This window comes from Hoplias malabaricus, chromosome X2, assembly GCF_029633855.1.
Source record: "Hoplias malabaricus isolate fHopMal1 chromosome X2, fHopMal1.hap1, whole genome shotgun sequence".
Classification (NCBI taxonomy): Eukaryota; Metazoa; Chordata; class Actinopteri; order Characiformes; family Erythrinidae; genus Hoplias; species Hoplias malabaricus.
The window spans coordinates 31205237-31349415 of NC_089819.1; the positions used below are offsets into that span (position 1 = coordinate 31205237).

At 38.7% G+C, this 144179-nt stretch overlaps 1 protein-coding gene across 1 annotated transcript; it reads left to right on the top strand.

Annotated features, from left to right (window-relative positions):
• Positions 1-53410: 53410 nt before the first annotated feature.
• LOC136676208 (troponin T, fast skeletal muscle isoforms-like) lies at positions 53411-98644 on the top strand. The gene is made up of 12 exons (XM_066653050.1): positions 53411-53430; positions 53995-54017; positions 59954-59971; positions 62995-63013; positions 63386-63431; positions 63674-63790; positions 64403-64480; positions 66405-66518; positions 92392-92501; positions 95119-95209; positions 96795-96835; positions 97937-98644. Exons 1-12 carry the CDS (start codon positions 53411-53413, stop codon positions 97971-97973), a joined length of 714 nt encoding a protein of 237 aa, XP_066509147.1. The 3' UTR covers positions 97974-98644.
• Positions 98645-144179: the final 45535 nt, after the last annotated feature.

Genomic DNA, 144179 nt, shown 5'->3' on the forward strand with positions numbered 1-144179 from the left:
CGTGTGGGAGGTGTCAGCTGGTAGCAATAGGGCCGGAGAGAGATCCAACAATAGAGGTGAAAATAAATAATCGGCCATTGACAATAATGGCAGATAGTGGAGCTGCTTTCACCTGTATTCGGCCTGAAGATGCTATACACCTCCCCAGGTCTGGTCAGATGATTCGGACAATCGGGTTTGAGGGAGTAAAACAGCTGATTCCTCTCACAGAACCAATTGAGCTCTGCTATAAACATCTGAAGACTACAATACCCATACTGGTATCAGAACATACACCTATTGCACTTTTGGGAAGAGATGCTTTGTGCAAACTGAACTGTACAATAAAATGCACACCAGACAGCTGCCTGGTGGAAGTGCCGAGTGAAATGATTGATCAACTGATGATGAAAACAGAAACTGGAGCTCCTTCAGTATTTTGGATTGGAAATCTTAGCGAAGAATTCTTGGAACCAGCCAAGATGTGGGAGAAGTTTATTGTAGCAAACATGCCTGATGCAAAAGACTCCAGAGTATCCATTTCATTGTACACTGAAATACTTTAAGGATGCTGAACAATCAGATGGAGAACAATGGCTGAGTCATCAACCAAAGCAAGTTGAATTACGTTCATGTTGCGTAATTTTGGGACCACAAGGAGCTGCTATGAAGATAGACAAAAATGATTACTTGCATAAAGAGTTTGAGATGGGAAAAAGTGTACCACATGTGACTTTACTGGTGTCTGAAGATTGTGAGCAGAAACAAATAGGTGAAATCAAATCAAATCAAATTTATTTATATAGCGCTTTTCACAACTGATGTTGTCACAAAGCAGCTTCACAGAATTCCAGTAAGACAAGATTTGACATGAAATGTAAAGACAAATGTAAAACCCTCAAGTGAGCAAGCCAGGGGCGACAGTGGCAAGGAAAAACTCCCCCAGCTGAGGAAGAAACCTTGGGAGGAACCAAGGCTCACAAGGGGTGACCCATCCTCCTCTGGTCAATCTACTGGTGATGATAGTTAGTAGTCCATGAGAACTTCAGTGTAGGGACAGCTTCAAGGCACTTGGTGGTTGCTGGAGCGTGGGCAGCTGGTCTGAAGCGTGGAGGAGGATCTCGACAGTCATCCATCAGTGTCCAGACAGACAGGTGGGCAGTCGTTTACTCGGAAAGATGTAAAGGGATGGAATTAGTTTTGAACTGTTTTGTGTTTGTAAAGTAGAAAATATGAAAATTTCCAGAGTGTGGCTAATGACTCCGGCAGATCTGACTATGACAGCATTAACTAAAAGGAGAGAACCAGGAGGACACACAGACACGGGAGCATCCTGAAACACTGGCATCCCTCCGCTCCACCGTCAACAAACCTGAGTGATCGCGAGAAGTGGCGGGACGACAGCACCAGCGTCTCAGTATACTATAATTCCCTGTGTCCATGGACCCCCCGGATCTGCCGCCTTTATCTATGGGGGAGCATTAGCTATCAAATGATAAACTAAACAAATGAGTTTTTAGCCTACATTTGAAGATTGCGACTGTGTCTGAGTCCCGAACATTTTCTGGAAGATCATTCCAGAGTTGGGGGGCTTTATAAGAAAAGGCTCTTCCCCCAGCTGAGGCCTTCTGAATTCTGGGAACACTTAAAAATCCAGTATTCTGTGATCTGAGTGAACGTGGGGGCTCATAATAGGAAATTGTATCTTGAAGATATTCAGGAGCAAGCCCATGTAGAGCTTTATATGTTAATAACAAAATTTTGTAGTCAATGCGGAATTTAACAGGCAGCCAATGAAGTGATGATAAAACTGGGCTGATATGTTCAAATTTTCTAGTTTTAGTGAGGACCCTAGCTGCAGCATTTTGAACTAGTTGAAGTTTTCTTAAATTGCTGCTGGTGCATCCTGACAGTAGTGCGTTACAGTAGTCAAGCCTTGAAGTAATAAAGGCATGTACTAATGTTTCTGCGTCCTGGAGGGATAAGGCATTTCTAATCTTAGCAATATTGCGAAGATGTAAAAAAGCTGTCCTAGTGATACTACCTATGTGTTGATCAAATGATAAATCCGGGTCAATTATGACACCAAGATTTTTTGCTGCTGAACCAGGTTTAACTGGAAAGTTAGCTAGATTTAAAATTAAGTCTGATAATTTATTTCTTGTCACTTTTGGACCCAAAAGCAGGACCTCTGTTTTGTTGCTGTTTAGAAGGAGGAAATTACGCAACATCCAGCCTTTCACATCTTTTACACAGTCCTCTATTTTCTTTAATCTGTGTTTGTCATCGGGCTTGGCTGAAATATACAATTGTGTGTCGTCTGCGTAACAGTGAAAGTTAATGTCATGGTTTCTTATAACTGTGCCTAGCGGTAACATGTATAATGTAAATAATAATGGTCCTAAAATAGAGCCTTGTGGAATTCCAAATCTTACTTTAGAATAATTTGAATTTAGATTGTTTACTTTTACGAATTGATAACGTTCCGTTAAGTAAGATTTAAACCATAATAGGGCTGTCCCTGTGATTCCAACCATGTTTTCTAACCTTTCTATGAGAATATTGTGGTCTATTGTATCGAAGGCTGCGCTTAGGTCAAGAAGCACCAACAGGGATACGTGGCCTTGATCAGAGGCAAGAAGAAGATCATTTGTTATCTTGACTAGAGCTGTCTCTGTACTATGATGTTGCCTGAATCCAGATTGGAATTTTTCATATATATGATTCTTATGTAGATATGAACTAAGTTGTTGGGCCACAGCTTTTTCTAAGATCTTAGACAGAAATGGCAAATTAGAAATAGGCCTGTAATTAGACAGTGTACTAGCATCAAGATTTGGTTTCTTGATCATAGGTTTAATAACTGCTAGTTTAAAAGCTTTGGGTACATGGCCCAGACTAAGGGATGAGTTTACTATAGTTAAAAGAGGATCAATAATAGCTGGTAGTACTTCTTTGAGCAACTTTGTGGGAATTGCATCAAGTGTGCAAGTTGTACAGTTTGCGGAGGTGATAATCTTCTCTAGTTCTAATTGTGGGAGTGGGCAAAAGGTTTCAAGTCTTTCTTTTACAGTTATATTATGTTTTATTTCATTCACATCAGGTGGCAGCCAGGATGGATTTGATCCTGTGGCTAGAGTTTGTTGTCTAGTATTCTCAATTTTATTATTAAAAAAGTCCATAAAATCTTTACTGGTGAGAGTTGCTGGAATTAGTTGTTCAGAACCTGCTTGATTTTTTGTAATTCTAGAAAACACACTAAACAGTGCTCTCGGATTATTTTTATTATGGGAGATCAGCGAGGCCAGATATGCTGAGCGAGCTTTAGTGAGGGCATTTCTATACTCTATAAGGCTGTCCTTCCAGGCAGAATGGAACACTTCAAGCTTGGTTGATCGCCATTTCCGCTCTAGTTTTCGTAATGTTTGTTTTAAAGTACGGGTCTTATCGTTATACCATGGTGCGAGCTTTTCCTGTCTTATACTTTTATGTTTAAGTGGTGCTACCTTTTCTAAAGTAGATCGACAGGTATTTTCTAGGTAATCAGTTAGTACATCTAGGTCCATTGGGTCTGATGGAGTTGGAACTGGGGTCGATAGTTCTGGTAGGTTTTCTATAAATTGTAGGGCGGTAGATGGTTTTATTATACGCCTTGTAGAATAGCGAGGGTTCTTACATATATTATGGATAAAACGTAGCTCATATGAAATTAAGTAATGATCGGAGATTGCTGAGGATTGCGGTAAGATATTAATTTTGTCAATTTTGTGAAATGATGGCAGAAGCAGAAGAAGTTGTCTTTAAACAGCTTAAAGAGAATCTTTCCATCTGGAGGAGTGAATATCAGCGATTTATTAAGATTATGATTACTGCTCAAGGACAAGGACAGCCACAAGTCATCAGGATGACACATGAATCACTTTACAATGAGAAGATGGATTCAAAATCTTTGAAAGAGGAAATGCTGCGATGTGTTCCAAAATGTTTATGGTCACAACATAGCACTGACAATGGATTTGTGAAGTCAGCTCAACCAGTGAAAGTTGAACTCCGACCAGGAACAAAACCTCTGTGGAAGCCTCAGTATCCTTTGAATGAAGAAGCAATCAAAGGGATCGAACCACAAATTGAAGGTCTTGTAAAGGCAGATGTTCTGAAGATAACACAGAATCCGCAGAGTAATACACCTTTGTTGCCTGTGAAGAAGCCAGATAACTCTTATCGTTTAGTACATGATTTGAGAGCAGTAAATGAAGTAGTAGCAGACTTTCCAGCAGAAGTGCCAGATCCACATGTTTTGTTAGCCCAAATTCCTCCGGATGCAAAGTATTTCACAGTATTAGATTTATGTGGTGCATTTTTTAGTGTTCCACTAAGTGTAGAAAGTCAGGGTTTATTTGGGTTTACTTACAAGGGACAATTTTATGAGTAGAAGAGATTACCACAGGGATATAAACATAGTCTTCACATTTTCAATAAAGTATTGAAAGATGATTTAGTTGGGGTAGATCAGAAGTTAAAAAATACTGTCATTCAATACATGAATGATATTCTTCTCTGTGCACCAGATGAGGAAACATGTCATAAGGATTCAATTACTTTGTTACAGATGCTGGCAGAGAAAGGGCACAAAGTCTCTCAGAAAAAATTGCAGTATTGTCAGGAAAGGGTAGTTTATTTAGGGCAGACCATAACACAAGGACACAGATGTATTTCTGATAAGCAGTTAGAAGCTATTTGCAAAGCTCCCAAACCCAGAATAGTTAGAGAAATGATGACATTTTTGGGTATTGCAGGGTATTCCTCAGCATGGGTAGAGGACTATGCTAGTTTAACAAGACCTTTGAGAGCTATGATTAAAGATACAGGGAGTGCTCAGCTTTATTGTAATCTTTCCTGGACACAGGATGGCCTTTTAGCATTTGTTACAAGAGGTTACAAGAGGCTCCAGCATTAGCTCTGCCAGATTATTCTAAGAATTTTTTGTTATACGTGTCCACTTCTACTGGAGGAAAATATGCATGTGCAGTTCTTTGTCAGCCATCAGGTACGGGAACCAATCCACAACCAATTGCTTATTATTCAACTGCTTTTTCAGAAGTGGAATTGGGGTTACCAAGTTGCTACAGAGCAATGGTGGGAGTGTACTTAATGTATGAGAAAGCATCATCTGTCACTATGGGTTATCCAGTGACAATTCTTACACATCATAGTCTTAGAAATTTTCTAAATTTTGGTAAATATACTCTAACTATGCCTAGAATTACCTAGAATTAGAGATTATCATAGGCTCTTAGAACAAGAAGATGTCACCCTAGTGAGGTGTATAACAGTAAATCCAGCTGAGAACTTGCCAACTCCAAAGGATGGTGAACCACATGACTGTGTACAAGACGCAGAGAGGTATTCGAGACTTAGATCTGATTTGCAAGCTATTCCGTTGCGTGAGGCTGAACTGGAGTATTCGACTGATGGGTCCTGTTATCGTGTAGGACATAAATTGAGGGCTGGCTATGCAATAGTAAGAGCACAGGGGACAGAATTTGTTGTTGAAAAGGCTGAAGTAATTCCACAGCCTGCATCTGCACAACTTGCTGAACTTGTGGGGTTAACAGAAGCATGTTTGTTGGCTGAAGGTAAGCGAGTGAACATATACATAGATTCGGCGTATGCCCATAATGTGTGTCATTTGTTTGGATCAGTGTGGAAAAACAGGGGTTTTAAGAAAACTGTCACCAATACAGCATCATGCTCAAATAATGAAACTGTTGCATGCTATGATGAAACCTAAAGAAATAGCAATAGCTAAATGTGCAGCTCATATAATGGATGCATCAAGGGTTTCACAAGGGAATAGAGCAGCTGATGGAGCTGCCAAAGCCATTACAGGAGCTGACAAACTCTGGGAAGTGTTTTTGGTAAGTCATGAAGTGGACTTCGAAGAGAAGGTGACACTTAATGATGTACTTTTAATGCAGGAAGCTGTTCCTGAAATAGATAAACAATTGTGGTTAGATCGAGGTGCCAGCAGGGATTCTACTGGTCTCTGGAGAAACCATGAGGGGCTGATAGTAGCACCCCCAGACTTGTTAGGTCTGATGATTCAAGAGGCACATGGGTTAGCCCATGTGGCTAGGGGAGAAGTTAGGAGGAAGATTACAAAGGAGTATGGTTTTTGGGCACCATATTTGCTTGAACAGATGGATTACGTAATTGGCAGATGTATAATTTGTTTGAAAAACAATGTTCGCAGGGGGTTGATGGTTCTGCCTGGTTACATTCCAACACCAAGGGGTCCTATGCGTGAGTTAGTTGTGGACTTTGTTGACATGATAAAACCAGTTGAAGGTAAGAGGTATATGCTGGTTGTTGTGGACAGGTTTTCACGATGGCCTGAGGCATGTCCAACTAAGCGTAAGGATGCTCAGTCGGTTGCCAAGTTTTTGTGCAGAGAAGTCATAAGCAGGTGGGGACTTCCAGATCGAATATCCTCAGATAATGGGAAAGAGTTTGTGGATAAAACGGTGAAATTAATTTTGCAAAAATTGGGAATTAAACAGCGTCTGGGAGCTGTGTACCATCCGCAAAGTCAAGGGATTTGTGAAAAAATGAATGGTGTCTTGAAAAATCGGATTGTTAAAATCTGTCAGCACACGGGGTTAAATTGGATAGCAGCACTTCCTTTAGCATTAATGGTTTGTCGCTCAAGTGAGCTGCGTGATTTACACATGACTCCTCATGAGTTGATGACAGGCAAACGAATGCCAACGCCATGTTTGCGTACAAGTGGGAAAGGTCCAAGTTTAGCTCTTTTAGAAGATGATATGAGAGCATATGTTTCATACTTAGCTAATTTACATAAAAGAATATCCATATACGTTTCAGAAAAGCAAAGAAAAGAGGAGGAGCAGGAGAGGCTGGATGAGCAAAGGAAGAATACAGTGCAGCCTGGAGACAAGGTGTTTGTAAAGGTATTTAGAAGAAAATGGTATAACGAACGCAGAGAAGGACCTTTTGAAGTTGTTCGCAGTACTGGAACGGCAGTTCAAGTCAAGGGGTCTCCAACGTGGTATCATTTATCTTACTGTGTTAAAGCACCAAGTGAAGAGGAGCCTTTCTCAAAGGGAGGAGAGGTTGCAGGTTCAGGAGAACCAAAAGAACATGGGGGAGAACAGGTTGAAAATAACATGCAAGAAACAAATCAGAGTAGATCTCCTGAAGAGGAGATTGACCTTGGTTTGGATGATGCTGATGACTCTGTGTATATTTCTGACGATGCCAGACATGACACAGCAGATTGTAAACAAGACAAAAAGTTTGGAGAAATTGAATTTCAATATGTCCCAGAAACAGCAGGTCCCATTCCAGAAAGCAGTAATTCCATTTCAAAACAGTTCAGAGACTTGGATCAAGAAAAGAGTCCAAGACCAGTTCGGAAAAAGGTTAGACCTAAACGGTATGAGAACTAAAGAGAATGAAACTTTAAAGAATTTTACTTTTCCAGTGTCGAAAGGTAGTGAGGGGTAAATGGATCACATCTAACTACACTAGTGCCTTTGATAATTTCAACAATATAATCACCTTTCAAGACAGTGGTTAAAGCTAAATTAGGTAAAGCAGTTCATCTTCCCTGTAAATGTGGAAGATTTAACACAGGGAGTAATAGTCCTCCTGAGTGGAAAAATAGTCGTGGTGAAAAAGTGGTGTTAACAGGACCTGAAGTTGATCATTTGCCTCATGACCAGAGAAAGTATCTTTTGTTTAATGCCTTTAGGTTGTTCAGAGTTAGAGATGATTGTTCAATTCTTTTACGTAATGTTACATGGGAAGATCAAGGGGAATACACTTGTACTTATTTGGAACCAGAGCTTAAGTTTGTGCCATTTCAAAATGTGTGGAGAGAAGGGTACATAACTCGTACAGTAATAGTGATGATAAAGGACCAGAGTCCTATTGAAGTTTTTACATCTATTAAAAGAGTTCAGGACCAAACCACTATGGCAATGACTTTGAAGATTACTAAAGAACAAATTAAGCCAATTACTTTAGCTCCAGAAATAAGTAAAGGAAATAATGTAACTAATCAGATTACTACTTTAGATATGCCATTAAAGGAGATGAATAGTACTACACTGCCTATGATAACTTCTGCTTCAGGTACATCTGAGTCTAGCACAACAGTTGAAAATGGAAAAATAACACACAGATCACATAATGTTGAAAAGCAACTCAGACTCCAGAAGTAATGTCCTTTCCATTTCAGAAGGAAATAAACATAACACAGTGTCCAGAGTTAAATATGGAGCATGAAGTGAATATCAGTCAAGTGACTTTTGAAGCTAGAAACCCAATGGAAGACATGGATTCAAAGGGTTTAGTAACCACTCAGAAAATCACTTTAGAAGGGCAGAGAGAGTTTTTTGATTTTGACTGGACATCTGAAGAAATGACTGATCATTACCATGCATTACAGAAAAGAGAAGCAAAATGGAAAGCATATGGATTTGATTATTCAGTGTTACAAATCACAGACCCATGGGCATCTAGAAATTTATGGTTTCAGCAAATAACCCTTTCCGTAAGAATGAGTACGATGTTGACTGGTCCATGTGTGGTGAAAGTTCCATCACCAAGCACATGGCCATCAATTTTAGAGACAGTACCAGAACCACTGCATGCTATGTGTCAATCTTATGCTTTATCGTGGTTAATATATCAGCAAAACTCTGAAGAAGATATAATAATGGCTTTATCAGTGCATTTGTTTAGACCTAGATTAAACTGTACTTGGTTGATAAAGTTACCATATGTGAATTTCCTTAATCAGCATGAAAATATACTGACAGCACGGCCTGATGCGATGGAAGTAAAATCTGTGGAGACTAAAGACTAAAGACTAAAAGTTTTTGTTCCAATGATACTCACAATGGACAGGGGATGTTTATGGGAATATATGATTGTGCTCGTTATAAGATGAATTTTAAAGAGCCTAAACCTAAGGACGTTTTGTTTAAAGTGAATTTTCATACACCAGATAGCGAACAGAGTAGAACATTAATGGTGCAGTATGACATTTTGCCTGTAAATGTGACTATAGGAAATTTTAAGGATATTTGGTGGGTTTGTGGAGATAAAGCATACATATTTCTACCATATGGGTGGACAGGCTGTTGTTATATGGCAACATTAAAGCTTCCTTATGAGGTTTATACTCTCCAAAAAGTTGAAGCAACTGATGAAGGGAATTCTGAAGGTAATTCTGTGAGAAGAAAGAAAAGGGAAATGGCTCAGTTTCATAACTTGGAAGCATATCATTGGAGAATCAGTATAGGAGAAAAATGGGGTATAGGATTATTCCCATGGTATGGTGTGACATTTTTAGCAGATCATATAGATAATATTACGTACACTTTACAAGGGTTTGCTAATGAAACAATAAGAGGGTTTCAGTATTTGTCAAATACTCAAAAAAGTCACAGATTAACTTTGTTGAAACATGGCATGGCTCTGGATTACATTTTAGCTAAGCAAGGAGGTTTATGTGTAGCTTTGAATCTAACAGGGGATGCCTGTTATACTTTGATTCCGGATAATATGACTAGTTTTATAGAAGCATTGAAGCATATAAGGGAGGCGTTTGGTCCGTCAAAAGGAGCTGGATGGTCTGTGAATGCTTGGTTATTGGAGAAATTAGGACCACTAGGAGCAATGTTGGCTCAAGTTTTTGGAGCAGCTCTTTTAGCAGTGTGTATAATGTTTTGTCTTTGTACACTGTTGTTAACTTGTGCAAAAGCTATGATTTTGAAATGGGTTGGAGTTGTAATGCCTGGAAATCAAGTACAGATGCCATTATTAAGTAGAACCGACTCAGACAAACATGAGGAGGAAATGTTGGAAAACAACCTGGTAGAAAGATATCCATTTTGAATATCCACTATTATATATTTTTCCATTCACTTATGATATTATCTTTTATTTTGTTAGGTTTATTATTTAGTAATCAAGTATAATGATTGTAGGATGAAGTATACACTGTAGCTTATAAAACGTATTAATCCATCAATGTTACTATTATTAAAGTTTTATTTGATGTTTATTTGCATCTGTCATTTTTGCAAAAGATACTGGCTGTTGTTTCTTTCTTCCAGAAAGAAAAAGGGGGGAAGATCACTGTAAGGGAGGATAGTTGTTCGAGATTCCTGAAATGCTACAGGGATCCAAAAACTCAAAAAGAGGACAATAAAACAGAAGGACTTTGAAACAGAATGGTGAAGACTTGCTGAAGCTCAATATGTCATCAACATCACATCAGAAGACAAAATTGCTGAAAAGACAATATTATGTCATATGTTTCTATTGAATTGTTTATTATTAGTAATCTTTGATAGTGATAAACCATTACATGAGTGATATTAAAAATTGTAACAATTGTTTATTATGAAGACTTATAGACTGATGAAATGTAATCTGTGTAAGTGTATTGAAATCTCAGAGTTTTTTTTTTGTTTGTTTTATCGATGTTAGGGCCAAGGGGTGTGTCAGGTAGGGACAGGTCCACTGGAAGGTCCGATGGGTCAACCAGCCTGAATTTGGACATTGGTTTGATTTTATTTTCTGAGATTTTTATATACATTTACTTAAGTCAACTCACACATATAGAATAAATTTAATTGGACTGGAGTACAATTTTGTGATCGCTTAGGCAGAGGGATCGTTAAAGGAATTTTTCCTGTCTAAAATGTTTGAAGGATTTTCAAGAAAGATGGGTGCCGGGCAGGTTTTTTCGCCTTCACACTCCATGAAATTTTGTTACATCATAATGTAAGTGATGTTAAAATTGTGTGTTGGAAGGTATCACTTATTTGTTATGACATTAACATGTATGGGTTGCTTAAATTTTACGCGACTTTAACAGTCTTGAAGGGAGGAAATTATGAGGTATATTAATCAGAAGGCCTCATAAGACAGTATTAAGAAATGTTCAGTGTTTTTTATGTTCAGCCATATGCTCTATGTCTGTGCGCTACAGAGAGAGATGTTTAGGATGAGCTGTCAGAGAGCAGGAAACTATCAATTTTACACCCTCCCTTAAGAACATGCAAATGTAAACTATCCTCTATGTTTGCCTTATTTGGAAAGGAAAGGACTATATAGACGAGGGATCCGAGCCAGGCAAGGGAGAGAGAATCGGGGCGCTCAATTGAACACTACTCTCACGGAATCCTTAAGAACCCGTAAGACACTGTTTTGGTAAATAAAGATGTATTTACACTTTTAACCGTGTCTGTGGAGATTCTTTTCCATCACCTGTCTTCACAACACAGCAAAAGTTAACAGCAGAGGGAAAAAAAGCTATCGGGTATCTTCAGCACAGATTTTATTCAGAAAAAGATGAAACATCTGTATGTTTTTCACAACAAAGATAACCTCTGTTTTGCCTTATGCGTTTCTCAAATATTGAATCCTGAGAAAAACATTTTTGAAGTAGAACAAATAACGAGGCAACTGCAAAATGATGTAGGTTTATCCATAGATGAAATAGTTAGCTTTGCACATATCGCACGCTTTGAGCAACATTTGAACTGCAAAATCATAGTGTTGTATCGAAGTGATGAAAAGAAGGGGTATAGTTTGTTTCAGAACACTAACATGCCTCATGACAAAACCGTTTACCTGTTCTTGCAAGATAACCATTATTACGGTGTCAAAAATCTTAAAGGTGTTTTAGGTACATCCTATGTCTGTCCCTGCTGTTCCACCGCCTTTAACAATCAGAAACATCACAAATGCAATTTTCAGTGCAACGTATGTCTTGACAAAGACTGTCCTAAACAGCCTAAAAAGACTGTACAATGTGAAGATTGTCTAAGGGTTTGTAGATCGCAGTATTTTTATGATAAACATAAAACAGTGATCGATCCAAGCGGTGGTTACCACGTAGCTAATTATATATGTTGCATTGATTTCAAAGGTAGGGAGTGGATAACAAAAGCGGACAAATGCGTGGCATCATTCTTTAGAAAGTATCGCAAGGAAAAGTATAAAAGTTATACATTCATAGCGCACAACGCTAGAGGGTATGATTCATACCTTTTGTTGAACCATTTAGTAAAGGAAGGTATCACCCCTAACATCATAGCGCAAGGTGGTAAAATCTTGTGTTTTCAAGATGTTGAGTATAAACAGAGATACATCGATAGTCTCTCTTTTCTCCCTATGAGACTGAGCGCTATTCCAAAGGCTATGGGGTTCACATCAGACAAAAAAGGATATTTCCCAAATTTTCGGAATACTGTGGAAAATCAGAATTATGTAGGACCTTATCTGAAACCCGAGTTCTACGGGGTAGACACCATGATGGCCAAAGAAAGAGAAGAATTTTTTGAATAGTACAATACATGTACAGGAAAGCTCTTTCACTTTAAGGAAGAAATGGCTCAATATTGTAAGAACGACGTCCACATTCTGAGAAAAGGTTGTATAGCTTTCAGGGATGAGATATTGAGCAGTACAATGGTTGACCCGTTCAAATGCATCACCATAGCTAGTGTCTGTTTGCAAATATTCAGAATCAATTTTCTGTCTGAAAACATTTTAGCTATCCCGCCTTTAGATAATTACATCGACAGTCAGAAATCTTTCTCAAAACCTTCCATACAATGGCTCGAGTGCATCTCTGAGAGAGACAAGATCCCCATCCGACATGCCCTCAATGAAGGTGAGGTCAAATTCGGAAACTATTTTGTGGATGGTTATTATGACGACGGTAGTGAACGAAAGGCTTTTGAGTTTTTAGGATGTTTTTATCACGGATGTGATAAATGTTTTCCTACAAATTTACCACATCCTCTAAGTAAGAGTTCACAATGCTTTGGGGATGTTTATCAAAATTCTATGGATAGAATTCAGACTTTGCAAAACACTTTCAAACTGAACGTAACTCTGATGTGGGAGCATACCTGGAATGAGATGAAAAGATCAAACCAGGATGTTAAATTGTTTATGTCCCACTTTGACTTTCCTGAGCGCATAAAACCGCGAGATGCTCTGTTCGGTGGTCCAACAAACGCATTACATCTCCATTATGTAGCACAGCCCGGTGAAAGGATTGATTACTACGATTTCACGTCCCTCTATCCTTATGTAAATAAAACAAAGAGGTACCCCGTGGGTCACCCCGCTATCATATTTCGTGACTTTCAACCGTTGGAAAAATATTTCGGGCTTATTAGAGCAAAAGTTCTCCCCCCTAAGGGTTTGTGGGCCCCTGTTCTCCCTTATAGAGTGAAAAGCAAACTCTTGTTTCTTGTTCTACGTGTGCTGAACAACATATGCAAAATTGTAAACACACGGATGAGGAGAGGGCCCTGACAGGTAGTTGGTGTAGCGTTGAGGTGATGAAAGCCATTGAGAAGGGGTACAGAGGTTGAAGGTGTTTGAAATATGGCACTTCCCTAATCATTCGAAATATTTGTTTACAGAATACATCGACAGGTTTCTGCAGACAAAACAGGTGAGTTCAGGTTATCCCTCCTGGGTGGTGAATGAGGCTGATAAAAAAGAGTACGTTCAAAAGTATGAGGAGAATGAAGAGATCAAACTAGAACAATCACGCATTGAAGTTAATCCTGCACAGAGATCTGTGGCTAAACTGGCGTTGAATTCTTTATGGGGAAAAATGTGTCAGAGAACAGACAGGACAAACACTACACTGATCAAAGACCCTAGTGAGTTTTTACAATTCATATTCTCGGATATGTATAATGTAAGTCATTTCTCCTTTCTGAATCAGGAGGTGGCATTGGTGCAGTAGCGTTACACAGACGATAGATGTCTCAAACTGGGTAATGCTAATGTATTTATCGGTATTTTCACCACAGCCTATGCTAGACTTGAATTATACAATGTGATAGATCAACTACAGCAGAGATGCTTATACACAGATACTGACAGCGTCATTTTCAAAAGTAAAGAAGGTGACTGGATGCCTCCTCTAAGTGATTACTTAGGAGGCCTTACGAGCGAATTGGACACAGGTGATCAAATAGTAGAATTTGTCAGCGGGGGTCCGAAAACCTATGGTTACCGCACTCTCAAAGGGAAAACTACGATGAAAGTTAAGGGTATTACTTTAAACTACACCAATGGTGAAATTGTTAACTTGAAATCCTTGACAGAACTGGTTAATGAACATGTGAAAAATCCTAATTCTAATGCGGAAATTATGACTACCCACAATCAAATTGTGAGAGATAAAAGAGGCTTTCACTTAAAAAACAAATCACTGATGAAAAGGTTCAGAGTTGTGTACGATAAACGTGTTCTCTTACCCGATTTCACAACATTACCATACGGATATTAAACAACTAAATTTACTAAAAATGATTCATCCAAAGGGATTTGATTCTAGACTTCAGCTTCCTTTTTCTTGTATAGTGTGTGGACCAAGCAATAGTGGAAAATCTTTTTTTATCAAAATGTTGTTGGAAAATTGTACGGATTCCATGTCAAAATCCCTGGATCAAATTGTATGGTGTTATACATGCTGGCAACCTCTCTATGATGAACTGCTGAACAAAATAAACATACGTTTTGTTCAAGGAATACCCGACTCTTTGTGTGATGTTGAACTATTTCCACTGCACAAAACAAATTTATTGCTAATCGATGATCTGATGGAAACAGCTAGCAAGAACGAGGAGGTAGAGAAGGCTTTTACAAAATATAGACACCACAGAAACCTGAGCGTCATCTATTTGGTTTTTTCAAGGAAAAAGTAGCAGAACCATCAACTTAAACACCAACTATATGGTGCTTTTTAAAAATCCTAGAGATAAACTACAGATAAGCATACTGGCACGTCAAATGTATCCGTGAAACAACAAGTACTTTTTAGAATGGTACCAAGAAGCAACTGCTAGACCTTATGGGTATTTATTTGTAGATTTAAAAGCATCAACGCCAGATGAACTTCGTCTCAGGTCAGGTTTGTTTGCGTGGGAGAATCCTGCAGTGTATATTCCAAAGAAAAAATTTGTAAAGTACTGAAAAATGTCTGCGCGTCTAAAGAAAAATTTTCAGATGTTGACATCTCTATTTCATGCTACACCTGGAGAAAGGAAGGTTATATTACGTAAAGCTTCCTCAGATCTCATATTAGCCATCTGTGAATTAGCCCTAAATCTATTGAGAGGAAACATTCCTTTAACGGCTCATCAATATCATCAGGTTAAAAGACAGAAAAAATTAATTAAACTATTTGCTAATAAAAGAACATCTGTGGAGGCTAAAAGTAAATCTGTTAACCAACCCGGAGGATTTCTTCTCCCTTTATTAAGTGTCGCAGTCCCCTTCATCAGCAGTTTAATAACATCTGGTCAGAGATAACATGGAAACCGCTGATAAGATGTATTTGGTGCCTCAACACCAATTAGATAAACTTAAAAACATGATGAGTGGAAAAGAAACTGTTAGAAAAATGGTGGAAAATGATATAGACGATGTGATGCGTCATATATTGAACAGATCTGATTTGATTCCTTATGAAAAGGCTAAACTTAATGCATCAGCCTTGCAAAGATTTTTAAACATCGTCAAACAGGGGGAAGAGGAAACGTCTCAATTAACCCTTTCCCTACCTACTGAAAATAAGACGTCGACGGAGGCGACTGAAAATAAACCTTTGACGGAGGATTTCCAAACAACCAAAGATGAAATTATTAAAGAGGTTATAGCAAATGTTCCAGCCAGAACCAGAAAAAATGCTTCTTACATCATGGAGAAATTATTAAAGTCTGATGATGTAGCTTCATGGAATGATGAAGGTGAATTTATTTTCAATGGTCAAACAGTAAAAGGATCACACATGTTGGATTTGATTAAAAATCTCACAGCTCCTCAAAAAGTATCTGTTACTGTCGCTAAATTAAACATTCCATTTTCAACCATTCCTAATGCAGGGGTTAGACACAAAATATCTGATGTTAAAAAATCCAAAACGTTGTATTCTCCCCCTGCTTCCTCCCCTACAAGTTATGATTCCTCTAATCTTGAACCTGCTTTTAAATCTCCTAGATTTACCGCTTCAAACTGGTTGAATTTTTAATTATTCATATTGTATTTTTATTTCATAAATGATGAATCTTTGTAAAAATTAATCATGCAATGTTTGTCTTTATTTAAATAATATGCAATTTCAATGATTTTACATGTGTCATCATTATTATTTTATTTCAAATACAATGTAAATCTTTCACCAGAGTTAACACATTGAATACAATTCATAACGTGCGTGTTATTTTTTCTAGGGTACATTTTTTTTAACAAAAGCTACAACCATATCATCATTTCTTTTTAAATCATCACTATACATAGACATAATTTCATTTAAAGTATAACCTTTAGCTTTATGATATAAAAAGAATACACAATGTTGTCTGCAACAAACAGATTCGAACCTCTGCACTTGTTTAGAGTTATGTATTATTTCCAGATTCCTTCCAGTTCCTTTTTAAAAAATAATAAATAGATTCAGGAAAGATGGGGGAATTTGGTCGATTTCCATATGAATCGAAAAAATATCCTGTGGTTTCATTGATTATTGATTTACATTCATTGATTTACGATGAACATAGCAGGAAACTGCGTCAATCTGTTCTCGGGTAACTCATCACTAGCAAAAACACCGTAAAAGACTTTTCTTAGAGATGGACAACTTCTCATCAACTCTGTAAGTCCTCCAGTATCCATGGATATTGATAATCTATGAGAACATTTCGACAACTATTGATTTCCAAAATTGAATCAAAACTGGCATACACAATTAGATTCACAGTCCTCGGAAGAGGGTTTCGAAATCTGAGTTCCAGTCTCATATTACCCGACTTTATTAAAGATAGATGCTGCCCACAGACATAATCGGGTGTCAGGTTGAATGCAACCACAGTGTAACCTTGGGTGTAGTCTTGCCTGTTTATAGACAACCCCTGATCTTTAAGTTGTTTTCCTGAAGCTAAAATTAAGGAATGAAACTCATGAAAAACATTCCTGTTTTGAAAATCCATCTGGAATGGCTTTGCAGGGTGTTGTGTCCCCTCTACATACAGAGCTATAAACTCTGTATCGTACTGTTTAAAATTAAACTGATTTTTATTGTATGCACCGCTGAAAGCGTCATTATCAACCATTCCGAAAATTAATGTTTTAGGAAGGGGTCCGAGGAACAGGTTCTCTTGGGTACAGATACGACTGCCTGCGGGTAAACTGAAGGTTTTCATAGAGACCCTCTCTAACGGATATTTAGCTGTAGCGTTAAGTAATGCCTGCGCATGACCCAGTTTCACAGCCGGAGAAACTGTTACTATTTTCACAAACAGTGATGCTGAGAGTAATTTGAGATTGTAATCCCTTCATCCCTTCAATCTTTCATTAGACAAAATTCCTATTTACTTCGAACCATTTTAATTTTTAAATCAACTCCGTTTAGTAAAAGTTTATCTTGAAAAAATATATCAGAATGGATGTGCCCGATCAAATCAAAGGTTTTACTTTCTGAGCTAAAAAGAGCCCTGTTTTTTAATCCATTATTACGACCTTGAGGGTCGGTTACATCCATCTGACCGGCTGTATCTTTATAAAACAACCCGGTTGAAAATTGCGTTTGCAAGGCGTCTGCGCCATAATTCATGATACACTCCATTATTGATCTGTAAGGGTAAGTACTGCTTGATTGACTGATGAGTCGATCCCTGAGCATAACATCTACTTGTGAAAATAGAGATGCTATGGGATAGTTAATAATTCCGACCTTGGCATCGTTAGCAATATTTGACCCGTCAGGATTTTTAATCTTACATCTTAGATGTAAAAAGGTGTTCAAATCCAGGTAGTCTTCTCCATTTACTGCTACGTAAAACTCCAAGGGTCCGTTATCCCTCAAGGCGGAAAGTGGCGGTATTTCGACATAAGTATATTTTTCAATACTTGTTTGAGTTTAAGGTAACGTAAAAATGTCTAGCTCAGATTTGGTGCATTCATTTGAAAGACTGTGTAAGAAAGCCATTGTGTTAGAAAATGTTCAATCTTCGTTTGATAGAGGAGGAGGAGGACGAAGCACACTTGTTGTCTCTTCATTTGTTCTTTTTCACTCTGCCTTTACTCTCTGCAAGCTTTCGCTTTTTATCTGTAATTACAACGCACCTCCCAGGAGGCCTTTTAACATTCTTGCGCGCAATCGCAGCAATTCCTGATCCATCCTGTTTTTGATTCCTGTTAATAATGTTGCTCACGACGTCACTTACTATGCCTTGCGCGGCAGTTTTAAAATGCGGTTTTACAATAGATATACCCCTTTTAATAACAGGCACAGCCATCCTAAAAAGTGCTTTGAAGATTCCGCCTAACCCGGAAGCATACATAGTCGGTGTTCCTTGATACCCCGGCAGACCACTTCCTGCTTGATTTGTATAATATTTTATAAGATTTCTGGGGTCCGTGTAGCTTATACCGGTCATTTTCAAATGCGAAACGAATGTTTTGCGGGTCTAAAGTGAAGTAGTGTGGCTTGTCGTAAGTTATTGTGACAATTTCGTTGTTCTCACCGGTTATATGTACACATCTCAACAATGGTACAAAACTATCCCCTACCCTTTGATAATGAATAATATCTGTATACACGTACAGGGTGTAAAATCCTGCGTGGACGTCTACCAGATAGCGAGCCTCAGGTTCATCACGTGTAAGATTTTTCTTTGGTTCCAGACCTAATATAATTGATAGAATACCTTGAGCCCCCAGCGAATAACTTTTATCAGTTACCATACGTATTTTGTGTATTAACATTATATTGGATTTTTATTTCAAAAGCTAACTTTTTTATAGCTCTATTCATTTCCTGAACCAGAGCATCTATGTTGCTGTAAAACCCCCGGACTCATCTGGCAGTTATAAAATTCTTTTTTCATTCTGTCATTGAATCGAACATAAAATATGCTTTCCCACGCTGTCAACGAGTACCATGAATGAGGATATTGTACTTCAGTGAGAGACACCTCCCAGTCACCCGTCAATTCAATAGGCTTGGCAAATTTGATCGTGTAACATGAAATCTTGTTTTCAGGATAGATGTCTTTGGATGCGTTGCTCGGGAGAGTCACGTAGAACCCTGTCTCTTCCATGACTATATGATTATGATTTTCAAGGCGTTCCTTGAAATCTTTTTAAACTTTGATGTCAATCACATCCTTTGCAGGAATCCAAGAGTTAAACTTTTCAGGCCACCCCACCCATTTCACTAAGCACATCTTTCTCCTAATTTGTATTTTTTCATCTAAAATTTTCTCAATTTTTTGAGAAAATTGAGTTTTCAGTTTTATTTTTCAGTTTTATTTTTTCCGACTATAATTTTTGTAGCTCCTGTTCATAAAATGCCCCATCAATGTTTTCACCATCCATATCTTGCAGCTTGTAAACCGGAGGATCTCTCGGTATCTGTTCCAAAATGGTGAAATTTTCATTCATATAGTTTTGCTTATATCCTTTTTCAAAATGTCTTTTCACACGAGAAATCTTTACAATGTCCCCGATCTTAAACTTAAAATGTAGTTTCTTGGTTCTTGAATGAATCAACCCGTACAAGTTTTTAAAAGCTTTGAATGAATTTGATTCATTAACATCAACAGGATTAGAGCTGTGGTAATTATTATTGTAAGCAAGGACCATATCCTGTACCACATCAACGTATTTTCTCGTATTAACAGCTGTGAAATATTTCCACATTTTATTTTTAAGCGTCTTGTTAAAACGTTCACAGACCGAAGCTTTCTGCCCTGTGCCTGTTGCAAAATGTACGATATTATATCTGTTCATTAATCCTTGAAAGCTTTTGCTAAGAAATTCTTTTCCTTGGTCAGTTTGTAGTTTTTTAGGAACTCTCCCATCCATCAGAATAGACTCAAAAGCTTTTGTCACCTCAGCTTCTGATTTGTTCCGTAATACACGTACCCAAGCATATTTAGATAAAATATCTATACAAGTTAACATAAATTTCATATTCTCATTATTCTCTGATAAACTAGTCATATCCACTAAATCGGCTTGCCATTGCTCATCCATGTTTTTCTTAAATTTAACAGAAACAGGTTTATGCAGAGTGTATGCATCCTGCTCTGCTAGCCAGGTTTTAAGTTCACCATCGTTTACCCGTTTACCAATTTTCTCAACAATAGCTCTTTGCAAACTCTCAAACCCTCCGTAAGATCCTGGGTCTGAGGGCGTGTAATAGATGTGTCTCATTAACCACTTTGTCATTTTTGTAATAATGAGTCAAATATGTGTGAACTCAATATTTTATTGATTTATATTCAGATACCTTGGGGGTATAAAATAAAAGTGTTAGATAAATAATATACTTTAGCTTAAGAATTAAACAAGACACCTCAGAGTCAAAACACACACTGTATGAATTAAATTTATATTATTACTTTTCAAAAAATCACACATTGTTTAAGATACATTAAATAATTTTATTATTAGGTTTCAAAAATCACACACAATTGGTTACATACTTTTTAAAAGAATAATATATATATATATATATATATATATATATATATGTATATATATGTATACAAAAAAATAAATAAATAAATAAAATAAAAACAAAAATAAAATAAATAAGCAAAATAAATTTACAATTACTTTTACTTTTCAAAAATCACACACATTTGGTTACATTTTGTTTTAAAAGAATAAAAAAAATAAAATAAAATAAAAATATATACATAAAATAAAATTAAAAATAAAAAAGTTCAGAGGTGTTAGCGACACATTCAGATGTTTTATTGAGTAGGTGAGGTGAAATTGTCCATGAGATGTTGAATTTGGTAGCCCCAGTAATCTACATTGTCGTTATTGACATGTTCTGAGTACACGGGCGGAGCTTTGTGTTTGATCTCTTTTAGAGCTGTTGCGATATTTATCTCGTTTCGCAAATCGCACACAATCGTTTCAAACGACCCCAACAATTTTTCTAAAGATGGGAGATGCATGTACCCACAGAGATGCAATACTCTCGCTAAGAGAAATTTAAGACACGGGCGATAGAGTTTCTTGAGAAGCCTTTTAGCGTTGATGTGTAGGTAAAATTCTTCCGGATCGGAGAGGCATGAATGTTGGTGTTGCGACGGGTGCTCAACGATGCATCCGTTGCAGTTTTCAACCATATCCTTCTGAATCACCTTCTCAAGGAGGTCCGCTGTGAAAGCCCAAATGATGGAAAGCATAGACGGGGTCACAAACTCGTCATCCTGAGCCGTGGTTTTGAAAGATTCTGAAGTTCCATCCTCACCAGTAGTTTGAAAAAGTTCTGAATTGGCGTTGTCACAGTTTTGAGCGTAGTACAAGTTGACATATTCCTGAGCCATTTTCAGCAGACGTTGCCTTGTCACTTTCTGAGACACGAGTGACTTGTTGAGAGAGAAAGAGAGAGTGTTGCATGTTTTTATCTCTCAAGAGTTTTGGGCGTGTACTTTGGCACCTCCCCCAACCCCTCTACATGGAAATCAGGTGTCGGATTCAAAAATGGTCGTCTAATCTTATTTTTAATCTCTGAAGATTTTTAATCAATTCGTTTTCTTCAAACAAATGTTCAATGTTTTCAAACCATTCTTTATATATTTCTTTCCAATCTTCCCATTCTATTTTCACGCAGGAATCACGATGTGAAGAAAATCCCGTATCAGGTGCATTTCTTTTGTGACTGTATAACATCGACAAGCAGACAAAACACGTTCCTTTAACATTCTTTACGATTTGGAGAGCAAAAGTGTGCAATGTTACAGCTCTTGTTGAATTCCAAGGTTTGATGAGGATCTTGAATTGTTGCGAAGAATACAAATTACCAGACATAAGTTTAGTGTTGAGCTCGTAGCAATGGTTAGTGAAACTGCCCCAATCGTTCTGATGAAGCGTAAAAACTGCTGTGGCATCTTTGCAACTCTCTGTTGAGCTGTTGAAAAATGATACGCTGTCTCTCTCATGATCAAAGTTAAATCCCAAGTACAATCCATTTCTTAATTGAAATATTTTAACATTGTCTGATTCAGAGATCCATGAAGAAGTACGGCTAAGAGATGAAGGTAACTTTCTTGGAGCTTGTAAAATATTAGCCATCACGTCTGTTCTTCTTTGTTCTTAATCTAAAAAATAAAAATAAAATAAAAAAATAAATAAATAAATATATAACATATTTTTAAAATGGGTGCGGCACGGTGGCGCAGCAGGTAGTGTCGCAGTCACACAGCTCCAGGGGCCTGGAGGTTGTGGGTTCGATTCTCGCTCCGGGTGACTGTCTGTGAGGAGTTGGTGTGTTCTTCCCGTGTCCGCGTGGGTTTCCTCCGGGTGCTCCGGTTTCCTCCCACAGTCCAAAAACACACGTTGCAGGTGGATTGGCGACTCGAATGTGTCCGTAGGTGTGAATGTGTGTGTGTCTGTGTTGCCCTGTGAAGGACTGGCGTCCCCTCTAGGGTGTATTCCTGCCTTGCGCCCAATGATTCCAGGTAGGCTCTGGACCCCCCGCGACCCTAGAATTGGATAAGCGTCTACAGATAATGGATGGATGGATGGATGGATTTTTAAAATGAAATATAAAATAATATTCTTAAATTAATCTTATTTTACGTGATAAATGTCAGTTCTTACCTTTTGGTTCCAGTCCGAGCATTATATCATCCAAAGCTGAATGTCAGCGTGTAATGTGTAGGTTTTTGAGCTCCTAGATATACTGAGTCACTTATCGTAAAATTTTCTGACGTACAGCGAGGAGGAGGGTTTAGGAGGGGCAGCGTTAAGACATCATCAAATGTCATTTTTATCGTATGAAAACAGTATGTTTTTGGGGTGTGGGTCAGACCAGGGGAGAAAATGAACGATTTTAAAACAATCTTTAATCACTAAAACACCATTAATCATTTAGAACTTGGAGTTAGAAAATTAAAAATTTACTTATGTATACCCTCTGTATGTGTATGTGGGGGTACATGCGTGTGTCATAACCGTTTGATGGGGGGTTTGAGACCGTTGGACGATTCCTGTATGTGTGTGCGCGATAAAGTGGTGGGGGGTTCACTGATGTGTGTGCGCGCGATAAAAGGGGCTGGGGGTTCGCTAATGTCTGTGCACGATAAAGGGGTGGGGTGGTTGATCGTTAGCGATTACAGTAGCGAGTGTGCGCCTGATAAAGCGTAGCTCGTGACTTGACACCTGTGATGAAACAGAGCCTGTGCGCGCGTGTGTGATAAAGAGGTGGGGGGGTTCGCGTATGTGCGCGCGTGATAAAGGGGTTCATCGTGGGGGGTCGTAGATCGTAGATATCTGTAATAAAACAGAGCGAAGGGCGGGAATTATGGTTAAAATACACGTTTATGATTGGTTGAGGGGAGGGCTGGAAATCCAGGGGTAAAATACACGCTTGTGATTGGACGAGGCGAGGGCGGGACTTTTGAACAAGGGCGGGAAAATACACGCTTATGATTGGTCGATGATAGGGCGGGACTTCCGATCAAATAAACGCTTCTGATTGGATGAGAGGGCGGGACTTCCTGTCAAATACACACATCTGATTGGACGAGGGGGCGGGGCTTGATGATGTGGCACGCTCTGATTGGCCCAAATGACCTGTCAAAACGAAGTTACATAAAGTGCCTCATATATCTCTCTATTATACATTCATATAATGCATTACATGAGGTAGGAGGTGTAATGGTAATTTTTATATGTCTCTGTTGAAAGACCTTGTCTGCTTGTTTTGTCTGTATATTCATTTCTGTTTGTCAACAGAACTCCCGAACTAAGTGTATGTCAGGTCCGTTCGAGGTTAGTGCTTTATCAGAACAAACATTCTGCTCCTCATCATGTATAACAAACTGGGATGTCTTTAAGGAAACTAAGCTGGCAGAAACATTGAGTGATTATCTTATGCCTATGACGTAAAAAACTACCACATTAAAGTTAAATAAACTACTTTCTGATTGCAAATGCTCTGTTAGATTTCAATTCTACTTGTACTTATATTCTCCACCAAAATTTGGCATTGTCGGCAGGATTTCACACAGTCTTGGAGGGGGGGGGGGTGTTTCCAGTGAAAAGGGACTGATTACACCTTGAACCCCATCTCACCTATTTGAGGAACGGGACGTGGACCGACCACCCATCCCTGATGTGCTGAAATTCGGGAAAGAACCTGATGGTTGAATTTTTTTTTCCAAAATTCCCTGGTGAGTGTCTTGCATGCCAGAAGTAATTTATATGTGTGACAGCTATAGAATACTGTCTGTGTGAAGGTCAGAGTCTTAATATTTCATTTCTTGATCTGGATCCATCCTCCACTACATCCCCCCTTTTTTCAGTTTTATGGTCCGGTAGGGAGCAGGGAGCTGCTCTTGTTCAAATGCAACCTCGAGAGCTGGTTTGTCACGATTGGCGGGGCGGACTGACGGAGGCGGACGCACTTGCTAAAACACATATACTTTAATATAACAAAACAAAGAAACAACATGACATGAATAGAAAACAAAACGAAACAACTAGGAAACAAAACGACTTGACTTGGAGTGGGAGAGTATCAACACGACATGACTTGAAAAGAGAAAGACACAAAACGACATAACTAGGAAACAAAACGACTAGACTTGGAGTAGGAAAGAAACAAAACGACATGACTTGGAAACAAAACAAAACGACTTGACTGGGAAAGACAACGACTTGACTCTGAGTAGGAAAGAAATAACACAACATGACTTGGAAAGTAAACGAAACGAATGACCGATACACGGAAGTGACACAAGGGAGCTTAAATACATGAATAGACGAGATACACCTGAAACAGATAACGAGGAGGCGGAACAAAGGTGGGTCAAGGGCGGAGACATGGACAACACTTGTATCTTGTATCTTATATGCATGAACGACTAACTGGCATGATGACTCACCTTCTTAAATTCTTAAACGCCTAACCTTGAACACATCTGCACTATAGGCTTTTAGCATGCTCACATTAATCACAAGCGTTGGTCAGCACGGCTGAAGTGTAGGGGCACGGGATCTTGGAGTCCATTAGGATTCCCCTAAATTTTGGTGACATGGAGGCATGGGAAAGAAAACGTATATTGTCAGAAGGGCATGATGAATGTTTTTGGGGTCACTTGTGCATGTGAAACTTGCACGCGAAAGACCTGAGTACTAACTTGTGAAAATATGCATATTAATATATGCTAATCAGCCAGAAACGCCTTACCAGCAGGGATACGTCATATGGGGTATAACTGTGGAGTCAGATTTGGAAGAGGTCAGAGCTTTACTTGGAAAGGGCATTAGACTGTTTTTTCATGTATTAGTTCTCCTGGATCCAGTATTGTTAAATAAATACTTTGATTTGCTTTGAACTTCACTCGACTGGTTTCTGCAACTCTTCCGGAACGAACACGTGTCCCCGGAGAGGGAGGGTGTATTTTTGACCTTTTGGATATTTTTAAATTCTAATTACTTTGAGAATAGTCCAAAATAACATTTTAATCTTCAAGTGACAGGGACAAGAACAGAGACAAAGGCAGACACAGGTACATGGACAAGGACAGAGACAAGAACCAGGACAGGGACAGACAGGGGAAACAAAACAACTGGGGTGTGCCCAGGAGTGGCAAAATCTGTGGGGATGTCCAAGAAGCCAGCCTGGGCACAGCTCTAGGGATTGGCCCCAAAGTCCTTGGTGCCAACCTACATACACGACTTGAAGTGGCCTGGGCCACAGTCACGGGTGCAGAAGCGGCCGGGGCCACAGTCATGGGTGCAGAAGCGGCTGGGGCCACAGTCACGGGTGCAGAAGCGGCCGGGGCCACAGCCACCATCACAGGAACTGGAGTGGTGGTTGCCGCCAACACGGGGACAAAAAGGTCCATGGAAGCCACCAACACAGGGACAGGAGTGGCCATGGAAGCCACTAACATGGGACAGGAGCGGCCGTGGAAGCCGCCTTCTCTGGGACAGGAGCGGCCATGGAAGCCGCCTTCACAGAGACAGGAGCGGCGGGTGCCGCCTTCACGGAGACAGGAGCGGCGGGTGCCGCCTTCACGGAGACAGGAGCGGCGGGTGCCGCCTTCATGGAGACAGGAGCCGCCGGTGCCGCCTTCACGCAGACAGGAGCGGCGGGTGCCGCGTTCATGGAGACAGGAGCGGCGGGTGCCGCTTTCACGAAGACAGGAGCGGCAGGTGCCGCCTTCACGGAGACAGGAGCGGCGGGTGCCGCGTTCATGGAGACAAGAGCGGCGGTTGCTGCGTTCATGGAGACAAGGGTTTATGCTGCTCGCTGGGCACATGCTAGAGTTTTTTTGGATTTAGGGGGACTGATGGGCGCACTCGAGGGACTTGGTCAACCGTGGTTCCCCTGGAGATGCGCCCCTGTTAGCCTCACCTCTCATATCCAGTGGTTTGAGGCTAAAAGCCCCAACCCTCAACCCCCCCCTCCCCCCCCCCCCCCCAAAAAAAATTTCCCGGACCTGAGGGGGTAATTCTCGGGAGCAGAACGTGAGAATATCTCATTGAGGAGTTCAAAAAAGGTCTCTAAATTAATATTATTGTCCCTTTCCTTGATTAAGGCTTCAGCCCACCGTAACGCCTCTCCTCTAAGGAGAGATTTCATAAACATGATTCGAATAAAGTCAGGAGGAGGAGGAGAGGTTTAATATTCCAAATAGTTTCTACATTGGAATATAAAACCTTTGCAGTTTGTACCTCCTTCAAATTCTGCAGGTACTCCCAGATAAGATTGCAGGATAGCATATTCATTCATTCCAATGCGTTTGGCTAAAACAACATCAGCCTTAAATCTAACATGCTCCGAGAAAGGACATTTCCCACACAAATTCAATTTAAACAAAATGAGAACTATGTGGGGCCATACCCTGAAAAGGGTTTTTATGGTTATGACACTATGAACGACAAAGACAAAAAAAAGTTTGATGAATGGTACGACACAGTCTCAAACGGTGTTTCTGACTTCCAAAAGGAGTTGTATGTTTACGGCAGGAACGACGTTGTTTTACTGCGCGAAGCATGTGTCAAGTATTGCCAAGAATTCATTCAGTGCACAAAGCTAGACCCGTTTAATTATACGACATTAGCATCATGTTGTATGGCAGTATACAAAACATATTTTCTATTAAAAGACACGCTGGCGCTGACACACAACAACGCATACATTAACCAGCACAAGACATTCTCTAACGTGTCTTATGAATGGCTTGAGTATGTTAAGCATGTAAGAGATGTTGATGTGCAACACGCTTTAACTCACAAGGAAATGAAGTTAGGCGCATATTATGTGGACGGTTATTATGAAAAACATGGTGTGCGAAAAGCTTTATAATTAAATGGTTGCATGCATCATGGTCATGAATGTCGTTACAACCCGAACCAGAGCCATCATATGTCAAAGGTCTTGTATGGTGATTTGCAAATGCGGTTTGATACCAAGGTGGAGACACTTGTTCGAGCATATGGTCTAGAAGTTGAAGTGATGTGGGAATGTCAGTGGGCATTTGCTAAGAGGGATGATTTGGATGTTGTCACGTTCATTTCTAATTACACAGCTCCTGAAAGGCTCAAACCAAGAGACGCACTTTTTGGTGGTTGAACAAATGCGTATAATTTGTATTACAAAGCAAAGGAGGGTGAGAAAATTAGATATTTGGACTTCACCAGCTTGTACCCATTCTGCCAGGCCTGGAAGAAATACCCGGTAGGGCACCCCCAAATATTTTTCAAAGACTTTCAACCTCTTGAGGATTACTATGGTCTAGTCAAGGCAACAGTATATCCGCCAAGAAAACTCCTCCACCCTGTTTTACCATACCATTGTAATGGAAAGTTAATGTTCCCGCTGTGCCGCACATGTGCCGAGCACGAAAACCAGTTGCGTTCGTGTATGCATAGTGATGAAGAGAGATCTATAACGGGGTCATGGGTCAGTATTGAACTAGTGAAGGCTGTTGAGAAAGGGTATGTAGTTGCAAAAATCCACAATGTTTGGCATTTCCCAGACAGTTCAGAGACGTTGTTCTGTGAGTATGTAAAGACGTTTTTACAGTACAAGCAGGAGGCCAGTGGTTATCCAGCACATGCTGTCACAGAGGAAGAGAGGGCCGAATACATCAGGGATTATTTTGAAAAGGAAAATATCCAACTGAATCCTGACAAGATATGCCTTAACCAGGCGCGTCGCTCTATTAACAAATTGTTGTTAAACAGCTTGTGGGGCCGTTTTTCAATGAGGGAAAACCTGCCCGTGTCTGAAGTGTTAACAGTTGGAACAGTTGGAATCTTTGGTGACGGCTATGAGGTTAAACACTTTTCATTTGTGTCCGACACCGCAGCATTGATTCAGTGGTGCTATTTGGCTGGAGATAGCTGTCCAACACGTGATATTAATGTATTCCTCGGCGCATTTACAACAGCGCACGCTCGTTTAGAATTGTATAATCTAATGGATAAATTGGGAGACAGATTGTTGTATAGCGACACTGACAGTGTTATTTTTGTTTCTCATGAAGGTGATTGGGAACCCCCTCTGGGGCCTTATTTAGGCAATGTGACAGACGAGATTGGTGGTGGTGATTACATTACAGAGTTCTACTCGGGAGGTCCTAAGACGTACGGTTATCTTACAGCTGGTGGTAAAACATGCATGAAAGCAAAGGGCATTACGCTAAATTCTGAAAACTCAAAAGTTATTAGACTCGACACACTTATTGACCTTGTTGATAATTATGTGACGAATCGCGATACTAGCCGACACATACTTGCTCGCGCTGACGGCATTGTGAGAAATAAAAAGAACCTCACGCTAAAAAAAAAATCAGTAGTGAAGCGGTTTAAAGTTGTGTACAACAAACGTGTCCTGTTGCCTGATTTTTCAACACTTCCTTATGGGTACTAAAGACGGTCGAGGTGTGATAGATGTTGACGGGTTTGATTTTAGATTACAACACCCATTTTCTTGTGTAATAAGCGGACCATCAAATTCCGGAAAAACTTTTTTTGTAAAACAGTTGATTGAGCGTTCTGATGAGTTGATTTCAAATAAAATAGAAAACATAGTATACATTTATGACTGTTGGCAACCCCTTTATGATGAAATGTTAAAGATAAGAAATATTATTTTTGTTCAAGGGATACCAACGTCGCTATGTGACGACACACTTTTACCGCTTAACAGAAATAATTTGTTAATAATTGATGATGTTACGAAAGACGCCAGCAATAATGCCGAAGTGGAAAAGGTGTTTACACAGTATGTACATCACAGAAATTTAAGCGCCATTTACTTAATGCAAAATTTGTTTTTTCAAGGAAAGTCTAGTAGGACAATTAGTTTGAACACAAACTATCTCATATTATTTAAAAATCCTAGAGACAACAATCAGGTTTGTGTATTAGGTAGACAGATGTACCCCGGCAACACTAAATTTTTCATGGAATGTTTTCAAAACGCTGTTAGCAAGCCGTTCGGGCACCTTTTAATTGATTATAAAGCAAAGACTCCTGAAAACTTTCGTCTCTGAACAGATCTGCTTTCAAACACGCCTGTTGTTTACATTCCGAAAATATGCAGATAGATCAGTATGTCGGACAGACTACTATATAGAAACCTTCTTAAACTTTTATTTAAAGCCACACCAGCACAGAGACGTGTTATTTTACAAACGGCGTCTAATGAACTTATCTTAACTCTGTGTGAGGTTGCCCTTAATGTTCTTAACGGCACCGTACCTCTCACATCAACACAATATCGAGAGTTAAAGAAGAAGAAGTCTGAAATTAAATTTATCGCAGATAAAAAGGTTGGTGTTTCATGGAAAAAGAAAATAATTAATCAGAAAGGCGGCTTTCTTTAACCATTGTTAAGCATTGCTTTACCATTTATAGCAAGCTTGATAGCGGGGAGATAAACTGAAGACATGGAGTACGCTGAAAAATTATTTTTGGTACCTCAGCACCAGTTGGATAAGTTAAAGAGTGATAACAGTCGGGGCGCTGTCCGACAAATTGTAGAAAATGATTTGGACATGTCAATCAGAGATATTTTGGCCAGGAGGGATCTCGACCCCCACGAGAAGGCCAAACTTTATACATCCGTGTTACAGAGATATTTAACCATCGCTAAACATGGTGATATGGAGACCAATACTTTAACATTGTCATTGCCGCCTGCGGATACTGTTAATAAGGAAATAAATGTTGTCGATCAGACTGGTAACAAACATTCCATAAACGATGATGTTCTTCACGAAATGTATCTTCACGAAGCAGACAGAATGTTCAGTATGTTTTAGATACAATGTCTAAATCAAAAGATGTGTCTTCCTGGAATGAATTAGGAGAATTTGTCTTAAATGGACGTACGATCCCAGGGTCACATATTCTGGACTTGGTGAAAAGCATCACCGCCGCACACCGTGTTAGCGATGATCGTAGACCTCGGGGGTGGAGCGAGTTTCTAGAGGCTTTTGCTGTTTTAAACATCCCTCTTTCTACCATACCAAATAAGTTTGTCAGACAAAAAATCAATTTGTTAATAAATAAAAAGTCTGCTGATTATGCTACACCAGTGAAAGACACTTTGCAATCGCCTGTTAAGAGTGTTGAACCCCCCAGATTTCTCTCCCCCGTTTTAGACAGAAGTGTTTGGTTAAACTTCTAATTGTTATATATTTTATTTTTATTTTATCTGATGTGTGATTGTGTTGTTTACTTGATTGTTTTGAATATTTTTCACATTGTTTGAAAAACTGTAATTTGTTGTTTTATTATTGTTACATGTATATTTATAAATAAAAGAACCAGAGTTGAAAATCTTTTTGAAAATCAGTGTTTTTATTCGTCTGCTTTACACTACACAGGGCTATACAATAAACATCTCTCCTTTTTGAACATGTTGTATACAAATAAACAACCTGTTCTTACAAACACACGGATACAAATGTTTCACAAAGGCTGAAACCATATTGTCATTTTTAGTTAAATTAAAACCATATTTTGACATCACTTCTTCATAATTACACAGTCTAACCATGTGGTATAGAAAAAACACACAATGTTGACCGCATGTGGTTGATGTAAAATCTTGAACTTGTCTGGTAGAATACCTCAAAGTCGTGCATGTTGTTTCAAGGAAATCACTAATAATTTTAGGGAACTTGTCATAGGTAGGTGCATTTCCAAAACTGTCAAAAAAACACCCGACACGGTCTTCACTTATGTAGATAGCAAGCCAATGTTCGCCAGGAAGATCAGATGAGTGTGTATTGACAATAGCCGTCACAGGTAATTTCCATATACCATTTGTTGGTAATTGGTCACGTGTGTTAACAGCCACTTTGTCCATTACAGCAGACAGCTCCAACGTATTCATTAGTAAAAATCCACTAAAACTTGTCTTCGGTTAGAGATTTCAATGATGCTGTCAAAAACAGCATACACAACCAAATTTACAGTATGCGGGAGCGCCTGTCTGAAACGGGCCTCCAGTCTAATATTACCTGATTTGACCAAAGACACGTGTTGACCGCATTCTTCATCAGGTGTGAGATTAAACGCATACAGAGTGTAGCCCTGTAGGAAATCCTGCCTATTAATTGGCAATGCCTGGTTTTTCAGATGTCTTCCAGATGCAAGCGCTAACTGGAAGAATTCGCGCACAGCGGAACCAGTGTGGAAATCGGGTTGGTGTGGTTTGGCTGGAAATTGCTGGCCGTCTAAATAGACCGCAAGAAACTCCAAGTTATAATGTTTAAACGCGAAGGGGTTTTTATTATAGGCACCTGTGAATGCATCATTATCAACCATGGCTATTATCATAGACTTAGGTAGAGTCCCCAAGAACAAATTTTCTTGGTTAGAAACACGTGTTCCAGCGGGTATGGAAAAATTTTTTAGACACACTCTGTCAGTGGGGTATTTAGCCATTGTTGACAACAATGTCTGGGCATGACCCAACCTTACAGCTGGTGACACAGATACTTTTTTGACAAATAATGATGCAGAGAGAATATTCACCTTGTATGCTAATGCGTCATGCCGCAATAGACAGAAATCATCCTTATTACGTGTCATGCGAATTTTTATATCAACACCGTTAAGCATCAATTTCTCCTGAAAAAATATGTTGTTATGAATCTGGGTCAGCAGTTCTTCCACATTACTAGCGTTTGTAAATGCGGCCCTCTTTGCCAAACCGCGATTGTTCCTTGCGGGGTTTGTTTCATCCATATGCCCTGCAGTGTCCAGATAAAAGAGGCCTGCAAAGAAGACAGTTTCCAGGGTGTCCCGACCATAGTTGGCGAGACATTCTATCATGCTACGGTATGGGTAGGTACTTGAACTCTGTGATACCAGCCTGTCTCCTAGGGACACGTCGACCTGTGAAAATATTGTAGCTCCAGGATAGTTTATCAACCCCACAGCGGCTCCGTCATCAATGTCGTTCCGTCAGGTTTTGTGATTTTAAGACGAAGGTATAATAGTGTGTTATTTAGATCCATATAATCTTCACCATGGCCGGCTATGAAAAACTCCAGTGGGGCAGTGTCAGATATTGCTGACAGCGGCGGAATTTCAACATAAGTGTTTTTCTCAATAGCGGTTTGTGTTAAAGGTACTGTAAACAAGTCCCGTTCTGATTTAATACACTCCTCAGACATGCGATGAAGTAGAGTCATGATCAGAATATGGTTTTAACAGGTTTCCTACAGGTCGAGGTTGTTGTCTGCTTCCCCTTACTCCTTCTTTTTGACACTATGTGTTTTTTCATCTCAAGCTTGGTTTTCTTAGCAGGACGGCCACGCCTCTTACCAGGGGGTCGTTTCACAGATTTTCGAGCCATCACCAACATGCCCGACCCATCTTGATTGTGTGCCATCATACGCGTCAGACCGTTACTGACAACATCGCTTACAATGTTTTTAGCAGCTGTTTTTAGATGTGGTTTGGCTATATTAAAACCCTTCTTGAACAATGGTATAGCCATTCTGAATAAATTTCTAAAAATCCCACCAAATCCCGCACCATACATTGTTGGGCCACCTGTATAGCCGGGCATGTGGCCTCCGGCCTGACTTTGATAGTAAGAAACGTAACGTTCAGGATCCATGGCCAGTCTGTTGAAAGATTCCATTTCAAAACCTAATTCCTTGTTTTACAGGTCTAAAGTGTAGCTTTACAACCACTTTCCCATAAGAAAAATTTACGTGTTGGTTCTGATCGGTTTTCACTTCTATAGCGATATCGTTTATCTGTGATTTTGTTGTCGACACATAGTGTGGCTTACTGTATCTAACTGTGACAATATCATGGTTGTTCCCTGATATATGTACACATCTTAACAGGGGTACAAAGCTGTCTCCAATTAATTGGTAATCAACAATGTCTCTGTAAACAAACATTGAGTAGAAACCACCATAGATGTCGACAGGGTGCGGAGCGTACTCTTTCTGTACGACATCCGGGTCATTTGTTTTAACTACACACTCTAGTATCACACCCGGTTTAAAACCCAAGATGATGGCTAGTTTACCATTAAATATCAAACCGATATCAGATAACATCTTAATAAACAACCTGTGACTTATTTGGTCATAAACAAGACCTATTGAATGGTCTGCTAGATGGATATTAATCTCAGCAACTAGGTAGAGTTATTTGTGTTGTTTTGCCCGATTTTTTTATCAATTACGCTAAATGTGGCATCTAGCTCACAAAAGGTTGTCCACATTCGTGGGTATTGAAACTCTATCACCCCTACTTCCCAGTCACCTTTTAGATCGATTGGTTTCGCTAGTTTTGTTCTATAATTAGAAATTTGATTATCGGGGTACACCGACATAGATGAATTGCTCAGCAGTGTGACGCAAAAACCATTGTCCCCCATATTTGCCCTTTGATGTAAATGAACTAGTTCACAAAGTACAACACCTTTTAAGGCCTTTGTATGTCCACAACATAATTTTCAGGAACCCAGCTGTTAAATTTTGACGGCCAACCTAACCATTTCACTAAAACCATTGTTTTTTTTTATCCAAAATATTTTCAACTTTGAATGCTTTTTCTGTAGACATGCGGATTTTTTGCAACTCTTCTTCAAAGAAACGGCTGTGTAGAATGTCACCGTCATAATCTTTCAATTTATAATCGGGTGGTTGTCGTCGGATACAGTCTGATATAGTGAAAAACTCCTGTGTATAGTTCTCCTCATATCCCTTTGTAAACGGGCCCCTGACTTTAGAAATACGCACAACGTCACCAATCTTGTACTTAAATATGGTTTTCTTGTCTAATTTGTTTCTCACACCATACAGCGTTTTAAACACGCTAGATTCGTTTTCTTTCGTCACATCAGCTGGCTTAGTTTTGATACTACGGTGGTAACTATTGTTGTAACCGCTCATAATATCTTGTAAAACATCAATGTACCTTTTGGAGTTTACAGCTGTTAGATAACGCCACATATGACTTTTTAGCGTTCTATTAAACCGCTCTATGACACTGGCTTTTAGCTCACTACCTGTAGCAAAATGTTTGATTTTGTTTTTCGATACTAAATTTTGAAAATGTTTGTTGAAAAACTCTTTACCCCTGTCAGTCTGTAACTTTTGAGGAACTCTGCCTTCTTCTAATATGTTCGCAAATGCCTTTGAGACTTCTATACCCAACTTATTTTTTAACAGTCGAGCCCACGCATATTTGCTGAACACGTCAATACATGTCAACATATATTTATATCCGTCATTTTCCCTAGAATACGCACTCATATCAACAAGATCAGCTTGGAATTGAGTGTCAATGCCATATACTATAACCCGGTATCTTTTGTAATTATGTCGTATGGGTTTGTGGAGTGTGTATGCATCCTCTCCAGCTAACCAGTCTGAAACCTGTTGATCAGACAGACACAATCCTGTATTCTCTAAAACACCCCATTTCAAACTATTTTTACCGCCTAATGAACCAGAATTAGACGGCGTGTAATATACCGTTCTCATAAGATTTGATGTGTCGATAGATGACATTGTTGAAAATAATGACCCCAGATTTGTTTGTTTGACTGTTTTATTCAAAATGTCCGCAAACTATCCCCATTTTCACTTAAACAGCTCTGCAAGTCTTTGAATCACCTTCCCAGCAGTCAACGGCGTCGCTGACAAACTGTTCAGACGTTTGATCAATCAGGCTTTCTCTTAGTTCCTGCAGCTTTTCCACAATGTACAGCTCGCATTGTAATTCACAGACGACTGTTTCAACACATCCTTGAATTTTTAGAAGGGGTAGTTCTATTCCAAAACACTTTAGAAGCCCAGCTATGGCGTGTTTTAAGGTGGGTGTGAACAATGTCCTTGTTATATCTTTATAGTATTTTTCAAAAAAGAAGATATCAGGTTCAAACAAACACAAATGTCGAAGTTGACTAGGGTGATCCACTTCACAACCAAGACATGTTTCCTTCAGCTTGTTGTTTATGATGTGTTGTAGGATTACAACGACAGTGGACTTTATCAGTTTTAGCGCAGTACAGCTTACTTGCCCGTCCACCACATCAATCGGAGCAGATATAGCATTGTCTTCAGGAGCTTCAGCTATTGTCAGTTGTCTAGCCATCAACGTTGCCAAATCATCCACCGGGTCTTGTCGAAAAACATGCGGGTTCGCAATGTCCACACAACTGAGATCACCACCATATTGACCCAACAAACTGTTGTCTGATACCGCTTTGGCAACCACCGTCGATTCACCATAGCTGTAGTTTACAAACCCACGACCTGTGTCAATCGGCGTATATTCAATGTCCGACAGTCGATAATTTCCACACCACATAGGTCCTTGGGTGTCAGGATGGTCTGCTGGAAGAATGTCCTCAAACATGATGGCTTGCGTGTTGTTCGTGTCTTGACTTCGTGTGGTTTCAGTGCCGGCTTATGTTTCTTTTAACAGACATCACTGGAAGGCGTTGATCCACTTTTGACCATCCCACAAACGTCATAAGCCCGAGAATCAAACAGGTTAATTTTAACACCCCTAAAATATTCGCGAGGGCTGCTACCAAATGCTTTACCACGCCGTTTCTTCCTTGGCGCAAAAGCAAAGTTGGTTTCAGAACTAATAGTTGGTGTAACTGTAGATTCTCTTAAAAGAGACTGATTTACACACACTGTACACATTTTAAAAAGTGTTTAGCCATAGAAATCCACCAGGGTCATTTTATATACCACATGCAAGCACAACACACCCCCACATGTTGGGGTTTGTGAGGGTTTTAGGGTGGGTGTAGGTGTGAGGGGAAGCCCGTATAAGGACATCCTGTACTGACCTGTCACCTAGGTCATAAACCAGGGGTCATAAATCAAGGGGTCATAAATCATTCACAGAGGTGTTTGACAGAAGGTGTAGGATATATACTACTCTTCTGCCATTTTCATGGCTTTATCCGGTGGTATGTCCAAGTTAGCTGCGTCCTTTTGATCGGTCATTCTGTCACAATTGGTGGGGCGGATGCACTTGCTAAAACATATACACTTTAATATAACAAAACAAAGAAACAACACGACATGAATAGGAAACAAAACGAAACAACTAGGAAACAAAACGACTTGACTTGGAGTGGGAGAGAATCAACACGACATGACTTGAAAAGAGAAAGACACAAAATGACATAACTAGGAAACAAAATGACTAGGCTTGGAGTGGGAAAGAAACAAAACAACATGACTTGGAAACAAAACGAAACGACTTGACTGGGAAAGACAATGACTTGACTTGGAGTAGGAAAGAAACAACACGACATGACTTGGAAAGTAAACGAAATGAATGACCGATACACGGAAGTGACACAAGGGAGCTTAAATACATGAATAGACGAGACAGACCTGAAACAGATAACGAGGACGGCGGACAAGGAGGCAGAACAAAGGCGGGACAAGGGCGGAGACATGGACAACAACAAACAGAGCCATGTGCTGAGAGAACACATGGTGGGGAAAACAGACATGACAGGACGAGTGCGTGACATGGTTCTTCGACATTGCCTTCGGCCTCATATCTAAAACCTGGGGGTTCACCTCTCTGGGCTCTCTTATGTCTAACAAACTTAACCATTTCATTACACCAAGTTTCTAACCTGCTCTGTAGGGCTCGAGTGCGTTTGAAATAGAACCAAGCTATACCAAAGGTCAAAAGATATCTTAATCCTACCAGTGTAACTAGTAAGGTGTCTGGAGTGGACCATGCATATGTGACAGGCTGTACTGGCCAGAGGGGTTGAGACAACAGTTCTTTAAGAGTGTTATCAATAGAGGTTAGGTGACCCAATGACTTGGGTTCCCTCATATTCTAGGCGAGTTAGTGTTTTAGTATCTAGTTCGATGGTGTGCTTGGAGAAGAAATCTGAAACTTCTATGTCGCTCTCCTATTGGTCAGGGTTCAGGTGATACAGGGCCAGGTCTCCTACATGTAGGATGCGTTTACGGGGACGTCTACCCAGAAAGTCTGGCTAGGAAGGGGTACCCTTTCTGAGATGTCATGTTGATCATAGGTTAGTAGAGCCTCTCTAAAAGGGGTGTTAACCAACCAATGGTTTCCAACAATCTCAGCTTGGGTACTGGTTACCAAACGTCGAGGTGTGACGACCACCGGGCACTGAGTATTACTCATCATAGGCTTAAGGCCACAAATCCCATTTGCGCCGTCACGAATAAAAGGTTTGCTAGGGCACAAGTAGTGGATGTCTTTGGTGAGTGTGCACATAAGCAAGTTAGGCACCAAGTATAGATCAGGGTTATCATCTTGGTATGCTACAAGAGGTGTTGTCTTTACACGAACATAGGCAGAATCTTGCCAGAAACCAACGTTAATGACATCTTTCAAATGGTAGATGTTTTCATGTGCCATTATGGGAAGGTTAATGATGTATGCTAATTCTCTATCTTGAGGACTGACATAAATTGGGATGGCGCTACCTAAGGTATAGGTTATGGCCAGGTGATCTGAGATAGTGAGGTCCATGTGTGAGAGGGTGTCAATGTGGATGCCAGTGGAGCAGACTAAGTCCAAGATATGTCCTCAAGAATGAGTAGGAAAGTTGACATACTGGGTGAAATTGAAACTAGTTAAAATGTCCAAGAAATCAGCACAAAGTATATCCGTAGGAGAGTTGATGTGGATATTGAATTCGCCAGTGAGTAATACGAATGTGGACAAGGAGCAGAGTTGTGTAATAAATTCTGTAAGGTCTGAAAGGAAAGATGGATTGGGTTTGGGAAGGTGATAAATGATAGAAATAATCAAAGGAGTGGAGGCAGGCAGTTTGAAGGATAAGTGTTCAAAAGAGGGAACAGCAGAAATTGGTATGGGCTGGGGTTTGAGGGATTGCCCGTGAATAGTAGCAATACCTCCCCCACAACCCACAGAGTGTGGTTTGTCCAAATATGAAAATCCAGAAGGGGTGACTTGGTTGAGGATGAAATAGTCCTGGGGTTTATGCCATGTTTCAGTCAAACAGAGTAGGTCCAGTTGAGAATCCGTTATGAATTCATTGATTATTAAGCTTTTGTTGTTGAGTGATCTTCTAGAAAATCTGAACATATCAGCCCAGTTCTATCATAACTTCATTGGCTGCCTGTTAAATTCTGTATCAATTACAAAATTCTATTATTGACATGTAAAGCTCTACATAGGTTTGCTCCTGAATACCTTCAAGATATTATTTCTTATTATGAGCCACCACAAGTACTCAGATCACTACTGAGTACTTGTGTGTGTGATCACTACTGAGTACTGGCTTTTTAATAGTTCCGAGAATTCAGTAGGGCTTTGTTCTGGGAAGAGCTCCAACTCTGCCCTCCAACTCTGGAAGGATCTTCCAGAAAATGTTCGGGACCCAGACACAATCGCAATCTTCAAATCTAGGCTGAAACACATTTGTTCAATTTAGCTTTTAGTATTTAATGTTCCCCCTTAGATAAGGTGGCAGATCCAGGGGTCTATGGACACAGGGAATATAGTAAACTATATTCTATATACAGTAAACCTGCAGCTTGCATGCGATCACTCAGGTTTGTCAATGGTGGAGCGGAGGGATGCCAGTGTTTCAGGATGCTCCCACATTTGTGTGTTTTTCTGGTTTTGGTTCAGAAATAATGGCAGGTTCAGTTGAGTAGAATGAAGAGCTGTTGCTTTGCTAAAGATTAAAACTACAAATAACGCATGTGAAGTAATTTTCAAACACCTGCACATTTCATGCAAAAAACACCATTGGAAAGCTTATTTGCTTTATTAAAAAAGAAAAAAAGACTTGAGGGGAAGGATGAATGCATTCTTTCTATACTCTTTAAAAGTCTTAGGCATTACATCCTATTCTACATGATCACGAATATTATTCTGTTCTTTACAGTAATGTAACTGTAGCTTAGATTGTATTAAAAAATAAATCCTCGTTTCATCTTTTTCACTCACAACTCTACATTATTCACCCAGTTACATTTGAAAAATACTCACCCAGACAAACATCACGCTAGAATATTATTTCTCTAATTCCCTAATGGAATAAATCATGAAATGACACTATGAGAAAGTAATTCCAGGCCGTTCGTTGTTATGCTTATACTTTAATATAAGCATTTAATTAAGTCCTATAGCTTAATTAACAGTTAACGTTCCACAAATATACACTTTTTTAAAATAGATGTATTTACATGAAATTTTCTATACAGCACCTTTTTTTTTTGGTCATGCCAGAGGGCCTCTGGGATCCTGCCTTCAGATTTCTCTGGGACACCCACCACACAGATATTAGGCCTTCTACTGTGATTGTGCCCCCACAGATACTTCAGCTCCTTTTTCATTTGCTCTATATGCACAATGGCATCTGTTATGCTATATTCAGTTGCACAAACTCAGTTTTCAACCTTAAGTACTTGCTCAGCTTAAGTGGACAAAGATGACTATATCACTAGTTTTGTCTGAATGTCTCCTCTCATCTTGTCAATCTTCTTAATAATATCTTCCTTGGAGTCTTGTACAGCTTTCCAGAGTACTTTAAGAGAAACTTCCTCCATCTGCCATATTTAGTGAATCACTAACATTAGCCGCTTTGGCTTAAGCTCTAGCAGTAAACTTAGGAGCTGTTTTCTTTAGAGTTTGCCTCATATGGCGCAAACTGTACTCTGCCATTAAACACCAAGAGGGTCCTCAGATGTTAATATAGTAGGGAAACATTACAGATTAAGAAAAATTAAAGTAAGATAATTAGCATATATAATATGGCCGACCAGTGGAGCTCACAAAACCATGTGTTTCTCCTCCATCGGTATCACTCCAAATATACAAATTTACTGGGGAAATCTGCTAACATGCTATAACACACTTGTTACTTGGATATAGATGTGCTGATAATATAAAATAAAATGCCTTAAATTTTAACTGTGCATCACACTCGCATCTGTTCTGCTGTAAATCTACGGTGCTCCAGATGCCTATGATTAACTTCTGGGAACTACTGAGAGGCTCCATGATCAGCCATTGCTGTAAGAATATGGTCCATTGAAGGAACCGGGTTGAAGCAACTCTCTCTATATACAGCTGTGTTAAGTTTTATAGGTTTAACTGACCTTTCAATAATATAATTCCACTCATGCCAGCATAATATGGGATACGATTGTGTAAAATAAATTCCAGTTGGACAATCAAAAGGGAATTATATTATAATGATATTTTCAAAATGACATTTTAATTATGAATCATTTGAATTATGAATCACCAACATATTCACATATAATCTTTTATATTACATCCTAATTAATTGATCTCCCAAATGTTATCAACTTACTCTAGGCTATCTTGAAACAACAGTGCTCATGTGATAACGCAGGTAACAAATGGTGTAAGCAATACTGTTTGATAATAATTGCAAAAGCATGATTCAGGAGGTAACAATTTTGGCCATTCACTATTGAAGTCTTTGTTTTGTGAAATGTCTTATATCATATGTGATGTCATTATATAAGGGATGTTCTAGTCTAAAGAACATCCAATCAGAATTAGAATAAGGCAAGAGATTTACCTTCCTCAATCCCTGAGGATGAATCAAATCAAATCAAATCAAATTTATTTATATAGCGCTTTTCACAACTGATGTTGTCACAAAGCAGCTTCACAGAATTCCAGTAAGACAAAGATTTGACATGAAATGTAAAAACAAATGTAAAACCCTCAAGTGAGCAAGCCAGGGGCGACAGTGGCAAGGAAAAACTCCCCCAGCTGAGGAAGAAACCTTGGGAGGAACCAAGGCTCACAAGGGGTGACCCATCCTCCTCTGGTCAATCTACAGGTGATGATAGTTAGTAGTCCATGAGAACTTCAGTGTAGGGACAGCTTCAAGGCACTTGGTGGTTGTTGGAGCGTGGGCAGCTGGTCTGAAGCGTGGAGGAGGGTCTCGACAGTCATCCATCAGTGTCCAGACAGACAGGTGGGCAGTTGTTTACTCGGAAAGATGTAAAGGGATGGAATTAGTTTTGAACTGTTTTGTGTTTATAAAGTAGAAAATATGAAAATTTCCAGAGTGTGGCTAATGACTCCGGCAGATCTGACTATGACAGCTTTAACTAAAAGGAGAGAACCAGGAGGACACACAGACACGGGAGCATCCTGAAACACTGGCATCCCTCCGCTCCACCGTCAACAAACCTGAGTGATCGCGAGAAGCGGCGGGACGACAGCACCAGCGTCTCAGTTTACTATAATTCCCTGTGTCCATGGACCCCCCGGATCTGCCGCCTTTATCTATGGGGGAGCATTAGCTACCAAAAGATAAACTAAACAAATGTGTTTTTAGCCTAGATTTGAAGATTGCGACTGTGTCTGAGTCCCGAACATTTTCTGGAAGATCATTCCATTGTCTGGGGGCTTTATAAGAAAAGGCTCTTCCCCCAGCTGAGGCCTTCTGAATTCTGGGAACAATTAAAAATCCAGTATTCTGTGATCTGAGTGAACGTGGAGGCTCATAATAGGAAATTGTATCTTGAAGATATTCAGGAGCAAGCCCATGTAGAGCTTTATATGTTAATAACAAAATTTTGTAGTCAATGCGGAATTTAACAGGCAGCCAATTAAGTGATGATAAAACTGGGCTGATATGTTCAAATTTTCTAGTTTTAGTGAGAACCCTAGCTGCAGCATTTTGAACTAGTTGAAGTTTTCTTAAATTGCTGCTGGTGCATCCTAACAGTAGTGCGTTACAGTAGTCAAGCCTTGAAGTAATAAAGGCATGTACTAATGTTTCTGCGTCCTGAAGGGATAAGGCATTTCTAATCTTAGCAATATTGCGAAGATGTAAAAAAGCTGTCCAAGTGATACTACCTATGTGTTGATCAAATGATAAATCCGGGTCAATTATGACACCAAGATTTTTTGCTGCTGAACCAGGTTTAACTGGAAAGTCAGCTAGATTTAAAATTAAATCTGATAATTTATTTCTTGCCACTTTTGGACCCAAAAGCAGGACCTCTGTTTTGTTGCTGTTTAGAAGGAGGAAGTTACGCAACATCCAGCCTTTCACGTCTTTTACACAGTCCTCTATTTTCTTTAATCTGTGTTTGTCATCGGGCTTGGCTGAAATATACAATTGTGTGTCGTCTGCGTAACAGTGAAAGTTAATGTCATGGTTTCTTATAACTGTGCCTAGCAGTAACATGTATAGTGTAAATAATAATGGTCCTAAAATAGAGCCTTGTGGAATTCCAAATCTTACTTTAGAATAATTTGAATTTAGATTGTTTACTTTTACGAATTGATAACGTTCCGTTAAGTAAGATTTGAACCATAATAGGGCTGTCCCTGTGATTCCAACCATGTTTTCTAACCTTTCTATGAGAATATTGTGGTCTATTTTATCGAAGGCTGCGCTTAGGTCAAGAAGCACCAACAGGGATACGTGGCCTTGATTAGAGGCAAGAAGAAGATCATTTGTTATCTTGACTAGAGCTGTCTCTGTACTATGATGTTGCCTGAATCCAGATTGGAATTTTTCATATATATGATTCTTATGTAGATATGAACTAAGTTGTTGGGCCACAGCTCTTTCTAAGATCTTGGACAGAAATGGCAAATTAGAAATAGGCCTGTAATTAGACAGTGTACTAGCATCAAGATTTGGTTTCTTGATCATAGGTTTAATAACTGCTAGTTTAAAAGCTTTGGGTACATGGCCCAGACTAAGGGATGAGTTTACTATAGTTAAAAGAGGATCGATAATAGCTGGTAGTACTTCTTTGAGCAACTTTGTGGGAATTGCATCAAGTGTGCAAGTTGTACAGTTTGCGGAGGTGATAATCTTCTCTAGTTCTAATTGTGGGAGTGGGTAAAAGGTTTCAAGTTTTTCTTTTACAGTTATATTATGTTTTATATCATTCACATCGGGTGGCAGCCAGGATGGATTTGATCCTGTGGCTTGAGTTTGTTGTCTAATATTCTCAATTTTATTATTAAAAAAGTCCATAAAATCTTTACTGGTGAGAGTTGCTGGAATTAGTTGTTCAGAACCTGCTTGATTTTTTGTAATTCTAGAAAACACACTAAACAGTGCTCTCGGATTATTTTTATTATTGGAGATCAGCGAGGCCAGATATGCTGAGCGAGCTTTAGTGAGGGCATTTCTATACTCTATAAGGCTGTCCTTCCAGGCAGAATGGAACACTTCAAGCTTGGTTGATCGCCATTTCCGCTCTTGTTTTCGTAATGTTTGTTTTAAAGTACGGGTCTTATCATTATACCATGGTGCGAGCTTTTTCTGTCTTATACTTTTATGTTTAAGTGGTGCTACCTTTTCTAAAGTAGATCGACAGGTATTTTCTAGGTAATCAGTTAGTACATCTAGGTCCATTGGGTCTGATGGAGTTGGAACTGGGGTCGATAGTTCTGGTAGGTTTTCTATAAATTTCAGGGCGGTAGATGGTTTTATTATACGCCTTGTAGAATAGCGAGGGTTCTTACATATATTATGGCTAAAACGTAGCTCATATGAAATTAAGTAATGATCGGAGATTGCTGAGGATTGCGGTAAGATATTAATTTTATCAATGTTAAGACCTAGTGTCAGAACTAAGTCTAAAGTGTGGCTGCAGTAGTGTGTAGGCCCTGTTACATTTTGAGAAATACCAATAGAGTCTAAGATTGAGGTAAATGCCTTTTTTAGTGGGTCACTTTCCTTCTCAAAATGGATATTGAAATCTCCTACAATTATAACTTTATGATTGCACACCGCTAGGTTTGTAGCAAAATCGCTGAATTCTTTCAGAAATTCTAAGTAAGGCCCTGGTGGTCTATAAATGTTGCATAATAAAAATGCGTCCTTTTTTGTGACCGGATTTGTAATAATAGTGGAGAGTACCTCAAAAGAAGAGAAGGTGTCACATTGTTTAAGACTAATTTCTAGGGTATTTTGGTAAATTACACATACTCCACCTCCTTTGCTGTCAGGAACGAGGGGCGGATATAAGGAGGGCGGACGCACTCGCTAAAACACAGTTCTTTAATAAAGGGAGGTAACCAAACAAAGCACGAAAACATACAGGGAAACAAGGCAGGCTAAATTAAACAAGGGAAACTAAACAGGGCAAACCGGACTGACAGACTAAAGAGTAAACGAGGGAACGAGAGAGGAAAAGAAACTACGACACGAAACAACGACTAGGGAAACAAACACGGAGAAACTGTGGAGACAGACGGACAGACTCGAAAACACGACCGACTAGACATCAGAGATGTGAAAGGAGAAATGAGAAATGAGGAATGTACGAACAACAGGACGTGACACAATAGGGCTTAAATACTCACACAAACGAGACACACCTGGACAGATAACGAGGACGGGTAACACATGACATGGACGAGGAGGCGGAACAAAGGCGGAGACTAGAACATAAACAAAACAGAGCCATGTGCAAATAAAGCACATGGCGGGGACAACAGACTGACAGGACGAAGGCGTGACAGATGCCCCCCCCAAGAACGCGCAACTCCCGGGCGCGTACTCCTAAACCCCCCAGGAGCTGGCACAGGAGAGGGCACGGAAAACAAGACAGACTAAGACAAGACAAGGAACCAAGTGAGACAGGACTCAGGACAGGACGGGAACAGACACAGGAGCTGGGGACACGACAGGACCGAATATACGAGACGGGACATGGGACATGACAGGAGACTGACAAAGGGGAGCCACAAGAGACGAGAACGGACTGGACAGGACAGGAGTGGACACATGGGACTTGACAGGGTTTTTGACATTGGACATGACACTGGATGGAAACAGGGACTGGACAGAAGACGGGACAGGTGACAGGACTTGGTGCTGGGACTGGACGGGAGCAGAGACTGGTGACAAGACACTGGACAGGATAGGAACGTTAGACTGGACAGGGGTATGTGACTGGACCGAAGGCAGGACAGGTGACATGACACTAGACTGAAACGGAGACGGGACTGGAGACTGGACAGGGGATTGAAAGGGAAACTGGACCGGAGACAAGACAGGTGACTGGACATTGGACGGATACGGGAACTGGACGTGAGACAAGACAGAGGGTTGAAACGGGGACTGGACAGGACTAACAGGGGACTGGACAGGAGACAAGACAGAGGGTTGAAACAGAGACTGGACCGGAGACGGGACTTGAGACTGGACAGGGATTTGAAACAGAGACTGGACCGGGCTGACAGGGGACTGGACATGAGGCAGGACAGGAGACTGGACTGGACTAGGTAGGGGAACAGGGACCAAGACGTTTACGGGGACAGACATGAATACAGTAACAGGTACAGGGACAGAGACAAAGGCTGACACGGGTACTGGGACAAGGACAGAGACGGGAACCATGACAGGGACAGACAAGGGAACCAAAATAACAGGGCGGTGCCCAGGACTGGCTAATGTCTGTGTGGCAGTCCGAGGAACCAGCCTGGGCACAGTTCTGGGGATCGGCCCTGAAGTCCTTCGGGCCGACCTACGGACATGGACAGGAGAGGCCGTAGCCACAGTCACGGGGACAGGAGAGGCCGTAGCCACAGTCACGGGGACAGGAGAGGCCGTAGCCACAGTCACGGGGACAGGAGCGGCGGGCGCCGCCGCAGTCACGGGGACTGGAGCGGCGGGCGCCGCCATCACGGGGACTGGAGCGGCGGGCGCCGCCATCACGGGGACTGGAGCGGCGGGTGCCGCCATCACGGACACTGGAGCGGCGGGTGCTGCCATCACGGACACTGGAGCGGCGGGTGCCGCCATCACGGACACAGGAAGCCCCGCAGCAACGTCCACGGGGGCAGGGGAACCTGCGACGTCGTCCACGGGGGCAGGGGAACCTGCGACGACGTCCAAGGAGACAGGAGAGGCGCGCGCCGCGCTCTCGAGGACAGGCGCGGCTGGAGGCGCCGCGTTAATGAAGACAGGCGCGGCTGTTGGCGCTGCTTTTACAAGGACAGGAGTCTGTGCTGCTCGCCGGGCTCGCGCTGGAGCTGTAAAGGGTTTAGGGGGTTTCACAGGCGCGGCCGTTGGCGCTGCTTTTACAAGGACAGGAGTCTGTGCTGCTCGCCGGGCTCGCGCTGGAGCTGTAAAGGGTTTAGGGGGTTTCACAGGCGCACCCATTAGATCACCTCGAGGTGCGCCCATGTTAGCCTCAGACCTCATAGCTCCGGAGGTGAGGCTAACAGCCCCTACCCTTAACGCCCCCCCAAAAATTTCCCCGGACCTGAGGGGGTAATCCTCCAGCGAGGGGGGAACTCCAGCACGGTTCTTCCGCCGACTCTTTCGACTCCTGCTGGCGCAACTACTCGATTCCCGAGTCGACTCCTCCGCTAAAGGATCCGGAACAGCGCCAGGCAGGAGCTGGAGCCGGCGACTCCATTCCGAAGCCGCTTTCAAAGCCTCCCCCACAGGATCTTTGGGGCCTGTGCGGAATGGAGTCCGGCGAACGGCACACCCCTTAAGGTAATAGTCCGTGCTAGCTGCGTCCTGGGGTTCGTACATTCTGTCAGGAACGAGGGGCGGATATAAGGAGGGCGGACGCACTCGCTAAAACACAGTTCTTTAATAAAGGGAGGTAACCAAACAAAGCACGAAAACATACAGGGAAACAAGGCAGGCTAAATTAAACAAGGGAAACTAAACAGGGCAAACCGGACTGACAGACTAAAGAGTAAACGAGGGAACGAGAGAGGAAAAGAAACTACGACACGAAACAACGACTAGGGAAACAAACACGGAGAAACTGTGGAGACAGACGGACAGACTCGAAAACACGACCGACTAGACATCAGAGATGTGAAAGGAGAAATGAGAAATGAGGAATGTACGAACAACAGGACGTGACACAATAGGGCTTAAATACTCACACAAACGAGACACACCTGGACAGATAACGAGGACGGGTAACACATGACATGGACGAGGAGGCGGAACAAAGGCGGAGACTAGAACATAAACAAAACAGAGCCATGTGCAAATAAAGCACATGGCGGGGACAACAGACTGACAGGACGAAGGCGTGACATTTGCCTGATATTCTTAGGCTATGTGCATAATTATAGCCTAGGGGGGTGGCTTCATTTAGTGCTAAATATTCATTTGGCCTAACCCACATTTCCGTGAGACAGAAAACATTGAATTTATGATCACTTATAATATAATTTACGATGAGTGCTTTTGAGTTTAGTGATCTTATGTTGAGTAACCCAAATTTTAGTTCTGAGGTGTTGCTGCTAGGTGTTGTGTATGATTTAATATTGATTAGGTTGCTGAAACAGGCTGATTTTGTTTTTCTACTTTTACATTTAGTTCGGGGGAAAGACACAGTCTCAATACAGTTGAACCTGGGTGACGCCTCAAGACAGTTCGCAGACGGTCGGTTTAGCCTGTCTGTCTGCGGCCTGTTCCCGGCTCTGGATTGTCAGCAGCTACCTATACTACTCTGCTGACTAACTAAAAGTCTATGTGCTATGCTGCAAGAAAGTAAGGCAGCACCCTCCCGTGTGGGGTGGATACCATCCCTACCTATAAGACCAGGCTTGCCCTCAAAACGTAACCAATTGTCTATAAAGCCCACTTGATTTTCGGAACACCACTTGGACATCCAGCAGTTTAACGCTCAAAGTCTGCTGTAAGCTTCGTCGCCACGCCGCATTGGTATGGGGCCACAGCAGATTACGGCATCGGACATCGTCTGGGCCAGTTTAATCACCTCTGTAATATTACCCTTAGTTACCTCAGACTGCCGCAGACGAATATCATTGGCCCCTACATGAATGACTACCTTCGAATATCTCCTATTAGCTAACAGTCTAAGGTTGCCACTAATATCCGGCGCTCTGGCTCCCGATAAACAGCTAACTGTTACTGCCGGCGCCCCTAAAGGAGTAGCTAATTTCACGTGTCGAACAATAGAGTCTCCTATAACCAGAGCACTCTTAACAGGCTCCTCAGCGGGTGCTTCGCTGAGCAGGGTCTCAGAATCAGGTCTTCAAGGTGGGGCCCTGAAGCAAGGTTTTAAAACCAGTGGCGCTGGAACTCTTCAGTCAGAGTTTCAGTCAGGAAAGTCATGTTTCAGGAAGAAAAAATGTCAAAAAGAAGTTGTTCAGTTTTAGGCAGACAAAAGAAAGAATAAGTAAATTATTAAGTCTTAGTTAGTCATGAAGAAAAGACGGACAGAGTCAGAGAGTGAATTTGGAGGGATTCTAAGCAATGCTGAGCTGAGAACAGAACAGAGAAGCAAGAGGACAGAAATGGGAAACTTGAACTCCAAATTTGGAAGTTCAGCACTGCAGAAATGAAGTGAGAGAGGAGAATATACTTCAGTTACGTTTACAGCCATTTTATTTAAATTTTTAATTTTTATTTCTATTAGCAAATTTAGAAAGCTATAGTTTAATCCAGCAAAGCTTGACGACATGCCCAGAGCATGAAAGAGACCTCAGAGCTCTAGGACACAATGTGTAGAAAGGCATGGACATGGCTCGCACAATGAAACAGACCAGCTATGCAGAAAGCCCCCTTCTCTCTCAGAATTGTTCCTGCTAAGGCTAAGGCTCTATGCAAAACCCAGGGAACAAAGAGTGGCGGACTGCCGCTGCTGCAATGCTACATGGCCCTTGTTTGTGAGAAGCTCCAGAAAGCCTGGGGTCTTTGAAGCCTTCTGCTGGCATCGTCCCTCAATTGACATGTAACGTCACTGTCTCATTTCTTTCATAGTTCAGGAGACTGGTGCTGAATGCTTTGCTGAGATAAACTATAGTCTTTTTAGAATGTAGTGTGGTTTTCATAGAGAAATTCCCTCATATATTAATCTCCCTCCTCCCTCATGTATTGCTGTAATCCATTTCATTACATGAATGTATAACCAATATTCATTATTTGATATTACATTTAATAAACCCGTTGTGTGATAAAACCAGTCCTTGGTTATTAGTTGTGTGTGCACCTTTCTTGTAAGGATTTATTACTTTCTGGTCAGATTCAATTTCGGAGCAAAGAATCCTTCAGCTGGTCAATAAGCATGATAATTTATAATAATTCATTCTAGCTAATTCTGCTATGGGCGGCACGGTGGCGCAGTAGGTAGTGTTGCAGTCACACAGCTCCAGGGACCTGGAGGTTGCGGGTTCGATTCCCGCTCTGGGTGACTGTCTGTGAGGAGTTGGTGTGTCCGTGTGGGTTTCCTCCGGGTGATCCGGTTTCCTCCCACAGCCCAAAAACACACGTTGGTAGGTGGATTGACGACTCAAAAGTGTCCGAATGTGTGTGTGTGTCTGTGTTGCCCTGTGAAGGACTGGCGCCCCCTCCAGGGTGTGTTCCCGCCTTGTGCCCAATGATTCCAGGTAGGCTCTGGACCCACCGCGACCCTGAATTGGATAAGCGGTTACAGATAATGAATGAATGAATAATTCTGATATATTATATGTAATGTAACCCAGCCTCCTTGTCCAAACTGAAATTGGACAGGTAAATACACTACATATTATTTAATGGCTCACAACCATGGGGCTTCACAAAATTAATTAAGCAATTAATTATTAATTAAACAATAATTAATTATCATGGAACACACTAAGAAAGATCCATCACCCAAATAATCTGGGGGCCTGACCACTGAAGAACAGGGTAACAGGGGCTGAAAAAAGCATGCAGAAGAACTGATGGACTATCAGTAGAACTCTATGCACCTCTATTTGTCAGTGAAACTTATAAAGTGGAAAAATTGTGTATAAGGAGGTGACATTATTGCAGTGGCTGATTGGTGTATATATTCATACTTAAGGTAAGATGTTTGGCATAGTATATGACAATTTCTCTTCCTTGAGTAGCATATCCTAATTAAGATAAAACACTACTCATATGATTTAAAAATTAAAGATGGTGGCACAGTATTATTTGTCAGTTGTCATGTCATGCTTGTAAATGCTCACATATTGTACAGCAAGGAGACAGTAACAAGATGACCTTGAAAGGAATTTGTTGCTCTGTAGTAACAGGTTTATTGAAGGTCAGAGTTTTCATGAAAATATTGAGGTCATGCAGTAGAACTCATACGTTCAATGGCCAAAATTTTTAGGCACCTACTCACTGATAATTCTGGCAAGGGAATGATGACCTTAAGCTCATTAGCATCATGGTTACTGTTTTTCTATGGAGTCTGTTCAATATGTCATAGGTGCACTATAAATTAGTTGAATTCACTCATTAGAACATTTTTTCTATAAATCTATAAATCCTCTTTACAGGCCAAGGGTGTTTTCTTGTATGCCCTTAAAACACACAGAGACATTTTCTGCATGCCAGGCTCATGTGTAAGCAGCACAGACTTTCTCACCCCATCAGCTTGCCCTTATTTTTGCCCGCCTTGTATTAGGACAAATATAGCAATGAGACGTTGTTCCAGCTTGTGTCCTTCCATCTAGCTCATACACTTGATCTCCTTATTGAGCTGTGAGGGGCTTTGTGTGTGCATTTGTGTGTGTGTGTGTGTGTGTGTGAGAGAGAGAGAGAGAGAGAGAGAGAGAGAGAGAGAGAGAGAGAGAGAGAGAGAAAGTGTAGGAGTGGTCCGGAGAATGCAGTTCCACCCTAACTGCCTGGATCACCTCCTCAACCAATAAGCATTCAAAGATTATGTATCAGTACAAAGTGGGACCAAATAAGTGTGGAACTGTGCAGATCCTTTCAGCCAGTCTCCTGGGCAATTTCTGCTTCTCTGAGGTACGTTTGATTTCCTGTTTGGCTATATGAGTAGTAGAAGTTCTAAACAATTTCTGAGAGAAGATCATTTTTTGGTTTTTAGAAGCATTCTTTTTAAATTAACCCTGGCTTGCTTTTCAAATGATAGTCCAAGATTCAGCAATAGTGAATATATAGTCTGATGTTTTGGTAGTGGCTCATGGCCAATATGAACTGATGTTTTATAATAGCTAGAGGGATTTATTTATGAAAATCTTGTAATGTGTTACATTTGCTAATGTTAATAAATAGCAATCTAATGGGACACACCAGGTTTCATATAATTATAAAGTATTGTGATGAAGTAGACCTTTAATTTCTCAGGACAGGAGACTTTTTAGTTAACCCACTGTAAATCCCCTGTGATTAATGCAAAGTACTGTGGGATCTGACAATGGATTTACACTGTATTGTTATGGCAGTTGCCTCATTGTTGGCAATAACAGATTTTGCAAGGGATACATGTTGTGACAATGGTCCTAGTGGCCTGAATGCTTCTTGTTTATTTTACAGCTTATTAAAGACTACTGAATTATTTTCAGATTATTTTAGTTAATAAATAAATCATAGAGTATGATAAAGTATCATAAACATATCTTTGGAGCCACTAAATGATGTTCAGCACACTGTCCATTGGCTTTAAACACATAAACTTTGTTTTCATGAATACACAATGTTAATTATATTCTAAAATCTATCTTGTTCTTGCTAAACACATTTATGCTACAAATGCAACAGATGTAGATTAGGATGAAACATACTGCCCACCAATTAAACAGTGACTGAGTACCAATCCAAAAAAGAATTTAATTTTGAGTGTTCACCAAATTGATTTTGATTAGTACAAATATTGCTTTATGATATTTCACATATGGGCTATTCTGGGAGTCAATTGTGTTGAAATATGAAGTAACTTGACTATCAGCCATTCCTCAGTTCCTGATTAGTTAGGTGTTATATTTGCTGAGGTTTATGTCCACATAAGGAGAGGATAAGCACTTGAGGAAAGCTTGATGCTCAGAAATATGATCTTCTGATAATCCCCCAAATTTCTGCAGCTGTGCTAAAGCTCAGCATCATGGAATGTCCCTGGAGGTGTCCACATAATCCTACACATGCAGGGAAGCTCTTCATGATTTATTTTATATTTTGACATACTCTGGTCTGTTTTAAGAAACCCTGGCTGCATTCAGTTATAGTGAATATATGACACAATAAAATGCTTTTTATTTTAACAGGTCTTGCTCTTTTTTCTGCAATGATATGTTTGTATTCTGTTATCTGAATAGTGGTTGTAAGTCAGACTTCTTTCTGTCATTAAGAGTCTGTATGCCTGCCAAGAGCTTGGGCAGCAGGCACTGCTGCTCTCTGTGTGACAGGAGAAAAACATAACACTCTTAAATATAAAAGAACTAAAAATGATTTTTGGAGCACTGCCATTTAAAAGAAGAAGCTCAAAGTTGTTGTAAAAGACATGTACAAGTGTGGAGAACATTTTTTAAAGTATAAATTAGCTTCATAAATTGTAAAGCAGGGGAGCCCAAGTGTTGTAAAAGGTATCCAGGCGTTAGACCAATTTTTAATGTATATTGTACCACTGTATTTTATTAATGAAATACTTTAGAGAGTAATAGAATATGTAAAAAGTTATGAGAAAACAATGTTTAAAAAAATGCTTGGTACCCTCTAATGTAACAGTAATTTAAGTAAATTAAATAAACTTTTGTAAAATAATGCAGTGTAACTGGGACACACAATATCGTTGATGCAATAAATGTCTTCTTAAATGTGAATGCATCTTAAAAATAGGCTTATTCTCTCAGTGTGGACAGGGTAACCTAGTAATCTGACAGAACATATCAAACGTACTTAAAGCCCAACTTTGGCCCAAGGGCCTCACTTTTGGCAGGTAAATGAATGCCCAAGTTGAGAACCCATTTTTTGTAAAAGAACAATACACAGTGCAATGCAATTTCAGTGTCAAATATAATACCACTTTCACTGAGATGTATTTTTTCCGTTTTTTTATTTATTTATTTTATTTTTTATTTTTTTTTTGCTTTAGCTCTCAACTCTGTAGGCATCATGTCTGACACAGAGGAAATGTGAGTATTTCTGCTTTTGCTTTGATATTGTATGGGGAGAGAGTCTCAAAATGCTTGACAAATGCGTAAATGTTAATCCACAAATTAAACAGAAGTCACAAATATGTTTCACTTTTGACAAATATTTCCCAATATGTCTCTCATGGTCTGCAGTTTGTACAAATTCATAAATACTTGTCTTTGATTTTCATAGATATAATCATTATTTTTTATGTGAAAATATATAGGTTTGCTTAAGTTTACATTGCATATATTTGTAAAGTTACATGTTTTTATAGTGTTGAATCTGTGTTTGTGAATCAAATTACTCACGTGACGTATTTTTGTTCATTTCCTGTCGCGGGTTTTTGGATTTTGAAATTTTCCTTTCACATTTGACACAATCCACACACAAATGCAGCCTCATTCACAAAATTTTGGCCAATAGGCTGACAAGCTACCGCTAGGTGGCAATGATGTTTTTCCCAATGTTTAAGGACTGACCGGTTGCTCGTTCCAAATCTACGTATTCAGTTGGACCGCGCATCGCTGACCAATCACCCGCACCACTAACTGGCAACCCAGTGAGCAGAGGACCAATGAGCCGCGTGGATAGGAACGCGAAGCGCGACCCTGTGATTCGTTTGAATCCTTTCGTTTGAATACCATATATTTCCAAAGATTTAGTGTTAGACCTAGAGAGCTCAGCAGTTCTCTGTCCTCTGTCTTAACAGTCATAGAACTGTTTTCATTGGGAGTCTGGGAACTGATGGGGATGGGTTGTTGAGAAATGTTTATATAAATGGTGTGATTAACAGAGTGCAACATGACCAGTTATTCTTTATTCAACAAAACAATGATGTTTTCCCTGCAATAATAATAATGATAATAATAATCATAAATTAACACTAAATCTTTGGAAATGTATGGTCAATGTTGAAAACATTGTTTCATATGAAATGTATCATTACAATTTTATTTTAACACAATAAAAAATTCAGCGGCATTCAGCAAATTATTTGTTGGCATTTTTGTTAAAAATGTCCACATTAAATGTTGAGCAATTGGTTCTCCGTTAAAGTTGGCCCCAAACATCCTAAAACAACACTGCCACCTAGCTAGAGGTGACTTGTTCACTTTTCATTCATTCATTATCTGTAAACCTTATCCAGTTCAGGGTCACAATGGGTCCAGAGCCTACCTGGAATCATTGGGCGCAAGGCAGGAATACACACTGGAGGGGGTGCCAGTCCTTCACAGGGCAACACACCAGTGGCGGATGCTGGTCTTTCAAGGAGGGGAACCTCAATTTTGGCCTACATCATAAAATGTGTCAGTTTATTTATACGTAAATTCTACCCTCCATTCCTTTTTAAGAAAATTATCTTTGACCCTGTCAAAGCAACAAGAATGTCCCTTTTCCAGGGACTTGACTAGTGTCCTCTCAATGGCCAGCAGAGCCAGGCTGCTTAAACGGCCTTGGCCTATGTGAAGTGTGTCCGCCTGTGCTCCCACGGATCTTTACACCAAAGGATTGCTGATTCGCTCATTTCACTGTCAATCAAAAAGGGATTCAGCCTCAGACAGATAATCCAATCATCATGCAGAAGCTGAGCGTCCGGGCCAGCCGAGGCCAGCCCACTGCCCCATAGACCCCCAGAGACGCTGAGCGTCCGATGAGTGGGACAAAGCCCAACACACACACTCATTCACAGACACTTTTTGAGTTGCCAATCCACCTACCAATGTGTGTTTTTTTGACTGTGGGGGGAAACCGGAGCACCCAGAGGAAACCCACGCAGACACAGGGAGAACACACCAAACTCCACACAGACAATCACCCAGAACGGGAATCGAACCCACAACCTCCAGGTCCATGGAGCTGTGTGACTGCGACACTACCTGCTGCGCCACCGTGCCGCCAACTTGTGCACTTGATATCAGAAAATATATTTTCACTAGCAAAAATACAATTCTTGATATCAAAAATAAAAATTTTACATGTGAAAATTCCGGTCCAGTCCAGAGCCTACCCGAAATCACTGGGCGCAAGGGAACTCACCCTGGAGGGGGCGCCAATCCTTCACAGGGTGACACACATTCACACCTACAGACAGTTTTGAGTCACCAATCCACCTACCAATGTGTGTTTTTGGACTGTGGGAGGGTACTTGAGCACTCGGAAGAAACCCGAGCACTCTGAGGAAACACACGCTGACATGGGGAGAATACACCAAAGTCTTCACAGAGTCGTCACCAGGAGTGGGATTGGAACCCACAACTTCCAGGTCCCTGGAGCTCTGTGACTGTGACATTACCTGCTGCACTGTGCTACCCTGGATTGAATTACTGAAATAAATTTACTTTTTTATGACATTCCAGTTTTTTGTGATGCACCTGTATATCATTGAAAACCAAAACATATATTTATGAATTTATGCTCTATTTGTACAAACTGCAGATAGTGAGACACAGACTGGGATATATTTATTTGTGAATAGTGAAACATATATGTGATTTTGTTTAATTTGTGGATTAACATTTACATATTTGTCAAGTATTTTGAAATTAATCACTATTCATAATATTGCATCATTGTGTTGAAAACATAATGTGTTCAAACTCTTGTCTGATCCTTTCTTTTACAGTGAGGTTGAGGGTGAGTATATAATTTTTATTGTTATCATTACCATTACACTTTATTATTACAGTGTTTTCATGTGTATGATATATTTAATGCATAATGAATTTATGTTTCAGTATTGTGATTAATTTAATTTTGTTATTTCTAATGTAAAATCAGTTATGTAAAACCAGTTATTTGTATGTGTTATATTGTAGTTACTTGTTAATACTACACTATATGAGCTTAACTCTAGCACCATCCTGCAAGTATATCGGCAAACTTTTCTGAAACCTCTCAGATTGCATTCAACCATTTCCATTTGGTGTTTACATAGTGACACCTAGTGTTTGGCAATAATGTGTCTGTGCTTATTCTGAGTAAAGGACATTCTCAAAGGAGCAAAGACAAATAGTATGTGGTTCATGTTGCTGGTGTATTCTGTGGTCAGTGTTGTTCTGAAGCTGCAAAGACTTTCAAAAATATCTGTGGTTATCAGATGGTGGTTATCTGTGGAATATATATATATATATATATATATATATATATATATATATATACACAAACCTATTACAATCGGATCTTCCACCATACTAAGTTATTACTAAGTTATCTAAATCTCCGTCCTTATGTTTGACGGCCTTCTCTAAATAATGAAGAATTTAATATAAATTTACTTTTTTTTTAATTTAATTTTATTTTATATTAAATTCTGTATTTCATCAGAACTTGCCAAAACTTGATTTCACCTAATCAAAATAAATAAATAGATAAATAAAATCAGTTACATTACTTTTCACAACTGGTGCTTTGGCAAATGAATAAAACTGACTTTTAGAGAAGTGTATATTTTGTGCAAGCATTTGAGGTGTGGATATCAGAAGCTAGCAAAGATTTTATTTGAGAATGGATGATTTAACTCTGTGTTTAATTATTAAAATCCCTCATTCTACATAGTGGGAAGAAGGGGGAAATTTCCAGTAACACTATTTATAAAGGGTGAAATTTACAGTAGCACTATCAATATGGCACTATATAAACCACAGTTGTTGCTAACATTCAGCAATCTAAACATTTTTGGCATGAATTGGATGGATTTTCTGACAGCATTCACTAAGGTGACCACAAATAACTGTATAAATACCATTATACAGAAAGTAGTGTGTTTATATGATATATTACACTAAACTTAGAAAATATGAAGGGAGAAGAAAAATTGTGATGAGATTACATTACAGAAATATGCTGTGTTGCATATCACAGTGAAACAACAAATTCAAACAATATAATTTTTGTATTGTTTACTAATAACTAAATGCAAACATGACAATTTTAGACCTTAGTTTGGGTTTTCTCTTTTGAAGGCAACCACACATCCAATTTATAGAAACACTTTTTAGAGAATGTTGAGTCAGCTTCAAAATATGGTCATGTGTAGGGCTTCATCGAGTCAGCCCTGAATAAATTTCCCTATGGTGTGTCTGCTAATTACATTTAGCACAATTAGCCCAATAAAAGGCTGGTACTGTTTACTTGCAGTTTCCTGTCTACATGCATATTTTTGCATTTTCAGTACCAATCTTATGATGATCTAATAACTGATTCTTGCTCAAATAAGAACAATATTTGGGCATTGCACCTCAAGTGCCATAGTACAAAATTTAAGCCCATATATTCAATGTCAAGTTCTTCCTCTTCATATGTTCCCACCATGAAGGAGCTGTAGATGCTGGTGACAGGCCTGAAATCAAAGCCCCAACAGTCTGTCAGCAAGGATTTTGATTAACCCTTGAAAGGGACTGGGAAAACAGACACCTTTATAAACAAGTTTAACTTTCCAATTTTAGGTTATCTTTATATGGCCGAATATTAGCTGCAGTTCAGCAAACATGGTGCCAAATTCCATTTTAAATGCTTGCACAGCTGAATAGTTTGTGAATGCTTAGAGCAACCAGGACATCTTTGGATTAATCATTACATCACAATGCTCATGCAGCAATGATCTCAAGAAACTACTCATGCAAAACCTGTTTGCTTCTTGCTGTTTAACATTGAAGTACTGATATAAATATACACATATACAAGTTTATGAAAGGGAATTTTTCACAAGAACTGAAAAGGTAGTTTTTAGTAGTAATATATGTACCCATGGGGTTTTATTTTCCATTATTTACAAAGGAACCATCTGCATGGCATTTTTCAGAGCCTTTTCTGTCCCGTATGAGTTCCAAAAACTCATGAAAATGTTATGCATGCCTACCTTAATACCATTTTGATTGAGCTTAACTATAAAGATAGGTTTGTAAGTACTGTGGGACTATGTAAGGACTGACTATTTGCTAATTGTCTTTTTTTCAGTATTTAATGTAATACTTTACAGTAAGTGTGTAGAATTAGCATGGGCAAAAGTGACATGTCCTCGACAATAATTTAATCCCCTACAAACCTTCAGAGAATAATTTCACAATAATTCTGAGAATAAAGTCGCTTTAGGTATAATGGGGCAGACACAACCACAGTGTAATAGTAATTGTATTGCAGTCATACTATGGTAGTTTCTGGAATAAATCCTCAGTTCTCTGGCACATCACGACCAGAACCTTATTCAGAAGCGGGCATGTACTTTCACATCATCCAATGAAAATTATCATGAAAATTATCTGTCCAGCGGGAGTGGAACTCGAGGCTCCATCGTGTTATGACTTATAGACTTATGTACAATAAACTAAAGCTTTATGCATCGCAGTCAGGGGCTGCACTGATGGGGTTAGTCATCATGTCCTGTGGATGCATTTAATTAATAATTCTGTTCATTTCACTGACTGCTTCTTTCACAACTTACTCTTACTCTTTTCACAACTTACTCTATATACTCTATATCTTATAATTATTTTATTTTCAATGCCATGGCCCTAAATCTCTACAGGTGCAGAAAGGGTAAAATCACATTCTCTACTTGAGTAGTACCTCCCAGTAACACATATCATCATTGTGATTGGCTGTGCCTTTCCCTGCTGTCACGTAAGATGCTGTAGCTACGCTTGGTTGTTAGCAGCACCAAAACTGGAAGGAAAACTTTCCAGTCATATGCGAGACTGACTGTACAAGACTCAGGTGCAACATGGGTGACACATGGGTGTCAAAAGCAAGTGATGGCAGTAAAAAAGGTGAATATAAACAGCTATTTTTCAAAGAAAGGTTTAAGTCACTTAAAGTCAAGTTCGATAAAGAAACAAGTCCACTATGCACTAGGGCTGAAGTAAACAGAAGTATAAAGTACTTCTTTTTTCATTATTCATGCATTCATTCATTCATTGTCTGTAACTGCTTATCCAGTTCAGGGTCGTGGTGGGTCCAGAGCCTACACAGAATCACTGGGCGCAAAGCAGGAACACACCTTGGACGCCAGTCCTGTGACACACACTCACACCTACGGACACTTTTTGAGTTGCCAATCCACCTATCGACATGTGTTTCTGGACTGTGGGAGGAAACCGGAGCACCCGGAGGAAACCGGATATGGAGGGAACACACCAAACTCCTCACAGACAGTCACCCGGAGCGGGGCTTCAACTCATAACCCCATGATCCTGGAGCTGTGGGACAGCGACACTACCTGCACATTGTACAGCACATAGGATAGCATATGTTGGATCAGTCTTTTATAGTTTTATCATGGAGCAAAAAGAAAAAGGAAAAAAAAAACAGGCAAAGGGGGTGGGGTCCCCACCAATGTCAAGAGCAAATCTACACCCTTGTTTTACAGATATGTTTGTACAGATAAATACAGATTTATGGCCTCCTGACTGTGAAGCAATGTATCTGACAATAGACATTAGCTTTGCATTGTTCAAAGCTCTGGACGGTCCAGCTAATGTTTTATGTTCTGCTCTTGCTTTCAATGATGCTTGCTGCATGCAGAGGCCTATGAAGAGGAAGGTATGTTGGTCATTTTCTTATAGTTCATATGTATTTCTGATTGGAGTAAAAGTTCATACATGCAGTATTGCTGACTGTATTTACATTTAATATAGACACATTCTAAAATTACATTTTTTCTATGTTGTTAAAAGTATACAAGGACACATTTATAAACACACAATATAATATATTAACACACAATATATATTTTTAAATAATATATGACAACAATGCAAAAAAAAAATATTTGCCTTTATTTGTTGGGGAAAAAAATCACACATTAAGAAATCTTTTGAATGAAATCATGTGTGCCACAATTATTGGCACCTCTAGTGTTAGTACTTTGTACAACCTCCTTTTGCCAACAAGACAGCACTTCTCCTAGAACTCTTCACAAGATGGAAAATACAGGAAGAGGGATCTTCGACCTTTCCTCTTTGCACAACCTTCTCTAATCGTCCTTGGTCTTCTCCTATGCATTCTCCTCTTCAGCTCACGCCACAGGTTTTCTATTGGATTGAGGTCTGGGGACTGAGATGGCCATAAGAGGAGCTTGATTTTGTGAGTTGTGAACCATTTTTGAGTAGATTTGGCCACATGTTGTCACGCCCTCGTCCTGTCATTTCTGTTTTCCCCATCATGTGCTCTCTCAGCACATGGCTCTGTTTGTTATTGTCCATGTCTCCGCCCTTGTCCCTCCTTTGTTCCGCCTCCTTATCCATCCTCCTCGTTATCTGTTTCAGGTGTGTCTTGTCTGTGTTAGGTATTTAAGTCCCCTTGTCTCTCTTCCTATTATCGGTCATTTGTTCCAATTTCTAGTCATGTTGTTTCTTGTTCCAATTCCTAGTCATGTTGTTTCTCGTTCAATTCCTAGTCATGTGGTTTCTCATTCCAATTCCTAGTATTGTATTGTTTCGTTCCAATTCCTCATTACAAGTCCTAGTATTGTATTGTTTCGTTACAATTCCTAGTATTGTATTGTTTCTTTACCTATGTCTTGTTTTCTAGCCTCTGTCTCCACTGTCTCTCCGTCATCGTTTCCCTAGTCAGTCTTTGTTTCATATGCTTGTTGTAAATAAAAGTCTTTGTGTTGTAACGTGTGCGTCCGCCTTCGTCAGTCCGACTCCGCATTCTTGACACATGTTTAGGGTCATTATCTTGCTGAAAAACCCAGTGATGACCCATCTTCAACTTTCGGGCAGAGGCCACCAGATTCTGATTCAAATTGTCCTGATATTTCAAAGAGTTCATGATCTTGTGTATCCTTACAAGGTTCCCAGGTCCTTTGGAGGAGAAAGAGGCCCAGAGCATCACAGATCCTGCACCATACTTAACAGTGGGCATGAGGTTTTTTTCTGCATACTCATCCTTGATGTTACCCCAGACCTACTTAGAGTGTTTGACAACAAAAGCTCTATCTTGGTCTCATCTGACCTAAGCACACGGTCCCAGTTCAAATACCAGTATCGCTTGGCAAACTCCACCCGTTTACATTTATGAATATAACTCAGAAAGGCTTTCTACGTGAATGCCTCCCAAACAGCTTGTTGGCATTTAGATAGCACCTGATGGTTGTTTGTGAGACCTCGTAACCTCAAAATGCTACCATTTGATTCAATTCTCTTACAGTGAGTTTTGGAGAAATTTTTACTTCTCTTACCATCCTTCTCACTGTGTGTGGTGGCAAGATACACTTGCATCCTCTTCCAGGCTTGTTTGTCACAGTTACAGATGTTTTGAACTTTTTGATGATTGCTCTGACTGTAGATAAGGGCATCTGCAGGTGAGTGGCTATTTTCTTGTAGAAATTGGCTGATTTATGAAGGTCGACACACATCTGCCTTACTTGAATAGTGTGTTCTCTTGTGTTTCCCATGTTTAAGAGTGAGTACGAGAAATAGGCCTCTGTGTAACACCATATTTATACCCAAGGGAAACAGGAATTTAATTAGTGATGAATTACTAATTAAAGATTCCTAGATACTTTGATCCACTTTATACACTACAGTAGAAATGACATAAATGGTTTAAATACATTTATTTCCAAGAAATTGTTAAGGGTGCCAATAATTGTGGAACAGGTAATTTTATGGGAAATAATTATCTTAGTCAGGATTTTTTCTTTATTTATATATTTTTTTCACTTGAGTTGAAGGTTGCTTTTTTCTAAAATTTTTTCTGAGTGAAATTATGCTTCTGCAATAAAAAGTTCATTTATTTTAAGGCTTTTAACACATTTTAATTAGGGGTGCCAGAAATTATGGAGTGGGCTGTATATGCACATACACACACACACACACACACACACACACACACACACACACAATTTCCCTCCCACATTTACATCATACATTTTGCATAATTTAGCAATTAATTATAACATTTGTATCAACTTTTTAATGTGAAAATTCAGTTTACCTGCTGCTGTGTACTGAGAAAATATCATTGCGCCATGTTTGAAAAGGCTTGAAAGCTGGCGGGCTGGTTGTGGCTTGGTCCCAGAGGCATTTTCAGAGCACCAAATCATTGACTAGATTCAAGTAGAATGCCTTCCCATAAGACTTTCCAACACGTAATTTTTTTTTCAGAACTCAGATGCAAAAAAAAAAAAAAAAAAGATTGAAGCAAAAGACCAGATGGAGGAAAAAATATATTAAAGCAAAGACTGGCAAAATAGTGTAGGATGATTTTTTTCAGGTTGAATACATTGTTGTATTTTTCAAAGTTCAATCTCAAGATTTGAACTTTCAATTTCAGATTTTTTTAACAAAAACTTGACCCTAATATTATAGGATAGGGTCCATAGGATAGTGTCTTGGTTATAATAAACATATTCCTACAAATTGAATTTGTGACTTGAAATCAGATAGTAAATTCATAAGTTTGCAAGTTATGTGTAAGTGCAAGGACCTGATTGGGTTAAATTAAGATTTACAACAAAGTAATGATATATTTAATGTTCAACAAAGTACGCATCAGCTAGTGCTTGTAGTATCTCTAACAAACATGGACCTTTTCCTTTTTTATGTTTGTCTGTGTAGAAGAGAAGCCAAAATTCAAGTAAGTGTTAATGGCATTCAAAATTTACTGCAACATGTTTTCCTTTTTTTTTTTTATTAATGAAGATTTGTTTATCTGGTTTTCTGCAGAAACAAAACAACATATAGCTAAAAAAAGTATATATATATAGCAAAAAGTATAAATACATAGCTGTTCCCCTAATTTGAAGATATGCATTATGGTTAGTGTAAGGTTAGGATTAAGGTTATGCTAGTAGCAGTTATGGTTACAAATAAGCTATATATCCATGGAATTATATAACATCCATACTATGCACACAAACAAATGTTTGCATATGTGTGTGTGTGTGTGTGTGTGTGTGTGTGTGTACATGACTAATGCACACTAATATATGTCTGCCTGTCTGTTCAGGCCCAGTGCACCAAAAATACCTGAAGGAGAGAAAGTGGACTTTGATGTAAGCAAATTATTTTATTCACTTCTGCTTTTTGAAGGACTTTACACATTTGATTCAGAAACTTTGGTTTAACTTCTCATAATTTATATTTGCAGTAGACTGAGGATGAACAAATGTAGGATGATCTAAGATATTTCCCTACAATGTTGCTATGCTATGAAAAACAACTCCATATATATATATATATATATATATATGTGTGTGTGTGTGTGTGTGTGTGTGTGTGTGAATGTGTGTAACAGGACATCCAAAAGAAGCGACAGAATAAGGACCTCGTTGAGTTGCAAGCACTAATTGATGCCCACTTTGAGTGCAGGCAAAAGGAAGAGGAAGAGCTTATTGCTCTGAAGGAAAGAATCGTAAATATCTCTAAATATCAACAAATATTACTGCCAAATCCTGGTTCTTTTATGTGGAAACCATTTCTGTCATAAATGAAAATCGTGTGGTTGTTTAGTAAGTCATAGTAATAGGACAGTATAACAAGTATAACTCATAATTGTCTTGTTGTCCCATATTATTGAGATAATCTTTTTTGTTTGGATGGAAAAATTATGAGATGCTAAATCGTTATTACGGGACACTTTAAATTCAAGACAAATTCTTATTTCATGTGATGTTTTATCATTAGCATGATATGCTAAGTAATTATGAGAAATGTTCTTTTTCGAATAAATAACTTAATTGCTAAACAGGTTTTGATACCACTGAATTAACTGTTTAAAAAGTCATATTTATTATTATTAACAATGTGCAATTTCAATTATTATTATTATTATTGTTGTAATATTCAAAATATATTAAATTGTTTTAAACAATAGTTTGGTGTGGATTTTGGTGTTCATAGTTACATTCTAACTATTCAGAAATAACACTGATGTAAGTGAATAGCAGTGATGTAAAGAAAACTTAATCTTGAGGAGTCTTGTAACATGTTGGGGGTACACCCTGAAAATAATATTTGTCCACAGGAGAAACGCAGAGCTGAGCGAGCAGAGCAGCAGAGGATCCGTGCTGAGAAAGACAAAGAGCGTCAAGCAAGGCGTGAGGTAAGTTATACCTGCACAGACTCATATATGCTCTGTGCTTTCACAGATATATATGAAGTTGATTGAGGAAACATTACATGAAAGTAAAGGAACACTCATTTTCTCCAATGATTATTCTTCATGAACATGGTTGTGCACCAAAAAATGGAATTTAACGCACACTTACAGTTAATATGATAATTATAACACACTGCAGACTTTACAAATTTAATGGCACACTACTTATCATTGCTGTCCAAAAATATGTATCTCCACTTTTGTGGATGTTTTGTTTACAACATCATTTGTTGCTGTCCTTCATATTGTGTAAAGATTTCACTATGAATAGATCAGTAGAAATGCTTCTTTACTTGGAATAAAATATTTTGAACTTAAAAAGGTTTTTTTCTCTGATAAAATTATTATTTTGGCAGATACAATTTTTTCATTGGAATGGGGAAATATTTAATATGTTGTCAGGATTTCGGAGAGGCGGACTGAAGGAGGCGAACGCACATGCTAAAACACAGTGAACTTTAATTTACAAAAGAATATAACAAAACAGAGAGATTACGATAACAGGACAACAAACAGAGGGCTAACTGAGACATGGACAAAGGAGCTAAGCGAACTAAACTAGGACACAGAGTAAAATAGACAAAATCTAAACACGGAGTGCTAAACAGACTAAATATAAACATGGAGTGCTAAACAGTGCTAAAGGGACAGAGACTAGAGAGCTAACAAACTAACAGGACAAAGAGCTAAACAGACTGAAGAGGAATACAGACAAATTAGAGATATGGACAGACAGACTAGAGGGTTAAACAACATGACTAGAAAGCAAAACGACAATGTAGCTACACTGGTGCAACAAATAACGGCCACGCATCATACAGATGTCTTTTGAAGCTTTATTTCTCACTCTTTCCTGCTCTTATTCTTCATCGGAAACCGCGAAAACTACAAAAAAATATAAACAAAAAACACTCAGTTCCAGTGTCCATTACTGAGCAAATCCAGACATGATAGCACACAAACAGCAGAGAGCTCTAATATAATCACATAAATGTAAGAATTAGTCCATGTAAAAGTACACAAATGCACAAATTATAAAGTTATACCGTGTGCGTCTCTTGGACCACATGTAGGATTAAATTATTAGAGACGTTAAGTCCTGTCTCTGCATCTTTGTTTGCCTTTTTCCCACAATGCTACCGTCAAGCTCTTAAATAAAGTCTTGTCATGTGACTAGTTTAACTTTGCCCTTTTTTATACAAACTCAATCTTTTTAGCCCAACATGAGTTCAATGTAATAGATTCCACATACATTTGTCAAACATTTTAATAACACCATCCCAGAACAGTTACAGACAACATGACACGATAGAGACAGACAGACCGGACTGAGCGACAATAGAAGCGAAACAAGACTGGGAATTGGAACAGAACGAAACGAGAACAAGAACAAATGACCGAGAAGAGGAAGTGATAGAAGGGGACTTAAATACTAAACACATACGAGACGCACCTGAGACAGATAACGAGGGGGAGGAAGAAAGGCGGGACATAGGCGGAGACATGGACAACAACAAACAGAGCCATGTGCTGAGAGACCACATGGCGGGGAAAACAGACATGACAGGACGAGGGCGTGACATATGTTATGGTTTATTTTCCTTGGAGCTTAAAAAGAACTGAAAACAATGACTCAAAACAAACATTTTATGTACACTGACTGGATATTTAAAAATATACAAATATTGTATCCACATTTACAGTCAATTTTATCAGGTCAGTTTACTATTTACATGTACATGTTGTGGTCTATCTCATTCTCACCAGATTTTTTTTAGCATTGGTTACATTTTAATTAAAATATTTTATCAAAATATTTTGTTAAGTATTAATATGTGAACAATATGTACATATCTATATACAACAGGAGGAGAGGCTTAGGAAGGAAGAACTGGATGCTAAGAAGAAAGCAGAGGAGGATGCAAAGAAAAAATCTGTTCTGACCAGCATGGGCTCCAACTACAGCAGCTATCTGCAGAAGGTCCATCTCTCTCTCTCATCCTCTTTTTCGCGTAATCTATTTCAGTGTCGTGGTAGGTCTATATCTCACCTTTTCAATTCATATAATCTTTTGATCAAAGCAATAGATATTAGCCCAGACACACAACTAAAGTTGGGGTCTCAGTTACCCTTAATATATTTAGCTCAAATCTCATTAATATTTATATAGATTCTGTCACGGCTCTGAGGTAGGATGTGGAGGCGGACATACACACAAGGAAATTTTTTATTTACAAAAACAAAAAAAACCACAACAAACAGTGAAAACAAACACAAAGAGGGAGGCAAAAACACAAACTAGAAATTAGATGAACAGAAACAAGACAGGAACAAACAGGAAACAGCCGTGAGCCGGTGTAGACATACATAAAACACTCAGACACAGCAACATATACTAAACAAAAATATAAATGCAACATTTTTGTTTTTGCTCCCATTTTTCATGAGCTGATCTCTAAGATCTAAGACTTTTTCCATGTACACAAAAGGCCTTTTTCTCTCAAATATTGCTCACAAAATTGTCTTAATTTGTGTTAGTGAGCACTTTTCCTTGCCGATTTCAGTGGGCAAATGCTCACTGGCATTTGGCATTTGGCACATTGCAGAGGTGTCCTCTTCATGGATGAATCCCAGTTTACACTGTACAGGGCAGATAGCAGTATGGTGTGGGTGAGCAGTTTGATGATATCAATGTTGTGAATCCAGTGGCCCATGGTGGCGGTGGGGTTATGGATATGGGCAGACGTATGTTATGGACAACAAACACAGGTGCTTTTTATCGATGGCATTTTGAATGCAGAGATACCATGACAATGTCCTAAGGCCCATTGTTGTGCCATTCATCCATGCCATTCATCCATGACCCATCCATGACTCATTTTGCAGCATGACCTTCGCACAGCAATTGTAGAGGAGTGGACCAACATTCTACAGGCCACAATCGACAACCTGATCAACTCTATGTGAAGGAGATGTGTTGCACTGCGTGAGGCAAATGGTGGAAATAGTCCCCGGAAATAAATTTGAGAACAAAATTTGAGAGGAAAAGGCCTTTTGTGTACATAGAAAATTTCTTAGATCTTTGAGCTCAGTTCATGAAAAATTGGAGCAAAAACAAAAGTGTATATATTTTTTGTTCAGTATACATTTACACCAGTGGCGGACACTGGTCTTTCAAGGAGGGGAAGCTCAATTTCGGCCTACATAATAAAATGTGTCTGTTTATTTATACGTAAATTCTACCCTCCGTTCCTTTTTAAGAAAATGATCTTTGACCCTATCTTACCAACAAGGCGTCTTTCCAGGGACTTGACTAGTGTCCTCTCAATGGCCAGCAGAGCTAGGCTGCTTAAACGGCCTTGGCCCATGTGAAGTGTGTCCGCCTGTGCTCCCACGGATCTTTACACCAAAGGATAGCTGATTTGCTCATTTCGCTGTCAATCAAAAAGGGATTCAGCCTCAGACAGATCATCCAATCATCATGCAGAAGCTGAGCGTCCGGGCCAGCCAAGGCCAGCCCACTGCCCCATAGATCCCCAGAGACACTGAGCGTCCGATGGGCGGGACAAAGCCCAGCATTGATCCACTGAAGCTACGGGAATGATTGAGAGGAAAGTCGCGTCTTTACCAGTGATATGAAGCTGATTCTGAACAAAAGTTGAGCGTGTTGTAGTGCATATTTATTCAATGACACGTACACACAACAGTATATATTTGATCACTTATTTTTTTACATTTTAGGGGAAGCCGAGCTTCCCTTGCAGTCTTAGAGCAATCGCCGCTGATCTACACACAAGACCGGATAAAGGGAGCACTGAAACCAAAGGGGTATAAATACACAAGCACAGAGTAGGAACACCTGGGAGAAATAAGGAAAGGTCAGGGAAACTAATGAGACAAAAGTGGAAAAATTGATGACCTGGTGGGGGGGCTTTTCACATCGAGTATGATTTTTTCACATGTAAAACACAGATGAGTTTTCTTTAACGTAGTGGAACTTTCACGCCGCATCTGACATGATTTTTATATCTCAGCGCTCTGAAATCACAGAGAGACACTGGAAAAGGAAGAATAAATTGATTTATTGAGTAGGAACAATGAGGAATTTATCATTTTACTTGAAACTCCTCAAGTAAACACAAACAGTGAATCCCCCCAGTCTCCAGAACAACACAGGGAGATTGAGGCTCTGCTCCTGTGTGTTGCTCTCCTCATTAAAAGTTCTCACTGTGCTGGTTATGTTTTAAGCTTTTGTGTCCTGCTATGAACAAGACAAGCTGTTCAGCTACCACCATCATGCTCATTTGTTGGGAGCATCTAAAACATTTAACATGAAAAAGCTTAACGTGGCTAAATGTACTAAAAAAACAACCTAGGAGCGCCAAAATTTCCCCAATTACTACTGATAATAATAAGTGCTCTCCACTGCTAAATCTATTAACATGTAACTCAAACAGAAAGTGAAAAATCAAATAAAAATCAAATTTAAACCAAATATAAGGAAACAGCTTAATGTGGCTTAATTTATTAAAAGAACATTTAGTCACGTTAAGCTTTTTTCATGTTAAAGTGGACATGGAACACCTTCAATTTTATGTGTTTTCTAAATACTTAAATATGTTTGAACTTATTTTGAGAATATTTTACAAATAAAACGATTACATGTTAAAAAATTATAATACATTAATATTTGATTCTGATGTTGCTCTGGCTCGCTGCCATATTGCTGTTGCGTCAGTGACTACGTCATGAGGTTGGTTAGTTGGAACTAGACGTCGGACAACAGTCGCGGTTGAGGGAAACGTGCTCGTTGTTTTGGCCATATGATGGCTGAAGACGAGTCTGGAAGGAATTTTGATTAAGTTCTAAGAAACCCGTTGGCTTATGCCTTCGAGCCGCAGAGGAGGAATGAAAGAGGAACGGTGCAAACACACGTTTGTGTAGAGGAGCATCCAGACATTCCCCGAGGTTTGGAGAGGGTGGGTAACGCTTGCTGGCTGAAAGGCCAACTGTGAGCAAATCCATCAGCTGCCAGTTGCTTCGGGATCTTTCCTGCATAACCCTTACCCGCACTTAATAGATACTTTTCTGCGAGTGAGAAGTCCATGCTCTCTCTGCGTGAAGTCCGTGCTGAGACTCAGGAGCGGCCCATCAACAGCAGGTATTGCAGCTAATTTTAGCTAACGATTTCTGTTTAGCTATTTAACATGTGAAAGGGACAGAGTAAAGTTAAAAACGTCAGTATATGTGAAAGTCTATTTTACTAAATTGTTAATTTAAACTGATGTTAGCTAATATCCCTAGTCAATGTCTGGTTGATAGATGCAGTTTAGTTTGGCAGCTAGTAGGCCTGCATGTTAGAAAGCTCATATCACCAGTTTGCTAGTTATAGTAGGCAGATGCAGTGGTGGTGTCACCTACCAGGGCTACAAAAAACGATATAATGTTGTTGTACAATCTGTAGTTTAAACCATACGTTTTTGAAGCTAATTTATTAAGTATAAGACTAGTGTACAGTGACATAATATAATGTTTTATTTTACAAAAAATTGTACTGCAAGTTAGGGTGGCACGATGGCGCAGCAGGTAGTGTTGCAGTCACACAGCTCCAGGGACCACAGCTCCGGGTGACTGTGTGTGAGGAGTTGGTGTGTTCTCCCCGTGTCCGCGTGGGTTTCCTCCGGGTGCACCGGTTTCCTCCCACAGTCCAAAAACACACATTGGTAGGTTGATTGGCGACTCAAAAGTGACCGTAGGTGTGTGTGTGTGTGAGTGAACGTGTGAGTGTATGTGATGCCCTGTGAAGGACTGGCGCCCCCTCCAAGGTGTATTCCCTTGCGCCCAATGATTCCAGGTAGGCCCTGGACCCACCGTGACCCTGAACCCTAAGCGGTTACAGATAATGGATGGATGGATGGATGGACTGCAAGTTAAGCTACCTTGTCAGTAATGCAAAGGAATATTGTCTGTCTGTTTTATTTATTGTCATCTTTTCTTGTAATAAAAAAAAAAAAAAAAAAAAAAAAATCATTGTAATACTCCATTGACCTTTATTAAGAAGAATAAGGCCTCTGTTATTGCGACTCTTGGGGGGAGACCTAGGAGCAAAAAGCCTAAATCTTACATAGTATTCTTTAAAAAAAAAAAAAAGTAGAATCAGGTCTGCTTCTCCTTTACTGGATTGAAAACCTGCAGCCACACCAGCCCTTTGTGGATAAGATTGGTGACCCTGCCCCACAACTTCCACCAGCTCCTCCTTATTTACTTGTAATTTATATGTAAACATAGCACAAAAATAAGTAAGTAATTTGTTTGGTAGATTATTTTTTTGTTATGAGAATGCTTCTTGGCAATAAATCTTATACTATTGAAAGCCTGTTAATTTCCCTTTTAAATGGTGCATGCATTTGTGGAATGAGCAATAGAGCTGAGTATGTGGCTTACTCTCCACTCCAACCACAGGGTCAACCACAAGTGTCACTGCACAAATCAGTGCATCTCCACCATGAGTGGGGCCACTCTGCTCTTCTGAGCTGAGCTTGTTCTCTCAGGCCTCAATTTTTTCACAATAGTGGCAGTCGTCAGAGGCACAGGGACATCTGGACATGGCATCTGCATTGGCATGATGAGTCCCTGCTTGGTACTCCACCTGGAAGTAAAACAATACCAGTTCTTCCAGCCAGCGTGCGATCTGCCTCTCCAGCTCTTTGAAGGATATCAACCACTGGAGAGCTGCATGATCAGTCCTGACCATGACCAATAAAGCCCCATAGCAATCCCTTTTGGCCGGGCTTAGCAGTAGCAAGCATGTAAGGGCTGCATTAGTGAGGCATAGGGCCAGCTGCAATGCTTTACCATCCTTTGCCCAGCCCACAGCCCATGCAAGCAGTTCAGATTGGGCATGTAAAGCCTCCCCACCCGACCTACCTGAGTATTTTGGCTTGTCTCCTCTCTCACTCCTCTCCCATGAGCACATACTATGCCCCTTCTCTTATCCACCGGTCACATGCGTACCGTAACTCACATACCTCTGCATTTCACACAGTCCAACACAGAAAAATATTGCAGGCTCACTACAATATATATATATATATACATATATATATATATATATATATATATATATATATATATATATATATATATATAACGGTTTAATAATATACTTTTTTTCATGTGGTACAGTTTCTAAAAGGTTGGTTAACAGTATGTGTACTGCTTTAGTAATGGTAAATGAGATTACATTTTTGAGTATAAAACATTAGTCAATAATTGTTGCTTACTGTATAATAAGTAATAAAAATGCATTCAGGTTGTAGTTTTCTAATAATTTACAATAGTATGCACAATTCTAGATAAGTTTGTATTTTATATAATTAAAACAAAAAAAGAGGCGGTGTATTTATTCGAATTTGCGGTGATTTAATCAGAGCTAAAAAAAACAAACCAAAGTAAATGAAAGACGAAATTGCAAATAGCACAAGCTACTATTCACACTGAGATTGAGGCCATGAGCTATACAGTTAGAGGTGTAGAAGAAGGCCTGTCAATCAGGAGAGGTGACTACACTGTAGACAACTGTGAAAACTGAAATGGCAAAGCTGAAAGAGTGGTGTGAGGATATGGAGGGGAGGATGCGGTGATGTAGCATTAGAATTGTGGGCATTGTGGAAGAGCCTATCTCAAGCTCCACTGCAGCCATCTGTAAACTTCTGAAGGAAGTGTTACGACCGGAGAAAGATATTTGTCACTAAACACAGAGGTCTCACTCTAAGAAGGCCCAATGGAAAATCCTGTTATTATCGCAAAGCTACACTACTACCAGGAGTGTGTTGGTGTGCAGTGCAGAGCCCATGAGAGCAGACCGCTCTGGTATCGGAGAACCGATTGCTGTCTTCCCGGATTACACTGTGAGTGTGGCCTATGCAGCCTTCAACAACATCTGGAACCTTCTCAGAGGCCAGTGAGACATTGGCTACGGAATAGTGTTTGGATATGCAAAAGGCCATGGCTCACAAAAATCTGATCCATATGAGATCCAGACCTGGCAAAAATGTTGCTGTATTTTTCTCTCAACTGAGAATGTTGACAGTAAGATTTGGATTTAGATCTCTTGGGTCAAATGTATAGGGCTACTTCTGACTGTCTTATGGGAGAGATGAAGATATATAGGCTGGTCATTTAACTTTATAAGCTGGAATGTTAAATCCTTAAACCGCCCGGTGAAATGCAAAAAGGTGCTCACGCACCTTAAAAATTTCAAAGCTGATAGTGTCTTCCTTCAAGAGACTCACCTTCGTAATGGCGATCAATCTATGTTAAGGGGAGGATGGAGAGGACAAGCCTACCATTCCAATTATGGCTCTAAGGCAAGAGAAGTGGCTATTCTAATCAGTACGAATGTACCACTTGTAATAATCAAACATAAAATCTTGACTCCAGAGGGTGATATGTTATTGTAGTAGGACAACTATATGAATTTCCAATTATTTTATATAATGTCTATGGCTAAAATATTGATGACCACACATTATTCACTAAGTTTTTTTTTTTCCTGGCTGCAAATATGGACATGCATTACCTTGTATGAATATAAATTGTATTATCTCATCAAGCTTAGATTGTCAAAATCAGTTAAATCAATCAATTTTTTTCTTGTGATGTACAGTGTATCAAATGAATTGCATTTTCGATAATCCCATGGTAACTGACTGTGAATATCAGCCCATAGTAATCTCTGATCCTAGTCCCCTGACAATGAAGGTGCACATTCCCGGGCCTATACCCAAATACTGTGCATGGAGATTCAAGTCACTCCTTCACTGCTGCCCTTAGTTTCCGGCCCCTGATGCCAAACTGCAAAAGCTGGGATTTGGCAGACTTGGCTACAAATCCGCTAACACCTGTCTCCATCTGTCTTACATGTGCCTGCCACCCACGTTCCTTCACCTCAGCCGCCAAGTCCGCATACTTCAGCTCATTCCTTTCAGATTCTTCGTCTACTGCATCCAAAAAATGGAACTGTTAACTCTAACTGTAAACTATCCATTTACTTTCAGAGTACAGCACCGTATCTGGCCTTAGTGTAGTTGACGCAATGCACTCTGGGACCTGCAGTTTTTACCTGCATCCACCAGCAATTTCCAATTCTTCACCCCATCTACTAATATTTATAGCCTGTGCACACTCTCAAATACATTCCCTCTCACGCATAAACCTAATCACTTTACTACTAAAACCACTCGTCTGTGCATACCTAAATTTATATTCTACATGAATACTTTATACTCCTCCCCTATGGCCACTGTACGGACAAATAATAACCTGTCTACTTACTTTAAATTACAGCAAGATACACTCCAGGGCTGTCCTTACTCTGCTCTTTTGCTCGCTATAGCCACTGAATTATTAGCTTTAGCCCTACGTCATGACACTCGTATAAAAGGAATTGAGCGAGGGGGCCAGGAACATAAATTATCACTATATGTAGATTAATTATTATTGTACATAACAAAACCTCTGTCATGCATTCCTAGATTATTAGATTTATTTGGTAAATTCAGGAAGCTGTCTGGTTGCAAAATAAATTTCTCCAAAAGCGAGCTGATGCCAATTAACCAAGTTGCCAGGAATATATCTTTCGGTTCAACCCCTTTTAAAATTAGTAGTGTGAAATTCAAATTTTTAGATTAAACATGATTACAATGTGGTCAAGTTGAACATGGTACCTAGATTTTTCTATCTATTTCAAAGCTTTAATTAGAGAGACCTCTAATTAGCATTTTTACTAGTCATAATTATGGTCCTAACACGTAGTGTAGGACCATATTGTAATTGCTCAGATTTTTCTTCTTATTAGGGGTTCGAGCACGAAGTGCTTGAAACCCTATTGTGTTTGTTCTGATTTTAATTAGGGGTTTGAGCACGAAGTGCTTGAAACCCTATTGTGTTTGTTCTGATTTTAATTTGTTATTATTAGGCTTCCGAGCATAAAGTGCAAAGGAAGCCTATTGTTTTTGTTCTGATTTTTAGGGGTTCGAGCACGAAGTGCTTGAAACCCTATTGTGTTTGTTCTGATTTTAATTTGTTATTATTATTATTATTATTATTCTTTTTCTTTTTCTGCCATAAAACGAATCGCACAGCCCAAACCGTAAGGCCTAGAGACTTGAGACTTGGTCAATAGGTAGTAGTCGGTCTCGCTACTCAGGCGCAAAATATCAGCCCAATTGGCCTCAAGGGGGCGCTACAGCGAAGGAAAACGCTTTCATTAAAAGATTTTCCACCCCGTGTGGCGTAGAGACGAAATCTTTTTTTTCCCTGATTCCTTGGGTCCTGCCGAATCAAAAAGGTACATACAACCACTAAGCTCCGCCTACTTAGATTTTTTGCTATTTTGCATAATTTGCAAAACCTACTTTTGTGTACTCCTCCGTGGATTTTTGTCCAATTTTCTTGAGCTTGGTGTCAAAATGTTCGCAGGAGCCTGTAGTTTAATAATTATCAAAAAAACGTTGAAATTTCGATTCAAGATGGCCGCCATATGCAAATGAACCTCTTCGGCTTATTTTATGTTTTACTTAAAAATCTATAACAAACTCATGGTTTACTCAAATGTGTTTACATTTCATATTCTACTTTCAGACATGATTCTGAGGTAGCTTGTCAAAGGAGAAGCCAATATTCATATAGGGGGCGCTGTAAATGCTTCAAGTTTATATCTCAGCATCCGTAAGGCGGATCGGACCGCCGCTTGGCATGCTGCTTCTATGGGCAAGGCTGTAGAGGGAAAATTAAGGACAACTCGATTCGAGCAAAATTGTGATTGTCATCGACCAATCAGCTGTCATCAGCTGTTTGACAACCTTAACAAGGTCCAATCATCATGGGATTTGACTGGTATGTCCCTGGTAGGCCTCCCTAAGAGCAGAAAAATTGTCATAACGATAGCCACTAGGGGGCGCTATGTCAAGAAAATATTATATATCTCTGTGAAAATTAAGCATATTGACACACAGTTTGCTTCTTTTTATACTCTGCAGAGGGCCTAACAACTTTGTAATTGCAAGTGTTGTCAAAAAATGCTTTGCTTTTTCTCAGCTTCCAAATGTTCAAAATTGAACCTTTTCGAACTAGTCCGTGGAATTTTGCGATATTCCCAAAAAGTTGACCTTGTTGGAATCTGCAGAGTCTGTAGGTAAATAATTATCAAAAAAAGTTCAACATTTGGACAAACTTTTGTTGTAATAAAACAATTAATTGAAGCGTGTGGAGCTTTAAACATTCTTTTAGCTATAACTCAAACAAATTAAGTCTAATCAAGACCAACCATGACAGACGTATGTATGGTCCTACCCTGAAGAAGTATGTACAATATGATTAAAATTTACCAAAAGGGGGCGCTACAATTGGACAAAAACTGATTTAATTGGCTTTTTTATGTTATAGCGCCATCTAGGAATGCAGTGGCACGCCAACTTAATTATGACATCTGCTCCTCAGTCTGATCAAGCATGTGAAGTTTTAACATTTTTGGGGAAAGTGTTTTTGAGTTATAGGTGTATATTAGTGTACACATATTGCAAATATTTGACTTGTGGAATACATGCTAGATCTCTCTTATTGTGAGGGGCCTGTAAGCTACATAGTAATAAAAGTGCAACAATTTTTTCATTCATTCATTATCTGTAACCGCTTATCCAGTTCAGGGTCGCGGTGGGTCCAGAGCCTACCTGGAATCATTGGGCGCAAGGCAACAATTTTTTGATCAGTATTAAAGTTCGGATCCTTAGGATTCAGCTAATACCACATATGTCCATGTTAGGTAAATATCCACATAGGAGTACACGCTCAAATGTTTCTATATGTGCATTCATCCATCCATCCATCCATTATCTGTAACCGCTTATCCAACTTAGGGTCGCGGGGGGTCCAGAGCCTACCTGGAATCATCGGGCGCAAGGCGGGAATACACCCTGGAGGGGACGCCAGACCTTCACAGGGCAAATATGTGCATTCATGGCAGAGCTAAATATATGTGAAAGTAGTTATTTCTCACCAGCAGATGGCAGTCTAAAACTATACATTGTGCTGTTGAACTACAGTGGCTCTGAGACATTATGCAAAATGCAATGTGGAGCAAAGACCATAAGGCCCAGAAACACCTCCCTTGGCAGCAACATCCAGCAGGTGTGAAATGACTCAGCCAAGGAAAATGACACTCTTTGGCCAGATGGTGGCGCTATAGCAAAGGGAAAAGCATTGCGGTCTATATCTCCTACACCGTAAGGCCTATAGATGAAATCTTTTTTTCCCCTTATTCCTTGGCTTTAGACAAACTAATTTGCTATTGGATCATTTAGCTCAGCCCACTTAGATTTTGAGCTAATTTGCATAATTTGCAAAATATACTTTTGTCAATAAGTCTTTGAATTTTTGACCAATTCCCTTGAGCTTGGTGCCAAAACGTTCACATGAGTCTGACCCTAGGTAATTATAGAACGAATGTTGACATTCTGATTCAAGATGGCCGCCATATGCAAATGAACCTCTTCAGCTTATCACAGGTTTTACTTGAACATCTCTAACTCCTTCATACTTTGCTCAAATGGGTTCAAATTTCAGATTCTACTTATAGAAATGCTTTTAAAGGTAGCATGTCAGCGATGTAGGCCTATTGCTTCCAAACAGGCCTGTTAAGCGAGAACCCCGTTAATTGCCGCTTGCGGCTATGTTTAGGGGTTCGAGCACGAAGTGCTTGAAACCCTATTGTGTTTGTTCTGATTTTAATTTGTTATTATTAGGCTTCTGAGCACGAAGTGCAAAGAAGCCTTTTGTTTTTGTTCTGATTTTTATTATTATTATTATTATTATTATTATTATTAGGGGTTCGAGCACGAAGTGCTTGAAACCCTATTATAATTGTTAGGATTTTTATTATTATTATTCTTCCGGTTCTTTTTCTGCACTAAAAGTGATCGCACAGCCCAAACCGTAAGGCGTACAGACTTGAGGCTTGGCCAGTAGGTAGTAAACCCTCCCGCTACTCAGGCGCAAAAAATCAGACTGATTGGCCTCATGGGGGCGCTACAGCGAAGGACAACACCTTTTCTTACGGGGCTTCTACCACGTGAGGCGTAGAGACGAAATTTTTTTTTCCCCTGATTCCTTGAGTCCTGCCGAATCAAAAAGGTCGATACAACCACTAAGCTCCGCCCACTTAGATTTTTTGCTATTTTGCATAATTTGCAAAACCTACTTTTGCGTACTAGTCCATGGATTTTTGTCCAATTTTCTTGAGCTTGGTGTCAAAACGTTCGCAGGAGTCTGAAACTTAATAATCATCAAAAAAACGTTGACATTTCATTTCAATGTAGCTGGCATATGCAAATGAACCTTATCGGCTTATCGCCCTTTTTACATGAACAGCTGTTACTCCTGCATACTTTACTCAAATAGGTTGCAATTTCAGATTCTGCTTAGGGACATGATTTTGAGGTAGCATGTCGTCGGTGGTGCGAAAATTCACATAGGGAGCGCTCTAAATACTAGAAATTCATATCTCAGCATCCGCAAGTCCGATCGGTCCGCCGCTTGGCATACAGCTGCATTAGGCAAGGCTCTAAGTGGAAAATAAAGGACAAGTCGATACTCGCCAAATTGTAACGTCATCGGCCAATCAGAACTCAGCAGCTCCCTGACAAGCTTGACAAAGGTCAATCATTATGATATTTGACTCGCATGTCCATGGTGGCACTTCCTAAGAGCAGAAGACGTTTCGTAACGATAGCCACTAGGGGGCGCTATAACAAGAAAATATGTAATATCTCAGCGAAAATTAAGCATATTGACATGCAGTTTGCTGGACTCTGTACTCTGTATATTGCCTTACAACTTTGTAATAGCAAGTATTGTCGAGAAATGTATTGTTTTTTCTCAATGGCCAGTTGTTTGAAAATTGAGGTTTTCGAACTAGTCCATGGAATCTGAAGCTATTCCCAAACAATTGGTTTTGTTGCAATCTGTAGAGTCTGTAGGTAAACAATCTTTAAAAAAAAGTATGACTTTTTAAAATTGTGTTGTTACAACATGTCAATAAACTGAAGTGTGAGCTGCTTTATAGTTTCTTTCATCTATAACTCCAAGAAAAGAAGCCCAATCCAGACCAAACTTTATAGGATTATGTAAGACCATACCCTGAAGGAGCATTTCTATTATGGCCTAAATCCACCCAAAGGGGGCGCTACAATTGGACAATAACTTATTAAAAAGTATTTTTTGTGTTATAGCGCCATCTAGGATTGCGGTGGCACCACAATTTAATTATGACATCTGCTCCTCAGGCTTATCAAGCTTGTGAAATTTTGAAATTTTTGGTGAAAGCGTTTTTGAGTTATAGGTGTATATATGTGTACATATATAGCATACATTTGACTTGTGGAATACATGCTGGATCTCTCTTTTTGGGAGGGGCCTGTAAGCTACATAGTAATAGAAGTGCAAGTTTTTTTTGATAATTATTAAAGTTCAGATCCTTAGGATTCAGCTGATACCATGTATGTCCATGTAAGGTAATTATCCACATAGGAGTACACGCACAAATATTTCTGTTTGTGAAATATTTCTGATCCAAACAGACTGCCATCTGCTGGTGAGAAATAACAGCTTTCTCATATAAGACTATACATTGTGATGTTGAACTACAGTGGATCTGAGGCAAAATGCAATTTTGAGCAAAGACCATAAGGTCCAGAAACACTTCACTTGCCAGCAAGATACAGCAGGTATGACATGACTCAGCCAAGGAAAATGACACTCTTTGGCCAGATGGTGGCGATATAGAAAAGGGATACGCGTTTAGGTCTATATCTCCTACACCGCAAGGCCTAGAGACGAAATCTTTTTTTTCCCTGATTCCTTGGCTTAATTCAAACTAATCTGCCATTTGGACCATTTACCTCCGCCCACTTAGATTTTGAGCTAATATGCATAATTAGCTAAACTTACTTTTTTCCACAAGTCTGTGAATTTTTGTCCAATTCTCTTGAGCTTTGTGCCAAAATGTTCACAAGAGTCTGACCATGTATAATTATAGAATGAATGTTGACATTTCGATTCAAGATGGCTGCCATGTGCAAATGAACCTCTTCGGCTTATCGTATGTTTTACTTGAACGTCTGTAACTCCTCCATACTATATTCAAATGGGTTCAAATTTCAGATTCTACTTAAGGACATGATTTTAAGGGTACCATATCAGCGATGTAGACCTATTTTTTCCAAACAGGCCTATTTTGCGAGAACCCCGTTAATTGTCGCTTGCGGCTATATTTATTATTCTTTTTCTTTTTCTGCCATAAAACGAATTGCACAGCCCAAACCGTAAGGCCTAGAGACTTGAGAGTTGGTCAATAGGTAGTAGTCGGTCTCGCTACTCAGGCGCAAAATATCAGCCCAATTGGCCTCAAGGGGGCGCTACAGCGAAGGAAAACGCTTTCATTAAAAGATTTTCCACCCCGTGTGGCGTAGAGACGAAATCTTTTTTTTCCCTGATTCCTTGGGTCCTGCCGAATCAAAAAGTTACATACAACCACTAAGCTCCGCCTACTTAGATTTTTTGCTATTTTGCATAATTTGCAAAACCTACTTTTGTGTACTCCTCCGTGGATTTTTGTCCAATTTTCTTGAGCTTGGTGTCAAAATGTTCGCAGGAGCCTGTAGTTTAATAATTATCAAAAAAACGTTGAAATTTCGATTCAAGATGGCCGCCATATGCAAATGAACCTCTTCGGCTTATTTTATGTTTTACTTAAAAATCTATAACAAACTCATGGTTTACTCAAATGTGTTTACATTTCATATTCTACTTTCAGACATGATTCTGAGGTAGCTTGTCAAAGGAGAAGCCAATATTCATATAGGGGGCGCTGTAAATGCTTCAAGTTTATATCTCAGCATCCGTAAGGCGGATCGGACCGCCGCTTGGCATGCTGCTTCTATGGGCAAGGCTGTAGAGGGAAAATTAAGGACAACTCGATTCGAGCAAAATTGTGATTGAAGCGTGTGGAGCTTTAAACATTCTTTTAGCTATAACTCAAAGAAATTAAGTCTAATCAAGACCAACCATGACAGACGTATGTATGGTCCTACCCTGAAGAAGTATGTACAATATGATCAAAATTTACAAAAAGGGGGCGCTACAATTGGACAAAAACTGATTTAATTGGCTTTTTTATGTTATAGAGCCATCTAGGAATGCAGTGGCACGCCAACTTAATCATGACATCTGCTCCTCAGTCTGATCAAGCATGTGAAGTTTTAAAATTTTTGGGGAAAGTGTTTTTGAGTTATAGGTGTATATTAGTGTACACATATTGCAAATATTTGACTTGTGGAAAACATGCTAGATCTCTCTTATTGTGAGGGGCCTGTAAGCTACATAGTAATAAAAGTGCAACAATTTTTTCATTCATTCATTATCTGTAACCGCTTATCCAGTTCAGGGTCGCGGTGGGTCCAGAGCCTACCTGGAATCATTGGGCGCAAGGCAACAATTTTTTGATCAGTATTAAAGTTCGGATCCTTAGGATTCAGCTAATACCACATATGTCCATGTTAGGTAAATATCCACATAGGAGTACACGCTCAAATGTTTCTATATGTGCATTCATCCATCCATCCATCCATTATCTGTAACCGCTTATCCAACTTAGGGTCGCGGGGGGTCCAGAGCCTACCTGGAATCATCGGGCGCAAGGCGGGAATACACCCTGGAGGGGACGCCAGACCTTCACAGGGCAAATATGTGCATTCATGGCAGAGCTAAATATATGTGAAAGTAGTTATTTCTCACCAGCAGATGGCAGTCTAAAACTATACATTGTGCTGTTGAACTACAGTGGCTCTGAGACATTATGCAAAATGCAATGTGGAGCAAAGACCATAAGGCCCAGAAACACCTCCCTTGGCAGCAACATCCAGCAGGTGTGAAATGACTCAGCCAAGGAAAATGACACTCTTTGGCCAGATGGTGGCGCTATAGCAAAGGGAAAAACCATTGCGGTCTATATCTCCTACACGGTAAGGCCTATAGATGAAATCTTTTTTTTCCCTTATTCCTTGACTTTAGACAAACTAATTTGCTATTGGATCATTTAGCTCAGCCCACTTAGATTTTGAGCTAATTTGCATAATTTGCAAAACATACTTTTGTCAATAAGTCTATGAATTTTTCACCAAGTCCCTTGAGCTTGGTGCCAAAACGTTCACATGAGTCTGACCCTAGGTAATTATAGAATTAATTGACATTTTGATTCATGATGGCAAATGAACCTCTTCAGCTTATCACAGGTTTTACTTGAACATCTCTAACTCCATACTTTGCTCAAATGGGTTCAAATTTAAGATTCCACTTATAGAAATGCTTTTAAAGGTAGCATGGCAGCGATGTAGGCCTATTGCTTCCAAACAGGCCTGTTAAGCGAGAACCCCGTTAATTGCCGCTTGCGGCTATATTTATTATTCTATTTCTTTTTCTGCCATAAAACGAATCGCACAGCCCAAACCGTAAGGCCTAGACACTTGAGACTTGGTCAATAGGTAGTAGTCGGTCTCGCTACTCAGGCGCAAAATATCAGCCCAATTGGCCTCAAGGGGGCGCTACAGCGAAGGAAAACGCTTTCATTAAAAGATTTTCCACCCCGTGTGGCGTAGAGACGAAATCTTTTTTTTCCCTGATTCCTTGGGTCCTGCCGAATCAAAAAGGTACATACAACCACTAAGCTCCGCCTACTTAGATTTTTTGCTATTTTGCATAATTTGCAAAACCTACTTTTGTGTACTCCTCCGTGGATTTTTGTCCAATTTTCTTGAGCTTGGTGTCAAAATGTTCGCAGGAGCCTGTAGTTTAATAATTATCAAAAAAACGTTGAAATTTCGATTCAAGATGGCCGCCATATGCAAATGAACCTCTTCGGCTTATTTTATGTTTTACTTAAAAATCTATAACAAACTCATGGTTTACTCAAATGTGTTTACATTTCATATTCTACTTTCAGACATGATTCTGAGGTAGCTTGTCAAAGGAGAAGCCAATATTCATATAGGGGGCGCTGTAAATGCTTCAAGTTTATATCTCAGCATCCGTAAGGCGGATCGGACCGCCGCTTGGCATGCTGCTTCTATGGGCAAGGCTGTAGAGGGAAAATTAAGGACAACTCGATTCGAGCAAAATTGTGATTGTCATCGACCAATCAGCTGTCATCAGCTGTTTGACAACCTTAACAAGGTCCAATCATCATGGGATTTGACTGGTATGTCCCTGGGAGGCCTCCCTAAGAGCAGAAAAATTGTCATAACGATAGCCACTAGGGGGCGCTATATCAATAAAATATTATATATCTCTGTGAAAATTAAGCATATTGACACGCAGTTTGCTTCTTTTTATACTCTGCAGAGGGCCTAACAACTTTGTAATTGCAAGTGTTGTCAAAAAATGCTTTGCTTTTTCTCAGTTTCCAAATGTTAAAAATTGAAGCTTTTCGAACTAGTCTGTGGAATTTTGCGATATTCACAAACAGTTGACCTTGTTGGAATCTGCAGAGTCTGTAGGTAAATAATTATCAAAAAAAGTTCAACATTTGGACAAACTTTTGTTGTAATAAAACAATTAATTGAAGTGTGGGGAGCTTTAAACATTCTTTTAGCTATAACTCAAACAAATTAAGTCCAATCAAGACCAAACGTGACAGAAGTATGTATGGTCTTGTCCTGAAGACGTATGTACAATATGATCAAAATTTACCAAAAGGGGGCGCTACAATTGGACAAAAACTGATTAAATGGGCTTTTTTATGTTATAGCGCCATCTAGGAACGCAGTGGCACCCCAACTTAATTATGACATCTGGTCCTCAGTCTGATCAAGTATGTGACGTTTTAAAATTTTTGGGGAAAGCATTTTTGAGTTATAGGTGTATATTAGTGTACACATATAGCTTATATTTGACTTGAGGAATACATGCTAGATCTGTGTTATTGGGAGTGGCCTGTAAACTACATAGTAATAAAAGTGCAACAATTTTTTGTTAAAGTTCAGATCCTTAGGATTCAGCTGATACCGTACATGCCCATGTTAGGTAAATATCCACATAGGAGTACATGCTTAAATCTTTCTGTATGTGCTTTCATGGCTGATCTAAAAATATGGGAAAGTAGTCATTTCTCACCAGCAGATGGCAGTCTAAGACTATACATTGTGCTGTTGAACTACAGTGGCTCTGAGACATTATGCAAAATGCAATGTGGAGCAAAGACCATAAGGCCCAGAAACACCTCCCTTGGCAGCAAGGTCCAGCAGGTGTAAAATGACTCAGCCAAGGAAAATGACATTCTTTGGCCAGATGGTGGCGCTATAGCAAAGGGAAAAGCATTGAGGTCTATATCTCCTACACCGTAAGGCCTAGAGATGAAATCTTTTTGTCCCTTATTCCTTGGCAAAACTTGACAAACTAATTTGCTGTTGGATCATAAAGCTCAGCCCACTTAGATTTTGAGCTAATTTGCATAATTTGCAAAACATACTTTTGTCAATAAGTCTATGAATTTTTCACCAAGTCCCTTGAGCTTGGTGCCAAAACGTTCACATGAGTCTGACCCTAGGTAATTATAGAATGAATTGACATTTTGATTCATGATGGCAAATGAACCTCTTCAGCTTATCACAGGTTTTACTTGAACATCTCTAACTCCATACTTTGCTCAAATGGGTTCAAATTTAAGATTCTACTTATAGAAATGCTTTTAAAGGTAGCATGGCAGCGATGTAGGCCTATTGCTTCCAAACAGGCCTGTTAAGCGAGAACCCCGTTAATTGCCGCTTGCGGCTATATTTAGGCTTCCGAGCACAACGTGCAAAGGAAGCCTATTGTTTTTGTTCTGATTTTTATTATTATTATTATTATTCTTCCCCCAAAATTCACCTGAAACGGATCGCACAGCCCAAACCGTAAGGCCTACAGACTTGGTACTGGGTCACCAGATAAATAAGGTCAGACTCTACGATCGTGCAAAATAACAGCGTATTTGGCCTCAAGGGGGCGCTGCAGCGAAGAAAAACGCTTTCATTAAAAGATTTTCCACACCGTGTGGCGTAGAGATGAAATTTTTTTTTCTACATGATCCTTGAGTGCTGATGAATCAAAAAGGTACATACAACCACTAAGCTCCGCCTACTTAGATTTTTTGCAAATTAGCATAATTTGCAAAATCTATTTTCGTGAACTAGTCCCTGGATTTTTGTCTGATCCCCATGACCTTGGTGTCAAAACGTTCACAGGAGTGAGCTGGTCAATAATTATCACAAACATCCTGACATTTCAAAACAAGATGGCCGACATATGCAAATGAATGTGTACCGTGAATTGCAAATTTTACTCAAACATCTGTAACTCCTTCATGCTTAACTCAAATCTGATGACCTTTCACACGTTGCTTCTAGACATGATTCTGAGGTAGCATGCATTTGCTGTTGCATGAAATATTATAGGGGGCGCTGTTATAGCTAACAATGTCTTTTGGCTAATATCTCAGGATCTCCAAGGCCAATTAAGTTGACATTTGGCATGCTGGTTCTGTCAGCAAGCTTACATATGGGAAATAAAGGACGACTCAATACGGGCACGTTTAACGATGTCAACAGCCAATCAAAGTTCAGTTTTATTTCATCATTTTTTTGACAGGCTTAACAATGTCCAATCATCATGGCATTTGCATGGTATGTTCATGGACACACTTTGTATTTGCAGAAAAAATTTCGTGTTGATAGCCACAAGGGGGCGCAAATTATTTTTTAAACATGAAATATGGAATATCTCAGTGAAAATTTAACCTATCGACATGGTAATAATTTCATAATACACTCTACGTATTGTCTAACAATATTGCAATTGCAACTATTTAGAAAAAAATTATAGATTTTCTTCAATTGTCAGGTATGTGATTATGGAATTTATCGTACTAGTCCGTGAGTTTTGGTCCTATCAACACACAATTGGTCTCATTGCAAAGTGTATTGCCTGTAGGTACATAATTATCAAAAAAATGTTTAGATTTAGACACGCTGTTGCTGCAATAGGTCAACAAACGCGAGTGGGCGGAGCCCGATTCACTCTTTTAGCTATAACTCATTCAAACTTCACCCAAAACAAACCAAAATGGGTACACATGTGCAAGATGTTCCTCTGAAGAAGTGTTTCAAATATGATCAAAATGCACATACAGGGGGTGCTAGAATTGGAAAAAATACTTAAAAATAAGTTTTTTATTTGTTATAGCGCCACCTATGGATGCAGTACCAACAAAACGTATTGATCTGTTCTGAAGCACATATGAAAGAAGCTTGTGTTTTTTCATAACATTTGGCAAAAGCATTTTTGACTTACAGCTGTTTATGTGTCATGTTTGGAATGCAAGTTACACACCAGTGTTAAGCAGAACCAGGATGCCATGCAGTAATGAAATTTCAACTTTTTTTTGATAATTATTAAACTTCAGGTTCTTGTGATTCTGCTGATACCACACATGTCCATATTATGTCATTAAGCACAGACTAGTTCGCGGTCAAACATATGTGAGTTATTCTCAGCAATGTATTCAAAGGCATTATTGAAGAGTCCCCCTTCCCCCCTTCTCCTTCTGACATGCTCTCTGCCTCTTATCTCTCTCTCTCTCTCTCTCTCTCTCTCTCTCTCTCTCTCTCTCACATTCAAATAGCTTTACTAAGAGACAACAGTAGTAAATAATAAAAATAATAATTAAATTATATATTTTTCCAACATTTACAAATTGATATAACATATGAATATATATATATATATATATATATATATATATATATATACACACACACAAGCTGTATATGTGTACCTATATAGCATATACATACATACTTATTGGGCATATGTTGTAAGTAGTGATGCATGGGTTTTACTGAATTCGGTGCTACCCACTGTCTCTCAGGCAGTGACAGATTGATACACACTGTGCAGTGAAGAGGGCTGAGAGCCCATCATCCAAGGATTATCTTGTCTTATCTTATTATTAGCAAAATGTAATGATTTGTTTTGGAGCACATATGAAAGAAGCTTGTGACGTTTCATAACATTTGACAAAAGCATTTTTGAGTTACAGCTGTTCATGTATGATATTTTTAAGGCAAGTCACAGAACTCTTTTAGTAGCATCTGGATGCCATGCAGTAATGGAATTCCACATTTTTGTTAATAATCCTTAAAGTTCAGGTTCTTGTGATTCTGCTGATACCAAATATGTGCATATCAGGTCATAATTCAGATTGTAGTTCATGTTCAAATGTATGTGGGTAAAGCTCCAACAGCACTGCTTGGTTTGATCCACAAGGTCTAGTACAACACACCACCATCAGATGGCAGTGTTGCACTGTGAATAATCCACCACCCATCTCATAATGCTTAGCAATGGTGCTTGAGGCTCACAGACAGATCAAAATCAGAAATTTTGGATCTCTTAAGTAAGCAGAGAGTATGCAATGTTGTGTATGATCTCAAAGTGGTGAAAGTAAGCAAATTTATTGCCTAAAAAGCGAGGAAGCCGTAAATCGCCGCTTGCGGCTATATTTATTATTATTATTATTCTTTTTCTCGGTTAAAACGCAACGTGGAGCATAAACCGTAAGGCCTAGAAACACCTCACTTGGCAGACTGATAGGGAACCCGTTAAATGACTCAGCCAATAAAAATGACACTTCTTGGCCTCATGGTGGCGCTATAGAGCAACAAAACGCGTTTAGGTCAATATCTCCTAAACCGTGAGGCGTAGAGACAAATTTTTTTTTTCCCTGATTCCTTCGACTCAGACAAACTATTTTGCAATTTGGACCATTTAGTTCCGCCTACTTAGATTTTTAGCTAATTTGCATAATTTGCAAAACCTACTTTTGCGAACTAGTCCGTGGATTTTTGGTCAATTCTCTTGAGCATGGTGCCAAATTGTTCGTAAGAGTCTGGAGGTTAATAATTATCCAAAAAATGTTAGAATTTGGATTCAAGATGGCCGCCATATGCAAATGAACCTCTTCGGCTCTTCGTCTGTTTTACTTAAAAATTCATAACAATTGTATATTTTACTCAAATGTGTTCAAATTGCATATTCAACTTACTCGCATGATTCTGAGGTACCAAGTCAAAGGAGGAGCCAATATTCATATAGGGGGCGCTGTAAATGCTACAAGTGTATATCTCAGCATCCGCAAGGCAGTTTGAACTGTCCTTTGGCATGCTGCTTCTATTGGCAAAGCTATAAGTGGAAAATTAAGGACAACGCGATTCGGGCAAAATTGTGATCGTCATCGGCCAATTAGATTTCAGCAGCTGTTTGACTACCTTAACAAGGTCCAATCATCATGAGACTTGACTGGTATATTCCTCAAACAAATGAAGCCCAATCAAGACCACAATTTACATACATATGTAGAGTCTTACCCTGAAGGAGCCTGTACAATATGACACAAATCCATCAAAAGGGAGAGCTACAATTAGACAATTACATGTTATGTGCAGTTTCTGTGTTCATGCTGGATTTCTGTAATTGGGAGGGGCCTGTAAGCCACATAGTGATGAAAGTTCCACATTTTATTATCAATAATTAAAGTTCAGGTCCTTAGGATTCCTCTGATACCATATATGTCCATGTGAGTGAAATATTCACAGAGCAGTAGATGTTCAAATAATCTGTTTGTGCATTTGTAACAGCTCAGCTCCTCTATGGGACAGTAGTAAATTGTTTCACCAGCAGGTGGCACTCTTAGACCAAATATTGCTTTGTTCATCTACATTCAAGAACTTATTTCTCTGTACAGGTCAAAGGTCATAACATATGAACAAAAATATTTATCATAATATTAAAAACAGTGCTCACCAGTCATATCATGTCCTTTGCTAAACTAAAACAAATGGTTCATTAGCACTCGTGAAGCCTCACTGCCCAAAACTGCTTATGGTCTCTCTGTACTGATGCTCCTTACACCAACACTAAGGCCTCATTGTGCAGATCCTTGCTTTAATGGACACCTCATGGACACGTGACATGCAGTTAGTGAGTGATGTACTTAATCAGATTCTATGTTGTTGTTGATATTTACTATACACAATGGCTGCCATTGGCCACTGAGGTTTCAGCAGCTATACAAGGCCCAATCATAAAGAAATATTTACAGGGGCACTTCCTAAGTACATGAGACATTTCAAAATGATAGCTGCTAGTTGAACATATAACAAAATCATACATTCATTTTTACCTTGTTTGGCCTAAATGGTTCATGTGTCCTAAGGCCTCATTGACCTCTCAGACTGGCCAAAGGTCCCAATTAGGCCCATTCGTGTTAGGACCATGCCATTGCCGCTTGCGGCTATATTTCAATTATGTACATGTGGACCAGGACTTATTATTCAGAATTGCATTGTAGATATCTGAAATTACATTCGTACTAGTAAAAATATAAATGCAGATATCTCTAATTGGAGTTTTTATTAGTAAAAATTTAATTTTGGATATGAGAGGGAGAAATTTAATGTAAGTGAATGGAGAATTATGACGAGTCAGAATTGCATTAAAGATACGTCCTTCTGGCAATGTGACTAGTCAGATTTTCATTATTGATATGTAGGGCTGTATTCTTTCTAGTAAAAATGTTGTAGTTGTAGTAAAAACTACATTTGAGAAATCTTGAATTAGATTTCTTACCAGTAAAAATGGACTATTGCTGGCGTCATTGTAGGCTAAAACAACTTGCCATACCCCAGTAACCAGTAGAAACACTGGTGAACTCCCCAGATTCAGTGTTGTGTTTAGTGGCAGTGTTTACAGTAAAATGACAATTTCATCATTATTCCTATTCAATAAATCAATTTTTTCTTCCTCTTCCATCGTCTCCCTGTGATTTCAGAGTGCTGAGGAAAAAACTGCATCCGACGCAGTGTGAAGGTTCCGCTGCATTAAAAATCGCATCCGTTTTTATATATGTGAAAAATTGTACTCAGTGTAAAAAGGCCTTGTTGCAGCCTTTTTGCAATACTGCAAGGTGCAGGGCAGGAAAGCATTTCCAACACATGCAATAAAGTTTTTGAGGCTTCAAAAAAATTATATTCCATGTTTATTGTTCATTCATATGGAGGGGACATGGGTAAAAAAAAAATTTATTTGAGTGAACGATTTACAATTCGTTCACACATTTTAGTTAATTCGAGTGAACGAATTGCAATTTGTGCGCACGAATTAGCTAATTCGAGTGAACAAATTAGTTATTTGTGCACACGATTTAGTTAATTCGAGTGAACGAATTAGTTATTCGTGAGCACGAATAAGGTACTGATGACTGCAGTCACTGCACATGAAGTAAAATGACCTTATTTAGTCCGTAAAGACAAAGATATCAGTTCAGTGTTGATCACACTGTGTACATATGGATTATTAAGCCAGTGTACGGAAGTGTTGAAGTAAACGGCGTGCATCCTCTTTTCAGATGAGCACTAGAAGCTCATAGCTGTCATTTAAACACAAAAACTGAAACAACCTTCAAATAAACAACAAATTAACCAATTAAGAAATAAATGTTTAAATAAACAAGGAATATTACATGTATGGAACTAAATTAATAAAATAAACTTAAAATACATTAAAACATTTAAAATAAAAATAAATAAAAACAAATATGAATGTAACTAAATTAATAAATTAAGAACAATATATACATATAGGAACGAAATAAATCATTTGTTTAAAAATAGTCTGCTTATTCAGGACTCCTATATATATATTACTCCGCGTGGGTTTCCTCCGGGTGCTCCGGTTTCCTCCCACAGTCCAAAAACACACGTTGCAGGTGGATTGGCGACTCGAAAGTGTCCGTAGGTATGAGTGTGTGAGTGAATGTGTGTGTGTCTGTGTTGCCCTGTGAAGGACTGGCGTCCCCTCCAGGGTGTACTCCCGCCTTGCGCCCGATGATTCCAGGTAGGCTCTGGACCCCCCCGCGACCCTAAATTGGATAAGCGGTTACAGATAATGGATGGATGGATGGATATATATATATATATATATATATATATATATATATATATATATATATATATATATATATTACACTCTGAGAATAACTAGTTACTGTTATTGTTAATCTTATATTAAATTATCTAATGTGATCTGCTCCTTTGTCTGAGGAAGCGCCGCTGAGCTGTCCGTCTCAAATCATCCATCTTAACCTCAAAAATACGGGATAAAACGCGTCACGTATCGATCCAAAACACAACGCAAATTTTAGAGTCCGGAATTATGTAAAATATCTATGGCTCCTAAGTTATAAACAGGACAATTGTGTGAAATGTAAAACTCTGGAATTCGATCCAGTGCAAATAATTAATCAATTTTGGTGTCTTGTGTTTAAATGACAGCTATGAGCTTCTAGTGCTCAGCTGAAAAGATGATGCACGACGTTTAATTCAACACTTCTGTACACTTGCTTAATAATCCATATGTACACAGTGTGATCAACACTTAACTCATATCTTTTGTATTTACGGACTAAATAAGGTCATTTTACTTCATGTGCAGTGACTGCAGTCATCAGTACCACGGCTCGCACATTATAAGAGTTTTGGCAAAAGGCAGCTGGCTTCTACAGAGCCCCCAGAGAATCAATTCCTTATTCGTGCGCACAAATAACTAATTTGTTCACTCGAATTAGCTAAAACGTGCGCACGAATTACTATTTCGTTCACTCAAAGTAGCTAAATCGTGCGTACGAATAACTAATTTGTTCACACGAATTAGCTAAATCGTGCACATGAATAACTATTTCGTTCACTCGAATTTGCTAAATCGTGCGCACAAATTGCAATTCATTCACTCGAATTAGCTAAAACGTGTGAACGAATTGTAAATCGTTCACTCAAATTATTTTTTATTTTACCCATGTCCCCTCCAGGGCTCCGTACTTTCAGGCTCCAAGAAAACAGTCTTTCCAGTTACAATGCCTGTCTAAAAAACACAACCAAAGCTAACCAAAAATGGGCGGTTGCAAAGCTGTACTGCTCCTACCCTGCTTCCCTATGCTGATACCCAAACTGCCATTAGGTTTTGTCAGCCATTACATGTTGTTCCACCCTCGAGTAAGTGACCGGTATGCCCTCTACAGATGGTGACAATAATTGCAGGTATTCAGTAAAGGGAAGCCATGGCGGAATCAGCATAACAATTGATAAAAACATCTACAAGTTACTAACCTCAATTAGAGCTTTATCTTTTAAATCATCATTTATTTCACTGTACACCTGTACACAATAAATAAATAATATAAATAAATAATTCATGCACCAAAATAGTTATTGGCTCAAACAGGCTTTAAGGCTAGACAAGTGAGAAGACTGTAACAACAAAACAGCCATGTGCTCATTAGGCAGAAGTCACAAAGCATGACAGTTATACTGCAAGTAATTATAGCTTATCAAGAAAAATCTGCCTCAGTGTAGCCATCATCACGTACTTCTCATTTTAAGCTTTTTTATTCCCCCTTTTTGTACACTTTGTTTGCTTTAAGTTTCAACATGTAATGCAGATAAATTATCTCACAATCAAGTGAGAGACTTTCTCACATGAAATCTTTTAAAATAATTAAATCTCTACAGAAATAGTTTGAATATTTTTTGTAATGTCCTTTAGTTTCATAATGAGTAATAGTTCTATTAGATTTAAGAAGCATTTTTTCCACTTCAATGGTTAAAATACCTTCTCAGTCATAGTGTATTTTAACAGTGTATTGTGTTATAAAGGCTGATCAGAAAAAAGGAAAGAAGATGACAGAGAGAGAAAAGAAAAGGAAGGCTTTGGCTGAAAGACGCAAGCCTTTGAACATTGACCATCTGAATGAGGACAAGCTAAGGTCTGTGGAATTTTATTTTCAATTTATTACAACTCTGACACCAGGACAGTCAGAATTATTTGTAAAATGTAATAAAAATAAAAATCTGTGGTTGGTTAATGCTATGGAAATTTTATTTGCAATAGTATTGCTCACCAATTTGAAACAAGTTTGTAAATATAAAGAAACACTGGGACAGAAGTGTGCTATATCACCTTTATTTTAATTAGGGTTCTGAGCACTACAGTGGAAGGAAACCTATTGTAATTGTTCAGATTTGTATTATTATTCTTCCGCAAAAAACTCTGCCTTAAAACAAATCACACAGCCCAACCGTAAGGCCTACAGGCTTGACACTTGGTCAACAGATACTAAGCACTCCAGCTACCCAGGCACAAAAAATTAGCCTAATCGGCTTCAAGGGGGTGCTGCAGCAAAAGAAAATACATTCATTAAAGTATTTTCCACCCCGTGTGGTGTAGAGATTCATTTTTTTTCCTACATAATCCTTGGGTCCAAATGAATCAAAAAGGTTGATACAACCACTAAGCTCAGCCCCTTTAGATTTCTTGCTAATTTGCCTATTTCAAAAAAACTTATTTTTGCAAACTAGTCCCTGGATTTTAATCTGATCCCCATGATCTTGGTGTCAAAACGTTCGCAGGAGTATGCCAGTCAATAATTGTTGAAAAAATCGTGAAATTTAGAAATAAGATGGCCGAGATGTGCAAATAAGCCTGTACCGTGAATGGCATGTTTTACTTTAACCCCTGTAATTCCTGTATACTTTACTCAAATCAAATGAACTTTCAGACTTTGCTTTAATATATGATTCTGAGGTAACATGCATATGCTGGTGCATGAAATATAAGGGGCACTCTAATAGCTAAATATGTCTTTTTGGCAATATCTCAACATCTACTAAGCGTATTAAATTGATGTTTGGCCTGCTTGTCCTGTGAGCAAGTCTACAGTTGGGGAATTAAGGACAGCTTGATATGGGAAAAATTATTTATGTTATTGGCCAATCAAATTTCAGTAGGTGTTTGACAGGTTTTAGACAGGCTTTAACAGTGCCCAATCATCATGAAATTTTAATGGTATGTCCATGGAAACACTTTGTACATATTTCGCATTGATAGCCACAAGGGGGCACAATTCATGTTTTTAACCTGAAAATTTGAAATATCTCAGTGAAAATCGAACATAGCAACATGATATTAGATTTATAATATACTCTCTCTATTGTCTCACAACATTGCAATTGCAACTATTTTTTTTAAAAAAAGTATAGTTTTTCCTCAAGGGGGCATTTCTAACAAGTCCCTTGGATTTTCATCCTGTCAACAAACAGTTGGTCTCATTGCAATCTGTATTGCCTGTGGGTAAATAATTATCAAAAATTTAGAAATTTGGACACGCTGTTGCTGCAATGTTTCAACAAAAATTAGTGGGCAGAGCTCAATGCACTCTTTGAGCTATTACTCATTCAAACTTGACCCAAATAATATCGAAATGGTTACACATGCGCATGGCATTACTCTGACAAAGTGTGCAAAATATAATCAAAATGCACATACAGGGGGTGCTACAATTAGAAAAATTTAATTTATTATAGGACCACCTAAGGATGCAGTATCAACAAAATGTAATGATCTTTTCTGAAGCCCATATGATAGATTCATTCATTCATTCATTCATTATCTGTAACCCCTTATCCAATTCTGGGTCGCGGTGGGTTTATTCATTCATTATCTGTAACCGCTTATCCAATTCAGGGTCGCGGTGGGTCCAGAGCCTACCTGGAATCATTGGGCGCAAGGCGGGAATACACCCTGGAGGGGGCGCCAGTCCTTCACAGGGCAACACAGACACACACACTTTGTACAAATTGCATTACACCCAAGTTACATATGACCAAAAATATAAAGGAAAAATTAAAGCAGCAAATACTTACCAAATACCACAACAGTAGTAAATAAAAATAATAATTAAAATAGATATAAAAATGCTGCATTTATAATAATACCCAACAACACTGCAATGGCGTACAAGGTCTCATAGTAGCAAATGTAAGCAAAATTTACACTTAGACTGCGTGGAACTTGTAAATTGCCAGTTGCGGCTGTATTTACACTTTAAAATGGTTTGGAAGAAGAGGATAAAATACATATATGTAAAAAAATACACACACACACACACATATATATATATATGTCTCTAAAATCCTATTATATTATGCCTTCATGTCAATGGAATCTTCACAAGTGCAGCATGAGGCCTAGCCTTTCTCTGCCTGAAATAACCCTGAACTTCCCAGGTAAAGATGTTACATTAATGGCAGTAAGGTCTAAAATCCTAATAAAGATCCACATCCACACACATGCAAGTCACGCATGCAGTGGGCAGTGAAGCATCCTTACTTGGTTTTTCTTACTCGGTTATCCTTATCTGGTTATCCTGAAAGCAAACTGAAACTTGGTGTCATCTGAACACAGCCCAAGTTTCCACTGTATTTAGGACCATTTAACATGAGCTTGGCGAATACTTTTTATGTGCATTCAATACTTTTTATGTGCATTGTGTTATCTTGTTTTTTAAGGGAGGATTTTACTCACATAAACCTTATTGTTTAAAGGGAGAAGGCCAAGGAGTTGTGGGACTGGATGTACACTCTTGAGTCTGAGAGGTTTGACCATATTGAGAAGCTGAAGAGGCAGAAATATGAGGTGAGGGTTGTGTAATGTTTTTCTGATTATCATCTATAAAAGCTTTGAACTCAGGCTGGTATCTGATTATTTTACATTCTAAAATCTTAGTCCATGAAACCCTGTTATTGCTAATGGAAACAAAATTGTGATGTTTTAAATGTCATACAAATTATTTCTTAATCATGGCTCAATAAGTTAGTCATGAATATTTGTGTTCATATACGCTCATGATGTTTAAGTTATTATGCTTTGAATTTGGATAACAACAAAAATTGTTAGTAATCATAAAACCATATTATACAACTTTGCCATGTTTATCAAAGCCAACAGAAGAAAAGAGAAACCATATCTTTAAGTGCTATATCTTTAAAATGTGCACCACAATGGTTTGGTAAATATTTTTAAGTAATAATTTTCCATTATCTTTTAATTCTTCAGAATTAAAGAGTTTGGTGTTGTTCCTGTCATAGCATAGCTGTGCTATGCTTGTGAGTGGCGGCATTGTGAATATAAATTAATTACATTTTCTAGTGACATCATAGAAAATATATATTTGGTTTAGTTTTTATGAAGAGACTATATCAAAATTAAAATATATGTTTGATACTGTATTAAACAGTATTTATATACTACAGCTGTTTATTGAAAATAAATTATTTTAAATTAATTATATTTCAGGGTATAAGAGCATTTAGTTATGACTACTGTTCAGTTAATAAGCAAATCAATTCTACACACCTAAAATAGTGTAATTGTTTCCCAGAACATACTATTTAAGAAAAAATACATTAAGAAATGCTTTATTTGTCATTATATCAACACAAAAATTCAAAGAGTCCTTTATAAAATGGATGTTTCCTTTGGACTTTCTTACTTGTGTAAAATGTATTAATTTTTATTACTGCTGCTGACACGTGTACATTTGCAGTGTTTTGTGTGGCAGTTTAGTGAAGATATAAATGCAGCTCTACTCTGATTCTCCCCAGATTAATACCCTATGTCAGGGAGTGGAGGAGCTCAGTAAATTGTGAGTAATGAAGGTCACATCTAGTGACAGTCTAGAAAGCAACATCTAGCAGCAAGATTTGGCAGCAAAGCATAGTATGAGTGCATGAGACCAAACCAGTCACCTGCTTAAGATCCAACAGATGACAATTATAATAGCAAAACAAATTTAGTTATATAGCCACCTAAGGGAGGTAAATTCCATGGTTTTTCTAACCTAAATTCTAAATGAACTGATGTGAGACAAATTTACCGTACAAAAAGTCACATATTCACTCAAATCCTGCTAACAAATAAACTCTTTCCAGTTCATAATACAACCAGATAGATAGATAGATAGATAGATAGATATCTGGTAAGTATGTGTGTATATATTTGTGCTTCACACAGCCTTGCTGAGTGTCACACTGCTAGTCCAGTTCCCTTCACAGGCAGCACACAAAAAGTTGACTGTGCTGTTGTAACTCTAGTCAGAAAGTCAGAGGTATTGTGAGTGTAACAATATTTGAGTCTTCCAAAAGAAGAGCAGAATCCCATGTGAGTGAGGTCACACAGATAAAGATAACATTCCGATTAAATTGGCTTATGTTGTTTTCAGGTTATCTCACTCCGCAACCGTATTGATGAGCTGCAGAAACAGTAAGTAGCTGTACCTCAAAAATACATAGACACACATACACACACACTGTTTCTGCACACAGTATGCTGAGTACAAATCCCAATTGACTGGGATATTACTTTGCAAAATTGTCTTTGGTTGAAATTTAATATGGCATTAAAATAAATACAAACCTAAATGTGATGAATGGTAACATTTTGGTTTAAAAAATGTCTGACATCTGATCTTTAAAATAATTGTTGGTCCTTGATGCCTCAGCATTTACATGTCCTGTGCTTTTAAAATATGTTGTAACACTAAAGAGCTATCATATTTAGGTATTATAACAAATATACCAAAAAAAAAAATCCTTTTTATTTTTTTTTTCATTTGCCATTTTTAGTGGCATCTAATTGTTGCTTCCTTCTTGACAAGGAGTAAGCACATATATAATTTTACACAAATATAGCACTTACCACAATTAGACAAAGTCAAGACAAATTTTAATTAACTTTTTCATTATATTTTAATATCAGACATATTCAGTTTTCAAAAGGCATATATATTAAAAATCCTTGTTAATTATAAAATTTTATTTTTGAAAACAATATGACTGAGAACAAAAACTTTTTGCCTTTTGTTAATGTTTAAAAAAATATTTTTATTTGAATCAATAGAAAATGGTGCAAATTTATACAATCGAATCAAATCTGTTTTACTGATAGTTAGGAATATTATTCCTTCTCATTTAACATAAGGACTTAGGAGATACAAGGTTTTTAGGAACATCAACACTATCATACTTTAAATATTTTGGTTCATGTCAATACGTATCAAAATGTATTTAGAACATAAAGTTTGTTAAACCGATTTAACGATCTGATGCATAAATGTTCTTGCTACATTTGGAGTAAGTATTATTTGTACAATGTAGTAAATTTTTGCTAACAATGAAAAAAATTCACAAATGTAAAAAAAATTCTTAAAGGTATAACGTAGTTCTAAATTACTTAAAATGCAGTAATATACTGTTCAGGGACTTCACAAATTAAATTACTTAAAAAATGTAAATTAATTAATTAAAATACTTTTTCCATAATATGATCTTCCAAATTTTTGTGTTTTGTCTTTGGTTCTTATAGCTCCAAAAAGGGTGCTGCCACTCGCCGTAGAAAGTAAACAGGTTGTGGAAAAGTCCATACCATTTGTCAAGCCATGCCTTGGTTCACTTTCCTGTACCAGGGCTGTGTTCTCTTGGCTTGTTTGAGTTCTGCTCCTGGTCTTCAGAACTAGACAAAGACACCATTTTGACAAAAAATTCTGCCCAGTATTTGCTGTAAGACAACACTCTTACAGCTGATCACTGTTAGGTTCTTATTCTGTTTGTTTGTAAATAAAATTCTGGCTGGACAGTTTTGTGTGTTCCTGTATGGTGTCATGATCAAATAAAACATGTTCTTACATTTGTTACATCTAACTTCTAGCATTCATAGAAATACCTCTACCACAGGCACAACAAAAAAAAACATTCTCCAAGGAATTGAATGCAAATGTGAACCAATAAAACATTTCTGACAGATTCTGACAGAGCAAATAGTTAAAGTAGTAAAACTTTATTACATTTTTTAGAATGCTGAACAGGTGAACTACAGGTTTCTCAGTTAAAATGTCTTGTTACAATATAAACAAAATTTATATTGTAACAAGACAATGATTCAATATAGAATACAGAGGCTGAATAGAAATAAATATTTATGTAAGTCCTCACATGAACCCAATCTAGAAAGGCTAGATATTGTGCATGTTATTATTAATACTAATTATTTAACTTTATCTCAATGTGCTCCTTGCTTTCTATATAGTGCTCTGTGCAAGCAGATTTGCAATGCAGTATTTTTAAAATATATTTGATCCATAGGTCTATGATAATCCTATATTAAAATTATTATACTTAATTTATAATAATAAAAAGACATCCTGAAATTAAGATTTTAAATGCTGAAAGATTCTTTTCTGAACAAATATATGCTCATTGTCAGGACTGGATGGACTGACGTAGGCGGATGCACATGCTATAACGTGTTGTGTTGTTTCTATTGAACAACGGATAACAAAACAGACATAGACAGACATGGATGACTTGACAGGATACCTGGACAAAAGGAGACCAAGATAGAGACTTGAACAGAGAGACCATATGGGGAGAGCTAAACAGGAGACTAAAGAAGCAAGGCAAGGGAACGAGTGACAGACAAGACAAAGTGAAGCGGGAAGGAGCAATAGACGAGACAGACAGATAGACTGGAGAGAGAGCGAAACGAATGTCCAACAAAGAAGGTCTGGGACAAAGAAACTTAAGTACACAACACAGACAAGGGACACCTGGAACAGATAACGAGGGGGCGAAGCAAAGGCGGGACTAGGGCAGAGACATGAACCAAAAATAAACAGAATCATGTGCAAGAGCACATGGCCTAGAAAACAGACATGACAGGACCAGGGCGGGACACCCATTCTTATTTGATGCAAGGAACACATTATTAAAAATCTGGGGAAATACAACTAAAGACTGGTAAAGTTGTGTAATGCAACAAAAAATTAATTAGGTTAATTAGCAACAGGTCAGTGACATGACTAAGTTTAAAAAAGAGCATCTCCAAGTGGCTAAATCTTTCTGAATAAAGATGGGAAGGGGTTCACAAAGACTGAACAGGGAAATAGTTAAACAAGAATTATATTTCTCAACATAAAATAGCAAAGAACCTGTATATTTCATCATCTACTATGTTACTGTAGTAAATTACTGTAGTAAATTACTGATAGTAATTTCTGAGAAAAAGTCAAGCACTCATGTAATTGTTAAAAAGCCATAATTTAAATAGAGATTTTACAGACAGGTAATCGTAGGTCCACTTGGCTAAAATTGATACAGTTTTCAATGACTGTCAAAATTGGGACCAAATTTGTGCTGCTCACTGGCCTCGGTACCGTTGTTATACTTTTTTGTGTGAGCTGTTTTGTACCTCTTTCTACTGCTCTGCTTTATTATTATTATTGTGTATTAGTTGCACTTTGGGTCCTTAAAGAGTGCTTTATAAACAGAATGTATTATTATTATTATTATTATTATTGTTAATAACTTTTCCATGTTATTCTAATTTATTGAGATTGACCTGGATATAATACCTCTTTAGTTGACCATATGCATTTTATTTCTGCCACATCATTAGCTCAATTTTTAAATCTCAGAGATGTCCCAGCTGACTATATATAAAAAGACTATTACAACATGATTAACTTACCTTGTGAAGAAGTGTATGACTTCGTCAGAAGCTGCAAGTCTTCTGAAACAGAAGCGCTGTCTCACTGATAAATCTTCCATTTGAGTCTGCAGGGACTCCACCACTTCACACAGCTCATCAGCCTGCTGGAGCGCTAGATTGAGTGCAGTGGTATAGGGGAAGGTTCAATAATCCTGGTCAGCAAGTTGATTCCCTTGTACTGGCTCCTCATTATCCAGAGGTTCATCAGGTGGTCGTTTTCTTCTTTGCCAAACGCTTGGTCTTGATACTGGGACAGTGTAGTTGTTCCACTGAAACAGAACAGGAAGAGCCCTCTTGCAAATTCATAGACATCAGCCAGTGTTTGAGAGGCAGTAATAACATGAAATGGCATCAGCATCTTACGGCTGACAGTGGCATATGCCAATGGCACTACATTTTTTTGCTTTTGTGATAATGGCATATGTCAAAGTCATTTGTTTTTGAGACATTGGCATATATTCCATTGTGGACATCTGCCACAACTACATATCTCTGCAGGCCGGAGGCCAGTAGGAGGGGTGTACGCAGCAAGTGGGCGGAAACCAGCAAGTGGGAAGGGCGTACGCAGCAAGTGGGCAGAAACCAGCAAGTGGGCAATCAATGTTTTGTGGGAAGGTGAATATAGGAAAAGCAGCCTTTGTGATTTGAAAAAAAGGGCATAGTTTCTCTTCAACAGAACTAGATACACTCTACAAGTTATATAGCTTAAAATATTAGGTTTCAGTGAAAAACAAAATACATAGCACTTCTGATATTTTAATTATATATATTTGGTAAACTGATTATGGGGTGAACTGCAAACTTATGAAATCCATTAGGTCTCTCATGTCTACAAACATTATTTTAATTTGATTAGAGAATTATAGGACTGTATTATTTGTTTTTTACTCAGCAGAGTATTGGATCATAATCAGTTTAAATGTGTAAATCCTTAAGTAAAATTATAAAAAATGGCCTATTATTCAAATAAATATTTAAAGCAGCTCCTTTCCATTAATGGACATGGGAGAAATGGTGCTAATAATTTGCAAGTAATCATAATATTCAGCAAACCTACCATGACCACTCAGTCATAGTGGGTGTATATGACAATATAGTCAGTGCATGTAGCTACAAGTTAGGCGAACTTAATAAGATGGAAATTCACTATAATGTAGTTATGGTATAATGTATTCCAAGATAGTGGTGCAACCTTTCAGGAAATTTGGCTCAACTTAAAACTAAGACTATAAATAGACATAGAAGTTCACTGTACTTCATCTAGTTCTTTTGCATGGTTTTAAATGATTCTTTATAGAAGTATGTCCTTGTTGTAGAGTATTATGTAGTACTCTTTTTGTTCAGATGATCACATATGCTTTGATTTGTCATCAGAACCAGGTCCTGGAACACCCTACTCACAATATTAGTTGAATCAAGTTTGTTTGAACAGGTAGAATAGGATCAGAATTGGATAACACTAGCTTAGACTGTCAGAAAGCCTCCCTTTCTTCTTACCTGGATTGTGCATGTGAATTTGTAGAAGGGCTATCATTCATTCATTCATTCATTGTCTGAAACTGACCAATTCAGGGTCACGGTGGGTCCAGTCCAGAGCCTAACCGGATTTAATGGGTGCAAGGCAGGAACACACACACACACACACACACTCTGTCTTACAGAGGCCCAAATCAACCCCTCCCTCTCACACTCCATCTCCACAAAGACAACAGAACACCAAGGACCACTTACAAAAACACTACAGCATGTACCCTAAAGTGTGGCTTTAGGTCATATGCTGATGCATTAGGCATCTTGCAGTGAAACAAATGTAAATAGCCACTTGCGGCTATATTTCTTTTTTTTTTCCAAAACAACTAGAATGTCACATTTAAAGTCTCATGGTGATTATCATATATTTTTAACATATGCTTGACTCGAATGAGCCCATTTATTTAATTATTTTTGACAGAACCTATATTTCACACTTGTCAAATACAATTTAACTTTTTAGAATGTTTTACATATAAATAATATGTTACCTGGTGTTTAAATCATTAAAAAAAAAAAAAAAAAACCAGAATGAACAGAAATTACATTCAAATTCAAAAGTAGGGAGAAGCATTAATTAGCACATTTACAGCTTTCAATATATCTAAAGCAGATTAAGCTTCACACTGAAAATGTAGGCTTTAAATAATTAATTTAAAATTGAATGTCTTTTGATTCAGGCATAAGCTGCTGATGTAGACCTAACCATAGGTGTGTTTAGCTCAAGCACTAAATTTAGCCCCATCAACCCTGAAAATTACCCCCGACCCTTATGGAGAGAACTCAAAATACTTTACAAATGCGTAAATCTTAATCCACAAATGAAACACAAGTCACAAATGAATACATCCCAATCTGTGTCTCACAATCTGCAATTTGTACAAAGACAGTTACATTCATAAATACATATTTTTGATTTTCATAGAAATATCATTTTTTTTATGCAAATATAAATACATTTGTATACATTTACATTGCAAATATTTGTAAAGTTGAAGTCTCAAATTTAAAATGTATTTGTAAATTGTCGAATCTACATTTGTGAATTGAGTCACTCACGAGTTTTCCATGACGTGCATTTGTTCATTTCCTCTCGCGGGTTTTTGGATTTTGAGACTTTCCTTTTGCATTTCACCCAATCCAAATAAAAAATGCAGCCTGATCCACAAATGTGGCCAGCAGGCTAACAAGCCACCGCTAGGTGGCACTGTTGTTTTAGGACATGTGGGGACAACTTAAATGGAGCCGCATTTGTGCAATATTTAAAGTGGAAGTTCGAACAAAATGCCGCCCAAGCCACTGAATTCAGCTTCATATCACAGACAGAGTGAGGGATCACTTGAAGGTGCCCTAAATTTAACGACGTTAAAGTTCAGCGGAACTTCCCTAATTGCGCTGCAGAATAGGGTTTTCAAATAAAATACTTTAAAATCATTCCGTATTTGGACACTAAAAACGGTGTTGCGTATTGGAATGATACGGAAAGCGATGTGTTTCGTATTTTTGCAACTGGACTGTTAAAACGGGTGATTTATTTCAGACAGACACCCTCAGACGGAGGGGGGTTACCCCACGGCTCCTAAAGAGAATATGCGCTTCTCATTGGTCATCACTGTTATTTAGCCAAACTGCAGCCAGAGTTATCTGTCTATCATTTACTGCGGCAGCCAATGGAGTCATAGTCCCGCCTACAGGGGGTTGTTTCGTGACAGGAACATGTCAGTTCTGAAACACTGGGGAAAACAACAGTGCCACCTAGCGGTGGCTTGTTCGACTGCTGGCCACATTTGTGGATCAGGCTGCATTTGTATTTTGATCGGGTGAAATGCGAAAGGAAAGTCCCAAAATCCAAAAACCCGTTAGAGGAAATGAATAAATGCACGACACGGAAAACTCGTGTGACTTTAAATTCAGGACTTTCATTCGTTCATTCATTATCTGTAACCGCTTATCCAGTTCAGGGTCGCTGTGGGTCCAGAGCCTACCTGGAATCATTGGGCACAAGGCGAGAATACACCCTGGAGGGGGCGTCGGTCCTTCACAGGGCAACACAGACACACACACACACACACACATTGTCTCCTGGACTAAAGCACTTGAAACACTGGAGGGTGGTTTGGTTGGATGTAGAGTTATATAAAATGTAAGTCATATACTAATTTGTCAAATTAATTTAATTTTGAAATAAGAATAATACATTTTTACATGTTTGGTATAACCTAAAGATATTAATATAATTTAATGTGTACAGTAGCTTATATTAAAAAGAGTTAGATCAAGTGGGCTTCACCCACACACAGATCTCTTTCAGGTAAATTTGTTGGCTTATGGAAAAGAAAAAGTGTTCCCCTTGATTCTTTGTGGTGTTGTACTAAAATTGGCAGGGAGGCAGAAAGATACCAATAACTGAAAAGTATGTAACAGACAAGACAGTGACTAATATTTATATTTGTTTTACTTTAGGATTTACATGTTCAAATCATTTGGCAAGGTGAGCAATTCCTAATGTAGCCTGAAGCCATTTACAGTAGGTTAACTGAATTAAATTAACATTTTCGGGTGATTGCATTTGGCTCTCTGCAATTCTGTGTATATTTTTCTCAAATTAAAATTACTACAGAAAACATTACACAGAGTATCACAGTCCTACAAAAGTCAGACCCAGAGGGCCCTGAACAGCATCCTTATTACCAGTATGGCTTCTGGTCAAATCTGTGTAAGGAGCTGGCTGTTCCAAAAACACTGTGCATAATTGCAAATGACTGAAAAATGCACATGTTCATTATTTAAAGGTACATGTAAAGTGTGTTTTTTATGATTTAAAGTGTCAATGGTCATATTATGCCATAGAAGACTGCATAGTTTTTATGAAAAATATATACATTCCAGGTTGGATATACAGGCTCTAAGAGTTAGAAGACAGTTATGGCTGCCTTTTAAAATGTAGTCAGGGACAACAGAGGAAATTGTTTAATTAATTAAAAAGTTTTTACCTTTTTGGCCAGCTCTGGCATATTTAGAGAATGTGTATTAAATGACTGTAACTACAGATAAAATCCATCATTATCATTAAATATTTACATTTGATGTTAAACACTGTGCTTAATATAGACACCGATTTCTGAGTTTGCATTTGGAGAGCAGGATACAGACAACACAGACATATTTGCCATCAAGGAGGTAAATCAGACATGTACATTTATATTTGGTAGCACAGTATCCCAAAACTTTGTGTATTTTATACATTATTCAAGATCATGAATGATATGTTAAATGTTTATTAATGTGCACTGATAACTCAATATATTTTTTGTCACACAATGGATGATAGTTAAAGAAAATACACACAGATTTTTGCGATTTACGGTTTCTCATTGAGAATTACATACCATAATATGTTGGCATAATATTATTTAAAATGATATAATACGGTAATATATGTATTTAAAAACCCATTCTCTCATATTCATTCATTATCTGTAACCACTTATCCAGTTCAGGGTCGAGGTGGGTCCAGAGCCTACCTGGAATCATTGGGCACAAGACAGGAACACACATTGGAGAGGGCGCCAGTCCTTCACAGGGCAACACACACACATTCACTTTTGAGTCACCAATCCACCTACCAACTTGGTTGCTTTTGGACCGTGGGAGGAAACAAGAGCACCCAGAGGAAACCCACGCAGACACAGGGAGAACACACTAAACTCCTCACAGACAGTCACTGTCGAACCCACAATCTCTAGGTCCCTGGAGCTGTGTGACTGCGACACTACCTGCTGTGCCACCATGCCGCCCTTTTTCTCATACACATCTTAGTAATAATGTAATGTAAAATAATATTTTTTCCTATGTTTTTGTGCCATTTTATAAATAACTTTCCCTCAGGGACTAATGTGAACTAGTGAACTAGAGACTAGTGAATTGTCTCTATCTATCCATGCATCTGCATATGGTTCAAGAAGAACAACCAGAGATTGATAAGGAGCAAATACAAGAATTTGTCCATATAAGTGACAGTTCCCCTAAAACAGTTAGTGACATATTCAATTGCTGTCCATTTTTGGTGTTTTCCAGTTAGCTATTGCATCTACTTATCTTTTTATCTTTCATTTTGGACAATACATAGAGCCCCGTGGAGGAACAAAGACTAACAGTATCTCCAGTTCCACTTGTGAGTGATAACTTTCAAATAGTCAAGTGTCAAATGAATAAAGCATCTAGTTGAAAATATATGTTTGCCAATTTGTTGTTATTAAAATTGTTGTGATTAATGTTTAGAGTACCAGAAAGCAGTCATAATCTTCAGAAAGCACAAATTCACTTGAACAAGTAAGCTATTTAGAAGTTGTCATATCATTTATGTATTATCTAATATGGGTATTTTTTATACTAATACTAATATATTTTTTAAGTAAGTGGAAATTCATCTGCTGTAAAAATTCCTCTTTATATTCAGTTTTAAGTTGTTCATTTCGAATATGACATATATTTTCGACTTATTGCCAATCCTTCAATAAAAAAACATGCTATTTTGTAGCCAAACTGCAGCCAGAGTTATCTGTCTATCATTTATTGCGGCAGCCAATGGAGTCATAGTCCTGCCTACAGGGGGTTGTTTCGCTAACAGAAGTAGCTTTAAAAGCCTGGAGTGGACAAACATGATCGGTAATGGCATTCATTGAGTCTACCCACATTGCAGCTTTGGTTTCATACGTCACAGTGTGAAAAGACAAAATTCACAAAGGAAAGCACCATTGCTCACGTGTGTAGGTTACTGTACATTCAGTAACTGCACAATAACTTGTAAGGTGGTTGTGCCAAATGAAAGTTGTTTGAAGGCTACAATGCAATTTTATAGTGGGGTTGCTCGACACTGCAGAAAGGAATTGCGACAAAGATTCATTGGAGCAGATGAAAGGAAAAAAATAAAGATTTAGAGACCAAGCTCCCAAGAGTTCTTTACTTGGAGAACCTTAGAAAACTGAGCAGTTAAATCATTGAGTCTGGAAACCGAGATGAGTGTCCAAGACCGTCTGTTCTGAAAACTCTATCATGGAGCTGTAGGAAAATTTATGGAAAATCCCTGCATCCCCAAATGATGGTCTGTGATGGATCTGTGGTGCTTTTACAAGCCATAGCACACACATTTTTCAACTGCAATCTTAACAACATTTTATCGACATACTATAGAATTGTCACAGGAAAAGCCACTATGCAAGATTGCTCAGTGACCATTCTTCTTCGCTGCCTGAGTCACCTAATGAAAAATGCAAAATCGCTATGCAAAAAACATTAGGTATTTTTGTTATGTATGGTTAATATCCAAGATAAGAATTAGGCCTAGTTTTGGTTCCCAAAGTATAACGAAGAGTGATTATCATTTAAAACTAAAATTTAGTCAAGTGTAGCCTTCTTATTTTTCTTGGAAACAAAGCCAAATTGTAGTGCTAAATATTTCAATTAGCTTTCAATATTTTAACATACCTTTTGATATTTATAAGTCTCCCAAAGCATTATTGCTTTGGTATGCATGTGATTGGCCTGTTTACATCAGCACACAACCTGCAAGAACTTGAGGATATCATCACAAGCATCACTGTTGTCATCTCCAGTCCATGTAGTGGCCAAAATGTGGAAAAACATTTCCAGAATATACAGACAATGCTTGGCACTCCTCGGTGAATCAACTTTTGTGGATGCCCAAATCAAATCTGAGGCTGAGGTAAAAAGTTTAATCCAGTATATACTAAAAATAGTACAGGCACATATGCATGCAAATAAACATGAACTAAACACTATGGGTTTTTTTTTGTTTTGTTTGGGTGTTTTTAATTATTTACTTGTATGCAACAGCAAAAAAAAAAATTAAATGCTAGGTTGACCTTGGTGGATCACTATTTGCACTATTTGATGAACATTTGGAAGCATTTATCCAGAAGGCATCACTTGACCTGACTGGGGAAGCCAATCCTTGCTACTCTGTGTCTTTCATGAATACACTGGCAGTCAATTTGCTGCCTCATGTTGCGCTGTGGGAGATATATATATATATATATATATATATATATATATATATATATATATATATATATATATTTATATATATTTTTTTTTATGGCCCCAGATATATATCTGGGCGGACTGCTGGTGATTAAAAAGAATTTTAGACAAAATGCCGCACTTTAGCACTTTTCCATTCACAGTCCAATTTACATTTTTTCCTTCATTAGGTTCTTTTGTTATACTTTATAAATAAGTTTAGTAAATAATTTTAATTCAGCACAGTGTCAACATTTTTAGCATAATCATTTTATATCAGGCATACTCATTATTATATCTTTCATACTTTTTGGTAATATTAGTTTGTTTTCCAGAATTTCTCTGAATTTAAAATCTGTTTGAGGAGATTAAAAATTAGTTATATCCTGTACACAGGACAGTAATCTGAGTGGTCCGATGGTGGACCAGCTGTGGTCTACAGTCAGTGGTGTTCCAGCCAGTGGACCGATATATGCTCGCTGTCTGGGTCCTGCTCCACGGTTTTGCTGTTTCGGATCACTTAAGATGGAAATGCCTCCAAACTCTGGAGACGTCTAACTGCATTACTGAAAGTGCTACCAAACTAAACATCTCGAGTTACAAATGAGTTTCTCTGGTAATTCAACCAGCAAATTAAAAACTTACAGACAAGTTAAACTTACACATACAAACAACTGTCGTTTTTCCCCCTCACACCGATCCACCTTAAAAAATGCGGAGCTTAGAACTGCGTGTCCCCACATTTAAGAGCGCCTCAAACAAAATACACGATTTTACATAAAAATTGTTGTACCTATTAAGAAAAGTCTTTTTTATTATGTGTAAGTTACTATTAGTTTTTAACTAACTAAATTGACCCCAGTTCCAACCCTAGGCTTGCAGCAATACACGTACCTATTTTCACACTGTAATATACCATAGAAAGTGATGTTTATTGTACTATGATCATTTGTTTATTACCACTATTGAAAAAAATGCAACCCAAGGGATTGCCTATAAGACATGGATGGCATCTGGTGTCAGACACAGCAGAGAACGTGAAAATGGAAGTGGAGACTGATGACCAAAATTAAATTAGTAATGGTATTTATTACGTTGAATATTACAAAATCAAACAATCGTTTGTGACTTTTCAAGCACAAGCAACCCCTCTTTTCTCAGTCTTTTGAGTCATTGTAACTGATTACAATCTTAGTCACAACATACAAGTAACTCTTCTGCTCTTAAAACATGTTACATTAAAAATACTCATGAAGCCAATTTAGGTACTTTAGCAGTATCTCAAAACAGGAATTGCTTTATAGTTACATTTAACCCACATCCATTGACCTTGTTTTCCCATAAGTGTCTTTTATTTATTAAGGTTTTTAACTGATTGAAATATGTACAGATATGGACAAAATTCAGCAAAATCCACCAGTTTGGATAATTCAGTAATTTAAAATGTAAGTAGATTGTCTGATTGTTTTACTCTGGTGCCAAAAAAAATCTGATTTGTATTGGCTTTAAATTCAGAAACAATTTTTGATCATTTTCTTTTGGACTTTGGAAGCTGTTGGATTTTGGTGACAACAAGTGTTCAGATATGGACTAAACTTACAGTAATTATATATAATAGTTTGTATTTATGTTTTATTAGTCTAAACTAAACACACAGTCCCACTAATAACTTGAAGTCTCCTCTTGATAGTGGAATTAAATGATTGTTGATAGAAATAGGTTTTGGCAGGGTTGCTCTTAGAATTATACTTGTTTTTGCCTTTGCTAAGGCTGTGGGATTAATAAAATCAAGCCACTGGGGCCTAGCCACACCCATCCCAACAGCTTTCAAGCATTTTCAAACACAGCAGAATGAACTTTTCTCAATACACAGCAGCCAGTAAACTGAATTTTTGCATTAAAAAGTTCATACAAATTATATAATTAATTGCTAAATGTGTAGATATTGCTGATGCTTATTTCTTCATTAGCTATTTCTCTCCATCCAGTTCACTAGAATGGTCATGTAAAACAGTGCAATTAAAAAATATTATTTGACTGTTTCCAAATGTATGATGTAAATGTGGTGGGGAGAAGTGTGTGAATATATATTTTTATCTATGTTTTGGCTAGTTAAAATAATATTCTGGACAAAAAGCTTCTACAGGTGCTGATCAGAAAAATTAGAATATCATGAAAAAATTAATTCCATTCAAAAAGTAAAACTTGTATATTATACTCTTTCATTACACACAGACTGATATATTTCAATTGTTTATTTCTTTTAATTTGATGATTATTACTGACAACTAATGACAACTCTGTATCTCAGAAAATTTGAATATTGCTTAAGAACAATATAAAAAGGATTTTTATAAATGCTGGCCAACTGAAGAGTATGAACATGAAAGCTTCAGAAAACACAGCAGATGACATGGCACCCCAAACCATCACTGATTGTGGAAAGATTACCCTGGAACTCAAGCAACGTGGATTATGTGCCTCTCCTCCTCTGACTTTCCAAGGAAATGCAAAATTTACTTTTATCAGAGAACATAACTTTGGACAACTCAGCAGCAGTCCAGTCCTTTTTTGTCTTTAGCCCAGGCGAGACACTGATACAAGGAATGCCACAGATGAAACCCATGTCTTGTGTGGTGGTTCTTGAAGCACTGACTCCAGCTGCAGTCCAGTTTTTGTGAATCTCCCTGACATTTTTGCATAGGTTTTGTTTCACAACCCTTTCCAGGGTATGGCTATCACTATTGATTGTACAATTTTTTTCTACCACATTTTTTCCCTTCGCCTCTCTATTAATGTGCTTGGACACAGAAGTCTGTGAACAGCCAGCCTCTTTACAATAACCTTTTGTGTCTTGCCCTGCTTGTTTAAGATGTCAATGGTTTTCTTTTGGACAACTGTCAAGTTAGCAGTCTTCCCCATGATTGTGTAGCCTACATAACTAGACTGAAAGACCATTTAAAGGTCTTTGCAGGTGTTTTGAGTTAATTAGCTGATTAGAGTGTAGCACCAAATGTCTTCAATATTGAACCTTTTCACAGTATTCACATTTTCTGAGACCAGCACTTATGCATGACCGCGAATATTTAACATGCTTCATTAACATGAGATTTTTAGACTTCTAAGTCAATTTAATGGAGAGACAGCACAGATGTAGGGAAATAATATGAACATCTGCAATGCTACTCTTTAGCAGTTATGTTTGTATCAACTTTTTAATGCTACAATTCAGTTTACCAAAGCACCCCTCTAGTTGTAAAAAGGCCTTAACATACACTTTATTAAAATACTTGTGTACTGTTTTATGGGAATAATATGCTTTTGAACAGTGGCTTGACAATCAACTTTGTACATACATTTTCAGTGCATATTTTAATTTCATCTTATTATAAACCCAGGCAAGTGGAGAATGAGTAGAGGCTGTGATGTCTGACTAGAAGCCCCAAGCACCAGTCATGCAGCTACCCAAAGAAAACAGCTGTTTGCGATAGATAGAGTTCTAGAAACCCTCCCTCTGACTTTTCCTCAGAACTGTCATTTTTATAAATTACATTTTTTAAACCATTCTCATCAATCATGAACTCATCTGTGTGATTTCCTCTGCATTTCAAAGATGTAATTCTATTTTCTGCTAGCAGGTGTCACAAATGTCCGCTCCTCTATTATTCAGATACGTGCACGATTATAAACACACTAAAACAGATAAACTCAGCAGCCGTCCCCAGCCTGACATAACTGAGCAAGTAACGGCTGTGACAGAAATCCACCGAAGCAACAGAGATCTTTAATTCCTGTGAGAAAATTCATTCCGCCATGTTAGAAAAGGCTTGAAAGCTGGCAGGGTGGGCGTGGCTAGGTCCCAGAGGAGGTTTAAGAGCACCAAATCATGGACAAATGGAGATTCAAGGTGAACGCCTTCCTCTAAGACCCTCCCACGCGTGAAATGTTTTCAGAACTCAGAAGCAAATAAAATAAAATAAAATAAAATAAAAAACAACACCCAAACAAACAAACATCAATATATACAATAACTACAAAGATTAAAAAGGTAACCAAGTATATTTTAAAAATATAGCCGCAAGCGGCAATTAACGGGGTTCTCGCTTAACAGGCCTGTTTGGAAGCAATAGGCCTACATCGCTGACATGCTACCTTTAAAAGCATTTCTATAAGTAGAATCTGAAATTTGAACCCATTTGAGTAAAGTATGAAGGAGTTAGAGATGTTCAAGTAAAACCTGTGATAAGCTGAAGAGGTTCATTTGCATATGGCAGCCATCTTGAATCAAAATGTCAACAATCGTTCTATAATTACCTAGGGTCAGACTCATGTGAACGTTTTGGCACCAAGCTCAAGGGAATTGGTCAAAAATTCAAAGACTTATTGACAAAAGTATATTTTGCAAATTATGCAAATTAGCTCAACATCTAAGTGGGCTGAGCTAAATGATCCAATAGCAAATTAGTTTGTCTAAAGCCAAGGAATAAGGGGAAAAAAAGATTTAATCTATAGGCCTTATGGTGTAGGAGATATAGACCGCAATGCTTTTCCCTTTGCTATAGCGCCACCATCTGGCCAAAGAGTGTCATTTTCCTTGGCTGAGTCATTTCACACCTGCTGGATGTTGCTGCCAAGGGAGGTGTTTCTGGGCCTTATGGTCTTTGCTCCACATAGCATTCATAGTGGCACTACAGAGCCACTGTAGTTCAACAGCACAACGTATAGTTTTAGACTGCCATCTGCTGGTGAGAAATAACTACTTTCACATATATTTAGCTCTGCCATGAATGCACATATAGAAACATTTGAGTGTGTACTCCTATGTGGATATTTACCTAACATGGACATATGTGGTATTAGCTGAATCCCAAGGATCCGAACTTTAATACTGATCAAAAATTGTTGCCTTGCGCCCAATGATTCCAGGTAGGCTCTGGACCCACTGCGACCCTGAACTGGATAAGCGGTTACAGATAATGAATGAATGAATGAAAGAAAGAATTGTTGCACTTTTAATACTATGTAGCTTACAGGCCCCTCACAATAAGAGAGATATAGCATGTATTCCACAAGTCAAATATATGCTATATTTGTACACTAATATACACCTATAACTCAAAAACGCTTTCCCAAAAAATTTTAAAACTTCACATGCTTGATCAGACTGAGGAGCAGATGTCATAATTAAGTTGGTGTGCTACTGCATTCCTAGATGGCGCTATAACATAAAAAAGCCAATTAAATCAGTTTTCGTCCAATTGTAGCGCCCCCTTTTGGTAAATTTTGATCATATTGTACATACGTCTTCAGGGTAGGACCATACATAAGTCTGTCACGGTTGGTCTTGATTAGACTTAATTTGTTTGAGTTATAGCTAAAAGAATGTTTAAAGCTCCAAACGCTTCAATTAATTGTTTTATTACAACAAAAGTTTGTCCAAATGTTGAACTTTTTTTCATAATTATTTACCTACAGACTCTGCAGATTCCAACAAGGCCAATTGTTTGGGAATATCGCAAAATTCCACGGACTAGTTCGAAAAGCTTCAATTTTGAACAATTTAAAATTGAGAAAAAACGAAGCATTTTTTGACAACATTTGCAATTGCAAAGTTGTTAGGCCCTTTGCAGAATATAAAATGAAGCAAACTGTGTGTCAATATGCTTAATTTTCACAGAGATATATAATATTTTCTTGATATAGCGCCCCCTAGTGGCTATCATTATGACAATTTTTCTGCTCTTAGGGAGGCCTCCCAGGGACATACCAGTCAAATCCCATGATAATTGGACCTTATTAAGGTTGTCAAACAGCTGATGACAGCTGATTGGTCGATGACAATCACAATTTTGCTCGAATCGAGTTGTCCTTAATTTTCCCTCTACAGCCTTGCCCATAAAAGCAGCATGCCAAGCGGCGTTCCGATCCACCTTACGGATGCTGAGATATAAACTTGAAGCATTTACAGCGCCCCCTATATGAATATTGGCTTCTCCTTTGACAAGCTACCTCAGAATCATTTCTGGAAGTTGAATATGAAATGTAAACACACTTGAGTAAAGCATGAATTTGTTATAGATTTTTAAGTAAAACATAAAATAAGCCGAAAAGGTTCATTTGCATATGGCGGCCATCTTAAATCGAAATTTTAAAGTTTTTTTGATAATTATTAAGCTACAGGCTCCAGCGAACATTTTGACACCAAGCTCAAGAAAATTGGACAAAAATCCACGGAGGAGTACACAAAAGTAGGTTTTGCAAATTATGCAAAATAGCAAAAAATCTAAGTAGGCGGAGCTTAGTGGTTGTATGTACCTTTTTGATTTGGCAGGACCCAAGGAATCAAGGAAAAAAAAGATTTCGTCTCTCTGCCACACGGGGTGGAAGATCTTTTAATGAAAGCGTTTTCCTTCGCTGTAGCGCCCCCTTGAGGCCAATTGGGCTGATATTTTGTGCCTGAGTAGCGAGACCGACTACTACCTATTGACCAAGTCTCAAGTGTCTAGGCCTTACGGTTTGGGCTGTGCGATTCGTTTTATGGCAGAAAAAGAAAAAGAATAATAAATATAGCCGCAAGCGGCAATTAACGGGGTTCTCGTTTAACAGGCCTGTTTGGAAGCAATAGGCCTACATTGCTGACATGCTACCTTTAAAAGCATTTCTATAAGTAGAATCTGAAATTTGAACCCATTTGAGTAAAGTATGAAGGAGTTAGAGATGTTCCAGTAAAACCTGGGATAAGCCGAAGAGGTTCATTTGCATATGGCGGCCATCTTGAATCAAAATGTCAACATTCGTTCTATAATTACCTAGGGTCAGAGTCATGTGAAAGTTTTGGCACCAAGCTCAAGGGAATTGGTCAAAAATTCAAAGACTTATTGACAAAAGTATATTTTGCAAATTATGCAAATTAGCTCAAAATCTAAGTGGGCTGAGCTAAATGATCCAATAGCAAATTAGTTTGTCTAAAGCCAAGGAATAAGACAAATAAAAGATTTCATCTATAGGCCTTATGGTGTAGGAGATATAGACCTCAATGCTTTTCCCTTTGCTATAGCGCCACCATCTGGCCAAAGAGTGTCATTTTCCTTGGCTGAGTCATTTCACACCTGCTGGATGTTGCTGCCAAGGGAGGTGTTTCTGAGCCTTATGGTCTTTGCTCCACATTGCATTTTGCATAATGTCTCAGAGCCACTGTAGTTCAACAGCACAATGTAAATTAGACTGCCATCTGCTGGTGAGAAATAACTACTTTCACATATATTTAGCTCTGCCATGAATGCACATATAGAAACATTTGAGCGTGTAATCCTATGTGGATATTTACCTAACATGGACATATGTGGTATTAGCTGAATCCTAAGGATCCGAACTTTAATACTGTTCAAAAAATTGTTGCCTTGCACCCAATGATTCCAGGTAGGCTCTGGACCCACCGCGACCCTGAACTGGATAAGGGCTACAGATAATGAATGAATGAATGAATGAAAAAATTGTTGCACTTTTATTACTATGTAGCTTACAGGCCCCTCACAATAAGAGAGATATAGCATGTATTCCACAAGTCAAATATATGCTATATTTGTACACTAATATACACCTATAACTCAAAAACGCTTTCCCAAAAAATTTTAAAACTTCACATGCTTGATCAGACTGAGGAGCAGATGTCATAATTAAGTTGGTGTGCCACTGCATTCCTAGATGGCGCTATAACATAAAAAAGCCAATTAAATCAGTTTTTGTCCAATTGTAGCGCCCCCTTTTGGTAAATTTTGATCATATTGTACATACGTCTTCAGGGTAGGACCATACATACGTCTGTCACGGTTGGTCTTGATTAGACTTAATTTGTTTGAGTTATAGCTAAAAGAATGTTTAAAGCTCCACACGCTTCAATTAATTGTTTTATTACAACAAAAGTTTGTCCAAATGTTGAACTTTTTTTCATAATTATTTACCTACAGACTCTGCAGATTCCAACAAGGCCAATTGTTTGGGAATATCGCAAAATTCCACGGACTAGTTCGAAAAGCTTCAATTTTGAACAATTTAAAATTGAGAAAAAACGAAGCATTTTTTGACAACATTTGCAATTACAAAGTTGTTAGGCCCTTTGCAGTATATAAAATGAAGCAAACTGTGTGTCAATATGCTTAATTTTCACAGAGATATATAATATTTTCTTGATATAGCGCCCCCTAGTGGCTATCGTTATGACAATTTTTCTGCTCTTAGGGAGGCCTCCCAGGGACATACCAGTCAAATCCCATGATAATTGGACCTTATTAAGGTTGTCAAACAGCTGATGACAGCTGATTGGTCGATGACGATCACAATTTTGCCCGAATCGAGTTGTCCTTAATTTTTCCTCTACAGCCTTGCCCATAGAAGCAGCGTGCCAAGCGGCGGTCCAATCCGCCTTACGGATGCTGAGATATAAACTTGAAGCATTTACAGCGCCCCCTATATGAATATTGGCTTCTCCTTTGACGTGCTACCTCAGAATCATGTCTGAAAGTGGAATATGAAATGTAAACACATTTGAGTAAAGCATGAATTTGTTATAGATTTTTAAGTAAAACATAAAATAAGCCGAAAAGGTTCATTTGCATATGGCGGCCATCTTGAATCGAAATTTCACATTTTTATTGATAATTATTAAGCTACAGACTCCTGCGAACATTTTGACACCAAGCTCAAGAAAATTGGACAAAACTCCACGGAGGAGTACACAAAAGTAGGTTTTGCAAATTATGCAAAATAGCAAAAAAACTAAGTAGGCGGAGCTTAGTGGTTGTATGTACCTATTTGATTCGGCAGGACCCAAGGAATCAGGGAAAAAAAAGATTTCGTCTCTACGCCACACGGGGTGGAAAATCTTTTAATGAAAGCGTTTTCCTTCGCTGTAGCGCCACCTTGAGGCCAATTGGGCTGATATTTTGCGCCTGAGTAGCGAGACCGACTACTACCTATTGACCAAGTCTCAAGTCTCTAGGCCTTACGGTTTGGGCTGTGCGATTCGTTTTATGGCAGAAAAAGAAAAAGAATAAATATAGCCGCAAGCGGCAATTAACGGGGTTCTCGCTTAACAGGCCTGTTTGGAAGCAATAGGCCTACATCGCTGCCATGCTACCTTTAAAAGCATTTCTATAAGTAGAATCTGAAATTTGAACCCATTTGAGCAAAGTATGGAGTTAGAGATGTTCAAGTAAAACCTGTGATAAGCTGAAGAGGTTCATTTGCCATCATGAATCAAAATGTCAATTAATTCTATAATTACCTAGGGTCAGACTCATGTGAACGTTTTGGCACCAAGCTCAAGGGACTTGGTGAAAAATTCATAGACTTATTGACAAAAGTATGTTTTGCAAATTATGCAAATTAGCTCAAAATCTAAGTGGGCTGAGCTTTATGATCCAACAGCAAATTAGTTTGTCTTAAGCCAAGGAATAAGGGACAAAAAGATTTAATCTCTAGGCCTTACGGTGTAGGAGATATAGACCTCAATGCTTTTCCCTTTGCTATAGCGCCACCATCTGGCCAAAGAATGTCATTTTCCTTGGCTGAGTCATTTTACACCTGCTGGACCTTGCTGCCAAGGGAGGTGTTTCTGGGCCTTATGGTCTTTGCTCCACATTGCATTTTGCATAATGTCTCAGAGCCACTGTAGTTCAACAGCACAATGTATAGTCTTAGACTGCCATCTGCTGGTGAGAAATGACTACTTTCCCATATTTTTAGATCAGCCATGAAAGCACATACAGAAAGATTTAAGCATGTACTCCTATGTGGATATTTACCTAACATGGGCATGTACGGTATCAGCTGAATCCTAAGGATCTGAACTTTAACAAAAAAATGTTGCACTTTTATTACTATGTAGCTTACAGGCCACTCCCAATAACACAGATCTAGCATGTATTCCTCAAGTCAAATATAAGCTATATGTGTACACTAATATACACCTATAACTCAAAAATGCTTTCCCCAAAAATTTTAAAACGTCACATACTTGATCAGACTGAGGACCAGATGTCATAATTAAGTTGGGGTGCCACTGCAATCCTAGATGGCGCTATAACATAAAAAAGCCCATTTAATCAGTTTTTGTCCAATTGTAGCGCCCCCTTTTGGTAAATTTTGATCATATTGTACATACGTCTTCAGGACAAGACCATACATACTTCTGTCACGTTTGGTCTTGATTGGACTTAATTTGTTTGAGTTATAGCTAAAAGAATGTTTAAAGCTCCCCACACTTCAATTAATTGTTTTATTACAACAAAAGTTTGTCCAAATGTTGAACTTTTTTTGATAATTATTTACCTACAGACTCTGCAGATTCCAACAAGGTCAACTGTTTGTGAATATCGCAAAATTCCACGGACTAGTTTGAAAAGCTTCAATTTTGAACATTTGGAAACTGAGAAAAAGCAAAGCATTTTTTGACAACACTTGCAATTACAAAGTTGTTAGGCCCTCTGCAGAGTATAAAAAGAAGCAAACTGCGTGTCAATATGCTTTATTTTCACAGAGATATATAATATTTTCTTGATATAGCGCCCCCTAGTGGCTATCGTTATGACAATTTTTCTGCTCTTAGGGAGGCCTCCCAGGGACATACCAGTCAAATCCCATGATGATTGGACCTTGTTAAGGTTGTCAAACAGCTGATGACAGCTGATTGGTCGATGACAATCACAATTTTGCTCGAATCGAGTTGTCCTTAATTTTCCCTCTACAGCCTTGCCCATAGAAGCAGCATGCCAAGCGGCGGTCCGATCCGCCTTACGGATGCTGAGATATAAACTTGAAGCATTTACAGCGCCCCCTATATGAATATTGGCTTCTCCTTTGACAAGCTACCTCAGAATCATGTCTGAAAGTAGAATATGAAATGTAAACACATTTGAGTAAACCATGAGTTTGTTATAGATTTTTAAGTAAAACATAAAATAAGCCGAAGAGGTTCATTTGCATATGGCGGCCATCTTGAATCGAAATTTCAACGTCTTTTTGATAATTATTAAACTACAGGCTCCTGCGAACATTTTGACACCAAGCTCAAGAAAATTGGACAAAAATCCACGGAGGAGTACACAAAAGTAGGTTTTGCAAATTATGCAAAATAGCAAAAAATCTAAGTAGGCGGAGCTTAGTGGTTGTATGTACCTTTTTGATTCGGCAGGACCCAAGGAATCAGGGAAAAAAAAGATTTCGTCTCTACGCCACACGGGGTGGAAAATCTTTTAATGAAAGCGTTTTCCTTCGCTGTAGCGCCCCCTTGAGGCCAATTGGGCTGATATTTTGCGCCTGAGTAGCGAGACCGACTACTACCTATTGACCAAGTCTCAAGTGTCTAGGCCTTACGGTTTGGGCTGTGCGATTCGTTTTATGGCAGAAAAAGAAAAAGAATAATAATAATAACAAAATATAGCCGCAAGCGGCGATTTACGGCTTCCTCGCTTTGTAGGCAATACATTTGCTTACGTTTGCCACTTTGAGATCATACACAACATTGCATACTCTCTGCTGACTTAAGACATCCAAAATTTCTGATTTTGATCTGTCTGTGAGGCTCAAGCACTATTGCTAAGCATTATGAGATGGGTGGTGGATTATTCACAGTGCAACACTGCCATCTGGTAGTGGTGTGTTGTACTGGACCTTGTGGATCAAACCAAGCAGTGCTGTTGGAGCTTTACCCACATACATTTGAACATGAACTACAATCTGAATTATGACCTGATATGCACATATTTGGTATCAGCAGAATCACAAGAACCTGAACCTTAAGGATTATTAACAAAAATGTGGAATTCCATTACTGCATGGCATCCAGATGCTACTAAAAGAGTTCTGTGACTTGCCTTAAAAATATCATACATGAACAGCAGTAACTCAAAAATGCTTTTGTCAAATGTTATGAAACGTCACAAGCTTCTTTCATATGTGCGCCAAAACAAATCATTACATTTTGTTAAAAATAAGATAAGACAAGATAATCCTTGGATGATGGGCTCTCAGCCCTCTTCACTGCACAGTGTGTATCAGTCTGTCACTGCCTGAGAGACAGTTGGTAGCACCGACTTCAGTATACACCATGCATCACTACTTACAACATATGCCCAATAAGTATGTATGTATATGCTATACAGGTACACATACACAGCTTGTGTGTATGTGTATATATATATATATATATATATATATATATATATATATATATATATATATATATATATATATATATATATATTCATATGTTATATCAATTTGGAAATGTTGGAAAATATTTATTTTAATTATTATTTTCATTATTTACTACTGTTGTCTCTTAGTAAAGCTATTTGAATCTGAGAGAGAGAGAGAGAGAGAGAGAGAGAGAGAAAGAGAGAGAGAGATAAGAGGCAGAGAGCATGTCAGAAGGAATAGGATGGAAGGGGGAAGGGGGACTCTTCAATAATGCCTTTGAATACATTGCTGAGAATAACTCACATATGTTTGACTGCGAACTAGTCTGTGCTTAATGACTTAATATGGACATATGTGGTATCAGCAGAATCACAAGAACCTGAAGTTTAATAATTATCAAAAAAAAGTTGAAATTTCTTTACTGCGTGGCATCCAGGCTCTGCTTAGCACTGGTGTGTAACTTGCATTCTAAACATGACACATAAACAGCTGTAAGTCAAAAATGCTTTTGCCAAATGTTATGAAAAAACACAAGCTTCTTTCATATGTGCTTCAGAACAGATCAATACGTTTTGTTGGTACTGCATCCTTAGGTGGCGCTATAACAAATTAAAAACATATTTTTAAGCATTTTTTCCAATTGTAGCGCCCCCTGTACGTGCATTTTGATCATAATTGATACACTTCTTCAGAATAATACCTTGCATATGTGTACCCATTTTGGTTTGATTTGGGTAAAGTTTGAATGAGTTATAGCTAAAAGAGTGCATCGAGCTCCGCCCACTCATGTTTGTTGACGTACTGCAGCAACAGCGTGTCCAAATCTAAACATTTTTTTAATAATTGTATACCTACAGGCAATACACTTTGCAATGAGACCAATTGTGTGTTGATAGGACCAAAACTCACGGACTAGTACGATAAATTCCATAATCACATACCTGACAATTGAAGAAAATCTATAATTTTTTTCTAAATAGTTGCAATTGCAATATTGTTAGACACTAGGTAGGGTGTCTTATGAAACTATTAACATGTCGATAGATTAAATTTTCACTGAGATATTTCATATTTCATGTTTAAAAAATAAATTGCGCCCCCTTGTGGCTATCAACACGAAAATTTTTCTGCAAATACAAAGTGTGTCCATGAACATACCATGCAAATGCCATGATGATTGGGCATTGTTAAGCCTGTCAAATAAAATTATAAAAAAAAACTGAACTTTGATTGGCTGTTGACATCGTTAAACGTGCCCATATTGAGTCGTCCTCAATTTCCCATATGTAGGCTTGCTGACAGAACCAGCATGCCAAATGTCAACTTAATTGGCCTTGTAGATCCTGAGATATTAGCCAAAAGACATTGTTAGCTATAACAGCGCCCCCTATAATATTTCATGCAACAGCAAATGCATGCTACCTCAGAATCATGTCTAGAAGCAACGTGTGAAAGATCATCAGATTTGAGTTAAGCATGAAGGAGTTACAGATGTTTGAGTAAAATTTGCAATTCACGGTACACATTCATTTGCATATGTCGGCCATCTTGTTTTGAAATGTCAGGATGTTTGTAATAATTATTGACCAGCTCACTCCTGTGAACGTTTTGACACCAGGGTCATGGGGATCAGACAAAAATCCAGGGACTAGTTCGCGAAAATAGATTTTGCAAATTATGCTAATTAGCAAAAAATCTAAGTGGGCGGAGCTTAGTGGTTCTATCGACCTTTTTGATTCATCGGGACCCAAGGATCATGAAGAAAAAAAAATTTCGACTACTCCACACGGCGTGGAAAATCCTTTAATGAAAGCGTTTTCTTTCGCTGTAGCGCCCCCTTGAGGCCAATCAGGCTGATATTTTGCGCCTGAGTAGCGGGAGGGTTTACTATCTTTTGACCAAGTACCAAGTCTGTAGGCCTTACGGTTTGGGCTGTGCGATCCGTTTTAAGGCAGAATTTTTGTTCGGAATAATAATAATAATAATAATAATAATAAAAATCAGAACAAAAACAATAGGCTTCCTTTGCACGTTGTGCTCGGAAGCCTAATTAAAATCAGAACAAACACAATAGGGTTTCAAGCACTTTGTGCTCGAACCCCTAAATATAGCCGCAAGCGGCAATTAACGGGGTTCTCGCTTAAGAGGCCTGTTTGGAAGCAATAGGCCTACATCGCTGACATGCTACCTTTAAAAGCATTTCTATGAGTAGAATCTGAAATTTGAACCCATTTGAGTAAAGTATGAAGGAGTTAGAGATGTTCAAGTAAAACCTGTGATAAGCTGAAGAGGTTCACTTGCATATGGCGGCCATCTTGAATCAAAATGTCAACATTCGTTCTATAATTACCTAGGGACAGACGCATGTGAACGTTTTGGCACCAAGCTCAAGGGAATTGGTCAAAAATTCAAAGACTTATTGACAAAAGTATATTTTGCAAATTATGCAAATTAGCTCAACATCTAAGTGGGCTGAGCTAAATGATCCAATAGCAAATTAGTTTGTCTAAAGCCAAGGAATAAGGGGAAAAAAAAGATTTAATCTATAGGCCTTATGGTGTAGGAGATATAGACCGCAATGCTTTTCCCTTTGCTATAGCGCCACCATCTGACCAAAGAGTGTCATTTTCCTTGGCTGAGTCATTTCACACCTGCTGGATGTTGCTGCCAAGGGAGGTGTTTCTGGGCCTTATGGTCTTTGCTCCACATAGCATTCATAGTGGCACTACAGAGCCACTGTAGTTCAACAGCACAACGTATAGTTTTAGACTGCCATCTGCTGGTGAGAAATAACTACTTTCACATATATTTAGCTCTGCCATGAATGCACATATAGAAACATTTGAGTGTGTACTCCTATGTGGATATTTACCTAACACGGACATATGTGGTATTAGCTGAATCCCAAGGATCCGAACTTTAATACTGATCAAAAATTGTTGCCTTGCGCCCAATGATTCCAGGTAGGCTCTGGACCCACCGCGACCCTGAACTGGATAAGCGGTTACAGATAATGAATGAATGAATGAATGAATGAATGAAAGAATTGTTGCACTTTTAATACTATGTAGCTTACAGGCCCCCCACAATAAGAGAGATCTAGCATGTATTCCACAAGTCAAATATATGCTATATGTGTACACTAATATACACCTATAACTCAAAAATGCTTTCCCCAAAAATTTTAAAACATCACATACTTGATCAGACTGAGGACCAGATGTCATAATTAAGTTGGGGTGCCACTGCGTTCCTAGATGGCGCTATAACATAAAAAAGCCCATTTAATCAGTTTTTGTCCAATTGTAGCGCCCCCTTTTGGTAAATTTTGATCATATTGTACATACGTCTTCAGGACAAGACCATACATACTTCTGTCACGTTTGGTCTTGATTGGACTTAATTTGTTTGAGTTATAGCTAAAAGAATGTTTAAAGCTCCCCACACTTCAATTAATTGTTTTATTACAACAAAAGTTTGTCCAAATGTTGAACTTTTTTTGATAATTATTTACCTACAGACTCTGCAGATTCCAACAAGGTCAACTGTTTGTGAATATCGCAAAATTCCACGGACTAGTTCGAAAAGCTTCAATTTTGAACATTTGGAAACTGAGAAAAAGCAAAGCATTTTTTGACAACACTTGCAATTACAAAGTTGTTAGGCCCTCTGCAGAGTATAAAAAGAAGCAAACTGCGTGTCAATATGCTTAATTTTCACAGAGATATATAATATTTTCTTGATATAGCGCCCCCTAGTGGCTATCGTTATGACAATTTTTCTGCTCTTAGGGAGGCCTCCCAGGGACATACCAGTCAAATCCCATGATGATTGGACCTTGTTAAGGTTGTCAAACAGCTGATGACAGCTGATTGGTCGATGACAATCACAATTTTGCTCGAATCGAGTTGTCCTTAATTTTCCCTCTACAGCCTTGCCCATAGAAGCAGCATGCCAAGCGGCGGTCCGATCCGCCTTACGGATGCTGAGATATAAACTTGAAGCATTTACAGCGCCCCCTATATGAATATTGGCTTCTCCTTTGACAAGCTACCTCAGAATCATGTCTGAAAGTAGAATATGAAATGTAAACACATTTGAGTAAACCATGAGTTTGTTATAGATTTTTAAGTAAAACATAAAATAAGCCGAAGAGGTTCATTTGCATATGGCGGCCATCTTGAATCGAAATTTCAACGTCTTTTTGATAATTATTAAACTACAGGCTCCTGCGAACATTTTGACACCAAGCTCAAGAAAATTGGACAAAAATCCACGGAGGAGTACACAAAAGTAGGTTTTGCAAATTATGCAAAATAGCAAAAAATCTAAGTAGGCGGAGCTTAGTGGTTGTATGTACCTTTTTGATTCGGCAGGACCCAAGGAATCAGGGAAAAAAATGATTTCGTCTCTACGCCACACGGGGTGGAAAATCTTTTAATGAAAGCGTTTTCCTTCGCTGTAGCGCCCCCTTGAGGCCAATTGGGCTGATATTTTGCGCCTGAGTAGCGAGACCGACTACTACCTATTGACCAAGTCTCAAGTGTCTAGGCCTTACGGTTTGGGCTGTGCGATTCGTTTTATGGCAGAAAAAGAAAAAGAATAATAATAATAACAAATTAAAATCAGAACACACACAATAGGGTTTCAAGCACTTCGTGCTCGAACCCCTAATAAATATAGCCGCAAGCGACAATTAACGGGGTTCTCGCAGAATAGGCCTGTTTGGAAAAAATAGGCCTACATCGCTGATATGGTACCCTTAAAATCATGTCCTTAAGTAGAATCTGAAATTTGAACCCATTTGAACAAAATATGGAGGAGTTACAGACGTTCAAGTAAAACATACGATAAGCCGAAGAGGTTCACTTGCACATGGCAGCCTTCTTGAATCGAAATGTCAACATTCATTCTATAATTAGACATGGTCAGACTCTTGTGAACGTTTTGGCACAAAGCTCAAGAGAATTGGACAAAAATTCACAGACTTGTGGAAAAAAGTAAGTTTAGCTAATTATGCATATTAGCTCAAAATCTAAGTGGGCGGAGGTAAATGATCGAAATGGCAGATTAGTTTGAATTAAGCCAAGGAATCAGGGAAAAAAAAGATTTCGTCTCTAGGCCTTACGGTGTAGGAGATATAGACCTAAACGCGTATCCCTTTTCTATATCGCCACCATCTGGCCAAAGAGTGTCATTTTCCTTGGCTGAGTCATGTCATACCTGCTGTACCTTGCTGGCAAGTGAAGTGTTTCTGGACCTTATGGTCTTTGCTCAACATTGCATTTTGCCTCAGATCCACTGTAGTTCAACATCACAATGTATAGTCTTATATGAGAAAGCTGTTATTTCTCACCAGCAGATGGCAGTCTGTTTGGATCAGAAATATTTCACTAACAGAAATATTTGAGCGTGTACTCCTATGTGGATAATTAGCTTACATGGACATATGTGGTATCAGCTGAATCCTAAGGATCTGAACTTTAATAATTATCAAAAAAAACTTGCACGTCTATTACTATGTAGCTTACAGGCCCCTCCCAAAAAGAGAGATCCAGCATGTATTCCACAAGTCAAATGTATGCTATATATGTACACATATATACACCTATAACTCAAAAACGCTTTCACCAAAAATTTCAAAATTTCACAAGCTTGATAAGCCTGAGGAGCAGATGTCATAATTAAATTGTGGTGCCACTGCAATCCTAGATGGCGCTATAACACAAAAAATACTTTTTAATAAGTTATTGTCCAATTGTAGCGCCCCCTTTGGGTGGATTTAGGCCATAATAGAAATGCTCCTTCAGGGTATGGTCTTACATAATCCTATAAAGTTTGGTCTGGATTGGGCTTCTTTTCTTGGAGTTATAGATGAAAGAACCTATAAAGCAGCTCACACTTCAGTTTATTGACATGTTGTAACAACACAATGTTAAAAAGTCATACTTTTTTTAAAGATTGTTTACCTACAGACTCTACAGATTGCAACAAAACCAATTGTTTGGGAGTAGATTCAGATTCCACGGACTAGTTCGAAAACCTCAATTTTCAAACAACTGGCCATTGAGAAAAAACAATACATTTCTTGACAATACTTGCTATTACAAAGTTGTTAGGCAATATAAAGAGTACAGAGGCCAGCAATCTGCATGTCAATATGCTTAATTTTCGCTGAGATATTACATATTTTCTTGTTATAGCGCCCCCTAGTGGCTATCGTTACGAAACGTCTTCTGCTCTTAGGAAGTGCGTCCATGGACATGCCAGTCAAGTATCATAATGATTGACCTTTGTCAAGCTTGTCAGGGAGCTGCTGAGATCTGATTGGCTGATGACGTTACAATTTGGCGAGTATCGACTTGTCCTTTATTTTCCACTTAGAGCCTTGCCTAAAGCAGCTGTATGCCAAGCGGCGGACCGATCGGACTTGCGGATGCTGAGATATGAATTTCTAGTATTTAGAGCGCCCCCTATGTGAATTTTGGCACCACCGACGACATGCTACCTCAAAATCATGTCCCTAAGCAGAATCTGAAATTGCAATCCATTTGAGTAAAGTATGCAGAAGTAACAGCTGTTCATGTAAAACGGGCGATAAGCCGATAAGGTTCATTTGCATATGCCAGCTACATTGAATTGAAATGTCAACGTTTTTTGATGATTATTAAGCTTCAGACTCCTGCGAACGTTTTGACACCAAGCTCAAGAAAATTGGACAAAAATCCACGGACTAGTACGCAAAAGTAGGTTTTGCAAATTATGCAAAATAGCAAAAAATCGAAGTGGGCGGAGCTTAGTGGTTGTATCGACCTTTTTGATTCGGCAGGACCCAAGGAATCAGGGGAAAGAAAAATTTCGTCTCTACGCCTCACGTGGTAGGAGCCCCGTAAGAAAAGGCGTTGTCCTTCGCTGTAGCGCCCCCATGAGGCCAATCAGTCTGATTTTTTGCGCCTGAGTAGCGGGAGGGTTTACTACCTACTGACCAAGCCTCAAGTCTGTAGGCCTTACGGTTTGGGCTGTGCGATCGTTTGTAGTGCAGAAAAAGAACCGGAAGAATAATAATAATAATAATAATAATAAAAATCCTAACAATTATAATAGGGTTTCAAGCACTTCGTGCTCGAACCCCTAATAACAAATTAAAATCAGAACAAACACAATAGGGTTTCAAGCACTTCGTGCTCGAACCCCTAATAAGAAAAAACCCGACAATCGCTATAGGGTCCCCACACTACGTGCTAGGACCCTAATAATAAATATAGCCGCAAGCGGCAATTAACGGGGTTCTCGCTTAACAGGCCTGTTTGGAAGCAATAGGCCTACATCGCTGCCATGCTACCTTTAAAAGCATTTCTATAAGTAGAATCTTAAATTTGAACCCATTTGAGCAAAGTATGGAGTTAGAGATGTTCAAGTAAAACCTGTGATAAGCTGAAGAGGTTCATTTGCCATCATGAATCAAAATGTCAATTAATTCTATAATTACCTAGGGTCAGACTCATGTGAACGTTTTGGCACCAAGCTCAAGGGACTTGGTGAAAAATTCATAGACTTATTGACAAAAGTATGTTTTGCAAATTATGCAAATTAGCTCAAAATCTAAGTGGGCTGAGCTTTATGATCCAACAGCAAATTAGTTTGTCTTAAGCCAAGGAATAAGGGACAAAAAGATTTCATCTCTAGGCCTTACGGTGTAGGAGATATAGACCTCAATGCTTTTCCCTTTGCTATAGCGCCACCATCTGGCCAAAGAATGTCATTTTCCTTGGCTGAGTCATTTTACACCTGCTGGACCTTGCTGCCAAGGGAGGTGTTTCTGGTCTTTGCTCCACATTGCATTTTGCATAATGTCTCAGAGCCACTGTAGTTCAACAGCACAATGTATAGTCTTAGACTGCCATCTGCTGGTGAGAAATGACTACTTTCCCATATTTTTAGATCAGCCAAGAAAGCACATACAGAAAGATTTAAGCATGTACTCCTATGTGGATATTTACCTAACATGGGCATGTACGGTATCAGCTGAATCCTAAGGATCTGAACTTTAACAAAAAAATGTTGCACTTTTATTACTATGTAGCTTACAGGCCACTCCCAATAACACAGATCTAGCATGTATTCCTCAAGTCAAATATAAGCTATATGTGTACACTAATATACACCTATAACTCAAAAATGCTTTCCCCAAAAATTTTAAAACGTCACATACTTGATCAGACTGAGGACAAAATGTCATAATTAAGTTGGGGTGCCACTGCAATCCTAGATGGCGCTATAACATAAAAAAGCCCATTTAATCAGTTTTTGTCCAATTGTAGCGCCCCCTTTTGGTAAATTTTGATCATATTGTACATACGTCTTCAGGACAAGACCATACATACTTCTGTCACATTTGGTCTTGATTGGACTTAATTTGTTTGAGTTATAGCTAAAAGAATGTTTAAAGCTCCCCACACTTCAATTAATTGTTTTATTACAACAAAAGTTTGTCCAAATGTTGAACTTTTTTTGATAATTATTTACCTACAGACTCTGCAGATTCCAACAAGGTCAACTGTTTGTGAATATCGCAAAATTCCACGGACTAGTTCGAAAAGCTTCAATTTTGAACATTTGGAAACTGAGAAAAAGCAAAGCATTTTTTGACAACACTTGCAATTACAAAGTTGTTAGGCCCTCTGCAGAGTATAAAAAGAAGCAAACTGCGTGTCAATATGCTTAATTTTCACAGAGATATATAATATTTTCTTGATATAGCGCCCCCTAGTGGCTATCGTTATGACAATTTTTCTGCTCTTAGGGAGGCCTCCCAGGGACATACCAGTCAAATCCCATGATGATTGGACCTTGTTAAGGTTGTCAAACAGCTGATGACAGCTGATTGGTCGATGACAATCACAATTTTGCTCGAATCGAGTTGTCCTTAATTTTCCCTCTACAGCCTTGCCCATAGAAGCAGCATGCCAAGCGGCGGTCCGATCCGCCTTACGGATGCTGAGATATAAACTTGAAGCATTTACAGCGCCCCCTATATGAATATTGGCTTCTCCTTTGACAAGCTACCTCAGAATCATGTCTGAAAGTAGAATATGAAATGTAAACACATTTGAGTAAAGCATGAGTTTGTTATAGACTTTTAAGTAAAACATAAAATAAGCCGAAGAGGTTCATTTGCATATGGCGGCCATCTTGAATCGAAATTTCAACGTTTTTTTGATAATTATTAAACTACAGGCTCCTGCGAACATTTTGACACCAAGCTCAAGAAAATTGGACAAAAATCCACGGAGGAGTACACAAAAGTAGGTTTTGCAAATTATGCAAAATAGCAAAAAATCTAAGTAGGCGGAGCTTAGTGGTTGTATGTACCTTTTTGATTCGGCAGGACCCAAGGAATCAGGGAAAAAAAAGATTTCGTCTCTACGCCACACGGGGTGGAAAATCTTTTAATGAAAGCGTTTTCCTTCGCTGTAGCGCCCCCTTGAGGCCAATTGGGCTGATATTTTGCGCCTGAGTAGCGAGACCGACTACTACCTATTGACCAAGTCTCAAGTGTCTAGGCCTTACGGTTTGGGCTGTGCGATTCGTTTTATGGCAGAAAAAGAAAAAGAATAATAAATATAGCCGCAAGCGGCAATTAACGGGGTTCTCGCTTAACAGGCCTGTTTGGAAGCAATAGGCCTACATCGCTGACATGCTACCTTTTAAAGCATATCTATAAGTAGAATCTGAAATTTGAACCCATTTGAGTAAAGTATGAAGGAGTTAGAGATGTTCAAGTAAAACCTGTGATAAGCTGAAGAGGTTCATTTGCGTATGGCGGCCATCTTGAATCAAAATGTCAACAATCGTTCTATAATTACCTAGGGTCAGACTCATGTGAACGTTTTGGCACCAAGCTCAAGGGAATTGGTCAAAAATTCAAAGACTTATTGACAAAAGTATATTTTGCAAATTATGCAAATTAGCTCAAAATCTAAGTGGGCTGAGCTAAATGATCCAATAGCAAATTAGTTTGTCTAAAGCCAAGGAATAAGGGGAAAAAAAGATTTAATCTATAGGCCTTATGGTGTAGGAGATATAGACCGCAATGCTTTTCCCTTTGCTATAGCGCCACCATCTGGCCAAAGAGTGTCATTTTCCTTGGCTGAGTCATTTCACACCTGCTGGATGTTGCTGCCAAGGGAGGTGTTTCTGGGCCTTATGGTCTTTGCTCCACATTGCATTTTGCATAATGTCTCAGAGCCACTGTAGTTCAACAGCACAATGTATAGTTTTAGACTGCCATCTGCTGGTGAGAAATAACTACTTTCACATATATTTAGCTCTGCCATGAATGCACATATTTGCCCTGTGAAGGTCTGGCGTCCCCTCCAGGGTGTATTCCCGCCTTGCGCCCGATGATTCCAGGTAGGCTCTGGACCCCCCGCGACCCTAAGTTGGATAAGCGGTTACAGATAATGGATGGATGGATGGATGAATGCACATATAGAAACATTTGAGCGTGTACTCCTATGTGGATATTTACCTAACATGGACATATGTGGTATTAGCTGAATCCTAAGGATCCGAACTTTAATACTGATCAAAAAATTGTTGCCTTGCGCCCAATGATTCCAGGTAGGCTCTGGACCCACCGCGACCCTGAACTGGATAAGCGGTTACAGATAATGAATGAATGAAAAAATTGTTGCACTTTTATTACTATGTAGCTTACAGGCCCCTCACAATAAGAGAGATCTAGCATGTATTCCACAAGTCAAATATTTGCAATATGTGTACACTAATATACACCTATAACTCAAAAACACTTTCCCCAAAAATTTTAAAACTTCACATGCTTGATCAGACTGAGGAGCAGATGTCATAATTAAGTTGGCGTGCCACTGCATTCCTAGATGACGCTATAACATAAAAAAGCCAATTAAATCAGTTTTTGTCCAATTGTAGCGCCCCCTTTTGGTAAATTTTGATCATATTGTACATACTTCTTCAGGGTAGGACCATACATACGTCTGTCATGGTTGGTCTTGATTAGACTTAATTTGTTTGAGTTATAGCTAAAAGAATGTTTAAAGCTCCACACGCTTCAATTAATTGTTTTATTACAACAAAAGTTTGTCCAAATGTTGAACTTTTTTTGATAATTATTTACCTACAGACTCTGCAGATTCCAACAAGGTCAACTGTTTGGGAATATCGCAAAATTCCACGGACTAGTTCGAAAAGGTTCAATTTTGAACATTTGGAAACTGAGAAAAAGCAAAGCATTTTTTGACAACACTTGCAATTACAAAGTTGTTAGGCCCTCTGCAGAGTATAAAAAGAAGCAAACTGTGTGTCAATATGCTTAATTTTCACAGAGATATATAATATTTTCTTGACATAGCGCCCCCTAGTGGCTATCGTTATGACAATTTTTCTGCTCTTAGGGAGGCCTACCAGGGACATACCAGTCAAATCCCATGATGATTGGACCTTGTTAAGGTTGTCAAACAGCTGATGACAGCTGATTGGTCGATGACAATCACAATTTTGCTCGAATCGAGTTGTCCTTAATTTTCCCTCTACAGCCTTGCCCATAGATGCAGCATGCCAAGCGGCGGTCCGATCCGCCTTACGGATGCTGAGATATAAACTTGAAGCATTTACAGCGCCCCCTATATAAATATTGGCTTCTCCTTTGACAAGCTACCTCAGAATCATGTCTGAAAGTAGAATATGAAATGTAAACACATTTGAGTAAAGCATGAGTTTGTTATAGATTTTTAAGTAAAACATAAAATAAGCCGAAGAGGTTCATTTGCATATGGTGGCCATCTTGAATCGAAATTTCAACGTTTTTTTGATAATTATTAAACTACAGGCTCCTGCGAACATTTTGACACCAAGCTCAAGAAAATTGGACAAAAATCCACGGAGGAGTACACAAAAGTAGGTTTTGCAAATTATGCAAAATAGCAAAAAATCTAAGTAGGCGGAGCTTAGTGGTTGTATGTACCTTTTTGATTCGGCAGGACCCAAGGAATCAGGGAAAAAAAAGATTTCGTCTCTACGCCACACGGGGTGGAAAATCTTTTAATGAAAGCGTTTTCCTTCGCTGTAGCGCCCCCTTGAGGCCAATTGGGCTGATATTTTGCGCCTCAGTAGCGAGACCGACTACTACCTATTGACCAAGTCTCAAGTCTCTAGGCCTTACGGTTTGGGCTGTGCGATTCGTTTTATGGCAGAAAAAGAAAAAGAATAATAATAGTAAATATAGCCGCAAGCGGCGATTTACGGCTTCCTCGCTTTGTAAGCAATAAATTTGCTTACTTTTGCGACTTCGAGATCATACACAACATCGCATAGTCACTAATGACTGAGCAGATTACTGATTTTGATCTGTCTGTGAGCCTCAAGCTGCATTTGTAAGCATTATATGAGATGGGTGGTGGATTATTCACAGTGCAACACTGGCTTCTGGTGGTGGTGTTTTGTACTGGACCTTATGGATCAAACCAAGCAGTGCTGTTGGAGCTTTACCCACATACATTTGAACATGAACTACAATGTGAATTATGACCCAATATGCACATATTTGGTATCAGCAGAATCACAAGAACCTGAACCTTAATAATTATTAAAAATAAAATGTAATTCCATTACTGCATGGCATCCAGATGCTGCTTAAAATAGGTCTGTAAGCTTCCATAAAAATATCACACATAAATACCTGTAACTCAAAAATGCTTTTGCCAAATGTTATGAAACATTACAAGCTTCTTTCATATGTGCTCCAGAACAACTCATTACATTCTGTTGGTACTGCATCCTTAGGTGGCGCTATAACAAATTAAAAACTTATTTTTAAGTGTTATTTCCAATTCTAGCGCCCCCTGTATGTGCATTTTGATCATAATTGATACACTTCTTCAGAGTAATACCTTGCACATGTGTACCCGTTTAGGTTTGATTTGGGTGAAGTTTGAATGAGTTATAGCTAAAAGAGTGCATCGGGCTCCGCCCACTCATGTTTGTTGACATATTGCAGCAACAGCTTGTCCACATCTAAAAGTTTTTTTGATCATTATGTACCTGCAGGCAATACACTTTGCAATGAGACCAATTGTGTGTTGATAGGACTAAAACTCACAGACTAGTACGATAAATTCCATAATCACATATCTGACAATTGAAGAAAATCTATACATTTTTTTTCAATAGTGGCAATTGCAATATTGTTAGACACTACGTAGAGTGTATTATGAAACTATTAGCATGTTGATAGGGTAAATGTTCACTGAGATATGTCATATTTCATGTTTAAAAAATAAATTGCGCCCCCTTGTGGCTATCAACACGAAATTTTTTTTGCTAATACAAAGTGTGTCCATGAACATACCATGCAAATGCCATGATGATTGGGCATTGTTAAGCCTGTCAAAAAAATGGTGAATTAAAATTGAAATTTGATTGGCTGTTGACATCGTTAAACGTGCCCGTATTGAGTCGTCCTTAATTTCCCATATGTAGGCTTGCTCACTGATTCAGCATGCCAAATGTCAACTTAATTGGCCTTGTAGATCCTGAGATATTAGCCAAAAGACATTGTTAGCTATAACAGCGCCCCCTATAATAATTCAAGCAACAGCAAATGCATGCTACCTCCAAATCATGTCTAGAAGTGACGTGTGAAAGGTAATCAGATTTGAGTTAAGCATGAAGGAGTTAAAAGCTGCATTTGTAAGCATTATATGAGATGGGTGGTGGATTATTCACAGTGCAACACTGCCATCTGGTGGTGGTGTTTTGTACTGGACCTTATGGATCAAACCGAGCAGTGCTGTTGGAGCTTTACCCACATACATTTGAACATGAACTACAATCTGAATTATGACCTGATATGCACATATTTGGTATCAGCAGAATCACACGAACCTGAACCTTAAGGATTATTAACAAAAATGTGGAATTCCATTACTGCATGGCATCCAGATGCTACTAAAAGAGTTCTGTGACTTGCCTTAAAAATATCATACATGAACAGCTGTAACTCAAAAATGCTTTTGTCAAATGTTATGAAACGTCACAGGCTTCTTTCATATGTGCTCCAAAACAAATCATTACATTTTGTTAATAATAAGATAAGACAAGATAATCCTTGGATGATGGGCTCTCAGCCCTCTTCATGGCACAGTGTGTATCAGTCTGTCACTGCCTGAGAGACAGTGGGTAGCACCGACTTCAGTATAACCCATGCATCACTACTTACAACATATGCCCAATAAGTATGTATGTATATGCTATACAGGTACACATATACAGCTTGTGTGTGTGTGTGTGTGTATATATATATATATATATATATATATATATATTCATATGTTATATCAATTTGTAAATGTTGGAAAAATATATTATTTAATTATTATTTTTATTATTTACTACTGTTGTCTCTTAGTAAAGCTATTTGAATCTGAGAGAGAGAGAGAGAGAGAGAGAAAGAGAGAGAGAGATAAGAGGCAGAGAGCATGTCAGAAGGAGAAGGGGGGAAGGGGGACTCTTCAATAATGCCTTTGAATACATTGCTGAGAATAACTCACATATGTTTGACCGTGTACTAGTCTGTGCTTAATGACTTAATATGGACATATGTGGTATCAGCCGAATCACAAGAACCTGAACTTTAATAATTATTAAAAAAAAGTTGAAATTTCATTACTGCGTGGCATCCAGGCTCTTCTTAGCACTGGTGTGTACCTTGCATTCTAAACATGACACATAAACAGCTGTAAGTCAAAAATGCTTTTGCCAAATGTTATGAAAAAACACAAGCTTCTTTCATATGTGCTTCAGAACAGATCAATACATTTTGTTGGTACTGCATCCATAGGTGGCGCTATAACAAATTAAAAACTTATTTTTAAGCATTTTTTCCAATTGTAGCGCCCCCTGTATGTGCATTTTGATCATATTTGAAACACTTCTTCAGAGGAACATATTGCACATGTGTACCCATTTTGGTTTGATTTGGGTGAACTTTGAATGAGTTATATCTAAAAGAGTGCATCGGGCTCCGCCCACTTGTGTTTGTTGACCTATTGCAGCAACAGCGTGTCCAAATCTAAACATTTTTTTAATAATTATTGACCTACAGGCAATACACTTTGCAATGAGACCAATTGTGTGTTGATAGGATCAAAACTCACGGACTAGTACGATAAATTCCATAATCACATACCTGACAATTGAAGAAAATCTATACATTTTTTTTAAATAGTTGCAATTGCAATATTGTTAGACACTACGTACAGTATATTATGAAACTATTAACATGTCGATAGGTTAAATTTTCACTGAGATATTCCATATTTCATGTTTAAAAAATAAGTTGCGCCCCCTTGTGGCTATCAACACGAAATTTTTTCTGCAAATACAAAGTGTGTCCATGAACATACCATGCAAATGCCATGATGATTGGGCATTGTTAAGCCTGTCAAAAAAATGATGAAATAAAACTGAAATTTGATTGGCTGTTGACATCGTTAAACGTGCCCGTATTGAGTCGTCCTTAATTTCCCATATGTAGGCTTGCTGACAGAAAAAGCATGCCAAATGTCAACTTAATTGACCTTGTAGATCCTGAGATATTAGCCAAAAGACATTGTTAGCTATAACAGCGCCCCCTATAATATTTCATGCAACAGCAAATGCATGCTACCTCAGAATCATGTCTAGAAGCAACGTGTGAAAGGTCATCAGATTTGAGTTAAGCATGAAGGAGTTACAGATGTTTGAGTAAAATTTGCAATTCACGGTACACATTCATTTGCATATGTCGGCCATCTTGTTTCGAAATGTCTGGATGTTTTTGATAATTATTGACCAGCTCACTCCAGTAAACGTTTTGACACCAAGGTCATGGGGATCACACAAAAATCCAGGGACTAGTTCACGAAAATAGATTTTGCAAATTATGCTAATTAGCAAAAAATCTAAGTAGGCGGAGCTTAGTGGTTCTATCGACCTTTTTGATTCATCGGGACCCAAGGATCATGTAGAAAAAAAAATTTCGTCTCTACGCCACACGGCGTGGAAAATCCTTTAATGAAAGCGTTTTCTTTCGCTGCAGCGCCCCCTTGAGGCCAATCAAGCTGATATTTTGCGCCTGAGTAGCGGGGGGGTTTACTAATTTTTGACCAAATATGAAGTCTGTAGGCCTTACGGTTTGGGCTGTGCGATCCGTTTTAAGGCAGAATTTTATTAGGAAGAATAATAATAAAAATCAGAACAAAAACAATAGGCTTCCTTTGCACGTTGTGCTCGGAAGCCTAATAATAACAAATTAAAATCAGAACAAACACAATAGGGTTTCAAGCACTTCGTGCTCGAACCCCTAATAATAATAATAATAATAACAAATTAAAATCAGAACAAACACAATAGGGTTTCAAGCACTTCGTGCTCGAACCCCTAATAAAAATCCTAACAATTATAATAGGGTTTCAAGCACTTCGTGCTCGAACCCCTAATAATAATAATAACAAAATATAGCCGCAAGCGGCAATTAACGGGGTTCTCGCTTAACAGGCCTGTTTGGAAGCAATAGGCCTACATCGCTGCCATGCTACCTTTAAAAGCATTTCTATAAGTAGAATCTTAAATTTGAACCCATTTGAGCAAAGTATGGAGTTAGAGATGCTCAAGTAAAACCTGTGATAAGCTGAAGAGGTTCATTTGCCATCATGAATCAAAATGTCAATTAATTCTATAATTACCTAGGGTCAGACTCATGTGAACGTTTTGGCACCAAGCTCAAGGGACTTGGTGAAAAATTCATAGACTTATTGACAAAAGTATGTTTTGCAAATTATGCAAATTAGCTCAAAATCTAAGTGGGCTGAGCTTTATGATCCAACAGCAAATTAGTTTGTCTTAAGCCAAGGAATAAGGGACAAAAAGATTTCATCTCTAGGCCTTACGGTGTAGGAGATATAGACCTCAGTGCTTTTCCCTTTGCTATAGCGCCACCATCTGGCCAAAGAATGTCATTTTCCTTGGCTGAGTCATTTTACACCTGCTGGACCTTGCTGCCAAGGGAGGTGTTTCTGGGCCTTATGGTCTTTGCTCCACATTGCATTTTGCATAATGTCTCAGAGCCACTGTAGTTCAACAGCACAATGTATAGTCTTAGACTGCCATCTGCTGGTGAGAAATGACTACTTTCCCATATTTTTAGATCAGCCATAAAAGCACATACAGAAAGATTTAAGCATGTACTCCTATGTGGATATTTACCTAACATGGGCATGTACGGTATCAGCTGAATCCTAAGGATCTGAACTTTAACAAAAAATTGTTGCACTTTTATTACTATGTAGCTTACAGGCCACTCCCAATAACACAGATCTAGCATGTATTCCTCAAGTCAAATATAAGCTATATGTGTACACTAATATACACCTATAACTCAAAAATGCTTTCCCCAAAAATTTTAAAACGTCACATACTTGATCAGACTGAGGACCAGATGTCATAATTAAGTTGGGGTGCCACTGCGTTCCTAGATGGCGCTATAACATAAAAAAGCCCATTTAATCAGTTTTTGTCCAATTGTAGCGCCCCCTTTTGGTAAATTTTGATCATATTGTACATACGTCTTCAGGACAAGACCATACATACTTCTGTCACGTTTGGTCTTGATTGGACTTAATTTGTTTGAGTTATAGCTAAAAGAATGTTTAAAGCTCCCCACACTTCAATTAATTGTTTTATTACAACAAAAGTTTGTCCAAATGTTGAACTTTTTTTGATAATTATTTACCTACAGACTCTGCAGATTCCAACAAGGTCAACTGTTTGGGAATATCGCAAAATTCCACGGACTAGTTCGAAAAGCTTCAATTTTTAACATTTGGAAACTGAGAAAAAGCAAAGCATTTTTTGACAACACTTGCAATTACAAAGTTGTTAGGCCCTCTGCAGAGTATAAAAAGAAGTAAACTGCGTGTCAATATGCTTAATTTTCACAGAGATATATAATATTTTCTTGATATAGCGCCCCCTAGTGGCTATCGTTATGACAATTTTTCTGCTCTTAGGGAGGCCTCCCAGGGACATACCAGTCAAATCCCATGATGATTGGACCTTGTTAAGGTTGTCAAACAGCTGATGACAGCTGATTGGTCGATGACAATCACAATTTTGCTCGAATCGAATTGTCCTTAATTTTCCCTCTACAGCCTTGCCCATAGAAGCAGCATGCCAAGCGGCGGTCCGATCCGCCTTACGGATGCTGAGATATAAACTTGAAGCATTTACAGCGCCCCCTATATGAATATTGGCTTCTCCTTTGACAAGCTACCTCAGAATCATGTCTGAAAGTAGAATATGAAATGTAAACACATTTGAGTAAACCATGAGTTTGTTATAGATTTTTAAGTAAAACATAAAATAAGCCGAAGAGGTTCATTTGCATATGGCGGCCATCTTGAATCGAAATTTCAACGTTTTTTTGATAATTATTAAACTACAGCCTCCTGCGAACATTTTGACACCAAGCTCAAGAAAATTGGACAAAAATCCACGGAGGAGTACACAAAAGTAGGTTTTGCAAATTATGCAAAATAGCAAAAAATCTAAGTAGGCGGAGCTTAGTGGTTGTATGTACCTTTTTGATTCGGCAGGACCCAAGGAATCAGGGAAAAAAAAGATTTCGTCTCTACGCCACACGGGGTGGAAAATCTTTTAATGAAAGCGTTTTCCTTCGCTGTAGCGCCCCCTTGAGGCCAATTGGGCTGATATTTTGCGCCTGAGTAGCGAGACCGACTACTACCTATTGACCAAGTCTCAAGTCTCTAGGCCTTACGGTTTGGGCTGTGCGATTCGTTTTATGGCAGAAAAAGAAAAAGAATAATAATAATAATAATAAATATAGCCGCAAGCGGCAATTAACGGGGTTCTCGCTTAACAGGCCTGTTTGGAAGCAATAGGCCTACATCGCTGACATGCTACCTTTAAAAGCATTTCTATAAGTAGAATCTGAAACTTGAACCCATTTGAGTAAAGTATGAAGGAGTTAGAGATGTTCAAGTAAAACCTGTGATAAGCTGAAGAGGTTCATTTGCATATGGCGGCCATCTTGAATCAAAATGTCAACATTCGTTCTATAATTACCTAGGGTCAGACTCATGTGAACGTTTTGGCCCCAAGCTCAAGGGAATTTGTCAAAAATTCAAAGACTTATTGACAAAAGTATATTTTGCAAATTATGCAAATTAGCTCAAAATCTAAGTGGGCTGAGCTAAATGATCCAATAGCAAATTAGTTTGTCTAAAGCAAAGGAATAAGGGGAAAAAAAAGATTTCATCTATAGGCCTTACGGTGTAGGAGATATAGACCGCAATGCTTTTCCCTTTGCTATAGCGCCACCATCTGGCCAAAGAGTGTCATTTTCCTTGGCTGAGTCATTTCACACCTGCTGGATGTTGCTGCCAAGGGAGGTGTTTCTGGGCCTTATGGTCTTTGCTCCACATTGCATTTTGCATGTCTCAGAGCCACTGTAGTTCAACAGCACAATGTATAGTTTTAGACTGCCATCTGCTGGTGAGAAATAACTACTTTCACATATATTTAGCTCTGCCATGAATGCACATATAGAAACATTTGAGCGTGTAATCCTATGTGGATATTTACCTAACATGGACATATGTGGTATCAGCTGAATCCTAAGGATCCGAACTTTAATACTGATCAAAAAATTGTTGCCTTGCGCCCAATGATTCCAGGTAGGCTCTGGACCCATCGCGACCCTGAACTGGATAAGCGGTTACAGATAATGAATGAATGAATGAATGAAAAAATTGTTGCACTTTTATTACTATGTAGCTTACAGGCCCCTCACAATAAGAGAGATCTAGCATGTATTCCACAAGTCAAATATATGCTATATGTGTACACTAATATACACCTATAACTCAAAAACGCTTTCCCCAAAAATTTTAAAACTTCACATGCTTGATCAGACTGAGGAGCAGATGTCATAATTAAGTTGGTGTGCCACTGCATTCCTAGATGGCGCTATAACATAAAAAAACTATTTAATCAGTTTTTGTCCAATTGTAGCGCCCCCTTTTGGTAAATTTTGATCATATTGTACATACTTCTTCAGGGTAGGACCATACATACGTCTGTCAAGGTTGGTCTTGATTAGACTTAATTTGTTTGAGTTATAGCTAAAAGAATGTTTAAAGCTCCACACGCTTCAATTAATTGTTTTATTACAACAAAAGTTTGTCCAAATGTTGAACTTTTTTTGATAATTATTTACCTACAGACTCTGCAGATTCCAACAAGGTCAACTGTTTGGGAATATCGCAAAATTCCACGGACTAGTTCGAAAAGATTCAATTTTGAACAATTTAAAATTGAGAAAAAACGAAGCATTTTTTGACAACATTTGCAATTACAAAGTTGTTAGGCCCTCTGCAGCGTATAAAAAGAAGCAAACTGCGTGTCAATATGTTTAATTTTCACAGAGATATATAATATTTTCTTGATATAGCGCCCCCTAGTGGCTATCGTTATGACAATTTTTCTGCTCTTAGGGAGGCCTCCCAGGGACATATCAGTCAAATCCCATGATGATTGGACCTTGTTAAGGTTGTCAAACAGCTGCTGACAGCTGATTGGTCAATGACGATCACAATTTTGCCCGAATCGAGTTGTCCTTAATTTTCCCTCTACAGCCTTGCCCATAGAAGCAGCATGCCAAGCGGCGGTCCAATCCACCTTACGGATGCTGAGATATAAACTTGAAGCATTTACAGCGCCCCCTATATGAATATTGGCTTGTCCTTTGACGTGCTACCTCAGAATCATGTCTGAAAGTTGAATATGAAACGTAAACACATTTGAGTAAAGCATGAATTTGTTATAGATTTTTAAGTAAAACATAAAATAAGCCGAAAAGGTTCATTTGCATATGGCGGCCATCTTGAATCGAAATTTCAATTTTTTTTTGATAATTATTGATCTACAGGCTCTTGCGAACATTTTGACACCAAGCTCAAGAAAATTTGACAAAAATCCACGGAGGAGTACACAAAAGTAGGTTTTGCAAATTATGCAAAATAGCAAAAAATCTAAGTAGGCGGAGCTTAGTGGTTGTATGTACCTTTTTGATTCGGCAGGACCCAAGGAATCAGGGAAAAAAAAGATTTCGTCTCTACGCCACACGGGGTGGAAAATCTTTTAATGAAAGCGTTTTTATTCGCTGTAGCGCCCCCTTGAGGTCAATTGGGCTGATATTTTGCGCCTGAGTAGCGAGACCGACTACTACCTATTGACCAAGTCTCAAGTGTCTAGGCCTTACGGTTTGGGCTGTGCGATTCGTTTTATGGCAGAAAAAGAAAAAGAATAATAATAATAATAACAAATTAAAATCAGAACAAACACAATAGGGTTTCAAGCACTTCGTGCTCGAACCCCTAATAACAAATTAAAATCAGAACAAACACAATAGGGTTTCAAGCACTTCGTGCTCGAACCCCTAAATATAGCCGCAAGCGACAATTCCCGGGGTCCAAGCTGGTATTCGCTGGTAGGAGAACAATGTGCTAGCATATGAGCTGTCCTCAGATAGTAGGGGCTTTTGGGGAAGTTTGTGTAGTATTTGTAAGGTGTTTTATTCATATGAGCTGTCCTGAGATAGTAGGGGCTTTTGGGGAAGTTTGTGTAGTGTTTGTAAGGTGTTCTATTCATATGAGCTGTCCTGAGATAGTAGGGGCTTTTGGGGAAGTTTGTGTAGTGTTTGTAAGATGTTTTATTCATATGAGCTTTCCTGAGATAGTAGGGGCTTTTGGGGAAGTTTGTGTAGTGTTTGTAAGATGTTTTATTCATATGAGCTGTCCTGAGATCGTAGGGGCTTTTGGGGAAGTTTGTGTAGTGTTTGTAAGGTGTTCCATGCTGTTCTGGCATCTCTTTGGAAGTGTAGCGTGAGATGGATTAGTAGCGGATGACAGACACAGCATAGAGCACAGAAGTCACTCTGGAGTTGCACTCTGGTTTCTCACCCTAATGTTCAGGACCCCCAAACAGCAGATATGATGTGGAGTGGCTTGTACTCGAGTCTGTTATCAGTGGACAGAAGACAATCTATGCTGGCAGTGTTTGGTTGTGGACTATTCTCTGTCCAGCAGTGATGCTGAGGGATTTAAAATGCCAACACCTGAGTCATACCTGCTGTATGGAGGTATGGGTGTCCAGACCATTGAAGAGCAGGGTGAAAGCGAGCAGTCTTTGCAGAGCAGGAGCGTAGCATATGACAGTTCCTGATACAGGAGCCACACTTTAATATAGATTTTGTAGTGCTTTAAAATGTGATCCTTGGTGCTCTGGATTGTAAGAAGAAGGGGTAGTAGATGAGTGGGTAAATTTCTGTTCTGCAGGCAGGTGAACATGGGGCTTGGGTTACAGAGACAGCACAGAGCACAGAACTGACTCTGGAATTTCACCCTGGATTCTGACCCAATGTTCAGGACATCCACAAAGTATATTTAATATGGGTGGTGAATAATTCTCAGCACTGCAGTGACACTGACATTGTGGTGATAGGTCAGTGTGTGTAGTGCTCTTATGAGTGGATAAGACACAGCAGTGCTGCTAGAGATTTTAACACCTGTGTCAACTCACTGTCCACACTGAGATACATATATGTTATTGGTCAAACTTATAGACATAAATTCAGACACAGTTGCTCATACATTCTCAGCATTGTAGTGACACTGACATTGTGATGCTATGTCAGTGTTTATTGTGCTCTCATGAGTGGATCAGACAGAACAGTGCTGCTGGATAATTTTAAAACCTGTTTCCACTCACTGCCTACACAGTTACACACACATACTCTGTTGGTCCACATTATAGATAAAAAAGGCAGAGACAGTAGGTCATACATTTGCAGCATATCTGCTGTGTGTGTGTCCTGACCATTGAAGTACATGTGAAAGGGAGCAATGAAAGTATGCAGAGCAAGAGGTGCACCCCTTTCTGTAAAGTGCTCCTTCGGACAGTGGAGCTGAAAACTTGGACACTGAAACAAAAATAAGGAACCAATCATGATGTTATTGTTGATTTGTTTAGATATGTTTTCAATTGTCTCTGTCCTCTGGCCCTCTCTGACTGGCAGGGGGGAGGGGAGGGGGAGAGGTGACTCCCCCTGTCTGTGTGTGAGAAGGAGAGGGAGGGGCTGAGGGGGGAATCTGCATAGCTAGTCTGCAGGGGTGGGTATAAATGAGATATAACGGACATATATTTGATCAAGAACTAGTCCTTGGATCAAAACCCAATATAGACATATGTGGTATCATGAGAATCATAAGAACCTGAACTTTAGTAATTATCATAAAAATGTGGAACTTTCATTACTGTGTGATTGCAGCCTCTGCTTAAATAGAGATGTGCAGCTTGCCGTTGAAACATCACATAAAAAACAGCTGTAACTCAAAAATGCTTTAGGCATATGTTATGAAAATGCACAAGGTCCTTTTCCATGATGTTCAGAATATATCTATCTCATCTTGCTGGTACTGCATCTCTAGGTGGCGGTGTAATCAATTAATAACCTGTGCAACCAGTTGCTGTCTAATTGTAGCGCCCCCTTTCTGTGCAATGTGGTCACATTTGGCACACTACTTCAGAGTAATGACGTACATATGTGTACCAAGTTGTGTTTGATTTGGGTGAAGTTTGTTGTAGTTATAGCTCAAAGAGTGCATCGAGGCCCGCCCATGCATATTTGTTAAATAACTGCCACAACAGCGTGTCAAAAGTTCTAGATTTTTTTGATAATTATTTACCTACAGGCTATACAGACTTCAAAAATACCAGTTGTTTATTGATAAGACAAATTTCCAGGGAGGAGTTTGAAATGCTTGGCCATGCTGTTTTATCTCAGATTAACTCTGCACCTAATTTTAACTCACACTGAATCCCTGATCACCTCCTCCTTCATCAGTCTCATACATCACTAATATCATCATCCTCACCATTTTCATTTCTGCTTCTCCATCATCATTAATATACTACATTTATATTACTATAACCCCTTCATCGGTCATCATTTCACTTTTACTTCTGTTCTCTGTTGTGTCTCCGGTGTCGACCCGAGGAGGATGGGTTCCCCGTATGAGTCTTGGTTCCTTCCAAGGTTTCTTCCTCGTGTGCTGAGGGAGTTTTTCCTTGCCACTGTGCCCCTGGCTTGCTCATAGGAGGCTTGGACCCGGATCTCTGTAAAGCTGCTTTGTGA

Excerpts from the sequence above, each read along its gene's own strand:
- LOC136676208 (XM_066653050.1), top strand. The coding sequence starts at position 53,411 with ATGTCTGACACAGAGGAAAT. Across the intron at positions 95,210-96,794 it reads TGAAGAGGCAGAAATATGAG|GTTATCTCACTCCGCAACCG; the intron begins GTGAGGGTTGTG and ends TGTTGTTTTCAG. Across the intron at positions 96,836-97,936 it reads ATTGATGAGCTGCAGAAACA|CTCCAAAAAGGGTGCTGCCA; the intron begins GTAAGTAGCTGT and ends TGGTTCTTATAG.